Below are 124182 nucleotides of genomic sequence, written 5' to 3' on the forward strand. Positions count from 1 at the left end.
CAGTTGGGATTCAGTTGAGAGCTAAAAGATCTCTCAATCGTGACCTTGACCACTGGTGACCTTGACCAACTGGTGTGAGCATGGTTCTGTCAGCATGGGTGGTCCCATCATAGCGGAGAGGTCAGACTCTTGATACCAAGTATTAAAAACCCAAGGAGAAGGTAATTAGTCTTTAGGACTGGTGAAGATATTCAGACATTACCACCTCACTTGCTATCTAAAAGCAGTCAGCAAGGCTGGGAGCTCAGAGTCTATGTGAAAAGGCATTTGAGTTGGTGTATGAGTTCATACTTGGTCTAGAGCTCTCTCTAGCCTGGTCGAGGCCCATTTGACTTGACTTTTGTCTACCACAAGCATACAGTAGAATGGAAGTGTCTTATTATATGGACACTCATCTGCAGGACTGCATATATTAGGTTAAATGTTAAAAAAGAGAAATATTTGAAATAAATAATATGAACGATTCTGCCAACTGTTGGCTTCTGTGCACTTACGTCTTAAGTGAGCATGAGTCAAGAGCTGTGAATCTGCTCTTCCTGCAATCTTAGTTTGGTACACATAACTTGTTATGCTGAATGTAATTCTAAACAAAGTAAGTTGAGTGTGATGTAAACAAAGGGAGAGTGCATACTACATCACTCCTAAGTACAAATAGATTTTTCTTTCATTTGTTGCTCAATTCAAAGAAAACAGCAATCCAGTCCTTTGTGGGAAAAACAACTGGCTGTGCTAGAGATGGTATCCACAGTGGCATGTAGTTAACATAGCATCTGTACCAATAAGGTGAGGGAGAAACTGACTAACACATAGCAACAAGTGTATCAACAATGACCAAGGTGGTGAGCCAGGCCTTAAGGAGGACTGAAAAAGCATCATTTTTATGACTGTGAGACGTAAATTTGAGGATTACACACATCAAGAGCAGTAAGCTGAGAAAAAAGCTTGACCTCCACTGTCCAAACCACATACCATTCCGCACACTGTTCATTGTCCCAAATGGGGCAGCTTTCTGTCTAGCGGCAAGTCAAAGCCAGCTGTAGTTTTAGGAACTGCTGTAGGATTTAGCAATTTTAGGAACTGCTTCAGACTCAAAGAAGTTGGTGTTGTTCATGAAGCAGCAGCAAAATTCCACTCTGAAGTGTTAAGCAAATTCACAGAAGCAAGGGGACTATCTCCCTAACAAGTTTTTAATGATGTCAGCATAATCCTGACAATACGAACTTTTGCCTTGCCACCTGACTTTCCAGCACCTTCCCAATGCTATGCTACTCCATGACTCCACCACAGGCAGTGAGTGAATCTTCCCTTCGCTGTCCTCAAACCTAGTCTCCTGAAGAAACCACCCAGGACTTCGGTCCCGCGGTAGAACATACTTATTGAGGCCCACAAGCATCTGACTGCTGCTTTAGGCTGGCTGCTTTTTACCAGCTGAGTTGTAGGCGTCTCTCGAGTCACGTTAGTTCCTTAATATACGTCAGTTGTACTGGAAATACGGAATTAAATATTCCAGTGCTAAATACGACTGCAGAAAGAAAACTATTCATAAGAAAACTAAACGTCTTGGAGAGACTTGACGAAAGGGGAGGCAAAATCGAATTAGGCGAGGACAAAATGCCTGTAAGGGATTGTAGGGTGAAATCATAAAAATGCGTTGTCTTCTGGAATGATTGCTTCCTCAGGTATCTTTTAATTCTCCCTTTATTTTAAAGAAATCCAACATGGAAATCCGAAAGGCTTTCTAGATGGGGGCGGTCTATAAAAGAGAGAAGATGGGGAACACCACCAATACGTGAACCAAAATTCAAAGAGAAGGCTTTGGACCTACATCAAAAGACTGGCTGCTCGGAAAGTTTTTTGCGAGCGACAAAGGCTGGAAAAAGCGCCGTGGTCGCCACCTACCGAGGAGGAGGGGAGGGGGACGACGGCTGGTGTGACCCGAATCTCCGGTGGGGAGAAAAATCACAGAATCACTTGATTTTGTGCTTTACGTAAACATCAAAATCCCTGATCTCTAGTTTTTTTTTTTAACTTTGAGTTTAACTTGGGTGAACAGTAATGTTTCATCATTCCCGAAATTCACGAACTAATTAAAATTGAGAAGCAAAAAATAACCGGGGGAGGAGTTTGAGTAAAATCGATCAGCTGCTGACAGAACAAAACGGGATACAAATTAGGTTGTCCCCTCCCACTCCATGGCTTTTCCTCAGGAAAGCCTCATAAATCGGTATATACAAACATTAGAGCCCCCTCCCCTCGCCCGTCCAAAGTTGGGGCGCCTGTCTCCTTTGGCCGCTTGAGGCAAGCTTTCAAAACTAAGAGAAGTTCTTTGTGTTCCGGAGGGTGGTGCAGGGTGGAGGAAGTTTCTTTTGGAGGAGAGGAGTACGGAGGGCGGCCGGCCGGCCTAGGGTTCGCCGGCTTTTGCCGTGTTCCGGCCTCGCAATATGCAGGGAATCTCGGGTGCAAGACTAAGTGCGAGTCTTGGACAGTGCCGGAGGCCGGCAGGAGCGCGGAAGGGAGCAGGGTGCAGCTACCTCTGGCCTGGATTTGCGCCCCGACTCCCCTCCCCCACCCCGGCGGCCGCGCAGGCCCCAGGTGCAGCCATGTTCTTGCTCCCACCACCCGCGCCTCCATTGACAGTCCTTGCCGGAGAGGGACGGGCGCCGTGCTAGCCGCGTCCCCGGGTTGGGAGCTCGTCCGCGCGAAGCTTCCTGGGAGTCGTAGTCCACCGCCCCCGCCGTCGCGTTTGTGGGAACGAATCAGAAACTACAACTCCCGCTGGGCGGCGCTGCCGGCGCGCACGCGCAACGCGACTTGGAGAACAAAAAAAAAAAAAAAAAAAGGAGGAGGTGGAGGGTGAGAGAGAAGAGCTCGGAGAGGAGAGAAAAGGGGCCACCAATCGCCCCCCCGCTTCCCCGCACGCGCTCTCTAGCCGTGTCTGCCTGCCTGCCACGGTTACCCTGGCCTCTCCCTCGGTCCCCTGTGATCGCATCTAGGTGCTGAACGAGGCCTTGCCGGGGCGGCCATGCGGCGGTGACAGGAGCTCGGCCGAGACGCCCGGGCCCCTCGCCCTCTCACCTCCTGCCCGCTCGCTAGCTTGCCTCAGCCCGAGGCTGTTCCACCGCTGCCGCAGCTCGCGCGCGGTTCACACTCGCTTCCCTTCGGCACCCCCGGCCCCGGCGCTGCCTGGAGGCGGCTGCACTCGGGTGAGTCCCTGTCGCCTCATCCCTGGCCCCCGCCCCCGCTGCCATCACGAGTAGGGTCTTTGAGACTCCCCCCTCCGGGACCTGCAGGGCCTGGAGTCGGGGGCTGTTGGCGGCCGCGTGGGCGCACCCCGGGTACCCCCTGCTCGGGCTGCCGGCGTTGGGGGTGGGGCAGAAGCAGACGCGGTCGCGGGGGACGACAGTTGCATGCGCGCGCCTGGGTGCGCGTGGGGGAGGGGTGCGCGCGCTTGTGCCGCGTGGGGGGGGCCTCACGCGTGAGGCCCGCGCGCGAGCGAGGCTGCAGGCTGCGCATGCCCGGCCGCTGATTGGCCGGCTCGGACGGTGCGGGTGCGCGCGCGGTGCCAGGCTCGAGCCGTGGGGTCGCGCTCGGCCTGGTGTCTCCGGGGCTTGTGCGCCCAGGCAGCAGATGCGCCGGATTGGCCGGCGGGTGGCGGGGGCGGTGCCGTGCTGCCTGGTAACTGCGGGCGGGCGCGGGTCGGTCGGGGTGTGCCTCCCGGCCCGCCTCGCCCCGCCCCTGCCGGCTCCCAGGTGGAACCCCGAGTGGGCTTTGTCCCGGTCGGGCTGGCGCGCTGGCCTCCCGGGGCCTGTTCTTTGGGGGAAATAAGCACAATGACCGGAAGGAAAACCTCAGCCTTCAGGCCATGGAAATAAGCCGTCTGGAGTCGGCAGCACCCAGATGGAGATTCAGGGGAGGAAGACAAAAAAACTGTCCTCTTTCCCTTCCCCTCCCACTTTTGCTCACCCAAGTTGTGTCTTTTTAATGTTACGGTGTTGCGCCACTATCTGGCTGAGAATGTTTAGCCGTCGGGTCCTGTTGGAGTAGTGCTCACTCCGGGGCCCGTGCAGACTTATCTCTCTGCGTTCAACTTTGCCGCAGACAATGGCTTGATAGGCCACTGGACATAAAAGGCTTTGGGTGTTGGGAAACAAAACGGAAGTTAGTTTGCAAAGCAGAGTGTGCGTTCGAGTGCCCTGAGGAGGCCGGACCTTTTCCCGAAGCTAAGGCCTGTGATGCGAGGGGACTGATTTTTGTTTAAATAACTACGTGTTTTTGCGGTGTCAGATCTCCAGACGCTGAGATCACCTGCCTTGCGCTTCAGATTTCGCCGTCTTGGGATCTCACGCCTTTAGGCTGGAATGACTTTTTCTTCTCTTCAGGCTGTGGAACTTTATTGCGCTTATGCAATCACTTCTTTAATTCTGTTTCTTAGGTGGTTCAGCCAAAATTTGTTGTTTCTTAATCAACTTGTTTGCCCCTCCTAAGAGGGCGTCTTTATTTCTTCTAGAGGTGTTTGGTTCTGCCTCGGGTACACATGTCTGCCCTAGTCACTAGGTATTAAACTCCTGGAAGGGTAGGGATTAATTCACTAAGCCTTTTCCGAGTTTGTCTCCCTCTTTCAGTCTACAACTGTCAGAGTGCGTTGTATGTAATAGTAGCAACAGCTAACATTTGACTGTTTCTATACCCGGCATCGCTTTTAAGCACTTCACACATATTTTCCTATTCACTTTTCAGAACAATCCCGTAATTCCGTTGTATAGATGAGGAACAAGCCTAGAGAGTCTGGGTAAAGTTATTCTTGATTACGCAGCAGAGTAAACCTTGACTTCAGGGTTTGAACCTCGGTGTGTGACTGTTAACCTGTAAGTCATTGGTTTTCAAACTGCAGTGAGCATCAGCAGCCACGGTAGGGCCGAGTGTTAAAACACAGGCGCTTGGGTCCCACCCTGGACGTTTTGATTCTCAGGTGTGGGTGGGGCTGATTATTTGTATTTCTAACCACTTTCCAGGCGCTGCTCGTGCTGCTGTGCTGCCGTGCTGCCAGCTGCTCGATGTAATTTCACCGAGGGGAAAATTAAGTTGTAAGTGAGGGAAATTTATTCTGCGTGTTAACCAAAATAACTTTGGATTGCTTACTATATAGATTGCTCGGAAAACTGATATGAGAGTTACGGTTTTGTTAGCCATGGATACAAATTAAGTCTCCAGTTTTAAAAGGAGCCATGGACGTAAGTACAGAAAAAAAATTAAAAATCTAAATAATCTTGGCTCCCCCCATTTATTCATTCAGGGCCCAGACATTTATTATCTCCTCAGTCATCTAGAGATGAGTGAAATAGTCCTTCCTCACCACGTAAAGTCAAAGTGGGAACCCGGAAGGGATGAATAGGGCCTGAGCTTGACGTTGGGACAAGGTTTGCGGGGTGGAGGTGGGGTGGGGGGGTGGAGAGGTGGGAGTGTGAGGGGCCCTGAGCAGCCAGAGCTCCGGATTCCCGCCCCCCAACTCCAGTGATTTGGCTTGCTTTTAAGAACAAGGTCACAAAGATTTTGTTAAAATGTAGGCCTTGGGGTTCCTTTTCTTAGGGCACAAGTGTTGAGAAACAAGGCTTTTTTTTTAAATAATGGGGTTACTTCTGGGGAAAGTAAACTTAAAAGTAGTAGAAGCAGCTAGTTTACAGTTAGATTTCCATTATTTTTGGTAATGGATGATGTGTTCCAAAACACAGGAGAGACAAGGTCTCCGCTGCAGGGTATCATCTAAATGAGTAGTAAATAAAACACTGAAAAATTACTAAATCCTTAAGTCACTTTCTGGTGACTACCTGTTTGCATTGCATTCTACCTAATTCAGTTCTGTTTCATTCTTCATCGAAAGCATGAGTCTTAATACTGCAATCTTCATAATTTGTAGTATAATTAATCTGAAATTGTCTTAATCACTGGCTTAAACAGATGCTGATAAGTGAGTTTTATGATTGTATAAAGGAAAGCAATTGTTTGGAGAGTTGTTTGAGAAGTAATACTTGGAGAACAGTATTTTACTTTGAGAAATGTGTTAGAGACAATTTACCTGAAAGATAAGCTGTGCAGAATTTTATTAATAGCAATTCACTGAGAACATTGGTAGCATTTTTTTCATAAATTATATGCATTTATTTGGGCTAAGCTTACTCTTTTTTAATAACAAAGTTGGAAATGCAATTAGTTCATTGTAATTATGGAGTTGAGATTCCTTGTGATCTGTGGGCTTAAAATGTCAGCATAAGCAATTTGAAGAGAATATTCTGTTAACCAAAACATAGCTGAGGCTCCCTGCTTGGGGGAATAAAATTAAGAGTTAATATTTTAGAGGATGTATGTATACTGGAAAAGTTGTGGATAAATGATCAGAAGTGCTGATGGTATTGTCATGATACTCCTAATTCTCCATTCTTTCCTCTTTCTTCCTTGACCATTTCCTCTCTTCTGTCCTTTACTGGAGCTCTCACCATTGCAGTTTTCCTGTTGCTGTCTTTTGTTTTCTTTTTTCCTCCTTTCTGCAGTTCTTGTCTTAATGTCTTTTTTGTTTCTGGCACTGCTCTGCTTTTTCCCACTCTGGCTTAGTAGGAAAGTAAGAGAAAGTTTGGTCTGTAGCCAGCGATTGTCGAGAGTTGATGGAGGATTGACTCGTTGGTCCTTGTTTGTAACTTGATTAGAAACTAAAAATTTTTAAAGAATTGTTTATTTAAAAAGGGTAACTTGAGAGGCAAAATGAATTTATAATAGAGGGAGTAAGGCTTATTAGGTATAGACACGGGTTCTGAAGTCAGATTGCCAGATTCAAATCGTGGCTTGAGACACTTCCGGCTGTTACCTCGGACAATTAACTTCACATTTTTCCCTCAGTTTCCCTATTTTTAAAAAGGGGATGACGATAATTAGAACCTATTCTCTTGTAGGTTGTGAAGATTGGATGAGTTCAAGTGTATGGAATGGTATTTGGCGTGCAGTAAGCATTTAATAAATACTGTTTACTACTTCTGGGAAATTGAATTTTCGAAGGAAATAAGAATTTTACTAGTGATATTGACTACAAGGTTAGTCTCCACAAACTATTGAAAATATAAGCTCTGTGAGGGCAAGGACTTCTTCCTGGGATTTTTCCCTTGAGACTGTGAGATTGTTTAGTTTATGTAGTATTGCAAAGGAAATTTTTTTTTTCCTCTGGAAGTGCTGTATGTGATTATATTATGGTATAATTGTGGAAACAGAAAGGAGTGCAGAGTTTGGTTCTATTTAGGTATTTGGTTAAAATGAGCCCTGGTTAGTAGGCAGAACTTAAAAATTTGTCTGACGGAGACTAATGATGTCTACCTTGTGAATAGTGAGTTTATATGAAAAATAGTCTTCTGAAACTGGTTCCCCTACACATAAATTCACTTATTTTCTGTCCTCAGCTCTCATAAATTTTAGAGGTGGTGCCTTTTTCCCCACTGGGGATGTTGGTATATTTGAGATAAAACTAATAAAGAAGTTGAAGAGTAATTCCAATTTCTTTGCTTTCATAGGGCAATTAAAGGAGGTAAGAAAATCTTAGCTAGCTTACTTGTGGCCAGGCCCTACTCACTTAAATGTTTTTATTAAAAATTGACAGTTTGATTGATGAAACTTGATTTGTGAAAACTTGAATATTGTTCAGAATTTGTTACATTAGATAAAGCTTTTACTATTGACAATAACAAATGTTAATAGACCTTTATAGGTGAGGTGTCCAGACCAAAATTTGGATCTGAACTAAAATTTACTAATTTAAGTGGTCTTGGCCTCAGACATTAGAATATTTGAAGTTACATTATTTTGTTTGCGAAATAATCTGATGAAGGCTGATGACAGCATGTATTACGTCTATTTTATACCTGAGGAAAGCACAGAGAAATTGACCCCAGTTCTGAAATTAGTTGGAAATTGGCAAAGGGGTACAAGGAGATCCATTAGCTATACTTCTTCCTCCTATTGTTTTCCTTTCTTTTTTTGCCATGTAAGCATTTTTAGCATTTTAAGCATTTTTACTTCAGAGGTGTTAATTACATTCACAGTGCTATACAATTCCCACCACTATTTCTAAAATCTGTCTTATCACCCCAAATGGGAACTCTGAATCTATTAGGCAATAACTCCACATTCCTGTCTCCCCCTAGTCCCATGTAATTTTTAATCTACTTTTTGTCTCTATGAATTTGCCAATTTTAGGTATATGTCATATAAGTGGAATCATAATATTTATAATTTTATGTGTGGCTTTTCTCGGCATAATGTCCTTGAGGTTCATCCATTTTGTAGCAGGTGTAGGAATTTCCTTCTTAATCCTTACAGATTTTTGGATCTCTGAAGTTTTTGTTATACACCATTGCAAAGGAAATAATTTTTTGAACTGCTGTATATGATTATATTATGGTATTTGTAGAAGCAGAGAGGAGTGAAAAGTTTGATCCTATGTAGGGAATTTGGTTAATATGAACCCTGGCTAGACAGCTGTGAAGATTCTGATTGTATAGGTTGCCACCTTTTGAGAATCCCTGTGTGTGTTTGGTGCCATTTGCATACATAGTTCTTAGAGATGATAGTATTTTTTATAATAAATTGAAAATTATTTTCTCATTATGTATTTTTGTTGTGGTGATAATCTCCATAAAGCTTTCAGAGTAATTTTTCTAGGATTTGTTACAAAACAATGGAGTAGTTTAGTCATTTTACACAATTAGGTATTCACTTTTTGAGTCTTACTTATTTCATAATTTTTTCCTTTATTTTGTAGCCTTATTTGAAGGAAAAAACGTTTCCTTATAGCAAAATGAGCTTCTGAGTTATTGTCCATTATTCATCTATATTGTAAGCTTTGGAAAAACTGGGATCCTTTATCACATTTGGAAGAGTACTCATTTATCCACTTAGCCAACATACTGAGGGCCTTTTTGGTGGGTTAGGTATTAGGTGAGGCCCCCAGAACACAATCTGTTTCTTGGAAGATAAAACTGTATGAGCAAGTGTTGTTTGGTGAGAGCTATGGGATAAAAAATCTTTAGTTTTGTATACTTATAGTCTAGCTTACTTTTCTAGGTATTTGGAGTAAGGTTACTTTTTTAACTTAAATTTTAACACATGATGTTTGAAGAATGCATTTGATATAAACTAGTTTTCCTGCTTGCACATACATGCTTTAAAATAAATAACAAATGGGGGGGAAGGCAGTGACTTATTTTGATACTTTTTCTGATTAATTTTCCTGCCTCATCAGAAAACAGGTTATTTTATTTAGCTGTGGTAATTAGAACAGTTACTTGGGAATTTTTCATTAAGACTTGGATTTGGAGAGTTTATGTGTAAAGAAATAGATACATATGTATTTAAAATTTTATTTTAATAAAATGTAAATTTTTAGATGCTTAATGTACAGAATATTTGTATGAAACACTGTTAGGTATTTGTGTACATTCGATAACAACCTTGTGAGGTCAGAACACATGTTGTCTTTTTCCTGACTGGTAGCTTTGGGATTACAGAATCCCAAGGTCAACCATCTCTAGTATTGGAGCAAGAACTTGAATTCCTGATTCCAAAGGTGGTGTTCATAGTAGCTTTGCTGTTATCTGCTGTCTGTGAGCAGTATATTTAAAAAAAATACAGATAGACTTGTTAGATCATAGTTACTTGATTTTACTTGATTTTCATTTCCTCTTCCCATTTATACAAAGTTAGAAAAAGAATAAGCGATCCAGCTTTTCCAATACCAAATGATTTTTAAATCTGGAGTAAGGTGAAAGGGACACATTCTTTGTACATTGGCAAAGGAAGCTGCTGCTTGTCAAAAATCTGGACTGTTGATTTAAAAGTATAATTAATATATTTGTGAAAATTTTCTCTTAAACTGTAGTGCCAAGTTGAGTCTTCCTGAGTAGCCAACAAGGGTTTTTTGTTTGTTTTTCAAGGGCATTGTTTTGGCTCCTGTGAAATTAAGAATTGAACTTGTGGCCTACCAGGGGCTGATCTTCTTTCCTGGCGTTTGTGTATTTCATCATTTTCCGGCGTTTGTGTATTTCATCATTGTTCCTTTCACCTGGCTTAAAAAAAAAGAATTAGTTCTTTTGTTTGTATCAACATTTTTTTTTGAAATGGGGTGGAGAGGGTAGGAAGTTTTAAATATAAATATGACATGATCATAGATCATTTCAGATCTTAACCCTTCAAATGTGTTTTGTTTCTTCTTGAGAGCTCGATTACCTGCTTTTTCCTGACATAATTACCAGCTTTATTTCAGCAGATAGAAATTACAAATTTAGTATCTGAAAATGTGAGCACAGCCTAATTGGAAAACTTTTAAGCCTTGACTTAAAAATCAGTTTTGATCAAAGGTGTGTCTTAGGGATTTCTAATTTTATTTCTAAGCAATGGCCATTACACATCATTTCTGAAAATTAATGAAAGTTAAGTGAGCTAAAATAAAACGAGCTTTTGGCTCTTCATCTGTCTGCTGAAGTGTATATGTTAAATATATATGTTAACAATATAAATTTTGATATTTCATTTTTTTTCTTTTTTTTAAATTAAGGTATCATTGATATACACTCTTATTAAGGTATCATTGATACACACTCTTATGAAGGTTTCACAAGAAAAACAATGAGGTTACTACATTCACCCATATTATCTAGTCATCCCCTGCCAATACCCTATTGCAGTCGCTGTCCATCAGTGTAGTTGATACTTCATTGTTAAATGTGGAACAACCTCTGAGAGAAACACCAACCTAGCTTACTCCTTTGAAAAATAACAGGTTATTTTATAAGAGATAAACTCTTGGAATGTGAATTAAAATACTGTTCTGGTTTAATAGACAAGCATAATGAAATTCTAGGAGTTATGGTCCTAGTGTGTGCTGTGGTGAATTGATCTTACCCCAAATGTTATGTTCAGTTCTGAGACATTGCCTGGACCAACTAGAGAATACCTTGAGGATGGTGCAGCTGAGGAATGTGTTGGAAACTATGTTACAGGTAAATATGGGACAAATTGGGGGAGTGCTTGGTTGCAAGAAGAGAATTGTGGAGGGAGCACAGTGTATTCAAAGATCTCATTCTTAGAACAAGGAAGGCTCTTTTAGGAGGTGGAAGTGACAGAGACTGATTTAGATTCATTAAAAGGATTAATTTTAACTAGGCTAGTAACTGCAATTGTTAACTTAAAAGTAGCAAGCTTCCTATTGGAGGATATGTCAAAATTGGGATAGTGGGGTGCAATGGGAGAGTTGGTCAAGAATTCCAGTGACAATAACTAGTAATATTTCTTGAGAGTTTGTTATGCATTTACTGTTCTAAGCACTACTTACATTAAATTTAATCCTCATGTCAATCCTGTGTCCTAAGGTATATAGGCACTGTTAGAATTCCTGTTTTGAAGTTGAGGATAATGAGGTTTTGAGACCCTAACTAATCCAAAAAACCATGGTAAGGGACAGTTTTAATATAATCGTAGGAGGTCAGATTCAGAGCCCATGCTCTTAACTACATGTGTACCAATTCCCAGTTGTCACAATAGTTTAAGCACAGCTAATAATGTTAGCTGATAAATTTGAGGAGCACTGTCTATTAATCTTACCTGTATGTGTGTCTACATGGTTGAAAAATCATGTAGAATTACCTGGGGTAAAATTACTAATTACACATTCTGACTTACATTACACATTGTAGCCAGTGATCTGCTATTTGGTGGCATTCGGTGTGACTAAATTCTAGTTTTGGGAGAAAAAATGAGCTTAGTATTCATTCTTGAGTTCAGCAAATGTTCTGAGTGCACATGGTGTGGAAGGCACTGTTTTGATACCTGGATGAGAGGATTCTGCTACTCCAACCCCAGGTTACAGACTTAGAGTCAATAACACATCCAGATTCAAAGACCCTGATTTACCGGGTCATCATAGGTTTTACTTGATGATCTCTACATGAAGTGTGTGTTGTTTACATTTGTGGATATATTTACTTAATGCATTTCAGTCACTCCCTCCTTAAAATTCTGAAGGAAAGAAAAAAACAGCCTGTTTCTGGTTTATTTAGGTCAGAGAGACAAATTGTCATCTGTAATTTACTGTTTAACATCCTTTTTCTTCTCCCATGTCTAGTGTTGCCACCTGTGACAGGAAAAGCATCAAGAGTCAAGCACCCAAGAAAAATTGGAGAAATTTTAATTAGCTTACCAAATATGTACTTAATGCTTTAAGAGTTACTTTGAAACACTTTTAAACTTAGAAGAGTTATAGGAATAGCAAATAAATTTCCTAAACCTCCTTCACCCCGAAACCCCATTCATGTTATGCCAAATGTCACATTATTGATCCAGGATCACATTTCACTCAGTTTTCTCTCTAATGTACTTGAGAACAGTTCCTCAGTCTGAGTTTCATGCCCTTGATCTTTTTGTAGATTGCAGGTCAGTCATTTTATAGACTGTCTCTCTCATAGCGGGTCTGTGCAGTGCATTTGGGGCAGGAATATCAGTGTTCTCAGTGCATTCTGTTGGGTATGAAACATGATGTCCCTTTGTCCTGTGACTAGTATTAACTTTGATTACCTGGTACGGTGGTGTGCTCTGTGTTTAACTTTGTTAAGTATTTTATGTGGCAATACTTAGGGTGATGAAAAATACCTCTTTTTGGAATTGAGGAATTTTTTTCTCTTGAGGCTGGGAATTTTTGTTTTATTTTCTAGGGATGAAGATAGTTCATGGACTTAATACCATTGTAGTTGTTATCTAAGTCCATAAAAACTTAGTGTTTTTCTGAAAATTAAATACTGTGAATGGTAGAATTTTAAAAATATCAAAAGATTAAGTTTTGCAGCGTTTGGTGTGGTTTGAAAGGACATGGGGAATAAGAGCAGTCAGATATGGATTAGATTCTACTTAGTAATCCTGTGATTTTGGGAAATACACGTTGTTTTCCAAGTTGTCAGCAGTTCTGGTGTTTAAAAAAGGTGTGCTGCATCAAATGTGTTAGGCAAATGTCCTTCTTTTGTAATAAACACATTAAGATACCAAGTTAATTTATTTGGTATCATTCATAAGACAATAGGGCCATTGAATTATCTTAAACATATTTTCTATAGAAGCTACTATGTGGACATAATTAGAACAGATGGTAGTATGTTGGAAAAAGTGTTGAGACATTTATAAATTCTGTGTTTATAATCCAAACTGAACTAAATGTATACTGACATTTTAGGGATGAATAAGATTCTTCTCGTGCAGAACAGATTCTTTAGTTTTTAGTGATTAGTTATTACAGGTAGAATGGGGTAATAATTACCATCAGTTTCAGAGGTAGAAAGATTTAGGCAGTCTAAAAGATTGCCAGAATATAGTATTACATGATAACCTGAACCAATTTTAATGTGATCGAATGTTGTTAAGGATGAAGTCAGCCAATTTAACTGTTAGATCCTTCCTATTTGTTTTAGGCACCATCTTTGACAAAATGTGTAGTGGCTTAGATGATGAATTCTAACTTTTCCTTAGTACTCATCATTTGGAAGAAATTACTTTCTTTTATAAAAATGTTTATTTTTTAACAGTTTGAATCCCATTTTACTTTTTCCCTAAGAGATACTTGAACTTAAACTTTATACTTCTTGCTAAAGATATTAGTGTGTATATTTAAGATTATGATGGCACCTTTAGTCATTTATTATGTTGAAACTTGGCTTTAGTGGCTCTTAATAAAATGAATTGGTAAATTTGAGTTTTACCTCATATCCAAAAAAATAACCTGGGATTAGATCTCAAAGCCTGGAGACAACTGGAAGACACACAAAAAAATGAAGGGAGGTAGCATCTTAAATCCTGGCCCAGAAAAAAACCTCCATAACATAGGAAAGTCACGCTGCATTTTTTGTAGTAGAGATCAGTAACTTCAGTTTGGATGGAGGATCTTCCTGGTAAAAGGTTGTGGAGTAATTACAGAATCAAATATTACCTGCCCTCAATCTGTCTTAAGGTTTCCATGGACTGTATCCTAGAGGTGGATATTTCAGCTAATTTAAAAGGTTTTCTTAGTTTTTTTTCAGCATTTATGGAGATGATAGGGTTTTCTTAGTTTTAATTCATCCAAGTGCCTAGGGTTTAGTGATTATGGCTCTAGTAGAGAAAAAGTGAGTTAGGAAAGTTACTGATTTTTGCAATATTGAAGTTCATTTCACTGTACATTAAGTAAATGTACGGGGTAGATCTTAATTGCTTACTGTAAAGAAAATGAGGTAACTAGCAGTCTGAATAAAATTGTGAAACATTTTTTGAGAATAAAATGAAATAATGTTTTGGTCAGTTTAAGTCTATTTTTGAGAGTTGGTCTTGGGTTTTACTAAAATTTTACCAAGTTAAATTGTTTAAATTCAACACTCATGGCTGTTTATCATTGTTAAAGGATGTTTGGCAGATGTGCCTGTCCACATTTTGTGCATGTTAATGTGTATGTTTGTAACTCATTCATATTTTTTCTTTGACCCAAAACCTTCATTATCTTCAGAGAATATGACTTACATTAATTTGTTAAGTATGTCTTTATGTCCACTGTAATCTTTTGAGTTATGGACAAAAAAGATACACTTTTGCTTCAGTTCGTGATGAGTGGCAGTTAACTTACTGCCCGCATAAAGATTGCTTAGTATTACAGTTCTAATCACTGTATAATGATTTACCATAGGTTCTTTTTCTTTTTATGATCTGCATTTCGTTGATGATTATGGTGCATGAAAGAAGTAATTTGGAATTTGGAGATACAGATTCTAATTGCTTATTATAAAATTAACTGTCTGTATGACCTTAGCAAGACAGTTAATCGTTTTGGGTAGGGGGACTTCTCATTTATTCTCAAATAATGGAACAAAGAAGTTGCACTAAAAAATCTTGAATTTTCTTCTTGATCTAAGATTGTATGATAGAAATGGGAAGCTGTTGAAAATGACAAAACAATAAAACAAAAGGAACTAGGGCATGAATGTAGTAAACAAGATCAGACTTATGCTTCATTCCCCACTTACCATTCTGATCTGAAGCTTAATTAGAAGCAGAAATATGTTGAAAATATAGTATTTTCAAGATCACCATAATAAAAATATTAAGGACCTTAATTTTTTTGTTAAGAGTGATGGTGGCACATGAGAAAATCTTCAAGAGCTCTATCTGATCCACTATAAAACTTTTATTATTTTGCCATTCAGCATTAACAGCTGGGGTCAGTAAATTAAGAACAGAAGTATGGTCAAATAAAAATGTTTATGTGGTATTTTGCTTATTTTGAGGTACAACAGAACAGTAAGGACACAGATAAACCTAAGCCCTGAAATGGATCTGCAACGAGAAACAGAAGATTTAAAAGAAATGCTGGAGTCTGTTTTCAGAGAGAGAAAAGGCAGGGGCTGCATCTGAAACAATAGCTGACTAGGGTAAAGGATAAATGAAACAGCCACAGGCCAGTTGAGTTCATCTTTAAAACTCAGAAAGGAGAATTAAAATCAAATCAGGGAAGCAAAAAAGATGAAATCCGAAAACATTCAGGATGGAAGAATTACGAAAATTGAAAAAGTGGGAAAGAAGATACTTCTCAGACTCAAGTAGCTGTTATTTTTGTGTAGCTGTCATGATTCTTCATCCCTTTTCTCCTGATAACAGTGTCCTGCTTTGCCTTTTGAATACTTGCCTACCTTCCTATTCTTTGTGGTTCTAGCTGGGCTGCTAATCACTGTTTACCTGGAGTAATCTTGTCTGACTACCCACAGTAATTGTGTTTGGAATAGGCTTGACACAAACCCCTAGAACTTTTGTGCAAAAAGTAGTAGGAAGATAAAATAGTCTACATCCTCTGGAATCACAGTACAGGTGTGTGGTAAGTGTAAAGATGTGGTTTTCCTTTCTGTCTTAGGGAAAAAAATCTTTCTGCTCAAGGAGAAGTGAGACCTAGCAGATGTGTTTCTGGAATCTAGCTGTGTGTGGAGTCAGTGCAGCCTTTAGGCTGAATAATTAAACAACCAAAAGTTTGCTTATTTATTTGAGGTGGTTTACTTGGTAATTCGTAACCTTGCAATCCAAGATAGTTCTGGCTAATTCAGAAATTGTTCTAGAGAATAAAGAATATAAAAGGTGTAGTTCCCAGAGTTGGTGGGACTAACAAGAATAAAATTATAAAACAAAATTTGTAAAGATAAAAAAAAGTTGATAAGAGGAATTTTGAAGGGCTAATATGAAAAGGAAAGTTAGAATTCAGTGAGACTCACTTTTGCCCTGAAAGCATTTGCCATTTCCACTGCATTAACTTGAGTTCTGAAAACCTTTATGGTATGAAGCTCAGAAGTAGAAGCTCAGAATCTGCACAAAATTCAGAGGTGAAATAGAAGGCCCTTTGCCTCAATAAGCTGCGACTCCAGATTAGATAAGGGTGCTGTAGAGATAAGATGTCCTGTATCCTTATTTATGCTCTGGATGAACATCCCCTGGATGGGCCAAGGAACCTGAAGCCTGGGACTTGGATTCTGGTGATCCCAGGCAGCTAGGGTTCCCAGACACCTGGAGGAAGCTGCTTTCATACCTAGGCCTCAAAATAAATTTTTAATGTGAAGTGACCAGAACATAGTAAAAGATACTAAGGTGTACACAGGAACAAGTACTGTGAATATGAGGAAAAACACCAGAAACAACAGAAACACACCTGCTAAGACTTGAGATTTTTAAATTATCAGAGACGATAAAACAACTACCCCTGTTGACGTTTAAAGAAATATGTCAACCGTCAAAGCCTTTATGAGTAGGAAATTGTGAAATATGACATAGCAACAAAGGGAAATTCTAGAAATGAAAATAACAAAAAAAACAGTGGTGGGGACTCTCTTATCCTCTCATGTGAGCCAGGAGGTCTGTCCTCTTGCTTTATGTCTAAATAAAAGCTTCTGCCTTGCTCCTCCTACCTTGAGTGTTTGTGAAGTTCATTCTTGGACTCCGTGAACAAGAGTCCTGGCATCATTTTGGGGGCTCGTCCAGGATAACTTTGGAGATGGGAGCATCCTCTTCAAGTTTAAAGCCAGACACGCCTCTGGCATGCATTCTGAAGAAATGGGAGCAATTTAATCCCCAAACCCTGAAAAAGGAGTGCCTCATCTGTATATAAGCCTGGCCTCAATACAAACTCTGATTAGAGAGGCTTGGCCCATGAGAGAAGTATATAATATAATAAGGTTATGCAGCTAAATTTATTTTGCTACAAGGACAGAGTAGGTTGAGGGCCTCTGGAAAAAAACAAAGCAAGATAATCCATTGTGGGATTTGCTTTGGGCTCAGCTTATTTTTCTGACTTGACCCAGGTGCTCCTTTTCTTCCTCCAGCCCTTAACAAGTGATTTGTCACCTGGGCAATTTAACAAGCAAGCCCAAAATAACAGTAAAAACAGGAAGGAGTCCATCTTGAAAATAAGATTGCATTTTAAAACCCAATTAGTTAAAAAGTAAGTTTCTTAACATACTCTTTAATAGATAATAACTCAGTCCACCTTGGGAGCAAAGCAGGCAGCCTTGAGTGATACGCTCCCAGACCAGGAAGCTGCTATCCTGGGAGGCAATCAGAGCAATAACTTTCTTGTAAATAACCAGGAAGACTAGTAAGAAAAGTCTCTTCAAAGGTAAACATTTTGGGACCACTTAGCAGGTGTACATCCCTAGCCCTTTGTCTCTCAACCGCCTATAAATCCCCTAGACTATGCACCACCCCCGGACACTCTTGTCCCTTCCTGGCTTGAGCCAGGAGCTCTGTCCTCTGGTTTTATCTTTAAATAAAAACCTATGCCTTGCTCTCCTACAAACAAACAAACAAACCAGTGGTGATAAACAGAATAAGCACAGATGAAGAAAGAATTAGTGAAAGAGGATAAATCCGAAGAAATAAAGTTTAGTTCAGAGAGGAAAAATGAGAAAATACACAGAAGGGTATGAGGCTTAAGGACTAACATAAATTTAATTTGAGTCTCGGTAGGACAGGAGATAGAGAATGGGGCAGAGAACAGAACCTGAAGAGATCATAGCTGAGAATTTGCCACAACTGAATGCCAATCCCTAGTCTAGAAGCCCAATGACTGACAAACATGCTGAATAAAAAAAATTTGCATCTAGATCCATGGTGAAACTAGGAAACCAAAGAAAGAAAACATCTTAAAAACAGCAGTGGTGGAGTAGGGATTACCTGCAAAAAAATCTAAATAACTTCTGAATTAGCAACAATGGAAGCCAAAATACAATGAAGCCAAAAGTAGGAAATAATCTCAGTGTGCTGAAAGAAACCTAGATACCTATTCCATTGAAAACAACTTCCAAGAATAAAGAATTTTTAGTACACAAAAGCAGTTTGCCATGAGAAAGAAATTCTAAAGGATTAATTTAAGGTAGAAGGAAAGCCTGGGATGCAAACAAGATCGAGCAGACTGTCATAAATATGTGGTTAAAAAAGTGAAAATTGAATTGTTTGAAACAAAATCAGTATTGCATTTAAAAAGACAGAATTAAAATGTGTATATACAAACAAGGCGCTAGCTACAACCATATAATTAACAATTTTAGAGTAGTTGTAGTGCTGTCATTGGACATCAGTTTAGTAATGGACATAGAACCTTAAGTAGATAATGGGTTATTTAAGAAGAAATATAAATAATAAAACCATGAAAAGTGTCTCTAATAACCAAACAACTCCAGATATTTTAGTAGTAATGAGGGTATTCATCATGATTAGGTCATAACACTCCAAAATGTTGGTGAGACTGTTGAATTTTCATGTTTAAACATTTTTGGTAGCAATGTAATAATTTTGGCATTGTGGGTCATGAGCTATGAAGATGTTCATGCTATTTATCTATTTCAGTAGCAAGAATTTTAAAATGTGGAGATAAAAAGACAAGCCATACTTATGAAGATGTTAAGAGAAATTGTGTGAGTCCATTTGATGGGCTATTTCGCAGCTGTATAAATGATACCTTGTTCTGTAAGAATGTGTAATATGGCAGGTAGATGATGCTAGTTGATAATTGAGGGAAGTTCTCTTTGAAATTTCACTGTATTAAAATTCCTGAGAACCTGTGTCCCTGATGTCTCAGATGCATTATAACCTTAACATATCATAAAACTGTACTTCTGTGTTCCTTTTCCCAGGAAATCTACCTTGCTCCTTATTCTGTGGGGATAGTCTTGTACCAGAAATCAATCATTGAGATCAGCAGTGAAGAATGCGTACATGAAGATGGTCACAGTCTGTATCCTGGCTTATGTTCCCTGGTTTTCTTTTTACTTCATTAGCTCATTCTTTTACTGCAACTACTGCCATGGTGCCACTAAGTTTACTCAACATAGTGTAATCTCTACAGCAGTGTAGTTTTTGTGATGATGAGTATGTTATTTGTGATATTCAATACCATAGCCATTAATTTGTGGCTCATGAGTGCTTGAAATGTGGCTAGTGCTGCTGAGGAACTGAATTTTTTATTTCATTTCATCTTAATTTAAATACAAATGTTACAAAGGCTATTGACTTGCTGTATTGCATAACATCTTTGGAGGAATACCTGCCAGGTTGTTCCCTTGACTGCTGACATTCTGCCCTGGATGATTGCCTTCTTCCTTGTAAAGAGTGATCTCCTTTCCTCCCCATACCAGCCCTGTTTTATACCAAGACAGCATCAGAGATAAACAGTGAGGGAGCAAGTACATTATATTACAAATCCAGATACTGAAGTCGTCATCTTGTCTAACATGGGCTTGCCTGTGAATTTTCTCAGTTCAGTGATTGTCCTTTTCTGTTTTTAAAAAGATTTGAAGGCCCATCCTTTTGGTATTTACTTTTTTTTGGAGTATATGATCATTTTGGTCATTTTCCTTTTTGTTCCAATATTACTAATGAAATTCAGAGGTACAAACATAACTTTGCATTCCTCTGAGTGAAGAGCTGACTGTCCCGTATTAATTGCTTAAAATTTTTTGTTTCGTGGCCTCTTTTATTGGGAGACCTGAGTATTGATATGATAGATACGAAAGATCATGTCCTGGTTACTTGTTCATTTTTAGTGGTAACATGTGCGCCCCCTCCCCCACCAACACACACAGTTTAAAATCACTCAAGCAGTTTATGGAATACGATCTCCTTTGCAGGTCTTTTTCCTAGGCTTCCTGGATCCTTCCATTTTGCTTTTCTGGTTTTTACTTTCTCCTTCACTGTGTTGTGAATTAAAAAGATGAACAATAAAGCACAATGGTTATGATGAATAGATGTTTATGTCTTCTTTGTCTATCAAACTCATATTAAAATGAGAGGGCTCATAAGAGGTCAGAGGTGAAAGGAGCCTTCATAGAAGCAGTTGATTTAGTGTCTCCATTCATAGAAGAGGGACCCACTGGGGCCATGGAGTTGGTTAGTGGTCTGAGGAACTCACAGCATGGCTTTCCTGGCTGCTGGTTCTGTGGGGACCAGTGCGTTGTGCCTCCTGCTTGGTAAGCTCATGTCACCAGCCTGGCCTGGTGTGTCCTCTGGTGTTTGTCATTAATGCCACTGTGTGATGGTGGAAGAAGTAGGAGAGAGAGGCAGCAGTTTCTCTGGGCGGGGGTACACATGCATTTATGTTACCACTTAAAATGAACAAGTAACCAAGTAAGGGTGCAGGGAATGTTCCATAGTCTTGACTAAAGGTTGTTCATCTGGGGAAATAACCTCATGGGATGGGCAAAGAGCAGTAGAGTGAATCTCTTGCTATCCTTTGCACCCATTTCTAGAGAGCAGGGAGTCCCAAACCAAATCCGTCCTTCCCCACCATGCCTGAGTGGACTCGGTGACCTCCTGGGTTCTTCCAAAAGAGTGCTGTGATGCCACCTCCTGAAAAGTTCTGGTGGTTAAATGGGACAGCTGATGGCCTGTGGCACCCCTACAGGCTGTTGGTGTAGTGTCTGTCCTATTTCTTAACAGTCATTGAGTGTGAATGGTGTCATAGCAGATTTATAGCAATTTAAAGAGAGAAGTTGAAATAGCAATCAGTAGAAAATTGTCTTAATGTTATGTTCCGGCTCTGATAGTGGCTATAAGAACTTGGCAAATCATTGCATTTATAAAATGAGAGCACATTTTTCTTTTGTTGGAGAATTAAAGAAGAGTGAGATTATGAAGAAATATTAAGAACTTTCATAAATAATGGCAGTATATTCTAAGTGAATATTTTGGTTATGGGAAAATTATATGCCTATGCTGTCCATTTGGATTGAGCCACATTTTAATAAAAATTTACTTAACCATATTTATGTAAGAGAAAAGGATGGGACCTAGGCTGTTAGAGAAAATAGTTTCTGTGATTTAACCATTCTTTTGCCTTATATCACATTGCTTTTGCTAATTTCTGTGTCCATTCAGGCTAGAGATCTTGTTTTGGGAAATAGAACTGCTTCTGTTTGTTCACTGACTGTTTTATTAATCCTTGTTACAAAGTTGTATTTCCTGAGTATGTATACTTTATTGCTTGTTGATAACCCAAATCTAACCTAGCAGTTAAATGACATGGTAACAGATGGTGGAGTTAATTCAGTTTTTAATACTAGGAAAATAGATCATCGTTAATAACAGGGAGAAGATATACATACATTTTTCACCAAAAGTTTTCATGCTCTCAGCTCTACATGTGCTGGGGAATTACTAGGACTTCAGGTAAGGTTTACCTGGGTGTCTTCAGTAAATTAATACATTGATATGTTTTTAAAATTCCCATTCATGCATTCAGTCCCTTGTAAAGTCATCCTTTCATAGTAATATGTTCATTTGATTACTTGATCTCTTGCTAAAATCAGAAATATTCAACTAAATTGAAAGGGGTAATTTTTTTTATTTTGGTATCATTAATCTACAATTACATGAGGAACATTATGTTTACTAGGCTCCCCACTTCACCAAGTCCTCCCCACATACCCCATTAGTCACTGTCCATCAGTGTATAAGATGCTGTAAAATCACTGCTTGTCTTCTCTGTTGCACAGCCCTCCCCGTGCCCCACCCCACATTATACATGCTAATCGTAAGACCCCCTTTCTTCTCCCCCGCCCTTCTCCCTCCCTCCCCACCCATCCTCCCCAGTCCCTTTTCCCTTTGGTAACTGTTAGTCCATTCTTGGGTTCTGTGATTCTGCTGCTGTTTTGTTCCTTCAGTTTTTCCTTTGTTCTTATACTCCACATATGAGTGAAATCATTTGGTACTTGTCTTTGTCTGCCTGGCTTATTTCAGTGAGCATAATACCCTCCAGCTCCATCCATGTTGTTGCAAATGGTAGGATTTGTTTTCTTCTCATGGCTGAATAATATTCCATTGTGTATTTGTACCACATCTTCTTTATCCATTCATCTACTGATGGACACTTATGTTGTTTCCATTTCTTGGCTGTTGTAAATAGTGCTGCGATAAACATAGGGCTGCATCTGTCTTTTTCAAATTGTGCTGCTGCATTCTTAGGGTAAATTCCTAGAAGTGGAATTCCTGGGTCAAATGGTATTTGTAGTTTGAGCTTTTTGAGGAACCTCCATACTGCTTTCCACAATGGTTGAACTAATTTACATTCCTACCAGCAGTGTAGGAGGGTTCCCCTGAAAGCGGTAATTTTTAACAGGCATCTTAGAAAAACAATTTTTTAAGTATTAGAATTTTTAAAAATTTGCCTTTGATTTTGGCATCTTGGAGTGTCTATATGGTGTAGTTTTAATTTTTAAAAATTTTGTAAAATATACATAACCTAAAATTTAACATTTTATCCATTTTCAAATGTTCCCTGACATTAAGTACATTCACTTTGTCATGTGACCATCATTACATCTATCCTCAGAGTTCTTTCATAACCCCAAACTGAAGTTCTACATGCATTAAACAATAACTCCCTATTACTCCCTCCTCCTTGGCAAGCACCATTCTACTTTATGTCTCTGGATTTGACTACTCATAGCTTCTTGTATGAGTGGAATCCTGTAATATTTGTCCTTTGTGTCTGGCTTGTTTTACTTAAAGCAGTATTTTAAGGTAAGCATTATCAGAACTTACTTCCTTTTGAAGGCTGAGTCATATTCCATTGTATGCATATATCACATTTTGTTCACTCACCTGACAGTGGACATTTGGGTTGTTGCCACGTTCTGTTCTGGCTATTGTGAATAATGCTGCTGTGAACATGGGTGTATGAGTGTCTGCTTCCATTTCTTTTGGGGACATACCTGGAGGTGGAATTGCTAGATCAGGGTGATTCTGTTAGGAACTGCCAAACTGTTTTCCACAAGTGATAACATTCCATTCCTAACAGCAGTGTACAAGGGTCCCAATTACCCCACATCCCTGCTCAACACTTAGCATTTAATGTTTTTGCTTAGTTATATTTTTATAGTGTTAATATATGTATTTTTAGTTATATTTTATAGTGTTAATATATATTTTTTAATTGAACTATCATTGATACACATTCTTACATTAGTTCCAAGTATACACAGTTGTTCAACAGTTAACAATATTACTAAATCCTCACCCCCACTAATATAGCTACTATCTCAACATAGGACAGTGTTACAGAATCATTGACTTTATTCTCCATGCTGTACTACTATCCCTGTGACCAGCCTACATTACAGTTGAGAATTTTTGTGCCCCTTCATCCCCCTCAACCTCTCCACCCACCCTCCCGCCTACCCTAAGTCGTCCCTCCTGCCCTAACCCTTTCCCCATGGTAACCAACAGTCAATGTCTATGAGTCTGCTGTTTTATTCGTTCTGTTTTGCTTTGTTTTTATATTCCCAAAGTGTTTATTTTTATAATGCTTGAAATGAAGCTGAGGCTCTTTGCTATTGGAAAATGTTTTCTAAAGAGAAAAATATTATAAAGGAATCTTAGATATTTGTCCTGCAGTCTTTTTCCTTAGTAAGAAAGAAGACATTCTCTTTACCCAGCCACAAGTTATGTTACCCACTCGTTTCTATAACAAGTGTGTGCATGAGAGATGTGTTGAATTGAGATGTGCTATGATCACTGGGTTGTGAAACGCATCCATCACCTCTTCCTCTCACTTGGCAGAAATTTTAACTGCTTCTGGGTGACATCTAAATTATTTTGGGGGATTAGGCTGACCTAGTTTTATAGAAATAAAACTACACAGAAAGGGGATAGATTCTCTTCTCTTAGAGGGTCAGAGTTGGGGCAAGTAGAAAACTTGGTTTCTGACCCTTACTTTTTCTCTTATGTGAGAAGACTAAGTTGGGCAGTCTGGAGAATCTCACAAGCCCAAACGTGTTTAGGAGAATGTGGGATTTTTGCTATTCACTTCATTACTTCTCTTTCCTAGGGATCATGGCCCAAGTAGCAATGTCTACCCTGCCTGTTGAAGATGAGGAGTCCTCAGAGAGCAGGATGGTGGTGACGTTCCTCATGTCTGCCCTTGAGTCCATGGTGAGGTGGCTGTACAGTTCTTTCAGATGTTCATAGGTGGATAGGATTGGCCTTACAGATGAGGTTGATTTTTTTTTATAAAATATAAAGTATGTTTCTTAGTTTTAATAAGAATAGGGTGTTTTTTTGCTTGAATAATCATACTTAGGGATTTAAGCCTTTCAAGTCAGATTTTATTACAATGTTCCAGAATAGTCTTACCTAAAATATTTAATTTTTTACATTAAATTTCAGTTTTTTACCTACCAATAGCTTAGGTAACCCTTGCTTTGCAAGTGTTAACTTTGAATTCAGGTGTAATGTTTGAAGTGACCTAGAATGAGTTTGTGTATTGTAGTATGGTGGTGCTGTTTTATTGTATCTATATAAAGAATAGTACCAGAATTCTGGCATATAAGAGCATATTCACTATTTGTATCTGTTCCTTATTGTGCTATGCATTCATAGTTGTCCTTACTCTGCCACCTTTCACTAAATAGTGTCTTAACTCTTTATTTTGAAAACACCTATGTTGTATACATAGTTACAGCAAAATATTAAGTATTCTTGCTGTATTTTTGTGTTACTATGATGGTAGTAATTCAGTTTGCTTATGGTTTTATGGATATGTAGCTGGAAACATAATATTTGAGCTCATAGGTTTAAAAAGCATCAAACTTAGGTATTTTCTGACCTACTGAAATTAAATTACTTAGAAGGCGGAGGCTCTGTATTTCCTGTGTTTCCTGTGTTAAGTATTGGCCTCACAGGTCTCAGTATGACATAGTTTGTATAGTTTGTAGATTCTCCCCACTCGCCAACCCCCCAGTTAGGGCAATTTTTTCATCTTTCTAATGTTTAAGAATTTTTTTTATTAAGGTATTATTGATATACAAGCACATGAGCAACATTGTAGTTACTAGATTCCCCCCATTATCAAGTCCCCCCGACATGCCCCACTGCAGTAACTGTCCATCAGCATAGTAAGATGCTATAGAGTCACTACTTGTCTTCTCTGTGCTATACTTCCTTCCCTGTGATCTAAAGAATTTTTAAAAATTATCTCCTTCAAGAAATTTTAGAATGGTTACTGACTGTATATGCTCTTATTTTCTGAGTGTCACTTATTTCTGCCTTATGATCATGAAACCAGCCAAATTTATGGCTATAATGTTAAATGATAATAAAGAGATTAAATCCTACTCTCTTGATAGGAAAAGAATTTCCTTACTACCATTCTCAGCATGCACAGGGTCAACACAGGACTCACTCTCTTCCTTGGAAATGACTATAGTTGTCGAATTTTTGTTGAAGTCACTTCGTTCTCAGATTTATTTCCTTCTTGCCAGCAAGAGTGAGGGTAGCTTCCCTCATGCTCCTGGGTGAATATTAGGAAGTATAATGGGCATAGGTCAGTTTCATCCTTCCTGTGGTCCAAGGTTTCTTTGATCTAATACTTGGACAGTGCATGAACCTCGTTTGCTGTATCATAAATACTGTGTCTAGTGACTGAATTGTCCATCTGAGGGTGTGGATAGTGTAGTAAGAATGCACCCTCATTTATCACAAGGTAAGTAAATAATCCTTACAGGTGAGCAGCCACAGATCATCTCATGTAAATGTAATGTGACAGAATTATGGCACAGCATTATTTGTCATGCTGGGAATAGTTGTTAGCTTACCTCTAAGTCAGAAGTTCTCTACTATGGCTTTATTACAGTTCAGAAGATTTCTTAATCATAGTAGGTATAAAATTATTTAGTCAAGATAATGTTTTGAAGCGATATTTATGTAAATAATTTCCTTTAAGAAATTGGTGGTTATTTTACAAATCAAACAAATGAAGGGAAGCTGTTGTTTTCAACAAATGATACTGAGAACATAGGCTCTTTAGCAAAGAAACAACCTCAAATCTTTATTGTATACCAGGTTAAATTCTAGATGACTGAAAATAAAAAAGTTATAGTAAGACAAATTTAAAAACCAGGAAATATGTATAATTAATTATTTAATTCCATAAACAGCTTTTCTGTGCCTAAAATCAGTGAGGTGCTTTTATGCGCTAATAGGGAAGAGTACACAGTGCAGCATAGTACACAGTATATACTATTCATACAGTAGAAAAATAAGCAAATATCTGCTGACTTATAGAAATATCTAAAGAAGAGTACTCTTTAATACCAACTACTGGATTATTGATTGTACTAAGATACCCTTTTAATATGTTTCTAGAAAAGTTGCACAATAACATTTGCTAGGATATTCTGAGTTAGCTCTTCTGTAAGTGCAGCTGGGAGTGTAAACTTATAGAACCTTCTTAGAAAGCAATTTTTAGTAGTTTTTGAGGACCATAAAAATACTTTCAGAGTCAAAGTCTTTGACTGTTGGTTCATGTTTCTGACTCTCTTCTGAGAAAATCCTTCAAAGTATGCATAAACATTTTGTTCCCGTGGTATTGCTTCGGTGCTGTTTTTTAGGAGTGGTAATTGGAATCACCAACATTTTCAGTAATACTAGTACTAAACAAATTACTGTATATCTGTACGTGGAATGCTACATACTTAAGATGTTCAAGAATGTTTAAATCTCAAGAATATACTCAGCAAAGGCCTTACTTAAATAATAATTCCAGTTGTGTATACCCGTTGGGGATACTTCTGGAGTGGGATTAGTGGATATTGTGGGGTGGCTTCCAGACCCCACTTTAGGACTGATGGCACTAATTCACACAGTTGCTGTGTTAGAGGCTCCCTTGCCAGGGCCTCTCCCCTTGCTTTGGGGAGGACCAGCCCAGCTCCAGAGCCCCCTAATGCAGCTGTAGCAGTGCTCACCTATCTGCAGGACCCTGCTTCCTCCCATCTCACAGGTGGTGGGACTAAGAGTACTTTCCAGTAAGCCTGCCTGCAAATCTGAGTCTGCTTCTTGGGAATTTGACCTGTAACAGATTACAAGGGATTTCTGCCTTTTTTTCCCTTACAAAGTCTATTTTCTTGTGCATAAAGTAAGGCTTGACATTGAGAAAGAGAAGTACCTTGAAAAAATGAGGACTTTTCTTCTAGATATGATAAGGCCAGAAACTAGGAACTTAACCCAGTTTCAGATTATGTATTAAGGTAGTTTAAGTGATAAGATTTTTTTATTCATCCTTTAGAAACAGTGCTTGTAAACATGTGTATATAGCCTAAGATTTGCTGTGTATTTCAGTGTAAGGAACTGGCCAAGTCCAAGGCGGAAGTGGCCTGCATCGCTGTGTACGAAACAGACGTGTTTGTGGTGGGAACTGAGAGAGGACGTGCATTTGTCAACACCAGAAAGGATTTTCAGAAAGATTTTGTCAAATACTGTAAGTATTGTATTTTTGTCTTTTGAATTTCATAAATATTAAACCTAAATATTTATAGCATGCCATATTTTCTTCTAAAGGAGAATGAGATTTATACTAAAAACGCTTTGTGAAATGTCCATGGAGATGTTTCAGAATGCCCAAAATGGTCACTGACGTGCTAGTATATAAGGGAAAATATTGAAGAGTTGAGAGTGTAAACATGGTGTGAATATTTACTGCACTGTCCTTGCTTGCCATTACTCGGGGTTTACTGAACACATTAGAGGGAAGGTAGAGACATTTTGAATTGATGAAAAGTTCTTACTTGGATAAGCAGTCTTTTCTTGATAGATATTTGGTATGTTGAAAACAAATCTTTCTCTGTGCATTGAATTTGTGATGCAGTTAAACAGATCTGTGCGACTCCCTTAATGGAATTGACTTCTCAGAGTCCTCAGTTTTGTTACTCTCCAATCAGTTCATCCAGTTGTTGAAAACTAGTTTGACACTGGAACAAAGGCAGTAGAGAAATTCACTGTAGGGTTATAATACTTAATGGCCTTGCACAGTATGATAGTTTTTGTATCTGTTTAACCTAACACTGTCCATAGGTTTTATATTAACTTACTGATAAGAGCATTTTCTTAAACATGGGAAGAGAACCAAAAAGGGGATGTCTATAGGCATACAGTATATATTTAAGATACAAACTTAAATTTCTGTTATGAAGGTAGATCTAATTAATGATAAATTAAATAGATCATGGGTGAATAAAAATAGCTTTCTTATTAATTCACTGATTTCAATTCTCAGTTGTATTTTTAGTCCTTTTTAAAAAACATCTTATCCCCTCCACTGTATACCTCTCCATGACCCTCTACTATAATCTTTTAAGCTTGATGGTAGTAATCTATTTAAATATTTTATCATTATTTCTTAACCATTTTGAGAATTTTCAGGGATTTGATTATGTTTGCACATCTAAGTTTATACTAATAATGTTGTTTTGATTATGTGTATATCATCTACCATCTGTCCCCTGAATACCATAATCCCACTGGCAGCTGTGTTTATATCCCTGTTCCCTATATTGCCTTGGTTTATGTGGTTCTCCCAGTAGTTAGAACTAAGCATTAGGGGAATTGTCCTTAGTTGCAAATTATAGTCCCTGCCTATAAAGATTCATATTTTCATTTTCTTGCCAGTAATTTGATGCCACGGAGAATTCTCTTTGGATGTAATTCTTAAGTGCCATTACCTGTAAATTATTTTGCTAATAAGGGTAAAAAATGGTCTCCTAAAACCTAATCAATAGGTTAATAAGTCAGTTTTAAAAATTCTTGGGGAGAACTCTTAAGCTCTTTTCCAGGGTTTAGAAAAGCATTATACAATAGAAATAATGTAGGAATAACTAATATGAGTTGAAATTTTCTAGTTAATTCAAAAGTAAGGAGAAACAAGTGAAATTCATTTTATTGGTTATATATTTTAATCTGACAGATCTAAAACATTTGACATGTAGTCAGGTTTTAAAAATTATTAATAGAATATTTTGCATACTATTTTTTGCATTCAGTCTTCAAAATCCAGTGTTTATTGGAAACTTAGAACATCTTAATTTGGACTGGTACTTTCAAGTGCTCAGTAGCTTCACGTGTCTAGTGGCTATTTGTTGTGTAATACTTTGCAAGCCTACAATGTTTTTGTGGTGATAATCTTGGCATATTTAAGTTTGTAGCTGACAAATTCTTAAGATACCTTTTCTTTTCAAAACTTACTAGCAGCTGATTTGTACTCTGAAGAGTTTGGGTATAGCTACACTTATTTCAGAGATGATTGCCATTTCTTATTATTTCTGTTCAAGTCATGTTTTTAAAGTCCCTCTTTGTTTCCTTTCTGTTTCTATTTATAACAAATCATGTGTTGGAATATTTTGCATACTATTTTTTGCAGTACAACTTTAAAAAGAAAAATATTCCTAGTAGAACCCAAATATTAAGATAATGGATATGGGCCTTTTATATCACTAATTGTTTTAAAGGTGTTGAAGAAGAAGAAAAGGCTGCAGAGATGCATAAAATGAAATCTACAACCCAGGCAAATCGGATGAGTGTAGATGCTGTAGAGATTGAAACACTCAGAAAAACAGTTGAGGACTATTTCTGCTTTTGCTATGGTAAGGTTACACACTTGAATTTTCTAGAAGATACATTATATAATTGCATTTTCTACAGGATAAAATACATAATTGATTTAACCATCTAACGCACCCTAAAATTGAATGGATTAATTTCCAAATATTGGATTTGCATTAGGAACAATCTTTCATTTCCAGTTTGAAGGAACCCAGTGATGAATGTAACTGTTAGAGCTGTTCTTGCTATTTAGAGCAGTTTTAGGTTCACAGCAAAATTAAGTGGAAGGTACAGAGATTCCCATATACTCCTAGTCTCAACATACGCATAGCCCCCAGTACCACTATAAGTATCCCCATCAGTGAACCTGCATTGACACACAGTTCCTCAAGAGAGCTGTTTGTTTTGACATGTGTGTTGATCTCACCAATCCCCCCAAAAAACCACCTTTTGTTAATCCAATCTCATGGTAAACAAAACTCCTGTAAGAAAAATGGTCCTCACACTGTGAGGTTGTAGGCAAAATTCGGTTTTGGGGAATGGGGGTTTCTAGCATCTGAGGGCTTGCTACCCAATAGACAAGCTGTCAGAATGTGCTCATTTGTGAATGTAGGTTGTGTTTATCTAATGTATTTTCAAAGAGAATATTAGCAAAACATTGTCCGTTACTTACAGTAACAGTGGATTTGGCAGCCTTCCATGTTCTCAGGCTGAATTGTATATGTAAAGACTGTTATACTGGGGTGGGCCCATCGTAAAGTAGGGGAAGAGTGCAAGAAACCAGCCACTTTTCCCTTTGTGTAGGCTTTATGTAAATACTTTGTTTACTTTGCATTTTGTTCCTTTGGATCTGTTTCAGGTTTAGAACTTCTGCTAATATGGGAGTAAGGGCCCTTTGGTATTTCAAAGTAGTTTTGAAATAAGATATTACCAAAAAAAAGCATGGATGCCATTTATTGAGTCATGATAAGCTAATGATAGTTTAGTTTTTTTAATCTTACCATTTAATGAAGTTTCCTTTTTTTACCTCATCCCTGTATCTCACCCCTAGGGAAAGCTTTAGGCAAATCAACAGTGGTACCTGTTCCATATGAGAAGATGCTACGAGATCAGTCAGCTGTGGTGGTACAGGGGCTTCCAGAAGGAGTTGCCTTTAAACACCCTGAGAACTACGATCTTGCCACCCTGAAATGGATTTTGGAGAATAAGGCAGGGATTTCATTCATCATTAAGAGGTGAAGTACTTTATCCCCAGCCCATCAACAGATTATTCACATAAAGTTGAACATTCAGCTTATTTTAAGATATTTGAATGTTTTTTGTTTACTGTAGAAGTCATTTAAAATTATGCTTTACAGTAACTTTCCTTTGTGTATTCACATGTAGTGTTTCATTTTGTTTTAATGCAGACCTTTTCTGGAGCCAAAGAAGCACCTAGGTAAGTGATTGTTTTGCTTAATGATCGCTGGGTAAGTTCCTAGCCATGTGGTGCCAAATTTAATACACTGTAATGATTTCTCTTGTTTTCTTTGAGAATATGATGTAAGCCATTTTGAAGTGGTGTGCTAATGATGTTTATATAAACCAATGAAAAGCTATTGATCTAAAACAGTAGAGACGTTTTTTATTTGTTTCCTCCCTGCTTTCTGATGTATTCAAAGTTTAGTGTTTGCACTATGTAAGATCTTATACTGGATCTGCCCTCATTTCCCAGATGAGTATGATTTGATTTACCTAATGTTCATTAAAAAGGCACAGAAGTATTGGACACAAGATTGAGTGGGGAGTGGATACACAACTCTGTATAAGCATTAAAGCTTTTGAGTGCTAGTATTTTAATGGAAGAGATAGGAAGTCCATCCATTCACTATAGCCTGAGCGTATACAGACACACTGCAGGAATGATGATTGAGAAAATACTGTGGAAGTTCACTGGAGTAAAGATTTGTTTACAGCCCTGGGAAGCTTTAATGAGGGAAGAGGGCATTAAGATATGGGCTCTTGAAGAATGAGGAAGATTTCAACAGGACTTTTCTTGGGGAAGTTGAGGCATTTGATCTGAAGGGAAGAGTGGTATTTAGAAGACTTGTATCCTTTGGAGCCAGGTGTTTTTGAGACCTTTGAAAGTAAATAACCATTATCATCAGCAACCTCTTAACCCATATAAGGATGAAAGGACAAAATAAAACATACACACCCAAACATACTTTGTTTTCTGTTAAGTAACCTTTGTTTTATTCTCACCATGATTAATCTGTTAGAAGCTTTATTGCAGGGTAATTAACATCCACAACATTTACCTATTTTAAGCATATAATCCAGTAATGCTTGGTAAATTTACAAATTTAAACAGTTTAAAAACGGTTTTAAAACCGTTGTCACAATCTAATTTTAGAGTATTTCATCACCCCCATTTCATGAATGTTAAATGAAATATACAGTATGTATCCTTTTGAGATCAGCTTTTTTCACTCAGCTTAATTCAGTTGAGATTCATAGAAATTATTGGATATATCAATAGCTTTTGCCTTTTCATTGCTGGATAGTAAGTATTATTCCATTGTATGAATATACTACCTGTTAATTCATTTGCCAGTTGATAAGACATTTAGATTGTTTCCACTTGGCTATAATGAATTGTGCTACTGTGAATGTATTTAAACCAAGTTTTTGTTTGGACATAAATATGTAGGATTTTATTTTCATACCCCTAATTACTAATAACGTTGAATACCATTTTATGTGCTTATTGGCCATTCATATTTATTCTTGAGAGAAATGTCTATTCAGGTCTTTTCCCCATGTTTTAGTTGGGTTATTTGTAGTTTTATTATTGAGCTGTGACATTTATTTTCTCCAGTTCAACAAGTGGTCTTTTCACTTGCTTGATAATGTGCTTTGAGGACCAAAAGTTTTAAATTTTTACAAAGACCAATTTGTTTTTTTTATCATCTGTGCTTTTAACTTCGTATGTAAGAAACTGTTGCCTTACCCAAGGTCATGAAGACATATCATGTTTCCTTGTATAAGTTTTATAGCCTTAGTTATTACATCTAAGTGTATGGTGAGTTTTGAGTGAATTTTGCATATGGTACATGGTAAAGGTGTAAATTTATCTTTCTGCTTATGGCTATCCAGTTGTTTGAACACAATTTGTTGACAAGACTCTCCTTTCCCTCGACTTGCTTTGGTATCTTTGTTGAAAGGTAGTTGACCCTGACTGTTTATTTCTGGGCTTTCAGCATGGTAGATCATGTTGTGTATGAACCAGTACATTTTACCTCTTTGCGATCTGAATGCTTTTTATTTATTAATCTTGTTGATCTGGCAAGAACATTCGTACAATATTGAGTAGAAGTGGTGATAGCAGGCATTGCCTTGTTTTGATATTAGGTGGAAAGAATTTAGGCTTTCACTATTATGATGTTAGCTATTGGTTTTTTGTACATGTCCTTTTTAAGACTGAAAAAGAAAAGATTTACTTGTCATGTTTAAAGTAAAATTCAGACTTTTTCATGATCAGGATTTTTTTTTCCCTGAAGTGTTATAGATTAGTAGCCCTGGTCTCTTCCATTTGTATTTTGTGAACTCTTTTATTCTAGAAACTTGTTTTGAAATGTTGGGCTTGGCTGTTAATTAAGGGAGATTTCTATAGGGTGTTTTATGATGAGTGGTCTAAGTGGGTAGGTTTGTATGGTTCAGCTTTTTTTGCCATACCAACTCTTAGAGTGGTTGAAAAGTTGGAATGGTAATGCAATTATGTTTTGTAATTTTTTAAAATTTTAGTTGCTTTGTTGAGATGTAATCGACATATAAGAAACTACACATACAGTGTACAGTTTGCTAAGTTTTCATACGTGTACTCTGAAAACCATCACTACTATCAAGATAAGTAGTTAACCCTCAAGTTTCCTCACACATCTTGGTATTTACTCTCTTCTCCTTCTCCCTGCAATGTGTCCTTGGGCAACCACTAATGTTTTATTGTCACTACATTATTTGCATTTTCTAGATGTCTTAATATAAATGGAATCATATAGTATATACTCTTTTTGTTTGGCTTATTTTGAGATTTATCCATGTTGTTTCATGTTTCAATAGTTGTTTTTTCATTGTGGAGTAGTAGTCCGTTGTATAGATACACTACAATTTGTTTACTCATTCACCTATCCATGAAAATTTGAATTTCCATATTTTAGTTTATTATAAAGAAAGGCACTATGAATATTTGAGTGTAAGTTTTTATGTGGGGATATATATATATATATATATATATGTATTTTTTTAAATTGAAGTATAATTGATAAGACATCGTTACATTAGTTGCAAGTATACAACACAACACAATGGTTCACCAGTTACTCACTTATTAAATCCTCACCCCATCTAGTGCAGTTACTGTCAACACAGAAAGATATTATAGAATCATTGGCTGTATTCTCTATGCTTGTGAACATAGATTTTTATTTCTCCTGGGAAATGCCCAAAATTAGAATGGCTAGATCAGAATGGTAGTTATACATTCAACTTTTTAAAGAAACCACCATACTGGTTTTCAGTGTGATAGCTCTGTTTTATATTCCCACCAGCAGTGTGTGGGAGTTACAGTTCTACATCTTCATCACTATTTTGGTGGAGTCAGTTTTCTTTTATTCCTTCTGTTGTTTTATTCAGATATAAAATTTGCAATATTGCAGTGTACAATTTAGTGGGGATTAGTATATTGACAAGATACGCAACTCACACTGCTATCTAATTCCTGAACATTTTCACTGTCCCCCAGAAGAAGCTCTGTACCTGTTAGCAGTCACTCTTTTCTAGTTGTTCTGAGCCAGATCTACTCTTAGTAGAAATTTTATCATCACTTTCACATCAATAGAGTCTTACTCTCCACTACTAGAGTAATAATATATTGCTGTATTTGTCTCAGTGATAAAAACAAGAGCTTTTTTCATTAAGAGGGGAGAGTTTGTGGGGAGAGGGAATAAAATTGTTTGATAATTGTCATCCCTGATTCTCTTCTTTGGGGAGAGCTAATGCAGTGCTCATTCTTTTGTGACCAAGAGCAGCACACTCCTCCTCCCCGAAGCTCATTCTCTGGTAGGACCTTTGGAAACATTAGCCATATTTGAAGTGTTTGAAAACCTAAATCTAATTTTTTTTTTTTGGTGCATAGGTGGTCGCGTGACGGTAACAGATGCTGAAAGGTCAATGCTGTCTCCAGGTGGAAGGTAAAACATACTTCATTAGTACTGATAAAACTTCCTTGGAGCTTGAAGGTGTTAGAATATTAAAAAATAAAAATGCCTGTGTCACTGAACTTGAAGTTTAATATGCAGTTAAATAATTTGAGGGTCCTGTGAAAATGCAGTTTTAACTTACTAGTTCTGAATAATGGTAGTTCCTGGGTGAAGCTGGTGTGATGCTCTGCTGACCCTGCTGTGAATAGGAAAGCCTTACAGTAAAGAGGAATTTGAAAGTTAGTATTGTTACTCTGTGTTGTTCTGTACCTCTTAGCAGTCACTCTTTTCTAGTTGTTCTGATACACCTTTTTCACCCAAGGTTGATTGGAGTTAAAACTAAATTGAGTTGCCAAATCATGTTTATGCAAGATGTAAATAATGTCCATTTTAAAGTTGAGTCAGTTTTGCATTCAGCTTGGTCGGGAATGAGTTTATGCTTGGGACCCAGTGCATCTGAGGGCTGTGAGTGGCCCTTGCCGGTGCAGATCTCACCAGGGCTCCTTTTCCTTTCAGTTGCGGTTCTGTCAAAGTGAAAACTGAACCTACAGAAGATTCTGGTATGTACTAGTGCTTTTAGAATCAATTACAGAAATTAAATAAAGAAGCCTTTTAGTAGGTTATATTTTGACTCATTACTTAATGTAATGTTTTGATGAGAAGCAGTTTGAACAATTTATTCCAACAGTGACATTATTTGTTAATGTTGTGTTATACTGAAATTCAGAAAGATAATTTGTTTGATAAGTGGTAGCAAGAAGTTTGTTGCTAATATATATTTATAGGCAAAATGTATTAGTAGGATAAGATGTGAACTGGTTCTGCGGTGCTTTTTACAGAGATCAGCATATTGTCCTCTTACTCTTTCTTTCCCTTTGCACTCCCATCTCCTAGACTCCAGGAAATCTTTTTTAACTTTAAGCTGGTTTTGGTATTTAATTCCTTATTATTAAATGTCATGCTGATACTGTTATTCATACAGATTTTTTCGGATACTTTTATTGACATTCAATTCAGTGATGTAATATGTAGTGTTTTGCAGTGATCCTACATTTTTCTAATCTTAGAACATTTCCATCACCCCAAATAGAAACCTGGTGCCCATTTGCAGTCACTCCCTGATCCTACCATTAATCTACTTCCAGGTTTTATAGATTTGTCTTATCTGGGCATTTTATTTAAGTAGAATCATACAGGATGTGGTGTTTTCATTTTGCTGCTTTTACTCTGCTTTGTGTTTGGAGGCCCATCCTCAAAAACAGTTGTAGCATATATGTAAGTGGTTCATACCTGAATGCCTATTTACCATCTGGTGGACATTTTAGTTGTTTCCACTTTTTGGGCTGTTTTGAGTAATAATGCTATGAATACCCATGTGTGTGTCATTGTGTAGAACCATGTCTTCATATTCTGGGGTAGATTCCTAGACGTGAACTGCTATGACAACTCTATGCTTAATGTTTAAGCAGCTGACAAATTGTTTTCAGAAGTAGCTGTACCATTTTAAGTTCTCAACAGAGTGTATGAGGTTTTAGTTTCCTCCTATCTTGGCCAGCACTTGTTTATTGCCTTTTTTTTTTTAATAGCAATTCTAGTGGATGCCATCTCATTGTGGTTTTTTGTTTTGTTATGTTTTGTTTTTTGCTTTTAGATGGACATTTTACATTAAGAGCAGTTTCTGACTCTCAGCAAAATTTGACAGCGTAGCATACCCATATACCTTCACCCCAACATGTGCACTGCCTCCCCTGCTGTTAACATTCTGCATCAGAGTGGTAGATGTGTTAAAATTGATGAACCATTATCCCACAAAATGCATAGTTTACATTAGGGTTCAGTCTTAACACATTTTGTGGGGTTTGACAAATAATAACAAGTGTCCACCATTATATCATACAAAGCAGTTTCACTGTCCTCAAAGTCTTCTGTGTTCTGCCTTTTCTTTTCTTTTCTTTTTTAGATGATAGATTTTTTTATTTTTACAAGGGTAAACAAATGATATAATTAACCAAAAATAAGATTTGCTAAACAATGGTACACAAATTTCATGAACTACTAAAATTAAAAAATAGATTTTAATGAATGGGAAAATTATTATTACTTAAACAATGTACAATGTATAGTTTTAAATGGTATACACTATTGTGTGCTCTGCCTTTTCATCTTTCCTCTAACATCTGGCCATTTTACTGTCTCCATTGTTACATTTTCCAGAATGTCATATAATTTTGGTTTTAATTGCAATTTCCTAATTATGGTGAACATCTTTTTATGTGCTCATTAGCCATTCATATATCATCTTTGATGAAAGTCTGTTTAAATCTTTTGCCCATTTTTAATTTAGGTTGTTTGTTTTCTTTATATATTCTGGATACAAGTCTTTTGTCAAAAGCAAGGTTTTACAGATACATTTTTGTAGTCTCTGGCTACAAGTTTGATTGTGATACAGTCCAGTTTTCCATATTTTTCTTTCATGGCTTGTGTTTTCAGCATTACATCTAGAAAATCTGCACCTAACCTAAGGTCTTAAAGATTTTTATACTGCTTTTTTTTACTTGACTTAAGTTTTAACTCTTAGATTTGAGTCTGAGATCCATTGTGAGTTAACTTTTGTGCATGTTTTGAGGTACAGGCTTAAATTTGTAATTTTGTGTGGCTCTCCTGTTGTCCCAGCATCATTCCTTTCTCCATTGGACTGCTGCCTTAGCACCTTTGTCAAAAATCAAGTTGATCAGGTTTACCTCTGCACTTAGATTCTACTCTGTTCCCTTGAACTCTAATGCCTTTCTTACACCAGTACATGCTGTATTGTGTGTAGTTTCCAGGTTTGGTTTTGTTACCTATTAACATGGAAAATGACGATACAATTATTTTACTTCTGCCAATAATACTCTTTCCCTTTTCCCTTTTTTATCATAATAAATTGGTTTTTACTGTTGAAGTTCTTTCAGAAGAGAGGTTGATCTTGGATATCTTGTCTAATATTTCCTTTCTTGCCATATCCCATTTCTAGGGTACAAATGCTTTTGCTTATTTAAAAAACACAGGAGGGGGGAGCGGGTGGAGCCAAGATGGCGGCGTGAGTAGAGCAATGGTAATCTCCCAAAACCATATATATATTTTTGAAAATACAACAAATACAACTATTCCTGAAAGAGAGACCAGAAGACACAGGACAACAGCCAGACTACATCCACACCTGAGAGAACCCAGCACCTCGTGAAGGGGGTAAGATATAAGCTGTGGCCTGGCGGGACCCGAGCACCCCTCACCCCAGCTCCCGGTGGAAGGAAAGGAGTTGGAGCGGGAAGGGAGAGGGAGCCCAGGACTGCTAAATACCCAGCCCTAGCCATCTGCACCGGAGTGCAGACATACAGTGCATGGGGCACTGGATACTAGGGAAACAGGACAGTAAGACCTGTGAGCGGGTCCCCGCAGCCGGTGCCCCTGGGACAAAAGAAAAGTGAGTGCCCTTTGAAAATCTTACAGGGACAGGGGCCTCACAGCTGGATGGAAGCGCCACGGCGCAATCACCCCAGTAACTGGGAATCCTGGGGAACTCTGGGTGCCCCAACCCCCTGGGTGGCAGCACAGCTTGGAGGCCCCTCACGGTGATAAACAGCCTCCCACCTGTTCCCCCTCCGGTGTGACTCCGCCATAGCGCCAGTGGCCACGCCCACAGCAACCAGGCAGAGCTTCTTCCACAGCGGCAGGGTAAGAATCAGACACCCTGTCTGTGCGCAGCTGCCTAGCACAAGCCGCTAGGGGTCGCTGTTCTCCCAGGAGAGGAAGGCCACAAACCAGCAAGAAGGGACATTCTCCCAGCCAGTACACACACCAGCTCCCCACAACCACTTCTATCGCCATGAAAAGGCAGAAGAATTTGATCCGGACCAAAATCACAGACTCAACCCCCAAGAAGCAGATAGACCTAACCCATCTTTCTGAAAAAGAATTCAAAATAAAGGTCATAACCATGCTGATGGATCTTCATAAATATGTAAGAGCTAAGGGATGAAGTCCAGAGGGAAATTACAGAAATGAAACAATCTCTGGAAGGACTTAAGAGCAGACTGGATGAGGTGCAACAGGCCGTTAATGGAATAGAAATCAGGGAACAGGAATGCAGAGAAGCTGATGCAGAGAGAGATAAAAGGATCTCCAGGAATGAAAGAGTATTATTAAGAGAACTATGTGACCAATCCAAATGAACAATATTCGCATTATAGGGGTACCAGAAGAAGAGAGAGAAAAAGGGATAGAAAGTGTCTTTGAAGAAATAATTGCTGAATACTTCCCCAAACTGGGGAAGGAAATAATCGAACAGACCACAGAGATACACAGAACTCCCAACAGGAAGGACCCAACGGGAACAATACCAAGACACATAATACATAAAATGGCAAAAATCAAGGACAAGGACAGTTTTAGAGGCAGCTAGAGAGAGGAAAAAGGTCACCTACAAAGGAAAACCCATCAGGCTATCATCACACTTCTCAACAGAAACCTTACAGGCCAGAAGAAAGTGGCATGATACATTTAATGCAATGAAACAGAAAGGCTTTGAACCAAGAATACAGTATCCAGCATGATTATCATTTAAATATGAAGGAGAGATTAAATGATACCCAGACAAGCAAAAGTTGAAGGAATTTGCCTCCCACAAACCAACTCTACAGGGTATTTTAGAGGGACTGCTCTAGTTGGGAGCACTCCTAAGGCTAAACAGATGATACCAGAGAACATAAAATCACAGCAAAGAAAGAAGACCAACCAAACACTAACTAAAGGCAAAAAATAAAACCAGCTACCCACAAAAGCAGCAGTCAAAGGAAACACAAAAGAACACAAAATAAAACAACCAACATATAAAGAATGGAGGAGGAGGAATAAGAAGGGAGAGAAATAAAGAATCACCAGACAGTGTTTATAATAGCTCAACAAGCGAGTTAAGTTAGTAAGATACTAAAGAAGCTAACCTTGAACCATTAGTAACCACAAATCTAAAGCCTGCAATGGCAATAAGTACATATCTTTCAATAATCACCCTAAATGTAAATGGACTGAATGCACCAATCAAAAGACACAGAGTAAAAGAATGGATAAAAAAGCAAGACCCATCTCTATGCTGCTTACAAGAGACTCACTTCAAACCCAATGACATACACAGACTAAAAGTCAAGGGATGGAAAAAGATATTTCATGCAAACAACAGGGAGAAAAAAGCAGGTGTTGCAGTACTAGTATCAGACAAAATAGACTTCAAAACAAAGAAGGTAACAAGAGATAAAGGACATTACATAATGATAAAGGGGTCAGTCCAACAAGAGGATATAACCATTTTAAATATATATGCACCCAATACAGGATCACCAGCATATGTGAAACAAATACTAATAGAATTAAAGAAGGAAGTAGAATGCAATGCATTCATTTTAGGAGACTTCAACACACCACTCACTCCAAAAGATAGATCCACCAGACAGAAAATAAGTAAGGATACAGAGACGCTGAACAACACATTAGAACAGATGGACCTAATAGACATCTACAGAACTCTACATCCAAAAGCAACAGGATACACATTCTTAAGTGCACATGGAACATTCTCCAGAATAGACCACATACTAGGCAACAAAAAGAACCTCAGTAAATTCCAAAAGATTGAAATTCTACCAACCAACTTCTCAGACCACAGAGGTATAAAGCTAGAACTAAATTGTACAAAGAAAGCAGAAAGGCTTACAAACACATGGAGGCTTAACAACATGCTCCTAAATAATCAGTGGATCAACAAACAAATTAAAATAGAGATCAAACAATATATGGAAACAAATGGCCCATTCTTTCTCCTTCCCCACCTTGCCACATGAACTGAAGAAGCCCATGTGAAGATACAGTGAGAAGGCAGCTCAGAAAGAGAGCTCTGTAGCCCAAGAAGAGAGCTCTTACCAGAAAATGACTCTGCTGGACCTTGCTCTGGGCACTTCCAACCTCCAGAACTGTGAGAAAGTAAGTGTCTGTTGTTTAAGCCCCCCGCATTTTGAAATGGCAGCCCAAGCTGACTAATACAGATTCGGTAACGAGAAGTGAGGCGCTGCTCTATCAAATACCTCAAAATGTGGAAGTGGCTTTGAAATTGAGTGATGGGCAGAAACCAGAAGAGTTTTGAAGTACATGCCAGGAACAGCCTGGGTTGCCTTGAATTGACTGGTGGTAGATGTGTGGATGTTAAAGGCAATTTGGGTGAGACTTGGGGGAAAAAAGAGGAGATGTTCAATTAAATTTCTATTCATTAAAATGACTTCTGACTTGTTGGAGAAGAAAGAATAGCAGTGGCTAGAAAGTCATCTGCAAAATTGAAAGAGCCAGTGTTTTGGAGCCAGGAATGTGGCATTAAAACATCAGTTAAAATCATTAGATGCTCCGGAGAACTGAAAGACCACATTCTTGGAACATGAAGATATTTTATATCTCTACTTAAAGCTCAGCTAGGTTCTGTTCAGTGTGATTTTAACTTTATATCCTGGTGTGAGGAGGAGTTTCTTCAGTAACCTCAACTCTCTTATCAGAGAACAGTTTCATGGTCAAATCTTTTGAATGTGGGTAGTTGCCAGAGAATGATTAAAATGAAAAAATGGCCAGCAAACATCCAGCATATAGATTCCTAATACAACAAGGAATTTCATACAACTCAGAAGTTACCTGGTCTGAAAACAGTTTTGGTGGGGGTGTCTGGAGCAGCACAAAGTATTTTCTATTTAGCATTAAGGGCCTGTAATGACCTTGTGGGCACACCCGCCCTCTAAGCCCACAGTTCACAAATGTCCTGGAGCAGGAAACTATAGAGAAGATCTTGCTCCACGTCAGCTGGCTTGTTGAGAGAGCGCCTTACCTCTGACCAGTCCCCGGGCTGTCTTGCGAGCACTGCTCTCTGCAGCCCCATGGCTGCTGTGGGGTCCCATCAGTGGTGCTTGGCCTGCTCTGACTATCTTCAGGTGCACCTGCCTTGAAAGTTACTCCTTATGAGGGAGCTGCTTGGGAGCTCTGACTCATCCTTAGCTGGAGATGAATTAGTATTAGTGGGTAAGACAACAGAAAGCATTTATGGCTGTATGGGTTGTGGCTTTAAAGTACCAAGAAGGATTTTCTCATGTATGAACTTGGAACTATCAGTGACCATCTTCCTCAACCCTGAGAGAATCACAGATTGATTCTGAGACCTGAGAGATGAAAAGGGGAAATGATAACTGATACTGTTTGAGCCCTGGATTTCACTTACCAAAATTCAAATTAACTGGGTTAGAGAGAAGTGCATGTCTCTTGCATGAAACTTAGAGTCCAAAGTAATAAGATTCTAGACTTTCTTCTTGTATTTAAGTATGTACATGTATCAAACATGTAAGATAAACATATACATACACATACAACAATAATACTGTATTATTATTCAGTGATATTTTTTAATGTAACAATATAGCTTGGAGATATTTCAAGTCAAGATGTACAGATGTACCCACATCCTTTAGAAACCATTTATGTCATACTATGTGTGATGGTTAATTTTATCTGTCACCTTCACTGGACCAACTTGATTGTCTGTGAGGGTGTTGCTGGATAAGATTAGCATTCGAATAAGTTGACTGAGTAAAGTAGATTGCCCCCCAATATGGGTGGGCCCCATCCAGTCAGTTGAAGGCCTGAATAGAGCAAAACGACACAGTAAGAGAATTCCTTCTGCTTGACTGCCTTCAAGCTGGGCCATTGTTTTTTTCCTGCCTTTTCCAAGTCTTAAGCCTTCCAGCTTGCTGACGGGGAACACACGACTGGCTCTCTTGGTGCTCCAGCTTACTGACTACATATCTTGGAACTTGTCAGCCTCTTTAATCACATTAACCAATTCCTCTTAATAAATCTACATATAAATTTATATGTAAAGAGATTTATATTTCCTTTTTCTCTGGAGAACTCTGACTAGCACACTATGGATGGGCTACGACATCCTTGACCACTCCTCATTTATAGGTCATTTGTATTGTTTTTAATTTGCCTTTTTTAAATAATGCTACTCCATGTTGCTGGAATGGGTTTATTTCTGTAGGAGAGATTCCCAGGAACAGAATACCTGGAGTAAAGTATAAACATTTAAAATTTTACCTTTTGATCTGTATTGCAAGTTTCCCTTCCAAAAAGGCTTTTCTAGCTTTTATTCTTACCAATATCTTCTCACTGTGGCTATTTATCTATACCCACATGCACATTAGCTATTAAAAATATAAATTTGATAATCCAAAGAATAAAAATCTGTGATTATTACATGAAAAAAATACATATATATGGAAACAAATGACAACAACACAAAACCCCAACTTCTGTGGGACGCAGCGAAAGCAGTCTTAAGAGGAAAGTATATAGCAATCCAGGCATACTTAAAGAAGGAAGAACAATCCCAAATGAATAGTCTAATGTCACAATTATCAAATTGGAAAAAGAACAAATGAGGCCTAAAAGCAGGAGGGGCATAATAAAGATCAGAGAAGAAATAAACAAAATTGAGAAGAATAAAACAATAGAAAAAATCAATGAAACCAAGAGCTGGTTCATGGAGAAAATAAACAAAATAGATAAGCCTCTAGCCAGACTTATTAAGAGAAAAAGAGAATCAACACAATCAGAAACAAGAAAGGAAAAATCACGATGGACCCCACAGAAACACAAAGAATTATTAAAGAATACTATGAAAACCTATATGCTAACAAGCTGGAAAACCTACAAGAAATGGACAACTTCCTAGAAAAATACAACCTTCCAAGACTGACCAAGGAAGAAACAAAAAATTTAAACAACCCAATTACCAGCAAAGAAATTGAAGCGGTAATCAAAAAACTACCCAAGAACAAAACCCCCGGGCCATATGGATTTACCTCGGGATTTATCAGATTTACAGAGAAGACATAATACCCGTTCTCCTTAAAGTTTTCCAAACAATAGAAGAGGAGGGAATACTCCCAGACTCATTCTATGAAGCCAACATCACCCTAATACCAAAACCAGGCAAAGACCCCACCAAAAAAGAAAATTACAGACCAATATCCCTGATGAACATAGAAGCAAAAATACTCAACAAAATATTAGCAAACCGAATTCAAAAATACATCAAAAGGATCATACACCATGACCAAGTGGGATTCATCCCACGTATGCAAGGATGGTACAACATTCGAAAATCCATCAACATCATCCACCACATAAACATAAAGAAGGACAAAAACCATGTGATCATCTCCATAGATGCTGAGAAAGCATTAGACAAAATTCAACATCTGTTCATGATAAAAACTCTCAACAAAATGGGTATAGAGGGCAAGTACGTCAACATAATAAAGGCCATATATGATAAACCCACAGCTAACATCATACTGAACAGTGAGAAGCTGAAAGCTTTTCCTCTGAGATCGGGAACAATACAGGGATGCCCAATCTCCCCATTGTTATTTAACAGAGTACTGGAGGTCATAGCCACAGCAATTAGACAAAACAAAGAAATACAAGGAATCCAGATTGGTAAAGAAGAAGCTAAACTGTCACTATTTGTAGATGACACGATATTGTACATAAAAAACCCTAAAGACTGCTCTCTAAAACTACTAGAACTGATACTGGAATACAACTAAGTTGCAGGATACAAAATTAACACACACAAATCTGTGGCTTTCTATACACTAACAATGAACCAATAGAAAGAGAAATCAGGAAAACAATTCCATTCACAATTGCATCAAAAATAATAAAATACCTAGGAATAAACCTAACCAAAGAAGTGAAAGACCTATACCCTGAAAACTGCAAGACACTCTTAAGAGAAATTAAAGAGGACCCTCACAAATGGAAACTCGTCCCATGCTCCTGGCTAGGAAGAATTAATATCGTCAAAATGGCCATCCTGCTCAAAACAATATAAAGATTTGATGCAATCCCTGTCAAATTACCAACGACATTCTTTAATGAACTGGAACAAATAGTTCAGAAATTCATATGGAAACACCAAAGACCTATAGTAGCCAAAGCAATCCTGAGAAGGAAGAATAAAGTTGGGGGGATCTCGCTCCCCAACTTCAAGCTCTAATTCAAAGCCACAGTAATCAAGACAGTTTGGCACTGGCACAAGAACAGAGCCACAGACCAGTGGAACAGATTAGAGACTCCAGATATTAACCCAAAAATATACTGTCAATTAATATACGATAAAGGAACCATGGACATACAATGGGGAAATGACAGCTTCTTCAACAGATGGTGTTGACAAAACTGGGCAGCTACATGTAAGAGAATGAAACTGGATCATTGTCTAACCCCATACACAAAAGTAAATTCGAAATGGATGAAAGACCTGAATGTAAGTCATGAAACCATAAAACTCTTAGCAAAAAACAGGCAAAAATCTCTTTGACATAAACATGAGTGACTCCTTCAGGAACATATCTCCCCGGGTAAGGGAAACAAAAGCAAAAATGGACAAGTGGGACTACATCAAGCTGAAAAGTTTCTGTACAGCAAAGGACACCATCAATAGAACAAAAAGGTACCCTACAGTGTGGGAGAATATATTCATAAATGACAGATCTGAAAAGGCTTGACAACCAAAATATATAAAGAGCTCACGCACCTCAACAAACAAAAAGCAAATAATCCAATTAAAAAATGGGCAGAGGAGCTGAACAGTTCTCCAAAGAAGAAATTCAGATGGCCAACAGACACATGGAAAGATGCTCCACATCACTAATCATCAGAGAAATGCAAATTAAAACCACGATGAGATATCACCTCACACCAGTAAGGATGGCTACCATCCAAAAGACAAACAACAACAAATGTTGGCGAGGTTGTGGAGAAATGGGAACCCTCCTACACTGCTGGTGAGAATGTAAACTAGTTCAACCATTGTGGAAAGCAGTATGGAGGTTCCTCATAAAGCTCAAAATAGAAATACCATTTGACCCAGGAATTCCACTCCTAGGAATTTGCCTAGGAATGCAGCAGCCCAGTTTGAAAAAGACAGATGCACCCCTATGTTTATCGCAGCACTATTTACAGTAGCCAAGAAATGGAAGCAACCTAAGTGTCTAATGTAGATGAATGGATAAAGAAGATTTGGTACATTTTGATTTGCAAATGGTTCTTTCTTTGTCCTTTCCTGGCCCTTGTGTGTTTTAAAAATATTATTCAGCCATAAGAAAACAAATCCTACCATTTGCAACAGCATGGATGGAGCTAGAGGATATAACACACACAAATCAGTGAAATAAGCTAGGCGAAAAAAGACAAGTATATCAAGTGATTTCACTCCTATGTGGAGTATAAGAACAAAGAAAAAAACTGAAGGAATAAAACAGTAGCAAACTCACAGAACCCAAGAATGGACTAACAGTTACCAAAGGGAAAGGGACTGGGATAGGTGGGAAGGGAGGGAGGGATAAGGGGAAAAAAGAGGCATCACAATTAGCACACAATAATGTGGGGGGAGCACGGGTTAGGTAGTACAACATAGAGAAGACAAGTTGTGATTCTATAGCATCTTACTATGTTGATGGACAGTGACTGTAAATGGGGTATGTGGTTGGGACTTTATAATAGGGAGAGTCTAGTAACCATAATGTTGCTCATGTAATTGTACATTAATGATACCAAAAAAAAAAGGTGTCAGCATCTTGGTACCACATGTGCTTATTGCAGTTGGGCTGCCCTTGCTTCTAAGTGTGGACAAACGTGGGGAGTGTGTGTGTGTGGGGAGGTGTTTACATACATGTAAGTATGCATATACATGTGCATACATACATCTATTTACAAGTTTTTCGTGCCTGCATCTTCAGGTCACCTCTTAGCACACCAAAGGTTTTTTTCTCCTTTTCTTGAATAATTTCCTCTGTCTTACTGAGAATCATGTTAAGCAAATACTGTCAGTATATTTACTTCATTTAATCCATATCCCATTGTTTAACCCATTCTCACTGCCACCTTTTTTACCTTGCTCACCTTCTGTTGGGCTGTCACCACTTGTGCTGGCCCCTTGATCTACCTCAATCTCTGGAACCTCTTATTCGGTGTGCTGAGCGTTGTGACATGTGGAGTGAATTATTAGGGAAAGGGGAATGGCAATATTGTGTGTGTGTGTGTGTGTGTGTGTGTGTGTGTGTGTGAGTGATTGAGACCTTTATGTATGATACAGATAGGCCAAGCATTAATTTTTTGTGATATTGTTTTACAGAAGGTTTTTCCTTTTTTAAAAAGATTTTCCCTATGCCACAGGAAATCCCAGTTTTCTATTTAGTTTTTAGTTGCACCAGAATCATTCTGTAAATTTGTTCTCCCCTTTATTCATTTATTCACCTCCTGAACAGCTTGTATCCAAAAATAAACATGCTGAATCGTGAAAGAGCATTTTTTACCGAGTTCTTTAACCATCTTTGTGTAAGGATATAATAACCATCATTAAGGTAGAGGTCTGTCTCTCTTTTGTGCTTTATACTTGGTCTCTTTATGTTCTTAATTTATCCTTCAATTAAAAAAATACTTCCATTCAAGTTTTTATATTTTTGGATATCAATATCATTGTCTGATCAGGAGAGAAAAAGCTGTCCATAGCAGTTGTTTGAACCATAACAGTTACTTGAAGAAAATTTAATATAAAGATTAACAAATTACAATTGCTAACTTTGTAAGAAGAATACATACTAAGGTATCATGCAGTAGTAACACATGCAAGTGGCCGCCACCCCTAAAGCTTTAGTTCTGCCTTTTAAGGTGAGAGACTGGATGGTACTGGTGTGTGAGGGGACATATTGAATGAAGTTTCTGGTAGAGTTGCGAAATTTTAAAGTGGGTCTAGCTGTTGCCATTGGGAAGGGTCTGCTTTCACTAGGTTAAAGGAGTGTTCCAAAGCCACGAGTGAGCCTGACTGGAACAGGATGCAGACAAGTCAAAAGGAAGTTCCAAGTCTTTTCCCCCACCCCAGCTCTCTACCCCGCTGTCCCTGAGCCTCCTGGCCTCCCTAGCCTCCCTTCTGTGTTCCCTTAGGGCAGAAACTCAACAAAGCAGCCGACTGGTTTGCAGTCCAACCTTCAGCCACATCTAGGAGGAGGGGTCTGGAACTGGGACCACAGCTTAATGCTGCATAGGCTACTCACTACCCCTTTGGTTACTCAGCATCCAGCCACACCACTCTCTGGAACTGCTGCTAAGACAACTGTCCCCCATCTAACAGGAAGCAGCTTTCCTTCCTACCATGTAATCTATTTTTGCCTTCTCTCCAAAATAAGGAGGTACAATGTTCTAACAGTCATTATATTCATCTCTGAGAGACTGGTGTCTGTCCAGTCATGAGCCTATATTAACTCCTGAAATTCATTCTCAGCCTTATTTGAATATCCTCTTACCTAAAAACTAAATGGTAAAGGATATCTCCCAGGGAAAGTTGTGGAAAATAAGAATGTGAAGGAGAAGAGAGAACAGTTAATACATAATATTTGCAGAAACACACCACATTTCTGCAACTTGTCACAAAAAGTCATAACCTTCCTTTGTTCATGACCCATTTATACTGTGTTTCCTTTGCCTTCAGCCAGGACCTTAGCAGTTGTTAGGTTCTTTACCTGGTTGAGGTGACCCAGACCTTCATCCTGAAGGGTCTGACTCCCCAGTGGATCTGCCCTTTTGTTTGTTTCGATTTTTTCCTTTTACTGAAGAACATGGACTTACTGAAGAGAGAGCCCACAGAATCCCTGGGATTCCAGATACACAACCTGCCACTGATGGGTGCAGTAAACCCATTACCCTTTGGTAATTGCAGCCTAGAATAACACCCTTGGCTTGTTGCTTCAGGCATAAATGTTCTTTTCATTTATCAAGCTAACTCTCTTTTTCAGCTACTTGTTCATTTGAAAATATTCTTAAGATTCTCAAGTAAGAATAAAACAATAGAAAAAAATCAATGAAACCAAGAGCTGGTTCATTGAGAAAATAAACAAAATAGATAAACCCCTACCAGACTTATTAAATTAAGAGAAAAAGAGAACCTACACACATCAACAGAATCAGAAATGAGAATGGAAAAATCACAACGGACCCCACAGAAACACAAAGAATCATTAGAGAATACTATGAAAATCTATATGCTAACAAGCTGGAAAACCTAGAAGAAATGGACAGCTTTCTAGAAAAATACAACCTTCCAAGACTGACCAAGGAAGAAACACAAAATCTAAACAGACCAATTACCAGCAACAAAATTGAAGCAGTAATCAAAAAACTACCAAGAGCAAAACCCCCGGGCCAAATGGTTTTACCAGACATACAGAATTTTATCAGACATACAGAGAAGACATAATACCCATTCTCCTTAAAGTTTTCTAAAAAATAGAAGAGGAGGGACTACTACCAGACTCATTCTATGAAGCCAGCATCACCCTAATACCAAAACCAGGCAACGACCGCACCAAAAAAGAAAATTACAGACCAATATCCCTGATGAACATAGATGCAAAAATACTCAACAAAATATTAGTAAACCGAATTCAAAAATACAAGAGGATCATACACCACAACTAAGCGGGATTCATCTCAGGGATGCAAGGATGGTACAACATTAAAAAATCCATCAACATCATCCACCATATAAACAAAGAGAAGGACAAAAATCACATAATCATCTTAATAGACGCTGAAAGTGCATTCGACAGAATTCAACCTCCATTCATGATAAAAACTCTCAACAAAATGGGTACAGAGGGCAAGTACATCAACATAATAAAGGCCATATATGACAAACCGACAACCAACATCATGCTTAACAGTGAGAAGCTGAAAGCTTTTCCTCTGAGACCGGGAACAGGACAGGGATGCCCACTCTCCCCACTGTTATTCAACATAGTACTGGAGGACCTAGCCATGGCAATTAGACAAAACAAAGAAATACAAGGAATCCAGATTGGTAAAGAAGAAGTCATACTCACTATTTGCAGATGACATGATACTGTACATAAAAAACCCTAAAGACGCTACTCAAAAACTACTAAAACTAATACCAGAATTGAGCAAAGCTGCAGGATACAAAATTAATACACAGAAATCTGTTGCTTTCCTATACACTAACAATGAACTAGCAGAAAGAGAAATCAGGAAAACAATGCTATTCACAATTGCATCAAAAAGAATAAAATACCTAGGAATAAACCTAACCAAGGAAGTGAAAGACCTATACCCTGAAAACTGCAAGACACTCTTAAGAGAAATTAAAGAGGACCCTCACAAATGGAAACTCATCCCATGCTCTTGGCTAGGAAAAATTAATATCGTCAAAATGGCCATCCTGCCTAAAGCAATCTACAGATTCAGTGCAATTCCTATCAAAATACCAACAGCATTCTTCAATGAACTGGAACAAATAGTTCAAAAATTCATATGGAACCACAAAAGACCCTGAATAGCCAAAGCAATCCTGAGAAGGAAGAATAAAGTGGGGGGATCTTGCTCCCCAACTTCAAGCTCTACTACAAAACCACAGTAATGAAGACAGTTTGGTACTGGCACAAGAACAGAGCCACAGACCAGTGGAACAGAATAGAGCCTCCAGACATTAACCCAAGCATATATGGTCAGTTAATATACGATAAAGGAGCCATGGACATACAATGGAGAAATGTCAGCCTCTTCAACAGCTGGTGTTGGCAAAACTGGACAGGTACATGTAAGAGATTGAAACTGGATCATTGTCTAACCCCATACACAAAAGTAAATTCAAAATGGATCAAAGACATGAATGTATGCCATGAAACCATAAAACTCTTAGAGAAAAACATAAGCAAAAATCTCTCGGACATAAACATGAGTGACTTCATGAACATATCTCCCTGGGCAAGGGAAACAAAAGCAAAAATGAGCAAGTGGGACTATATCAAGCTGAAAAGCTTCTGTACAGGAATGGACACCACCAATAGAACAAAAAGGCATCCTACAGTATGGGAGAATATATTCATAAATGACAGATCTGATAAAGGGTTGACATCCAAAATATATAAAGAGCTCATGCACCTCAACAAACAAAAAGCAAATAATCCAATTAAAAAATGGGTAGAGGAGCTGAACAAGACACTTCTCCAAAGAAGAAATTCAGATGGCCAACAGGCACATGAGAAGATGCTCTTCATTGCTAATCATCAGAGAAATGCAAATTAAAACCACAATGAGATATCATCTCACACCAGTAAGGATTGCCACCAACCGAAAGACAAACAACAACAAATGTTGGCAAGGTTGTGGAGAAAGGGGAACCCTCCTACACTGCTGGTGGGAATGTAAATTAGTTCAACCATTGTGCAAAGCAGTATGGAGGTTCCTCAAAAAGCTCAAAATAGAAATACCATTTGACCCAGGAATTCTACTTCTAGGAATTTACCCTAAGAATGCAGCAGCCCAGTTTGAAAAAGACAGATGCACCCCTGTGTTTATTGGAGCACTGTTTACAATAGCCAAGAAATGGAAGCAACCTAAGTGTCCATCAGTAGATGAATGGATAAAGAAGATGTGGTACATATACACAATGGAATAATATTCAGCCATAAGAAGAAAACAAATCCTACCATTTGCTACAGCATGGATGGAGCTAGAGGGTATTATGCTCAGTGAAATAAGCCAGGTGGAGAAAGACAAGTACCAAATGATTCCCCTTGTATGTGGAGTATAAGAACAAAGAAAAAAACTGAAGGAATATAACAGCTGTAGAAACACAGAACCCAAGAATGGACTAGCAGTTACCAAAGGGAAAGGGATTGGGGAGGATGACTGGGAAGGGAGGGATGAGGTTGGGGGAAGAAATGGGGCACTACGATTAGCATTGTATAATGTGAGGGGGTCATGGGGTTGGCTGTGCAACATAGAGAAGACAGGTAGTGATTCTACAGCATCTTACTATGCTGATGGACAGTGAGTGTAATGGGGTTTGTAGGGGGGACTTGGTGACGGGGGGAATCTAGTAAACATAATGTTCCTCATGTAATTGTAGTTTATTGATACGAAAAAAAAAAGCTCAAGTTACTGAGAACCAGCTGAGTATTAAGTTCGTCATAGGACTGGTATGATTGTTGTTGAGTATCTTAGTCTGAAATGTGTACAGACCTCTATCTTGTTCATTTCTTAAACTTGTCTGTGAGTATTGTCTATTGCAACCATGTGATGAATGAAACCAATCTCATTTCTGAAAGTCCTTGCTGTGAAAGCAAGAGCTATTTATTTTTTGAACAATACATGGGGAATAGATCCCTATATCCCTATTAAGAATTTATTAAGTAATTGTTAAGGTTTTTTTTCTTAAAACTTGAAACTGAAGTGTTATAGAAAGCATGCAAAATGTAAGTATAGCTACATAAATAGAAAGTATATGCACCCCTTAACACTCATTTCAAGATACAGAATGTTAGTAACACCCCAAGAAGGCCTTTTCCTGCCCCCACCTCATTACTGTTCTCCCAAAGCCAACCACTTGCTTAAGTGTTTTTTTTAAACCAGAGCCTTAGGCATTTTATTTTCTTCAACTTTGTTGAGATGTAATTGACATTGTGTGGGTTTTAATAACAGATGTCTTTTCCCTAGTTTAGACCCTCCTACATGGAATTGTACAAACAGGTGCTCTTATATTACAAAGGTCCACTTGAAGTTATCTATCCTATTGTGGGCAAGTCATTATGTAGAAAGGTATGCTTTTGTACCCTTGTTAAAGAAAGGGATTTAATTAGGAGAAAAAAGTCAATGTATCTCATTGTTAAAATGGTTAAAAGTTAGGCCATCTTTACTCTGGTTGGTATATTGAGTCATTAAAACATGTTTACAAGTGATTTTCAGTGGTTTGTTTAAGTATTTTAAAAATGAGTGAAAATAGAGTGTGACTGATATTTTTCAATTCCAAAAATAAGAATTTAGGAGAGAAAAAAATTAGCAGCAAGTAATCCCAGGGTATTAGTATCTTGGTTTTTGCTCACCTACTTACTAACACACTTTTTTCCTTCCAGAGTCTTTAAGACATGTATGCATTGCTCTGAATTAGTAGGAGGGCAGAAGGGATTTCCTTACAGCATTTTACTGAATGCCCTTAAGTGTAGTTATATCATTTCATTTGCTCTTACAGGTATTTCCCTGGAAATGGCAGCAGTGACGGTAAAGGAAGAATCAGAAGATCCTGATTACTATCAATATAACATTCAAGGTAATACTGTTTGATACAATATTTCTTGCCAAAACTTATTGGTGGTTAAAATTAGAATGTTGATCAGTTGCCTGCATTCCTTAAATACTGTTTTTATTGATTGTTCCTTAATTGGCATGTGTACTGAACAATTCACAGTGGAATAAAATACTTTAAATATGAGGCAATGAAATAAACTTAAAAGAGTCTACGGGGGAAGCATAAAATAACCATTATTATTCTTGAAAGGAAAGCAGAAGTTGTGCCACAATTTAGAATTTACTTCTAGTTTCTAGTGTTACTTGCAAGGCACGTGAGGTCTTCTGAACTTTTGATAGCTCTATTTGTGTAACAAAATAACTACATAAGAATTGTCAGTATCTTAAGTCTATGAAAGGTAAGGCATTAATAAGTTTTAGCTGTTTTATCATTTCGATCCATATCTTTTTGCTTGATTATAGGAAGGAATTCAAGGCTATAATTTCACAATGAAGTTTGCTTTTATGCATCAGTATGTTTTAGTTTAGAAGAATGTTTTCTATATTTTGTAGTAAGTTCAGTTTTTACAGATGCGTAAGTACATGAAAACATTTAAAGTATAAAATCTGATTAGTTTGTTTTATCTACATACCTTTAGCATCATCTCTGCAATCAAGATAATGAAATGTCCATAGCTCCCTAGTTTCCTTATGTCCTTTTGTAATTCACTGTCCATCCCAGCCAATCAGTGATCTGTTTTCTATCATTTTAGATTAGTTTCCGTTTTTTAGGAATTGATATAAATGGAGTCATCATAAAATATGTACTGTTTTCTTAGGGTTGGGATGCTGCAACTTTTTTCATTCCACATAATTGTTTTGAAATTCATCCAGAGTGTTGGATATATCAGTAACTAATTCCATCTTATTACTATTATTCCACTGTGTGGCTGAACCACAATTTGTTTATCCCTATGTCTACTGATGGGCATTTTGTTTTTTTCCATTTTGGAGTTATTAAAAATAAAGGTGAAAGGAAAGGAGCGACACATAGCAGCAATTCACCAGAGAGTTCCGCTTTATTAGGGAAAGGTGCTGGGTTATATAGGAAGGGGCATGAATTGATTGAGGTGTCACTTCTACGGGGCTGGTGGCTGTTGGCTAGGTGCTGGGATTGGGAGGGGGGCGAGAGGTGATTGGGATTCAGGTGGCGCCAGTGGGAACCGAGGACCCTGAAGAGAAGCCGGAAGTTTGCCATCTTACTGGTGGGGACCCTTCATTCCCCCCTTTCTCCTCTATGGGTTTGTGGACATTGCTTTCTCTCTGGCTGCTTCCTGCTGAACAGGGGCCGAGAAGGGAGTGAGAGCTGGAGGATTGGGAGGAAAGGGTTGATAGGACTCTCTATAGTAAGGATGAGTAGATGTGGACTTCTTCAGGTTTGGAAATCAATGAAGGTTCCCTGTAACCATAGGTTGGCCAAGAGGATATGGGTGTCAGGAGCCAGGCGTCTGCGGCCATTGTTTCTAGGAACAGTTTCCAGTGGAGAGAGAGGTCCATCTCAGCATGTGGTGAAGAGGTCACGTGAGGGTGAGGGATCTTCTGTGGCCAGAAGCTGGTAGTTCCTGAGTAAAAGCTGGTTGAAAGCTTGATTAGAGATTTTTTCCGACTTGGGATTTGATGAACTTTATTATACAGGGTAAGAAGAGACAGGTGAGAAGAATGATTATTATGGGGCCTGCAATGGGCCAGAGCCAGGTGAGGAGGGGGTTTGTTAGTATTGACGAGAATGGGTTGGAATTGGAAGCAGAGTGGAGACTAGAGGCAGGGTCAGTGAGTTTGGTGATGTCAGTTTCTACAATGCCGGATTCGTTGATGTAATAGCAGCACTCTTCCCAGAGGAAGACGCAGGTGCCGCCCTTCTCGGCTGTAAGCAGATCTAGGGCCCGCCGGTTTTGAAGGGTGACTTTAGCTAGAGAAGTGACCTGTCTTTGGAGAGAGGCTAGGGAATCGGCAGTGGATGTCAGGGCTTCCTCAAGTTTGGCGTTGAGATCTCTAACTGCCCATAGAGAGTGACCCAAGGCTTCTCCTGAAAACCCTGCCCCAATGGCTGAGGTGATCAAAGAGCTACTGACTATAAAGGGAAGGAAAGCAGCTCTTTTTGTGCGTGAGGGCAAGGGAGGTTGGAGCTCAAGATATTCTGCCATGCTGTAAAGTGTTAACTGTGGGATTAGGGTGACGAGAATGCAGGGTGTATCGGAGTTGAGAGGCAGTGAGTTGAAAAGACTGCCATTACACTAAAAGAAGTGTCCCGGTTGCAGAAAACTCTTAGAGCCGGAGGTAGGGGTGTAGATAGAGAGGCAGTGAAGTGCGCTGGAGGGGGGTGGAGTTGGGCCTACACAGTGGTGGATGGTGAGATTATCTGCGTATTCTGGTTCCCATAGGGGTATGCCTGCCAGGGGGCAGAGGGGTTGTCTTTCTGCATGGAAGGAGTAGTTGGAAATATTAAGGGGCACGGCGGCCAGCAGTGGGCGCTGTAGTGATGCACATAAGAAACAATTCACTGTGTTAAGGGTGTGGTTGAGAAAGATGGTGGTGTCTTGAATGAGCTGTTACGAAGAGTAGGAGAAATGAGTAGAGGGGTGGGGATAAGAAGATGAAGAGGTGCCGTCAAGAGTTTGGATAATGACTTTTTCGGAATGTCTGATACCTGATGCAACTTGAGAGATCTGGGAATGAGAGGGAACATACTTTTGAGAGATATGAAGGGTACCGTGGGGGGTCAAGGACCCCCCCATAGTAAACTGAGGCTGTGACTCTGGCAGCTCATCAAGAGTCCCAGGGATCTGGGATTGATAAGGAGAATGAGCCGTTGGGATATTTCATGAAACGGTTGGAGGAGTAATACTGTGGGTACTGGAAGTTACCCATGTAGTGAATGGCACAAGACCAGTAGGGACATCTCCTGTAGGTGTCTGGCCATCGCCTGCAATAGGCTTGTTTTTGGTCATAGAGGAAGCAGAGGTAGGGAGAATAAGGGTAGCTGCTAGTGAACGCTTCGGTGGAGGGAGGAAAGTGGAGGTATAAAGGCTCAGAGCAGCTTTTCAGAGGGCAGTCTGGTGTGGCAATGAGGGCAGTAACTTTTGTTTGATGCTGTGTGTAAGTCTGTCTGACTTTGAATCGCCATACAAAGGCTGGGGTGGCGGGGAAGACAATAAGAATGAGGCAAAAAGCAAGAGAGCAGTAAAAGAGGAAAAAGTCATGATTCGGGTATGGATGGCAAAGGGGGTGAATGGGATTTTGGAGGAAAGAGGACAGTAAGGTGAGGAGTCTGGAAGGAGGGAGAGTTTGTAAACTTTTGTAGGTTAAGAGATCTTTTAGGTGATGTGGGGACAGAATGGTAAGGGGCACCCTGAATGTCAGTTTATGAGCTTCTTTCTGCAAGAGCTGTCTAGCGGCTAATGCTTGTAGGCAGGGGGCCCATCCCTGAACTGTGGGGTCTAATTGCTTGGAGAGATAAGCTACTGGGGCAAAGGATGGGCCATAATATTGGCCTAGGACTCCTAGAGCTTGACTGGACCTCTCATGAATGTATAATGAGAAGGGCTTCGACAAATCAGGAAGATGGAGAGCTGGGGCTTCTACAAGGGCTTGACGGAGCTTAATGAAGGAGTGTCGGGGTGAGGAGGATAATGGTTTTTTAGGGGGGCTCTTGCTGAGGTCGTATAGGGGTCTTGCCAACAGGGAGCAGGGAGAAGTTAGGGATCTATGCTCTAAAATATCTAGCTAGGCTTAGAAAGGAAAGGATTTCTGTCTTGGTTTTGGGAATGGGCAGGTCAGAGAGGAGCTATTTTCTGTCTAAGGTAATGGACTTTCTTTGTTGAGATAGAAGGAATCTGAGGTAAGTGACAGAAGGGGAAGAGATTTGAGCTTTGACGGGGGATACTCGGTAACTTCTGGAAGCTAGAAGGTTAAGTAGGGAGGCAGTGTCAAGTTGAGACTGTTATCACGAGAGACTGCAGAGTAGAAGATTGTCTATGTATTATAAGGTGGACTTGGAGTGATCATGATGAAACTGTTTGAGGTCCTGAGCTAGGACCTGTCTAAAAGTATGGGGACTATCTCGGAAGCTTTGTGGCAAAACTGTCCAAGTGAGTTGTTTAGAATGTCTTGTGTATGGGTCCGTCCAGGTGAAGATGAAAAAATCATGGGAGCAGGGGTCTAGAGGGATAGAAAAATGGGTCTTTGAGATTTAGGACTGAGAAGTGGGATGCTGAGGCAGGGATCTGCGATAAAAGGCTGTATGGATTTAGAACTAAGGGATGGATAGGGACAATGGCTATGTTGATGAGGCGAAGGTCTTGGACAAGGCGGAAAGATCCGTTGGTTTTTTTAACAGCTAATATGGGGGTATTAAATGGGGAGTGAGTGGGTCTGCTTGAATGATGGGTTGGAGGCCTATGAGGGCTGAAGTGGTTAGGGGGTATTGGGCCTGACAGATATACTGAGAGGGGTCACGTAATTTGATAGAGGCAGGGGGACATAGGGCCACGGAGGGGCTTGTAATGTCCCAAACTTTGGGATTTACAGGGTGTATGAGGGCAGAACCGGAGCTTTCATTGGGTAGAGGGGGGTTGTCAGCTATGAGGGCCTTCAGAAAGGGAGTACTGGGGGCTGTGGGAGTGGATATAGTTATGGAAACGTGGAGGAGGGAAAGGATGTCTCGTCCTAGTAAAGGGATGGGACACTGGGGCATAACCAGGAAGGAGTGGGAGAAAGGTATGGGATTGTCTAGGATTGTGCATAAAAAAGGGGGGGGGTTTTAATGGGAAAATCTGTTTACCTCCTACCCCGACTATAGGAGTAATGGCTGGCGTGGTAGGGCCCCGGTATTCTCACAAGACTGAGAATGTGGCTCCTGTATCTAGGAGGAAGGAGATGGGGCGACCGTCTACTGTTAAAGTAACCCTGGGCTCCTGTTTGGTGATGGAAATGGTCGGGCGAGAAGCTCCTAGGCCCTGTCAATCTTCTGCCAGCCCCACTACGGCGGGCTTAGGATGGGGGTTGTTCGTCCAGCTTCCCCTTCGGGTGGTTGGGCAATTAGACCCCTAGTGGCCCTTTTTCTGGCATCTGGGGCATGGGGTGGTAGGAGATCTGGGGGAGGGGCACGCCCTTGACCAATGTCCCTCCTTTCCGCACTTGAAACAAGCTCCTGGGGGGGGCTTGTCTGTAGAGGGGCGCCCAGGTTGTGGTTTTATCAGCTGGGCCAACATCTGGAAATTGGCCTGATCAGCCTTTTGTTTACCGCATTCTTTCTCCTCCTTCCGGTTATGGAAGACTTTAAAGGCTACTGTTAGGATCTCAGTCTGTGGGGTAGCGGGGCCCTGTTCTAACTTTTTGAGTTTAGCTTTAATGTCGGGGTAGCTTTGAGCTAGGAAGTATGTCATAAGGACATGTCTTCCTTTAGGTGTTTCTGGGTCTAGGCTGGTATACTGTAATAGGGCTTGAGTGAGTCTAAGAACTCGGAGGGGTTTTCATCTCTCTTTTGAATTATGTCTTGGAGCTTTTGAAAATTGACTACTTTACGAGCTGCCTTTTTCAGACCTGCTATTAAGCAGGAGGCAAAAATATCTCGAGAGCAGAGACCCATGGCAGTGTTACAATCTCAGTGTGGGTCTTGTTCCGGGACAGCAGTGGGGCCAGGGGGATAGGTGGGGTCAGTCCTGTGGGTTTTGGTAGCGTGCGTTTGGGCGAAGTCTCAAACTCGTCTACGCTCTTCAGGGAGGAGAGTATTGGCCAGGAGCATGAAAATGTCATGATGTGTGAGGCTGTAAGACTGGAGGGTCCATTGAAACTCCCTGATGTATGTCGTGGGATCAGTGGAAAAGGAACTTAGGTGTTTCTCTAGTTGGGCTAAATCTCCTAAGGAGAAAGGGATGTGAACGCGCATGATGCCTTCGGATCTTGTTACTTCCCAGAGGGGGGCGATAATTTTGGGAGGCCCTCCGGACCGAGTCTGAGGGGGACTGAAGGGTTCTGGCTCAGTCTGTGGGGGAGTGACGTGGTCTAGCCATGCCTAGTCGAGCAGGTCCTGAAGTGCAGAAGGGGGGCAAAGAAAATAAAGATAGAATCAGACCCACGTGTTGCCAGCCTGCAGCCCAGCTGCTTTAGTTGGGCTTGAACTCATGACTCTGAGGTTAAGAGTCCCATGCTCTACTAACTGAGCTACAGCAGGGCTCTGGTTAATGGTTTATGGAATGCGTTGTTCTCTATTCCTGCCACATTGGGCATAGCTAGAAGCAGGGGCGGTGTTTCTACACATCTTTAAGGTCTCCCTATTTTCAGAGTGAGGAGTCTTGGCAAGATATGTTTTTGTGGACAGATAACTTCTAAGGACTGCACCGGTTGTTCTGTAGCTTGTGCCTTCCCATGCTGCGTTCAGACATGGGGGAAGGTGCTTTCCCATTCTTACTACAAACATGTGAGAAGACAAAGGCGGTCCCTAACAGGGGAGAAACAGGTGATGAGGGCAAAGACGGAGGAGGCCCCCGGTACCTAGTTAAAGGGGGGCTGAAAGGCTCAGGCTTAATCTGCAGGGAATGAAGGTGGAGGAGGTGAGATGGGGGAGGAGATGGTGGGGAAGGAAGGGAGAAGGGCTGTTGTAGGAGAAGAAGGGGAAGGGAGTGAACAGGAGGCTTCTGCGGGGGCGGCGCCCTGCAGGCTAGGAGAACTTGGGAGGGGGCGGGGGGGGGGGGGGGGGGGAGGAGGAGGCAGAAAGCTTCCATATAGGGAATCTCCTTCCATTTTTTCAGGCGCTGGCAGTAGTTAAAAAGATCGCGAGTGATGTTAGGATCAAGAGTTCCCCCTGCGGGCCATTGGTTGTTATTGTCTAGGGGGTATGTCGGCCTATCTTGGGAGCAATATTTATGGAGAAGTTTTGGTTTTATATCAGGCATCAGGGAGAGGATAGCCAGATGCTTAAGCAGGCATTCAAGAGGTGAACCTTCAGGGAGGGATGAGGAGGCTCCCATGGCTAAAGGACAGAGAAAGAGACAAACAGGGGAAGACGAACAGAGATCCTCGGACTGGAAGCAGACCGCAAGGAGACAAAGGGCATCCCCAATTATCCTTGGTGGTCTGCAGAAACTCGTATACGAGTCAGAATTTCTTAGGAAGTGTGGGTCGTCACCCAGACTTCCCTAAGAAGGCAGAGTGCCGGAGTCACGAGGTACCTAGCGCTAGGCGTTTTCGGCGGACGGAGCAGAAGAAGGTGGGGGGGAAAAGGGAGCGTTCTCATTTACAAAGGAGTCACCTTGTTTATGGCTGTTGGAGGGGCGTGCCTGAGAGTCGGCTGCAGCCGTGAAGGCCTGAGGCGGGGATTTATGACTGTCGGAAGAGGGGCCTGAGCGTCTGCCGCAGTCGTAAGGGCTTGAGGCGGGGATTTATGGCTGTTGGAGGAGGGGCCTGAGGGTCCGCCGCAGCCGTGAAGGCCTGAGGCGGGGAGAGTTCCCTCCTCATCCCCGAGCGTCAGGGCCTTGCCGGACGATCATGGTCAATGGCACTGCAATAGCTCGGGGAAGAGTGGCCCACCCCGGGGAAATTTTGCTTAAAAACTTTAAGCACTGATGGAAGGGACGGTGAATGCGTTTATGACTGTTGGAGGAGGGGCCTGAGTGTCCGCCGCAGCCGTAAAGGCTTGAGGTGGGGATTTATGGCTGTTGGAGGAGGGGCCTGAGGGTCCGCCGCAGCCGTGAAGGCCTGAGGCGGGGAGCGTTCCCTCCTCATCCCCGAGCGTCAGGGCCTTGCCGGATGATCACGGTCAATGGCACTGCTATAGCTCGGGGAAGAGTGGCCCACTCCGGGGGGGAAAACTTACCTAAAGGCCAGAGAGGAGTGGTGAGTGTGATGAGCCAGCGCCGGAAAAAGAGGACGAGGGCAAGCTGCTGCTGGTGTCGGGGGGGAAGACGGGGCCCAGTTGGGGTGTCCCGTCTCCCAGGTTTTGGCACCAATGAAAGGAAAGGAGCGACACATAGCAGCAATTCACCGGAAAGTTCCGCTTTATTAGGGAAAGGTGCTGGGTTATATAGGAAGGGGCATGAATTGATTGAGGTGTCACTTCTACGGGGCTGTTGGCTGTTGGCTAGGTGCTGGGATTGGGAGGGGGTGCGAGAGGTGATTGGGCTTCAGGTGGCGCCGGCGGGAACTGAGGACCCCCACCACCACCACCACCAAGAGAAGCCGGAAGTTTGCCATCTTACTGGTGGGGACCCTTCAAAATGTGCTATGGATTTTTGTGTGCAAATGTTTGTGTGGAAATACGCTTTCATTTGTCTTGAGTAGATACCTAGAAATGGAATAGCTGGGACATATGGTAGGTATATAACTTTTTAAGAAACTGCCAGACTTTTCCAGAGTGCTTGTACAGTTTTACATTTCCATCAGCAGTGTCTGATAGCTCCTCCTTGGCCCACATCCTGGCCAACAGTTGTATGATCAGTCTTACTCCTTTTGGCCACTTTTGTGGGTGTCTTGTTATATCTTATTTTGGTTTTAATTTGCATTTGTCTTACAGGTTTAGTTCATTTAAAAAGATAAGCTATTACCAACTGTGGAGCATTACAAAACTATTACAAATAAATTTATTCTGGTCTGTAATCATGAGTATCAGTATATATACATTAAACTCAGTGAATTTCATGAATCTTATCAGTTTTGAACATTTTATTGCTTGTTAGTAATTAGTAATAGTGATTAGTAATCACATGGCTAAAGGTTGAGTTAATTATGAGGATTTTTAATTAAAAAGTTAAAGATCTGGAAAATACTTTAACCTTTATAGCAGTTATTGGTACTTTACTAATATATGTGCATAAATTTAATAATGTTGAAAAAAATACTCTTTTTACGCAGATTATGTTCAGTTTTTAAAGAGTCTGCCTCTATTTTAGTTGTTTTTTTTAAGCATTTCTGATATTAGACGTGAGTATAGAAGCCTTTTTGTCTCCTTTTGAGGTTGAGAATGAGTGATTTAAGGTGATACCTGAGTAATAAGAGTTGGAAATCAGATGTTTGTAGAGGGAAAGATGGCTTGAAATAATATCTTAAGTGCAATTGTAGAAGGTAGAAGCCAGATAATGAGTTTTGTATCTAGCAAGCTGACTGTGGTCCATGCAGTCTCAATATTTTTCTTAGTAATTGTGTTTTGACAATTCTTTATATATTCTGAGTAAAAGTCATTTGATATGATTTGCAAGTTGTTTAATTTGATGAAGTTCAGTTTCTTGATTTTTTTTTTCCTTGTACAGATTGTACGTAAGTACTGGAGCTAAGAACCCTTTACCCTCACCCTAAGTCACAAAGATTTTCTTGTGTTTCATAAAAATTTATGGATTTTATATTTTATATGAAAATATTTTACATAAAAAGTTTATATTTAACTGATCAATTTAGACCTAATTTTTGCATATAAGATATTTATTTTAAACTCATACATGTGGATATCCAGTTTTTCCAGCATTTGTTGGAAAGACTTTTTCTCTTGTATAACCCTTTACATCTCTGTTAATTTCTGCAGTATATGCGTTCTGTTGTACTGATTTCTGCCAATCCTTTTGCCAACATTATACATTTTCTTATGTATGATAGTTTATAGTAAGTCTCGAAATAAGATTGTGAGAGGCCTCCAGAATTGTTCTGCAGAATTAATTATTTTGTCTCTTTTAGCTTCTTTATCTTTTCATACAAATTTTAAAAACCAGCTTGATTTGGTCAAAAAACCCTGTGGGGATTTTATTTTGATGGAGATGCTGACTTGACAGTCTAATTTAGGTTGACTATCTCAATCAATATTCAATCTTCTGATTCATGAGCATGGCTTGTATAACACCTCTAGCTCCTCTGATATTTCTTTCATCAGTACTTTGTTTCCAGTATAGGGATCTTGGATGTACATATTTTGTGAGATTCATATCTAAGTATTTAATGTCTTTTGGTGTTAACTATAAATGGTACCGTTCTACATTTCTGCTTCCAACTATTTATTGCTACTGTATAAAACTACATTTGATTTTGAAATTGATTCTTAGGTGTTGTATTTTTTAACCTAGTGAAAATACACTTACAAGTTGTATCAACTTTTTAGTAAAATCTTTGGGATTTCTAAACAGGCAATGTTCTTCCCTTTTCCTCTTGTGTAAATTGCATTGGCCTAGGCCTCTAGTGTTAACGTGAGTAGGAGTAGTGAGAGCAGACATCCCTATCCTGTTCATGATTTTAGGACATCTTTCAGTATGATAGCTGTGGGTTTTTGTAGATTTCCTCCATCACTTTTAGGAAATGTACTTGTGTTCAGAGTTTGCAAAGAGTTTTTATACAAAAAGTTTTCCTACCGCAAAAAGTTGGATGTTGAGTTTTGTGAAAGGTCTTTTCTGTGTCTATTGAGATGATTATATGGTTTTGTTTAGTCTGTTAAAATGGTGATTGATAACAGTTATTTTTCCTCAAAGATCTGGCTTTTATTTTCAGTGATTGTTTTACTCCTGTGTTTGTTTCTTTCTGCTTGTTTTTATTTTAATTTTTTAATTGTATGTTTCTTAAGATGGAAGCCTAAGTCATTGATCTGAGATCTTTTCTAAATGCTTAAGCCTTAGTTTACCTGCACCCCACAAACCTTGATTTGTATTTTTTTCCCTTGTGATTTCCTGTTTGTCCTCTGGTTTATGTAAATGTGTGTGGTTTTAATTTCCGTTTACTTTGTTGTCTTTCCACATATCTTCCTGTTACTGATTTTCAGTGTATTTCCATTATGGTTGGAGAACTAACTTTGTATAATTTCAGTTATTTTAACTTTGTTAGGGTTGGTTGATAGTCATTTAGGTCTGCTATATCCTTACTGTTATTTCTGTCTACTTGTTCTGCTAACTATAAGAGTATTGAAATCTCCAACTGTCTTTCTGGATTTGTCTGTTCTCCTTTCAGTCTGTCAACTGTCAATATCCCAGAAGCTTCTTTCCTTGTGCTCCTTTCCAGAACTCCCTTCTGGTGGTAACCCTTGTTCTGATGTAACAACCTAGGTCACTTTTGTCTGTTTTGCATAATGGCATCCTTTTAGCATGTACTCTTTTGTTTCAGGCTTATTTTGTAAAACACAGTTCGTGACACATACCAGTGGGTGTATTTATAGATCATTTACCTGCATTGCTATATTGTATTTCTAAAATACTTTAAAATGTGATGTTTTAACCTAAAAACATAATGTACATCTTTATTATTTTGTTGTTCCCTTTCTTCTCCCATGTTAAATATGTAATTGACACTCTACTTTGGGCTCTCCCAAATTCCCACTTTTTTCTCTATTCCTCTGAGTTCACTATTCTCTTGAATTCAGGGTCATCCTTCCTGATAATGATTCTATACTTTCAGGCATATATATTCCCACCAAAGTGTCTGTGTATGTATATCCATGTACATTTTATTTTTTTATTTTATTATTAAAGTGTCACTGATACACAATCTTATAAAGGTTTCACATGAACAACATTGTGGTTTTAGCATTCACCCATACTTCCAAGTCCTCATCCCCCCATTGCAGTTACTGTCCGTCAGCTTAGTAAGACCATGTACATACATTTTATGTGTAGTATTTTGTCAGTTTTTGGGCTTGACACACATGGCATTATACTATATATTTTGGTGTGTACATGTTCTTGTGTGACCTCACTCAGTATATGTTTTCAAGATGTACCTATTTTGTCACATGTCAGTTTAATACTATTGTGGTAGTTACAGTGTGTGATTGTACTGTAGTTCATTTGTTCATTCTGATACATAAGGACATTTTTGTTTTCTTCCAAAACTTGGTATTTCAAAATTGACAAGGTCATATCTGTGCACTTGTCAGTCTACCCCAAAGTTAGTGGTACTCAGATGTGAGCATTAGAAACTTTTGGAATTTCACAATGACCGATAGCCACTGCTAGCCTTTTGAGTGTGAGGGTGAAGTATGCTGCCCTATAATGAGGAATAAAATCCACATATGTGCTGTTAAGACGTATATAGTTAAAATCAACCAAAGGTAATTTGTATAGTGATCTGTGAAGGTATGCTGAGCAAATAATAACCAAAAGAAACCAAGCAGTATTAATTTGAGGCAAAAAAAAAAAAAAAAAGTAAAATAGGTGTAGAGTAAGACTACATATATAGTAATAAGTCACCAAATTGATATAGCAGTCATTAATTTGTATATACTTAACAAAAGAGCCTCAAAATTACAGTAGAAATAAATAAACACGACTGTTAAGTTAGAAATGTAAGGCCATGTGAGGGATTTTAACAAGTAACTACCAATAATGCATCTTACTGATAAATACTCAGAGATGATAAATAGAATATTTAACTCTATATTTTAGAAACATAAACTAATTGATGTGTATATTCAGAACTTTGCACTCAGGAACTTACTGTTTTTTTTACAGAGTGGATCTCTTACACAAATTGACTTTATACTTGCTCACAGACAACATCAAAATACTCTCAGCTAAGTTAGAAATCAATAGTAAGCAGGTTATTTAAAATAAATATCTTAGACAGTGGGAATCCTAAAAAGTAGACTGTGTCTTAAAGAAGACCTCACTGAAAAAAAGTTACAAGAGAACAATATTGAGAATATCACATAACTGAACTTGGGAACAACAGCTCAAGCAGTACTTAGAAGCCAGTTAATAGCCTTAAGTATCATTTAATTAGTATTTTTCTGTATATTTTTACCCAGGACCACAGGTCTTAGGAAGCAGTAAAAATGGCCTTTGAATTCAGGTCTCTCTTCATTCAGCATCTTGCTCTGAATTGAGATTCCACATGCAAAGAATTTTTGTATTTTCTATGAAGTTTTCTTCTATGATGTGTGCTTTGCTTATTAAATGTTCAATGACTGTGAAATTTCTCATGTATTAGCTATACCTTTCAAAAGTCTTGGGTTGTTTTCTAAATAATATTCAGAGATAGTGAAGTGGTTTGTATTCATATAAATGCAAGAACATGGTGTTATGTTAAATTGCCATTGAAAACACAATGTTCTGTTCCCTTTTTAAAAATAATTATTACTCTCACCACTTAAAAGTTTGATACTATGTATACATGTGTTGGAATCTCTGTAGCATTTTGTGGAGGTTTAATTAACCCAAAATACTTTGTATTTCGTAATTAGAGCCATGTGAAGTTACTAAACACTGCTTGTGGGTCTACAGGAAAACAGGATTCTGAAGTAATAGCCTAGTTTGTTGTATTTCTATTTCAATGGAGATTCAAGTTTATTGAGAGTCTATTCAGTATGTAATTTTGGAGAGTCTTAAGGATTCTGTATTTTTCTTCAATATGACAAAAGATTAAGCAAGTATTTGTCAAGGAAGGAACAAATATACATTGTAAGATGAACTTGCAGTTCCAATCTTTATGAAGTAAAAGTTGCAGTTTGCTGTTAATGAACTTTTTACTGTTTAGGAAAATTCATATCCACCATTTTAGACATCATTCCCATTCAATCTCATGTCTAGTCATTTTTAAAGTTTGTTTTGACTGTATGAATTATATGAGTACAATTTTTCCATTCACTAAGACCATAAACTGACACCACTCATTTTGTCTTTTTCTTTTTTAATTTTGCCTTTTTTTCTCCATGAAAAGGCTGTATTATTCCATCTCTCTCACCCAAATTTGCTTTTAATAAAGTGACCCAAAATATGTCTTTGGAATTACTTTTGAAGTGTTATCTTTGTATTCCAAAGCAGGCCCTTCTGAAACTGATGATGTTGATGACAAACTCCCCCTTTCGAAGTCTTTGCAAGGTATAACCTTTTCACTTCCATTTTCCCACCTGCTGGTCTTATGTAATGTTTATATTGGACAGACTGTATTTTAGTATTTATATCTGTATTATTACTTTTCTAAATGGAAAAGGAAAAAAATGTATTGGCCTTTTTTTTTTTTAAACATATAAATGAACTTCACAAGCAACAATTTTTCAAAATCAATTTTCCCTTTTGTGAATCTAGTAATGAATCTCGAAATGGGTACATGACACACTTTCATATTTAAGGTAAAGTACACATTTATACCTTATATCAGAATAGTCAGAAATAAGGTTTTTATTGTATAGTTAGTAATGTAAATATCGATAAGGTCATGTTGATAGTTTTTAGAAAGACTGTAAAATATCAGCTGTAAATCCCTAAGTTTATTAACTGAATATCTTTTCAGGAATTTTTGTATAGTGTTCCCTAACTTGATGACCATAGGCTATTTGTTTATTATGGCTTTTAGTTCTATCTGTTCTGGCTTTGAAAGCATAAGATTAATTTTCTTCAGCTTTACTTTTAATAAAAAAATGTAATGGTGTATTTCAGATTTTAAAAGAATAAAAGAGACACATGGAATCATTGTTTATGTGCACTCTTGTAATATTATGAAGGATGGAACAGCCACCCTGACTGTTGCTGTCTTTATCCAGTCTTTCCTTTTTAAGTACTAGCCTCTTCGTTATCTGTCATTCCTTTGTTTTCTTTGACATTACAGTCAAAGAACCTAATGCTCCATAAATTGAAATGTTAGCTTAAAAAAAGGAGGGCAAGGAACTGTGTGTTTAGAAAGCATAATTTAAAAGTTAATTAAGGAATGATAAGTGGCTCTAGATTTATAGATTTACCTAGCATTTTGAGCTCAGGTGAGTTTTTCATACTATGAAGTAAGTGGAAAAGAATGCAGGATAATTAATGGCATCACTAGACATTGAAAACCAAAAATATTTGACCTTAGTATGGCACTTTAAATTCAAAGGTACTAGACACCAAATGATGGGTTTTGAAACTGTAATCAATATGCTTTAAAAATAAATAATTTAAAATCTGTGTCTAGGGGTTGTACTTTTAGTATATAGCTTCTAAATTTAGTTACCAGTAGATGACAAAATAGACTCGATTTTACTTTCCCTCCCCATGTATGTTTTATTCTTACACATAGGTAATACTTTATTTATGCACAAAGGCAGTGATTTTCAACTTTTCTGTTAGTGACTCAGATATGTAAGCACAGAGGATGAATATTCTTGGAACAGTTTGGGCACTTATTCCGAAATGGCTCTCTAATTAATGTCTTAGATTACTTCTTTCCTGTTCGTGAGTAAAACGTCTGCTCTAGTAGGCTGAGCCTGTTTACGTGTGACTGCCTAACCTGATACGTTGCTTTATGTTCCAGTTTTTAGAAGCAGGCAGATTATATTACCTGAATTAAAATGCTTTTGAGACTAAAGGTAGTATCTTAAATTTTAACTTCCGAGTTTCCTTTGAGTGTAACTTTGATGAAATAATGGGGATTGAGTTTCCATAGCTTCCACCATAGTGAAAATGGAAAGCAGGAAACATTTCACAGCAAAACCTGAACTTGTCTATCGTTTTTGTGTGTGCGTCATTGACAGATGAGCATGGTACTTAGAAACATCATCCAACATCTATCAGTAATTACATTGTGTAGTTATAGTAACTAACATTAAATCCCCAAACCTACTTAGGTTTAAATCAATTTTTGAACTTTCAAATAGGTATTTATGTTTTTCTGAATTAGATCACATTGTTGAAATTAATTGCTGTGGAGTTACTCAGTTTGTATATGTTGTATTATAAGTCTTAAAACTGTTTGCATTGTTACCTAGTTTCTCTTCTTTCAATGTAAGTTTTTATTGGTTTATTATATGTGGTTTATTTTCTTTTTAGGAAGCCATCATTCTTCAGAGGGCAATGAAGGAACTGAAATGGAAGTACCAGCAGAAGGTTAGAAATAAAGGGATTTACATTTTGCTGTACTTGTATTAATGTTGGCTCTATATTAGAGAAACATCCTTAAAAGACCTTATTTGGAGATAAAAAGATGATTGTTTTGGTATGTCTTCTTAGCCAACAGGTTTTTTTTTTTTATTCCTAAGATGTAATATAACTTTTTTACTGTACTGAATAATAAAGCATATGGGGATGAAAACTTTTAAGTGGTAAGTAAAACTCTTCATGATGCAGAATGCCTTTTGTTTTCCTGGTCATCTTGTGCCATATTTAAAGACTTTTAAGTATGGCTTCAGTATTTTAGGATTAAAATTATTACTAGCTCTGTTCGTATTTTATTTTTGAACATACTGTTTAATGGTACCATTTTTTACAATAGGGCAGTATATTCTACATAAGAGTAATAAAGGTGAGATTTCCCTCTCTGCTTATTTTTATAACCACAGTTACCCCATATACTGCTTGTCTGTTTACCAGCCATCCTCCTTTGATTTTAGGATGTAATGAATATTTAACTGTGGTACAGCTTTTTTAGTTATTGGAATCTTGAGTTAAACTGTTCACCATGCAAAATGGCTTCCTATTTCTGAGCAGTTGCTATAGTTCCAGGAGCGTTTTTGTAGAATTCTCCCAAGGAAAGTGACTGGTAAGGTAACAGCCTTGTATTAGAATTCTCTCTCTCATAAACTGCTCATGTTGTGCCTTATTTTTCTAGACTAAAAAAGGGAGTCCATTCTGTAAATTTTTATTCCTTATATTTGCTTTTTAACTTTAGTTTTAAAAATAATTAACTTGATCTTTACCCTCTGAGTGGAGGGAGATCTTAACCTGTAATGTTTACTAATCTTTCCAAATTCAGTTTTAGAATTAGGGTTTCTAACTGGAATACATTTGTTGTGGAAATATTTAAAGTGCTTATTTTAAATAATATTTTAAATTTCTTCTGAGATTCATGAAAGATTGTCTTGATAAGTATTGTTACATTTTACTATGTGGAGGTAATCAGATGTTCCCGTTGTAACAAAATCCTATTTTGGATAGGCAGTATTTGCAGCAGTGAAGTACCTATATGCAGGATATACATGTGGTACAAGGATTCGTCAGGCACTATGAATTGCTTCACAGTTTACAATTCTGTCATTAGATATTAGATAGTACACTATGAATTGCTTCACAGTTTACAATTCTGTCATTAGATATTAGATAGAACACTTTGAAATACTTTATTTTTTAGGAGATCTTTATTGTCATATTGCAGCATTAACAGAGTTGAGTTGAATCTGGGTTCTGATCTTTATTCCTTTACTAACAAGTAAGCATAATCTTCGGCAAATCAATTAATCTCTCAGTCTTTGCAAAATGAAGAGAATTGACAAAGATACCCTTGAGCTGAGCTTCTAGCACTAACATTCTGATGTACATTTGTCTTGTGTAGTAACACAGATATATTAATAAAATATTTGATTTTTTAAGGAATGTTGCATATAAAGTTAGGGAATAGTCCTCCTATATGCATTTGTTAGAAACATTGTGTTAACATGAAGGTCCCCCTTGCAAAAAATTGATGTGGTTTTATTTAACAAAAGTAACCACTCCAAGGATTTCTGAAAGGAGAGGAGAAATAGTATACAAAAAAGCCTTTGTTTTTCTCCTACAATTTCCTAGTTACAGCAAGAAAACAATTGTGACTTCATTATAATCTCATTGAGTCAATTAATACAGGTAACTTGGTATTATCTTATAGTTTACCAGAGTTTTTCTACTTTTTGTTTTCTCTTATCCCTATTTACAATTAAAATGCCAGTGAAATTTTATAATAGGCTTCTTGTAGAGTATCAATTCAGTTAAATGTTGGAACATACAGAAAGTGCTTTATAATGAATGTCATTTTAGAATTTTATTTTTTTCAAGATTCTACTCAACATGTCCCTTCAGAAACAAGTGAGGACCCCGAAGTTGAGGTGACTATTGAAGGTTAGTTATCTAAAAGCCTTGATTCCAAAAGTTTACTTCTGGTCATAAAAATATTTGTCACATTCACTTTGCTAAGCATGCATTTCATTTATTTTTAAAGGAAATTTGTGAAAAAACTGAAGCATATATGTGTATGCCTGCCCAAAGCAGCCCACCTCCCAGCAATGCACCCAGTGCTTTGGGAGTTGTGGACAGCAAAGAAAGCCATGAATATGAGCAGTGGCCCTTAGGTGGACCAAGCTTTACTTTATATCACTGGGAATCAGGAAAAAAAGCCAAATCTATGACCAGACTTGATGCTCATGTAAATAGATTCTAGAACCTATTAGTAGGTTGTGAGAGAAGAGACCTAATTACTACTGGAATCCTGCCAGCTAAGTGAAGTGGAAGAGAAAGTGTTGGTAGTTCAGTCAATTCCTAAAGCGAATTTTCCTCTAAAATGTTCATACAGGCTAACATATAATGTATCCTTAAAAACTGTTTTGAAGTAGCTACAAACATATCCTGAAGTAAACTCTGTAGCTAAAGTTTCTGGAAACTCACTTTTTTCTTCAGAGATAATGCATTAACACAGATGAGCCAGTTTGTCGTGAACTATTTTAAAATTCAACTAACATAATTAATACCACTATCACTTTTCATATTTAATAATTATTAAATGTGTATTGATTTTTTTCCTTTTATATTACCATTTCACACTACCCTTCTGTAAGTTTTTTTTCCCCCAGAGTAGTTCTTCCCTAAGTTACAATATTGAAACATTACAATAAATTATATTGTGTAAAGTTTTGTTTGCTCCCAGCCTGTAATGAAGCCCCTCTGCATGGGGGTAGATGTCAGTTTACCTAAAAACAGTTTTATGTACACATACACACGTGTATATAGTTTTACAAAAATACATAGATGTTTTCAGCATACATTATAATGAACATTTAAAGTGCACATACATCCCATTTCCCATAGATTTTTCTTTATAACCACACATGTTGGTACTTTTGTTTTTTAACTGCAGCATAACCTTTCTTTAATCTCTCTCTTTTTTAATAACACTGTGTGATGTCATGATTATTTCTAGTGTTTGGCTACTTCATACTCAAAATGTTTGTCTTCATTGCTTCTAAAGTATAAGCTGATTGATAGTTTCCACCTAGTATGAGAATTTTTTCTATAGCTCATGTGTTAATAATATCTCAATTTAATACACATACTTCCTTTATCATTAATACAATTTTACTAACCTGAAAGCAATTTTAAATTGTAGTTGAGCATTAAATAATTGAATTTAATTGCTTTTTAGTTAGAAACCTCACTACCAGAGAAAATCTTAAGAGCATGTAAATATATAAACACTCTCAGAACTTTGTCCTTTCTAGAGATAAGAAAAACAGATGATTAATGAAATTAATATTTAAATAGGACTAATTAAGTTGATTTATAAAAGATTAAAGCAGATAAAGGCGATACTAAATTGCTAGCGCTTGATGTCTTTATTTGAAATTATGTGGAGTTGTGGAGAGGCTGTTGATGAATTGATACGGTGTGTCACTCGCTAACAGTCCTTACCACAGCTGGTGGTGTGCTTGGAGGTGTGCTCTGCTATTCATGGGGACTGTTTGTAGTTCAAGTCCATGGTACACATTTATAACTTGTGTGAAGTAGCCCTTGAGATAATACGACTGTGTATACTCTTAATTTAGTAAACATTGACCACATTTTGGGGTAAAATCAGGCTGCTGACAGGTCTTTGTTATCTTGGATAAGTGCAGAGGAAATCTTACTCCAGAAGCCACTGGCATGATAAAGGAAGTTACTGCTTCCAAAGAGGTTTCCTTATCATGCAGTTCTTGCTTAGGGCATTCGTCCTCAAGCCTCAGCTATCCACACATACTCATTCTGTTGTGGCCTACCTCCTGTTCATTACGTTTCTTTCTTTAAATTGATTTTTTTAAAGAGATTCATTTTAAGTTGATTTTTATGTCTTCCTGAGTGAAACTACCTTTGACATTTCAATTTTTCTTTCTTTCTCATACACAGTGAAAATGTGTATAAATATCTCAACACAGGAATGCATTTCTACATGTTATTGGTTCACATTAAAATATGGCACAGGGACTACAATTTGGATAGCACTGTTTTCAGCACTTCCGCAGTTGGGTTGCCTGTCATCCTCTGGTGGTATCCTGTTTTGTGAAATTCATGCTTACTAAGACCTTTGTAACTATTTGGCTGCTGCATATAATCAAGGACTACACTGTTCAGATGTTCGTATAATCATTCTGCAAATACCGAGCCCTCTTATGTGCCAGGGATTGGGGTAAGGATTTAGGAGTGAATAAGATAGGCAAGTCCATTGGCGGGCTTAGAATAGAAGAGTGATGGGGTCAAAACAGCCAGTTTGAAGAAATGAGGCTGTGTGATGTGGGGAAGACTGAGAGCGGAGGGTAGTGGAAGGAAGAAAGCCAGTCTGGAAGGATGTAGCAGTTATTCAGGGAGGAGAGCAGGGTGGTGCAGAACAAGGCAAGGCGGCGCTTGAGTTCTGGGCATGTGGATGTGAAGATGGAGCCAGTAAGCTTTGCTGTTTGTTGTTTAGTTATTGTGCTTATCTTGTAACTGTTTCTGGAACGTTCACAGAAACTATATAATTGGGTGGGTTAGCATTTGAAAATTGTGTGCTTTTAATTTTACAGCTGCTTAGGAGTCACCTAACAAACATCCAATTATTTATGTAAAAAAATGAGAGTTTTAAAAGAATTGTAACTGGGATGCATGGGTGAAAAATGCCATCCACTAATTTGAAACATGTAGGGTAATTAATGTAATTAATGGCTCTGAGTAATTTTAAAAGACATACAGTGGTTTATTTTTTATTTTATTTTTGTGAATAGATGTGGATTATATCATAGCATTACCAATTTGATTATATCGAAAATAATATCAGAAAATTTGTTTAGTATTATATTAATGCAGTCACCAAGAAGAATGAAGTAATTAATTTTAGCTCTGAAGTCTGTGTTTTGTATAGGTTTATTTGTAAAAACATTACAAAAAGCAAAGCAGAGTTTTTTGAGTTAGGGACTGTTGCTAGTGTTTTTTTTTGGAGGTGTGGCGGGTACTTGTGTTAATTCGGTAGCCTGATGATTGTGTATTCCTGAATAGGAGCATTTGCACATGCAAACACATTGAAATCTGGTTTTAGTTTTGATGATGTAAATAACATTTTTGGCTTGAATTCTAAGTACCCTGGAATGTGTGTCTTTTTACACAAAAGTGGTTGTTTATAATGAAACAACCAGGCTATAGCAGTGATCTCTGCTGGACCTGATGGTTAGAGGAGTCACTGTGGTGGTTAGAGGTACCGCTAGACCATCACAGAGATCTAGCTTTATTTTTCAAATAGAGCTTTATTTGATGATCTGTGCTGTACAGAGAAGTAAATTTTGTTCCTTTGTAGATAGGATCAAACTTTTGCAAAAGAATTTATGGTTTCCTGCAGCAATGAGTAGAGGAGAAAATGGAGGTTGTGATTAAGTTCATAGCTGTTCTTATGATTCAATTCCTTGTTTCTTATGGCTTAAAACACCCAAAGATGGGTTAATAAATATGTGAAATGGGTTGGCCTTCTAATAGAATGTGTGGTATGATATTATCACCAATAATTAAATTCATCTCTTTATATTTGTTCACATTTAATAGATTGAATTTCATTTTTTGTCACAAGAAAGATACGTGGCATCACTTTTTTTTAAAGGTATGATTGATATACACTCTTACGAAGGTTTCACATGAACAAATAATGTGGTTACTACATTTACCCATATTATCAAGTCCCCACCCATACCCCAATGCAGTCACTGTCCATCAGTGCAGCAAGAGGCCACAGATCTACTATGTGCCTTCTCTGTGCTACACTGGTCTCCCTGTGATCCCCCACACCATGTGTACTAAACATAATACCCCTCAATCCCCTTCTCTCTCCCTCCCCACCTGCCCTCCACACCCCTCCCCTTTGGTGTGGTTCATTCTTGGAATCTCTGAGTCTGCTGCTATTTTGTTCCTTCAGTTTTGCTTCATTGTTATACTCCACAAATGAGGGGAATCATTTGGCATTAGTCTTTCTCTGCCTGGCTTATTTCACTGAGCATAATGTCCTCCAGCTCCGTCCATGTTGTTGGAAACGGTAGGATTTGTTTCTTTCTTATGGCCGAATAGTATTCCATTGTGTATATGTACCACATCTTCTTTATCCATTCATCTACTGATGGACACTTAGGTTGCTTCCATATCTTGGCTATTGTAAAAAGGGCTGCGATAAACATAGGGGTACATATATCTTTTTGGATCTGAGAAGTTGTATTCTTCGGGTAAATTCCAAGGAGTGGGATTTCTGGATCAAGTGGTATTTCTCTTTTTAGTTTCTTGAGGAACCTCCATATTGGTTTCCACAACGGTTGAACTAGCTTACATTCCCACCAGCAGTGTGGGAGGGTTCCCCTTTCTCTGCATCCTCGCCAGCATTTGTTGTTCTTAGTCTTTTTGATGCTGGCCATCCTTACTGGTATGGAGGTGATACCTCATTGTGGTTTTAATTTGCATTTCCCTGATGATTAGTGGTGTGGAGCATCTTTTCATGTGTCTGTTGGCCATCTGAATTTCTTCTTTGGACAACTGTCTCTTCATATCCTCTACCCATTTGTTAATCGGGTTATTTGCTTTTTGGGTATTGAGGCATGTAAGTTCTTTATATATATTGGATGTTAACCCCTTGTCGGATATGTCATTTACAAAAATATTCTCCCATACTGTAGGATGCCTTTTTGTTCTGTTGATGGTGTCCTTTCCAGTACAGAAACTTTTTAGTTTGATGTAGTCCCATGAGTTCATTTCAGCTTTTGTTTCCCTTGCTCGAGGAGTTGCATTCAGGAAGAAGTTGCTCATGCTTATATTCAGGAGATGTTTACCTATGTTGTCTTTCTTCTAAGAGTTTTATGGTTTCATAACTTACATTCAAGTCTTTAATCCATTTCGAGAGTACTTTTGTGTATGGGGTTAAACAATAATCCAGTTTCATTCTCTTACATGTAGCTGTCCAGTTTTGCCAACACCAGCTGTTGAAGAGGCTGTCATTTCCCTATTGTATATCCATGACTCCTTTATCGTATATTAATTGACTATATATGGTTGGGTTTATATCAGGGCTCTCTAGTCTGTTCCATTGGTCTGTGGGTTCTTCTGCCAGTACCAAATTGTCTTGATTACTGTGGCTTTGTAGTAGAGCTTGAAGGTGGGGAGCATATGCCCCCAACTTTATTCTTCCTTCTTAGGATTACTTTGGCTATTCGGGGTCTTTTGTGGCTCCATATGAATTTTTGAACTATTTGTTCCAGTTCATTGAAGAATGCTGTTGGTATTTTGATAGGGATTGTACTGAATCTATAGATTGCTTTAGGCAGGATGGCCATTTTGACAATATTAATTCTTCCTAGCCAAGAGCATGGGTTGAATTTCCATTTATTAGTGTCCTCTTTAATTTCTTTTAAGAGTGTCTTGTACTTTTCAGGGTATAGGTCTTCACTTCCTTGATTAGGTTTATTCCTAGGTATTTTATTCTTTTTGCTGCAACTGTGAATGAAATTGTTTTCCTGATTTCTCTCTCTGCTAGCTCATTGTTAGTGTATAGGAATGCCACAAATTTCTGTATATTAATTTTGTATCCTGCAACTTTGCTGAATTCAGATATTAGACCTAGTAGTTTTGGAGTGGATTCTTTACGGTTTTTTATGTACAATATCATGTCATCTGCAAACAGGGACAGTTTAACTTCTTCCTTGCCAATCTGGATGCCTTTTATTTCTTTGTGTTGTCTGATTGCAGTGGCTAGGACCTCCAGTGCCATGTTGAATAGAAGTGGGGAAAGTGGGCATCCTTGTCTTGTTCCCAATCTTAAAGGAAAAGCTTTCAGCTTCTCACTGTTAAGTATGTGATGTTGGCTGTGGGTTTGTCATATATGGCCTTTATTATGTTGAGGTACTTGCCCTCTATACCCATTTTGTTGAGAGTTTTTATCATGAATGGATGTTGAATTTTGTCAAATGCTTTTTCAGCATCTATGGAGAGATGATCATGTGGTTTTTGTCCTTATTTTTGTTAATGTGGTGGATGATGATGGATTTTCGTATGTTGTACCGTCCTTGCATCCCTGAAATAAATCCTACTTGATCATGATGGATGATCTTTTGGATGTGTCTTTGAATTCAGTTTGCTAATATTTTGTTGAGTGTTTTTGCATCTATGTTCATCAGGGATATTAGTCTGTAATTTTCTTTTCTTGTGGTGTCTTTGCCTGGTTTTGTTACTAGAGTGATGCTGGCCTCATAGAATGAGTTTGGAAGTACTTTCTCTTCTTTGGAAAACTTTAAGGAGAATGGGTATTAGGTATTCACTGAATGTTTGATAAAATTCAGCACTGAAGCCATTTGGACCAGGGGTTTGTTCTTAGGTAGTTTTTTGATTACCAGTTCAATTTCATTGCTGGTAATTGGTCTGTTCAGATTTTCTGTTCTTCCTTGGACAGCCTTGGAAGGTTGTATTTTTCTAGAAAGTTGTCCATTTCTTCTAGGTTATCCAGTTTGTTAGCATATAATTTTTCATAGTATTCTCTCATAATTCCTTGTATTTGCGTGGTGTCCGTAGTGATTTTTCTGTTCTCATTTCTGATTCTGTTTATGTGTGTAGACTCTCTTTTTTTCTTCATAAGTCTTGGTAGGGGTTTATCTATTTTGTTTATTTTCTCGAAGAACCAGCTCTTGCTTTCATTGATTCTTTCTGTTGTTTTATTCTTCTCGATTTTATTTACTTCTGCCCTAATCTTTATTATGGCCCTCCTTCTACTGACTTTGGGCCTCATTTGTTCTTCTTTATCTAGTTTCATTAATTGTGAGTTTAGACTGCTTATATGGGATTGTTCTTCTTTCCTGAGGTAAGCCTGTATTGCAATATACTTTTCTCTTAGCACAGCTTTGGCTGCATCCCACAGATTTTGTGGTGTTGAATTACTATTGTCATTTGTCTCCATATATTGCTTGATCTCTGTTTTTATTTGGCCATTGATCCATTGGTTATTTAGGAGCATGTTGTGAAGCCTCCATGTGTTTGTGGGATTTTTCATTTTCTTTGCATAGTTTATTTCTAGTTTCATACCTTTGTGGTCTGAGAAACTGGTTGGTACAATTTCAATCTTTTTTAATTTACTGAGGCTCTTTTTGTGGCATAGTATATGATCTATTCTCGAAAGTGTTCCATGTGCACTTGAAAAGAATGTGTATTCTGCTGCTTTTGGGTGTAGAGTTCTGTAGATGTCTGTTAGGTCCATCTGTTCTAATGTGTTGTTCAGTGCCTCTGTGTCCTTACTTATTTTCTGTCTGGTTGATCTGTCCTTCATAGTGAGTGGAGTGTTGAAGTCTCCTAAAAAATTGCATTCTATTTCCCCTTTTAATTCACTTAGTATTTGTTTCACATATGTAGGTGCTCCTGTGTTGGGAGCATAGATATTTATAATGGTTATATCTTCTTGTTGGATTGACCCCTTTTTCATTATGTCATGTCCTTCTTTGTCTCTTATGACTTTTTGTTTTGAAGTCTATTTTGTCTGATACAAGTACTGCAACACCTGCTTTTTTCTCTCTATTAGTTGCATGAAATATCTTTTTCCATCCCTTCACTTTTAGTCTGTGTATGTCTTTGGGTTTAAAGTGAGTCTCTTGTAGGCAGCATATAGATGGTTCTTGTTTTTTTATCCATTCAGTGACTGTGTCTTTTGATTGATGCATTCAGTCCATTTACATTTATGGAGATTATTGATAGGTATGTACTTATTACCATTACAAACTTTAGATTCGTGGTTACCAAAGGTTCAAGGTTAACTTCCTTACTAGCTAAGAGTCTAACTTAACTCACTTAAGAAACACAATCTAAGGGTTCTTTTCTTTTTCTCCTCCTTTTTCTTCCTCCTCCGTTCTTTATATATTAGGTATCATACTCTGTACTCTTTATCTATCCCTTGATTGACTTTGGGGATAGTTAATTTAATTTTGCATTTGCTTAGTAATTAGCTGTTCTACTTTCTTTACTGTGGTTTTATTACCTCTGGTGATAGCTATTAAACCTTAGGAACACTTCCATCTATAGCAATCCCTCCAAAATACACTGCAGAGATGGTTTGTGGGAGGTAAATTCTCTCAGCTTTTGCTTATCTGGAAGTGGTTTAATTCCTCCTTCAAATTTAAATGATAATCTTGCCAGATAAAGTAATCTTGGTTCCAGGCCCTTCTGCTTCATTGCATTAAATACATCATGCCACTCCCTTCTGGCCTGTAAGGTTTCTGCTGAGAAGTCCGATGTTAGCCTCATGGGCTTTCCTTTGTATGTGATCTTATTTCTCTCTCTGGCTGCTTTTATTAGTATGTCCTTATCCTTGATCTTTGCCATTTTAATTAGTATATGTCTTGGTGTTTTCTTCCTTGGGTCCCTTGTGTTGGGAGATCTGTGCACCTCCATGGCCTGAGAGACTATATCTCCTTCCCCAGATTGGGGAAGTTCTCAGCAGACCTCCTCAAAGACACTTTCTATCCCTTTCTCTCTTCTTCTTCTAGTACCCCTGTAATGCAAATACTGTTCCATTTGGATTGGTCACACAGTTCTCTGAATATTCTTTCATTCTTAGAGATCCTTTTTACTCTCTGTGCTTCAGCTTCTTTGTATTCCTCTTCTCTAGTTTCTATTTCATTTATTGTCTCCTCCACTGTATCCAACCTGCTTTTAATGCCCTCCATCATGCTCTTCAGCGATTGGATCTCCGACCTGAATTCTTTCCTGAGTTCTTGGATATGTTTCTGTACCTCTGTTAGCATGTTGATGATTTTTATTTTGAACTCCCTTTCAGGAATAGTCATGAGGTCCATGTCATTTAAATCTTTCTCCGGACTTATATTAATTTTACTCTGGCCCATGTTCCTTTGGCGTTTCGTATTTGTATATGGCACCCTCTGGTGTTCAGAAGCTCTACTCTGGAGCTGCTCAGCCCCTGAAGCAATGTCGGGGGTCACAGGGGAGCAATATTGGTGCCTGGTGGGAGCAAAGAGCTGTTCCCTGCTTCCTGGCTGCTGTGCCTGTCTCCACTGCCTTAATCAGTGGGACGAGCACACAGGTATAATAAGCTTTTGTCCCAGAGCAGCAGGATATGGATCCCTGCTTTCCACAAGTGGCTGAAATCTCAGTCTCTCCAGGAGTTCTGCGTCTGTTAGCTTTCCAACCCCATAATCATGAGAGTATCATGAAAGCACCATGAAACGTATGTTTGTGCTCCCAGAGCAGATCTCCAGAGTTAGGTATTCAGCAGTCCCAGGCTTCCACTCCATCCCCGCTCAGTTTCTCTTCCTCCTGCCGGTGAGCTGGGTGGGCGAGGGGCTTGGGTCCCGCTGGGACACAGCTTTGGTACGTTACCCTGTTCCATGAGGTCTGCTCTTTTCTCCAGGTGTATGCAGTGTGCCACAGTCCTCTTTCCTGTTGCTCTCTCAGGATTAGTTGTATTAATTATATTTTCGTATTATATGTGGTTTTAGGAGGAAGCCTCTGTCTCACCTCTCACACCGCCATCTTTAATCCTTGTCCTATGTGGCATCACTTTTTAATATAATCTTCATTAAATCATTTTTTGTCTTGTTAAAAAATACTCTTCTAGGCTTGTCTTTGTTTTTTCTGTTTTGTGGTCAGTGAGATTATTTTTATAAAACATATTCATAACATTTAAAATCCTTGTATTATCTAAAATAAGTTAGACTGAAGAAGTGAGGTCTTAACTCTGAAGAGAAGCTGTCTTGCATGTCCCCTCAGCCTCAATTTCAGACAGTTTAGGTAATAATTGACATTGGTAGATCATCTTCAATTCATACCAGCCTACAGTGGTATTTTTTTCCACTTTATATACTCGTTTCCATTTTCATTTTATGTAATTCAGTTAATGAACAGTGAAATTATGATCTATAGTAAAATTTAGACTACATTAGCCTACAGGGGAAATATTTTTGTTTTAAATGTCATTGCTTAATGTTTGTAAAGAAATACTAATATTAAACATTTAAGATGCTTTAACAATATTCATAGGTGAAACAAGTATATTTTGTTTTTTCCTACGCTAGCTAGTGTAAAAAATACTCTGAGGCTTCTAAAAATCTGTTTGGAAATTGAGAAAGTGTTTTTTTTTCTTTTTTCAGTGTTTTTTCAGAATTGAAGGCCAAACATGTTAATAATACCTTATGTTTTCCAAAGAGTATCTTCCAACATGAATCTACTTATTTAATAACCTATCCTAGGGTCTTTTGGCTGTTTTTAATCCTTGCAGTAATTACAAGTTGGATACGCAGTCAAGTTTTATTTTACTAGTAATTTGTCTTTTTTTAATTGTTTTATACCATGGTTCTTATTTTTCTAGATTTGAACATGGGTTTTTACAGACACATTCAGCACAGGAAAGTTTTTATAGTGTCATAAGTTGTTAATGTGATAATATTTTCCTAAGCCAGTATCTCCTAACATAGTAGTTTTTTTCTCAGCACATAAGAGTCCTAATGTGGCTATACCTGGAATTGGTGACATTGGTGCTCATTTCTCCTGTAGTCTAAATGGTCAGGGAATGATTGCAGGTTTCACCAGAATGTCTGTTGGTATTATAGGAAGAGACCCCCTAGTCAGTGAACCAGGGTAACAACGTCTGATTGTGTTCTCTGATGCTGTGATAAGAATGAGATTAAAGGAGGTTAGGCTTCGTTGATATTTTTCCCTTGGTTGGCATATAAATCATATAAAAGTTACCCTTTGCTGTCCCAGGCAATATTATATATTATATAACAAAGACAAATCTAGGATATTTGTATGTTAGGCCAAATTTGGGTTTCTTGTTACATGTTTGAGAGTTACCTGTCAGTTCAGTAGAGTTGTAACCATAATCTCATCTCAGCTGCACTATGTAGTGATGTGACATAACTAAGTTACATGACTTTCTGAGCCTTTCTTTAGCTGTAAAATGAGAGTGAAAATTACACTGGGTCTAAAAGGATAAGTTCAAGTAATTGAATATATTTTTATTGCTATTGTTTTTAATAGTAATTATTCTGTATCCCATATTTTTAAGGATAATTTCTTAAAATAATATTTTTATAGGTGGTATTTGAGCAGAAATAGCAGTGTGTCACCTGACATTTTCAGAGACTAGAAGAATATGACTGATGACTTTTTATTTCATCCAAGTGTTAGGTATATTGAAGTACCACAGCAGGTTTGAGTTGCAGACATATCCATGAAAAGATTAGCGTGAACTCTTAGTACAAGTGTCTGAGTAGTCTGTAGTTTAATTGTTTTATACCATGGTTCTTATTTTTCTAGATTTGAACATGGGTTTTTACAGACACATTCAGGACAGGAAAGTTTTTATATGATCTGTAGTAAAATTTAGACTACATTAGCCTACAGGGGAAAAACTGATTCCCACATAGGTTCTGTATCGATTGAATCAACATCTGTTTCATAAATAATATAGTCCTGTCCCCTTAATTCTGTAAATTCTGTGTTAAAAGTATTTAGCAAAAAGTTATTATCCAGCCTCCCTTATTTATGCTTGGATTTTGTATAGGCTTGGGTATTTTTTTGATTCAAACTATACTTTGTCCCTCTTTTCTTATATAATTATAGGTAGCTTCTGCATTAAAACCTTTTTCTTCAAAGGCTTAGACTAATCCTAGGAGCTGAGGAGTTAAGAGAAAAGGGTAATTTATGACAACAGAATTCAAATTAAGTAAGCTAAAAAAAGAAATGAAACAAGACAAGGGAAAATGAGGAATCTTCACTTGAGCACATCCTGAAAGAGGAGGAAAACTGCAAATGTAATTGGGAAAAAATACTCTGAAAATGAGAAAACAAGTAATGATTGAGACTCCAAACAGTTCTAAAGCCCCCCATGTCTTTTGAATGTTGAGACTGTTAACAAGCAGTGCCTGTAACTCATTCAGGCTGTTCTTCCAGTGATGACAGTTTTCTTTTTCAAGATGATGATTATTCTCCACCTACTAAGAGACCAAAGAGCAATGAGCCACCCCAGCCGCCTGCCGCAGAGCCTGCCAATGCTGGAAAACGGAAAGTGAGGGAGTTCAACTTCGGTAAGTGCTCAATTTAAATACAAACCCTTTCTCTCTATTTCCCTTTGATCTCTTTCTATTACTGATAGAAAGAGCATTCTGGGGGGCAGGAGGCATATTAAATTTCTCACTGCTTTAGAGTCTGAGGAAAACCAACAACAGCAGTTTGAAAGTAACTTCACTTGTTTAAGCGAAGTTTTGGGTTGATGGGAGCATAAGATGTATTCTGATGTTGCTTTAAGGTAGTAATGAAGTTATTTTTCTTAGCCATAGAAGCTTTATTTCAGTGTATTTCACATCCTAACTTTCCTTGCTCTGCCAGCAGCTAATCTAACCAAACCCCAAGTGGATGGTGAATCCCTTTGAAGGGACTAAATAAAACATAAGTAACAAATTGTGTTTGTGTGATCCATATTATGAATAGATAGAACATCTAGCTTTATATACATTTCTAAGCTAGCTTTTAATATTTTAACTTGTCATAGTCACAGTTATTGGATATAAATTGAGTTTACACACATAGTAAATTTATTTATATTCTGTTCTAAGTTGCAACTACATATAAATTCTTTTTTCCATACAACTTGACATGTTTTAGAAGTTGTCTTTTTTTGCCTTCCAGTTTATCAGGGAACTGTTGTTTTCTGCCCTCCTGCTTTTCAGAAATTATAAGGCTAAAAAGAGATACTTGGTATGAAGTATTTTCAAAAATAAACTTTAAAACGTCCTCTATAACCTTATTGAATGAATCTTAAGAACCACAAAAAAGGAAAGCTGTTTTTAGGAAAGCAGTAAATGAAGATAGACTATTATTATGTAGAAAATAAATAATTAGATAATCTTAACATAATTAGTGTCCTCAAACAGGTTTATATCAATGTTTAACTTTCTCTCAATTTTCAGAGAAATGGAATGCTCGAATTACTGATCTACGTAAACAGGTCGAAGAGTTGTTTGAAAGAAAATATGGTAAGGCTAAACTCAGAAATCCTTCTGATACTTTATTCATAAGCTTTTTAACAATGGAGTTACTGTTCATCTAATCAGAGCACATCAGTTCCCGTAGGGAACTGTGCCTTAATTATGTATCTGTCCCTCAAAAGGTAGTAAATAGTGTCTGTCCAAATACTTGAAACTTAGTTTCTAGGTTATAAAGCTTAGGAAGAATTTTCTTTTTGTAATCAGTCAGCATTTCTTTCAAACTTTAGCATGCATATCTGGGAACTCATATATTTGTTGAAAGTGATTTTGGAGATACAATTAAAGATTTTGTTAAGTAATGGCCTTTCTTAATTTGCTAAATCTAGTTAAATCTGTATTAAACCTGTTCACCTAGATGCCCTATTTTCTCTACTCATACCTTGATATGTATGTACATACATATATGTATCTGTTTTAAGTTAGATCTCAAATTCTCATTTCCTTTCACTGTCTTATTCTATCCTGTAGCTACCTGCCTATAGTGACCAGACAGTTTATCATCATCTGATGTTATATATCAGATGTTTACCAGAAAACAGTAGTTACCATTTAAAAATATCATGATTTGCTTTTCTTTTATTTGGAGGATTTTTTACTTTGCAATCCACTAGCAGGCTGTAAATTATATGATACACTGAATTTTGACTTAAATATATTTCTGTAGTGTCTTGCACCACTGAATTTCTCTATGTGAAGTTTTTAAATGATAAGCCATATTGGCATTACTTACTGCAATAAACTTGAAATGATCATTTCTGTTTCTCATGGATAATAACCTGTCCCTCAGTGAAGACTGAGAGTAAATGCAAAGATGAGTGTGATAACTTTTCCTTAATATTTTCAAATAATTTTCCTTAAGATTGTCCTAGTATTTCTCCCACTTTTCAGTTGTCATAGACTTTTACCTGTGATTTTAATTGGTCCATTTCAAAGAAAAAACCCAACATACTCTATGTGATATCAACATGGTCATAATTATGGGCCCTGGAACAGAATGCTCAGCCATCTCATCTAATCCTCTCTGAGCCTTGGTATCCTCTTTCGTGAAATGGTCGAGAGAACTGTAGATATACTGTGAAGAGTTGATGAGATAGTGGCTTCATGGAATACTTGGCATGTAAATACATAATTTTAGTTGTATATGCTGTTTATATTTTTGTTAATGTGTTTAAATTTAGTACTATTTTGAATAAAAATAATTTATTAGAAGTTTTATAAATCTCAGTGCTTCTCGTAAAGAGGCAAAGGTTGTTTTTGCTTTTCAATTGTGAAATTATAACAACAATATTCATATTCTGTACTTTCAAAGCAACTATAGTGGTAATTGCCTTCAGGGAAGATACTTTTGTTATATGTGAGTGTTTATTTCAGATGTGTATCAACAAGGACTTTAAATCTAACTCAGTATTAATGTATACTATGGTACACTTGAAACTTTTCTACAAATATTACTGCTTAGCAAAAAGACTTTAATATTAAGTGCCAGCCAGAAAGAGGGAGGAGGGACAAGGGTGTCTGTAGTAGTCATACTTGTTTGGGGACATTTTGGACAGTGTCGGTGGCACCTCTGCTGTTATCACCGGAAAACATTTTAGGTAACTGCTGTGTTAAATGAAATAGAAGCCTTTGAAGGAATAATGGTTTGTGTCTGCTATGCAGTTGTAGAAAATTTGGCATTGCTTCACTTGGTATCAAAATGTTTGAAATTTTTGATACTAACTCCTAATATGCCTGTTGCAGAAAACTGATGCTTATAAAAAACCTTTTTACTATGAAAATTTCCATACAAGAAACAAAAATAAAGAATACAAAGACCCTCTAAGAGTCTGTCACCCAAGTTTAAAAACCAAGTTCAGAATATTTTACTTTGTTGTCTTTTTCTATCCTGTTCCTTTTTGATGTCAAGAATTTTTTAAGACTCAAATGTCTCAGGCATCATGTCATTTCACCTCTCAAAAGCCTGCATTTCAGAGTGAGGAGTTGGGTTAGGGGAAGGCATTATCTTGATTGCAGTTCTGTTATCACACCTAAAATCAGTATATATAATACAAATGTCCCCTATCATATAGAAAAACTGACCCTTTGTTGTTTGTTTAATAAAATCAGTTGTTACTACACAGTTGACCCTTGAACAATGTGCTGGGTAGGGGGTGCCAACTCCCTGTGCAGATGGCATTTGACTTCTGACACCCCCACAAAACTTAACTATTAACAGCCTACTGTTTCCAAAAACCCAATTAACACATATTCTGTATGTTAATGTATTATATACTATTATAATAAAATAAAAACAGGAAAATGTTCTTTTAAATTGTCACAAATCTCCAAAAAAATTTGCCATATATTTATTGAAAAATTCCACATATAAGTGGACCTGGACAGTCAGATCTGCACTATGTTCAAACCCAAGGGTCAACTATATTTGATTCTTAAGATTACCTGTGCTTGACTCTTTGCATTATTTTATCCTTGGGTAAATAAATCCTAGCAGAATTTTTACAGTTCAGAAAAACGTTCTGCTTCAATTATTAAATAATCATTTTTATACTAATATTTATGTCTTAAAAATGCAATGTCTCTTCATTGTATACTGTATGTATTACACTGACTGGTATGTTTTTCTGGATTCATCTGTGTTTCAGATTTCAGTTGAAAGTCTGGCTATACCTACATTACCTCAAAATAATACATTATTTCATGCCAGATTTGGTTAAATACAGTACTGACATATTTGGCATTCTGTTTCTTTTACCTCTTTTGTACTGTTTTTCTTTTGATTCAGTTTGAATAAACAGAAGTGAAGACAAGTTACAGAAGCCACAGAGCAATTCATAATTCAGTTCTTCCCACAGACTGTGCTTAATCCTTGTCATTTAATGATCTTTTTTTTCTCTTTTTATCTTTAAAGCTCAAGCTATAAAAGCCAAAGGTCCTGTGACGATCCCATACCCTCTTTTCCAGTCACATGTTGAAGATCTTTATGTGGAAGGACTTCCGGAGGGAATTCCTTTCAGAAGGCCATCTACTTACGGGATTCCTCGTCTTGAGAGGATATTACTTGCAAAGGAAAGGATTCGTTTTGTGATTAAGAAGTAAGATTCTCAGACTCTTGTCTTTGTTCTTGATGAGTGCATCTTTTTATATTGGTAACGAGTACTCATTTACCACTAAGACTATATTAAAATTAAGTTTGAGTTATTATATATTGCTTTATTTTTCACTTTTTAATGTCTCTGTGTTCACAATTGTGTCAGTCCTGTCAGAATTGGCTTTTGGAACACACACCTACCCATACCTGATTGCCCATACTGTCATTTTCTTTTCCAGTTTTTTTGCTAAGGAAAGTAATTTCTCATTTTTAGTGTCTCATTTTTAGGTCTGAATTTTTAAAAGCATATGTGTAAATACATTTAAATTGTAAAATTAGAAGTAAATGAAACAACAGAAATAAGAATGGAAGAAAAACTAAAAGATAGCAGAATGGTGTAACATCCACATTGACATAAAAGGCGCAGCAAGGTGCTTTTTAAAAAATTAAGTGTAGCAGTGGGGATTGGAAGTGTAAATGCTTCCATTTTAAAATGGCAGATATAGCACACGTTTTCATGTTTTCTCCTAAGATTCTATTATGAATACAGTATTAAGCTTCAAAAACGAAAAGGGTATTTATTAGTAAATGTTAGCAAATGTGAATGTGTGGAAACTTATTACATCCATGAAACAAATTCCTGGTATATTTGTAAAAGGAACAATTGGAGAATCATCCAATGTTAGTAAAATAACAAATTTTGTAAAATATGTTTGTAAAACATAATTATGTAAAATAAACATAATTACTAAACTAAAATGGTCACTGAAAGGTCCAGAAGATTGTTAGATGTGTAAATTGGAAGGAAGCTTGTGTCTTTGAGACATGAGAAAGGATATCGAGTCCTCATCTAGTGACATTGGACTTAAAGTGAAGAGAAGGAAGGTGTAAAAAATGAGTAACAGTTAAACTGGACAGCTACATGTAAGACAGTGAAACTGGGTTATTGTCTAACCCCATATACAAAAGTAAGCTCGAAATGTATCAAAGACCTGAATGTAAGTCAGGAAACCATAAAACTCTTAGAAGAAAACATAGGCAAAAAATCTCTTAAATATAAACATGAGCAACTTTTTCTTGAACACACCTCCTCAAACAAAGGAAACAAAAGCAAAAATGAACAAATGGGACTACATCAAGCTAAAAAGTATATAACAAAGGACGCCATAAGCAGAACAAAAAAGCATCCTATAGCATGGGAGAACATTCATAAATGACTTACCTGATAAGGGGTTGGTTAACATCCAAAATATATAAAAAGCTCACATGGCTCCACACCGAAAAAGCAAATAACCCAATTAAAAATGGGCAGAGGATCAGAACATACACTTCTCCAAAGAAGAAATTCATATGGCCAACAGGCACATGAAAAGATGCTCCACATCGCTAATTATCAGGGAAATGCAAATTAAAACCACAATGAGATATCACCTCACAGTAGTTAGGATGGCCAACATCCAAAAGACAAGAAACAACAAATGCTGGCAGGGATGCGAAGAAAGGGGAACCCTCTTACACTGTTGGTGGGAATGTAAATTAGTTCAACCATTGTGGAAAGCAATAATGGAGGTCCTTAAAAAACTAAAAATAGAAATATCATTTGACTCAGTAATTCCACTCGTAGGAATTTACCCAAAGAAAAAAGATCCCTGATTCAAAAAGACATGCACCTCTGTTTATTGCAGCCCTATTTCCAATAGCCTAGATATGGAAGCAGCCTGTGTCCCATCAGTAGATGAATGGATGAAGATGTGGTACATATACACAGTGGAATATTATTCAGCCATAAGAAGAAAACAAATCCTACCATTTGGAACAATATGGATGGAGCTAGAGGATATTGGGCTCTGAAATAAATCAAGCAGAGAAACACAAGTACCACCAGATGATTTCAGTCATTTGTGGAGTATAACAGCAAAGCAAAACTGAAGGAACAAAACCAGCAGCAGGCTCACAGACTCCAAGAAGGGACCAGCAGTTACCAAAGAGAAGGGATTGAGGAGAGTGGGGAGGGAGGGAAGGAAGGAGGGAGAAGGGGATTAAGGGGCATGATAATTAGCACACACAATATAGGTAGGTCACGGGGAAGACAGTGTAGCACGGGAAAGACAGGTCATGACTCTGTAGCATCTTACTACGTTGATGGACAGTGATCGCAATGGGGTGGGAAGGACTTGATAATATGGGTGAATGTTGAAACCACAATGTTACTCGAGTGAAACCTTCATAAGATTGTATATCAGTGATACCTTAATTTAAAGAAAAAAAATGAGGAACAATTATTTCCAAGCATGAAAAGACTGTAGAGCAGAATAAATGAGAGGAAAGGAAAGATACATACCTAGTCAAACTTTCAGTGACCTAAGTATAAGGGAAAAAAACCATTAGGTTCCAGAGAATAAGATCATGTCATCCATAAGGAATGAAAATCACACTGATGATAAATCTGCTTTGAGCAGATGATGTAACACTCTTAAGCAATTCTTCCCACCTTTAAGTGGATTTGAACCTTGCATTTGGTAGCCATCCAGACTTGCCAAACATGTATGAAAGCAAGTAGGGATTTTGTGATGTGGAGGAGGTAGGGTAGCAGTTGGGGTGTCTCCAGCAGTAAGTAACAAAAACCTTTAACTCAAATTGGCTTATTTAAGTACAGTAAGATGCTTGTCTCACCTAGCAAGGAGGTCAGAGATAGGATGATTAAAACTATGGGGCTCTGCTTCTGGTCTCAGACCCTTCCTTTCTTGTTTTTCATAGTTTCCTTAAGCTGGTCATAAGGTGGATGCAATAGTTCAGTCCTCATAGCCAGACACATCTATGGAAGAGAGACAGCAGCTAGCTGTATTTCTTCTCTGAGAACAAGAAAACCTTGGAATATGGCCTTAATTTTCTCTGGTTAGAATTGTGTCAAGTGCTGACTCCTCAGCCAGGCACAGGCCTGAGAAAGATGAACACCATGATGAATTTAGACCAAGCAGGACTCACCCCTAAGGGAGTGGGGATGGGCTCACTTATCCTGGAATGCATGGCTTTTATTTTACATCCTTCTCGTGTGAATGAGTTTTTTTGAGTCATGTGCATATTATAACTGATTTTCACAAAAAAAATTTCTGAGAAATCTTTGAGCTAGGAACAGTGAAGTGAATGACAGTAGTAATGTAATAGTCATATCATTTGCAGAAATAGTTCAGCTTCCTTACTTAGGCAGTGCTGTGATACTGTTGAAAAAATGGGGGAAATTAACTGCCTTGATTAAAGATGGTAACAAAGCACACTCGCCTCTGTATTGGTATTAAGGGAAGGACACAAGCTTTTAAGATTTAAGTAAGGGTGTAGAGGACCCAATAGGACCTGATAGGTGAGCTATCCTCCACAGAGAGGAACTTGTTGATAACAGATACTTTTCTTTCAAATAAACTGTAATTTAAAGATCTAGTAGTCTCTCATGAAATTGAATGGTAAACAAAATTGGGCTTGTTCTAAAACCCTGACACTCAACGAACCTTAAACAAACATCCCCTAAACATTGATAGTATTATTTTAATGTGTATTTTAAAACAAACTTACTGTTTTAACTCTAATTGTACTCGTACTCAATTGCTTGATTTTTAAGGTAACAACAGTGCTTAAAGAAAATACATCAATTAACTTGCAGGTTTTGCTCATGTTTGCTATTCTTGAATCATATAAATTATAAAACTCTACTTGGATGTTTAAATGCTTGTGCAAGCTTATCACAAAGGTACTTAACGCTGTGTACATCCTGTTCTAAGTCCTTTCAGTATACTCCGTTATGGGAAGCCTGTCTTCCACATATGGAAGGGACTTTTTAAGCCTTTTTCTGAAGGTTAACGTAGTTAGTCTTGATAAAATGTATTTTGTTCAAGGGTATGGGGGAATTTGTGGAGTGATGGAATATTTTATTTGGTATTGGTTGCAGTTGTATTTGTCAAAGCTCATCAAATTGGAATTTTCTTACACATAACTTATATTTCAATATAACTAATTAAAAATAGTAGTAACTTGAAAAAAATGTATTTTGTTCATTTAGAAGGGTAATTCTGTAGAGTTCAGCTCACTGATACTTTCAAATACTCATATCCCACTGACTTAATCCTGTATTAGTTTCCAGCATTTCTGAGATTATTGTTAATGTAGGCATGATTATGCTTATCTGTGATTCTGTCCCCCCAACTCCCACCCACAGTAACTTGAGGCTGTTACAACAAAATAACACATGGAGTGACAAGGGATATATAAGTTAAATTGTGAAAATTCTGTGATCTAGAAATTATGATATATGGGCTGTTGTGTATTAGGAAGAAAATTTAAAGTGTATATTGTCCTGCAAATGTTAGTATTGAAATATGTTCAGGGTTTTAATAACCCATTTATAGATAAGTTGAAGTAAGGTAGTCTTGGATGTAATGTAAAATTAAAAGCTGTCATTTAAAATTTTTGTAGTTTGCTTCTTTTGGTGCCATGCTTTTATAAAATACCTCTAGGTTACAAAGTTTTTTTCTGTGAAGACAAGTGCTCAGTGAAGCACCGTATGAAACCATTTGCCATTGCCATTTGGTCTTACACTGTAGAAATATGAGGGAATTAGAATTTAATTGTGCTCAGGAGTCCAGGTTGTTTATTCTTTTTAAAACTGGCTTTGATGACTGAATATTAATTAAGTACTAGTAGTTACTATTGCTGAGTATTATCTGGTAATACTTAGTACTTTTCTTACTTTTTAGACACGAACTTCTGAATTCAACACGTGAAGACTTACAACTTGACAAACCAGCTTCAGGTGGTAGGTCTCCAGTCTCTGTCACAACAGAATGTTCTGTACCAGAAATGCACAATGTCAAAGTACTGTCCAATACTCCAAAAGAATAACTTGATTTTCTTCTTGATAATCCTATAATCTATAAATAACATAATAAATAAGTACAAATGTCACGTTTCTGGCTAGACAGGAAGAACCATGTCTGTTGAACCTTTGAGTCTCAAAATGATGTATTGAACAGTTTTTATCTCAGTATGCATTAGTCAGATAATCATTATGCCCAGGATATAAAAAGATTAAGTTCTTCGAGCATATAGCCACTGGTACCGTCACTTGTTCATTAGATGTGTTTTGAAGGAAATACAGTCATTAATTTGTTCTTGCTTTTTCCCTCGAGTGGAGGAGTGTTGGGATAAAAAATGGGAGTCATCGCAGTCAGAGGTGGTATAATGGAGTGTCAGCATTATCACATCCCTAATTTTATCATTTTAACAATCACCCACTAACTGTTCTTGAGTAAACTGAATTCTGCTATTTCCTAGCTTTAGTTTATGACACTTTTTTGAGTACCTATGTAAAATTACTCTTAAATTATTAACTTTGATTTTGTTTTATTCTTGTATTTACTGTCAGTGCTATTTTTATTTAAGCATTCTGAAATCTTAAAATTTTAGAACTGAAAAAATACGCTACCTATCATTTAATAATCTAAATTATTAAGTCGTCAATTTGAGGAAATGTGTATTTGCTATTCTTACAGTAAAGGAAGAGTGGTATGCCAGAATCACTAAGTTACGGAAGATGGTAGATCAGCTTTTCTGCAAAAAATTTGGTAAGTTTAATTTTCCCCCAGCTAAATACATTATGGAATAATTTTTCCGAATTTTGCTCTAAGAAAGAATATATGATAAATACAACTCACCTTGTTTTCTAACATATTTATTATGAAAAGGAGAGAAAATAGTGTAGTAAACCCATGCACTCTTTACTAAGTAATTCTTTTACACAGTATAGGTGATAGAGCGTATACTGCCACGCAGTTGGAGTCCTGTCCTTGGACCTTGAACAGCGTGTGGCGTGCCATGCTGGAATAAAGGCGCCTCTAGTAGTGGCCTTGCACGGGGGCTGAGCAGCAGTGTACTGCCGGTTACAGGGAGGTGCCTTGTGGCTGCGTAGCAGCAGCTTATGGCTGAGCTTGCCCTGTCTGTGTCCCTAAGCACTTAAAACACTGAGGTTGGGTTTATCAGTGCAGTGTCTTTGATTACCAACAATCTCTCTCCCCTGCTGCTGTATCTGGCTTCTCAGCAGCATTCAGCATGGTTGCCTTTCTTTCTTATCTTTTTTTAAACTACTTAAACTATTTTTATGGAAAGTTTCAACCTTGTTGATTCTTGGTTTCTTCTTGGGTTTCTCTGGCTGTGCATTTCTTTCTCTTGATGGCACCTCCCTTTAAGTTCAGTCTTTAAATTGTGCAGTGCTACTTTATAGCTCCATCCAGAGCCCTCAAAGCTTCTCCTCCTCTGCTTTTTCCACAGGCAATCCCACTCCATCTTGTATAAGTAACATATCATCTATATTTTGGTGACTTCAAATTCAAGTTTCTGTCCCTAAAAACTCCCTTGAATGGTAGCCCCTCTTGTTGGTGTCTCTTCAGACTGCCCATGTCCTCACTAAAGTCCTGGACGTTCCCTTTTGCAGCTTGCTCCTTTCCCAGTCTCCCCAGTGGCCCCACACTCTACCAGGGTATCCAAGCCAAACCCCTAGGAGTTACCCTTGATTTGTTCTGGCTTCCTGCTGACTCTGCACTTAACACATACCCCAAGTCCATTCTATCACTGTAGTCAAGAGCCAACACCAGGAAGCAGCCAGATTTTAATCTCTTTAAAAACATAAATGGAGCATGTTGCTTCCTTGTCTTATGCTCTGTGCTTTCCTTTGAGCTTGGAAGCAACTCCAGTGCCCCTAACTGTGACCACCCTACCTGCCTTCTAATACCCCATCATTCTATATCCCAGTTGCTCATTTCTTACCAGCTGTAATGACCATCTCCTTATTCTTTATCTTTTTAAAGTCATACCCTCCATGGGACTTGGCATTGTAAGTGTTGAAGGCTCTTACCTCAAATCTTCCTGTGCATCTCCTTTTTATTTATGTGTAAGTATGGCCACACTGGAGCAATCTTCTCTGAGTAGCCAGCTGGCGTGGACCACCAAGTACGTCGTATCCCATCAGCCTGTCAGCCTGTTACTTTCCTCAGAGCTCTTTATGATTCTTTTTCCTCCCACTGCAACACATAGATACAATAGCCCAGATCTTGTCTGTCTTGTCTACAGCTAGGTCTGTGCTTGGTGTCTGAGCAGGTACTCAGCAAATACTGAACAGTGTCATTAAAAGTGCCTTCTCTAGCCATCCGTGTACGCTGATGCCTTCAGCATACCGAGCCTTCAGCATACGCTGAATCAAGTAGTGTTCATTGGACCTCATTAGTTATAAAACTGAGAAGACCAAGGGGCCACAGAGCCATCATGGGTAGGGAAGACTGTGGTATACTCATATGAAGAGAAAAAGTGGCCAGCGGAAAATATTTTGGCATCAGAGCTAAAACAGGAAAGAGTTTATGCACTGTTACATTATAAACAGTAATAGCCTGGCTCTTTTGTTACTGCTCCTGGCCTTAGGAGGGTCTAGGACTGTAGCTGCTTTAGAAAGTGAGAAGCCAACAGAATTGCTGCTTTCTTTAATGTCCCTGGAAAGGAAAGAGGAAAAGCTAAGATTCTCTATAATTATCAAACATTGTAAGTCTGGTAAGTTTAACTATCCCAACAAGCATAAACAGTTAGTCACTCAGCACCTGAGCACGTGTGCCAGGTGCTGAGGACCCAGCAGCACGGAAGCCAGGCCCCTCCCCCAGGAAACATCTGTTTGTAAGTTAGGAAAAGATACAGACTAGAGGAACAAGTGAATATTTAATTCCCAGGAAGCCATTTAGTGGTCTGAGGAAAAATGGGGCAGGATAAGGGGAAGAGGGTAGTGGGGGTATTGTGATTTCTGTAGTGGAGACCTCACTGTTGAACAGCTCATTAGGGTGACCTTCCTCTTTTCCTATAGCTTCTACCCTTTCTCTCCCAACTCTTAACAATTGGTTCTATTTTATGGGAAGTTTGTTAGAATTGTGATTCAGTTCTTTTTGGCTATATTTAGCAGAATAATTATACTGAATATTACTCCCAGGTGTGAATGTGAAAAGGCGTTTACCATATTTTTTAGGGGAATGTTCTTGATCTTTATTACATTGTATATATAGTTTTCAAGTACACATTCTGTACCTTATCAGAAAGATCCTGTATTGAGCTCTTCAGATTTGGTGCTAATGAAACTAAGAAGGCCTTTAAATTTGCCAGTGAAGTCAATGTAAGAATTTAAAAAATGCAAATTATTTAAGGAGCCACTCTTCTAAAAACCACCATATTGTGAAATATTTAAATGTAACATACAGAATGTAAGGGAAAACTATGTATTGTGTACATCGCTCTAATCTTATTAGGATTCTCTTTGGATGTGGTTTCAGAGCAAGGATTACTAATTTCATTTTTACATCTCAAAATTGCAGTTCTACACCTATTCAGAAATAGAAAATAGTACAGTGAATTTGCATATACCCACTTTCAAGTTTAGTGATCATTAAGATTTTGATCAAGTCCATCTTTACTTCTTTTTCCCTTTGTAGGAATATTATAAAGAAAATCACAGGCATTTTGTCCTTTTACTCATTCAGTGCACATCCATGAACCGTGTGACATTTTCTTAACACAACCACAGTGTCATTGTCACACCTGACAAAATTAACCATTCCTCTGTATCCAGTCCTGGCCATTCCCTTCACCGAGTTTCCTCACTCATCTGAAAAGTATCTTTAAAGTTTTTGCTTTGAATCTGCATCTAAGTAAGGTTCATGTGTTAACTTTGGTTGATGCAGCTCTTAATCTAAACCAGTCTCTGCTTACTATTTTTATTTCCCATTCCATTAATTCTTTGCTGAAAGTTACTTCCTTTTAAAACAGCCCACTTAACGTAGGGGGGCACGGGGAAGGCAGTATATAGCACAGAAAAAACAAGTAGTGATTGATTCTATGGCATCTTACTACACTGATGGACGGTTGCTGTAATGGGGTATGTGGTAGGGACTTGATAATGGGAGGAACTAGTAACCACAAGGTTACTCATGTAAATGTATATTAATGATACCAAAAGAAAAAAAGGAAACAGCCCACTTAATGGGTAAAGAACATTGATCTTATGGTTGCAGTACAAATAAAAGTGTAGCGTAAAATAAGTTATGTGCAGAAGCCAATAAAAGGATTATCACACTTACAAAAATTAAGTAACAAAAGTCTGTTTCCAGGTATTTGAAAAAATAGTACTTAAGTTGCATTCTTTATTCTGTCACAATTTTCTTATGCTTTATTTTTTCCCAAAGTTACTAAAAAGTTTTCTCTAGATCTTAGAGCTATTAAGATGGTCTCAGAATCAGGAAACTTGAATCCACCAAAAGTAACCTCTTGATCATGGGCTTTTTATACTTGCATTTGCTATATTAAATCTATTTCAGTAGTTAATGTGTTGCTAGAGTATATTTTGCTTTTTAAAAGTTGATGTGCACCTTGCTTTGTCCTGTACTGAAATACGATTTCAGCAGAAACTTAGTCTCCTGAATTGCTTTTCTTTTGTAAAGCCGAAGCCTTGGGGAGCACTGAGGCCAAGGCTGTACCTTACCAGAAATTTGAGGCACATCCTAATGATCTCTACGTGGAAGGATTACCAGAAAACATTCCTTTTAGAAGTCCCTCATGGTATGGAATCCCAAGGCTGGAAAAAATTATTCAAGTGGGCAATCGAATTAAATTTGTTATTAAAAGGTAAGGCTATAATCTGCAGAAACAGATTTAATGTCCTTTAGGAAAGATTAATTTCATGATAAATGGGCCTTTTGTTCCCTCTCAGTTGGACTTACTCTGCATATTTAAATGAAGGTATTACATTTCGATTCATTTATTGAACAGATGTTTAATACCAGGCACCAGATGTTTAGGACCCCTATCCTAGGGAGGCTTATTACAGAGATAAATGCAGTAAAGTTACTGCATGCTGTGGGGAAGAAGACTAGGGTGGTGTGTAGATCTGTCAGTTGTGCATAAAGATTAGAGAAAAGGGGTTTCAAATGAAGGAAATGTAAAAAGTAGGGGCAGGGAGTTGTTGAATGTACTTGAGTGTCTGCAGAGCTACTACCCCCTTCTGTGTGGAGTGCCTGCAGCCTTAGGGGTGTGGCATGACAGGCTCAAAAGGTGACTGTTTTGCATGGTTGAGCTTAAAAATGCCTGTGAGGACATACAGGTCTACACATGAATCTGAAAATTGCTATTGTCAAAATAACCTAGAATTGCCAAAATGATTTTCACTGTAAATACAGGCAGAATGAACCACATTGAAAGTCATTGACAGTGCACAGCTGTGTGGAAAAGAGCCTTTAAGGTTTTTCAAAATGCTGTTACTAATGTCAGCATGTTTTTACAGACCAGAACTTCTGACTCATAGTACTACTGAAGTTACTCAGCCACGGACGAATACACCAGGTAAGATAGGTGAATTCCTTTTAAAAAACTTATAGCATCAGCGGTTTTTAAACTTTTTAAAAAATCTTGTAAAGTGGTGGAACTCACCTTTTCTCTCTTTCCCTCAAAAAATCTTGTGTGGAAGCTCAATACAAGCACTCCTTGATTTATCTGTGTGAACATAAGCAGTTATAGGAAAACTCCAAGCTTTGCATTCAGACCGCTGGTGTTCAGTAGAAATAATGTGTGTCACAAGTACAAGCCCCATATATCATTTCACATTTTCTAGGAGCCAAAACTGTGTTTCAAATTGTAATCAATTTAAGTAAACATGTGATAAAGCCATTTACACTTTCATTTCATATACAACATTCTTTCTTAGAAACTCTGGTGTATGTTTTATGCTTACAGTACATCTCAATTCAGTGAGCCCCATTTCAAGCGCTCGGTTGTCACATGTGACTAATATGGCAAACCATGCAGATTTAGACTTAAACTGTATTCACATGAACTCTCCTTTTAAAATGACAAAAATTATTCGGCAGCTGCACTGACATCACAGCCCAACAGGAAAGAACTATGATGTTTCAATCTCAGTTGTGTGAATGGTTTTATTTTCTTTATGTGAGCTGTAAGTCTGCCTTCCTTTCTTTCCCATCTTTCTGTTTACCATTGCATAATATCAGAAAAGGTGACCACAACTTGTAGATCTATGTTAGGAACTTCTGTTGCCAAGAACCAAGGGGTGTTTCTGAATTTGTACAATTAATCATTTATAAATACTAAGAGGAACTGGTGTACAAGGTAAGGTGATTTGTACTAAAAATACTGATCCTTCGGTTCTTAGGGTTCCTGGGGGCAACTGGTGAAGGTCAGCCAGGATGCCAAATAAATTATCTAACCTTTTTGTTTGTCTTGTCATGAAAAGTGGTTGAGAAGTACTATACTTGGGAAACAAAACTATCCTGTGCCAGGACTCCTGCAGGGGAGAAAGGATGATCAAGGCTCACCTCTTAGGTTGAGTATCAAAATCAACACAGAGGCCTCCTCAGCATGCTTTTGATTTAGGCAAAGAAACAAAGTATTGGTGATAATTGAAGATTGGAGATGACTCAGACTTTGCTAGGGGAAGTAATGGAAAGAAAAACATTCTTCAAGGTAGAGTTTTAACATGAATTAGTCAGTATGATGAAAGTCTTTGTGTATGAGTCTTCATTTCTCAAAACAGACCTCAAATTCAAATGTAATTAATGTGCTCACAGTTTTATTTGGGGCAGTTCTAACAGAGACTGTAAACTGAGAATGTTGAACACTTACCATTGGAAGAATATACAGGTGTCATAGGAATTACTCCAAGAATGGAGTTAATAGCATTTTCAGCAGGACCTGATCTGTCTTCTAGTGTATAGTTTAAAAGTCACTTAACCAAAAGAAGAATCTTGATTTTTCCAAATTATTTAACAATACTGGGCCTTCTAACAGTCATGGGAGACTTTGGAAAGAATTAAAGGTTGTTTCTTCGTTCAAGCAAAACATTACTTGGTTTGCCGGCGAACTAGGCATTAGTCTTTCGCTGGACTAGTTCTGGCTGTAGGCTGCATGGCAAACCTCAGTCATTGCCGTGGAAGTGTCTGCTTAATTCTTGGCATGACATGGATTTTGGTAAGAGTTGTGTACTTCAACATTGTGGGTGCACTTTGCCCTCAATTTGGAAGGACATAGCACATGTGAGAAAGTGGTGGAGTGAGCCAGGGAGTTAAGTGTAGAAGGGGAAGAGCAGTGCTGGAGGCTGTTACTTGGTTCCTGTGAGGAGTCATGCTGAAATCTTTCTGCACAGAGCAACAAATACCAGAGATGGAAGTGTAGCAGGAGGCTGAGCAGCAAGTTAACAGAAGCCTTTTATCTTGGAAAAGGAGAGTCTAGATGTCCTTAGCATAATAATTCACTCTTGGTTTATACCAGACTAACTTCCTCTGGATGAATGGCTGAGTGACCACATTAAATCCTTGAGATGCTAGGTTTTCTTTTAAAGTAAAAGTTTTACAAGTACTTTTACAGCAAAAGTAAAAGAAATTTTGAAAGATTTTCTGAAGCCCCATCAACCTTTAGTAGTATTCCCAGAACTTCTCTAACATTGCCCACTGCCCTTGTCAGCAGGCATGGGTGACCTCCGCACTTGATTTCATATACATTCTTGGCTCTGTGCCCTTTTCCTCTCTCTTTCCCCCACTCCTTTCCTTGCCCAGTCAATCCAGTCAATACCTCCAATGATCCTCCATTGTCTTCAAGCCTACCTCTGTTTCCTCCATTTACAACTTGACCAAACAGGCCCTGACTGTTGAAGTGGCATCCTACATGTCTTTTATATATACCTATTTTTCTTTAATATTTGTTTTGTTTAAAAGAGGATCATTGTCTTATAAATAAGGGATAAGGAAATAAACTAGATTGTAGATATGAATAATGTTGACTGGCACCTTCCTAAAATCTCTTTAACATGGGTTTCTGCCATTCATTTACCATGTATTTCTTGCTGTGATTAGTGAAATGTTGCTTTGTACTGATCTCCAGACACACATCTATTCGATAAAACAAGGAATTCCTGTATAACAAGCAAATACAAGTGAAACTGTTGTGGTTTAACCTGGTGTAGAAGGCCTGAAGCCTTATACAACTGGTCCCTCCTCTCCCCTAATAGGATTCTCTGATGTACCTCCAAGGAGGAATGTTTCAAATCTATTCATTTAGGGTATTCTTAGGAACAAGTTCTTTATTTATAATGTAAACTTAAATTTGTAATTCTGTATCCCTTCATTCTTCTAGTATTTGACAAATGCAGGGAATCGTTCTTTTCCTAAAGACCCAAGTTTTTGTTCTTAAAATTGAGTTAAAGAGCATCACTGGATTATACACCTAAAACTCAAGACAATGTTATATGTCAATTATGTGTTAGTTTTTTTAAAAAAGGACCATCACTGGAAAGATGGCATCCAGTCTGATTCTGTGTCAGCACCAGTAAAGGGCATTGTGAGCTTTACGTTTGCTTTCTAGTCAAAGAAGACTGGAATGTCAGAATCACCAAGCTGCGGAAGCAAGTAGAAGAGATCTTTAATTTGAAATTTGGTAAGTAAAACACAAGGATTATGTCTTAATTTAAGAACATAAATGAAAGGCAGTGTTCTGAATGAGTTATAGCAGTTCAGGACCTAGAGAAAGAACATCCCGGAAATGGGGTTTTAGTTTCTGTAAGCCCTAATTCACTACTTAAAGTGAATAAGTTACTTGATTTCTCTTGGATGCAGTTTTCTCATATATGAGTATGGGAGAGGATGGGAGGAGTTGGGATAAGTCTCAGTTCCACTGTCTGTACTTCTAATCTGGCTAACACCGAATGGCAAATAGGTTTCATCATTTGTTTCAACTTAGATTTGTTGACAGCGGTTTCCTGGAGCGCTGTCTTGAAAACGATTCTGAGGAGATTCAGCAAGAGTGTTTCAGTTGATTGGGTGTGTCTGTCATGGAGAAGGAAGTAAGGAGTGGGAGTGATAGCAGTGTTCCGGGGTGACCCCCTTGGCGTAATGCTTGGAATTAATGTTTGCCTGGATCAGGAATCTTAAGCACTGTGCCTCTGATCTCTCTATCTTGACAAATTCTGCTTAGATGGAACTCTTAACCTTTTAAATAGCAAACTTGCCTCTAGATGACCGCACAGAGGCTGGGTAGGTGCTATTTCAGTGTGAAATGGCCATAGTTCATTTCTGCCCAGAGCACAGAGATGATTTGACCAAACTAATGTAATTATCCTTCTGATTTGTGGTGTTAAAATGTTCCTATTAAATGCCTATTTTTTAGGCTTGTTCTTCAGTTTTGCACAGTATACTAAGCAAAATACCTTTAATATGAACTAGAGATTGCTAGATTATAGGGAAGTTTTTACATAACATATTTGAGGATGCCTGGATGTTTGACTTAACTGTGGTGATCATTTTGCAATATATATGAATATCAGATCATTATGTTGTACACCTGAACATAATGTTATATGGCAATTACACCTCCTTTATTTAAAAAAAATCAAAAAGTCAAGAGAATGCAAACAACAAGAAAAGAATGTAACATTTCATCTTCCACAAACTGTGTCCTCTTATACTTTCAGCTCAAGCTCTTGGACTCACAGAGGCGGTAAAGGTGCCATACCCTGTGTTTGAATCAAATCCAGAGTTCCTATATGTAGAAGGCCTGCCAGAGGGGATTCCCTTCCGAAGTCCTACCTGGTTTGGAATTCCACGTCTTGAAAGGATTGTCCGGGGGAGTAATAAAATCAAGTTTGTTGTTAAAAAGTAAGTTGTGTTTGCTAATGTTGTCATTCCTGGAATTAAAACAATAAAGTTATGTTTCTATTTAAAATGTTTTTTTCTAGCTACAGGTGACAGACAGTTAAGGCTTTCAAGTCCATGATGGAAAAGCCAGGCTCTGAACCAGCCCTGGCATTGTCCATTGCCTGGCAAATCCTTTAGCCTGTAGTCCATCTTCTCCGTCAGTACACGGAGAGTCCTAATACCTTGAAGTTGGTTAGAGCCACAGTGCTCAGTATTCCTGAGTAGCTGAGTGGAGGGTGGAGATGCTGGTTTTTATCTGCTCTGTTATTCCTGGTGAAACTGGGCAGGCAATTGAATTCCATTGATTAAATTTCTCATTTACATGTCTGCAGAATTTCAGCAGTTGAATAAACTAGTGTTAGTTAACTCTCATGAAAGAAGTCATTTACTCTTCATAAAAATCACTTGGCAGATAGTTGTGGGAAGAAAAGTGAAGTTTTTGTCCATAATGACAGAAATTGTCTCATTGCAGAATGATTCTGTTGTCGCATTTATAAAAATATCAGTTTTGATGTTTTCACTAACTGTAAAGACCAGTATTTTACTGGTTATTGTTGTTTCTTGGTTTTCTCTCTAGACCTGAACTAGTTATTTCCTACTTGCCTCCTGGAATGGCCAGTAAAATAAACACTAAAGGTAAGAGATTATATATACTCTGTTACACTTCAGTGTAGGTCATACTGAGTCATTGGCCAATATCTTTTTGGGGCTGTTGGTTTGTCTCTGCTTTTTAAGGTATTTTAATTAATGGACTTTCTTTTTTTTAACACTTTCCTGAAAATTTCCTGTTTGCCATCCTCCTTCACTTGTGTTTCCACAGCTTTGTTGAGGATGATTTTACTACCCAGTTTAATTCTAAAGGTTTCTTTGAAGAGAGCCAACCTGTGTGAATTTTAATACTCTGTTTTTATAAAGCATCCCCTTTTGCTTTTTCTTCCCCAATATGCAGGTATAATTGTGTGCTTACTTTACAGCCTTGCAGTCCCCCAAAAGACCCCGAAGCCCTGGGAGTAACTCAAAAGTTCCTGAAATTGAGGTCACTGTGGAAGGTAAGGCTATCCTGTGGCATGTTTCTGTTGATTCTCCTGTTCTTTGCTAGTTATATCTGTTGATTCTTCAGCTTATTGCTTACATTTTTATGCAAATGTGTTTTTTACAAAACTGGTTTTAGGTATGGTTTGCTTGCTTCCTGTGATAAAGCTAAATTTATGAACGTTTCTCACTGAAAATTTCCAAGCAGACAACATGGTGTTCTAGGAGCAAATTACAAACTACTTACAAGAAAATCCCTAAATACCTTAACTTTTCTAAAAATAAGGATGCAGAGAGGAATGTGTGGGCTAATTTTTTTCATTGCCTTTTCCCCCTGTTCTTTACAGGAAAGAAAGTTTAGGATGGGTTAAACAGCAGTACCTTGGGTTAAACTAGTCTAGTACTCCTCAACTTCCCTTTCTCCACTCAGTGGGAATCTCACTGGTCATGTTCACAGCATTTAAGTGCTTTGTACAGTGTTATAGACTATCCTCAGCCTCCTGTTAGGTTATTGGTATTTCTGTCCATATCTTCCTTAGTGCAGAAGGAAAGGATCACTTCGTTAGGATAATTCTTTGTTGCCATATAAGCTCAAGTTTTGTGTGAAGACTTTGCTGTATGGCTGCAAAGTGGAGCCTTAGTCCCATTCACCCACTGAGCACCTGCTTTCTCACCTACAGCAACAGGCAGCATTGCCCCTGTCCAGGAACTTCCTTCAGGAGTTGAGTGATAGGAAGGAAATCTGTTGTTTGCCAAATACCCTGTTTTAAATTTTACATCCTGCTTATTTATGGAACCTTTTATTTAAAAAATCAAAAAGATTAGGTGTAATTTATATGTGATAAAATGCTCCCATTTTAATTGTACAGTTGGGGTTTTGGAAAATGTTTGTCCCACCATGCTAGTCAACACATGGAATATCTCCATCATCCTCAAAGGTTTCCCCATGCTGCTCAGCATCAGTGCCTCCAAGTCCAGGCCACGGGGGGGACAATTGCTCCACTTTAGTCACCATAGAACACCTAAGTAAATTCCGTTTAAATGGAGTCATTCCGTATCTGTTCTTTTTGTGGTGGGCTGTTTTTTCTCAGTAAATGTTAAATGTATACTTGTATATTTCAGTATTTCCTTTTTATTGCTGAGGATCACTCATATGGATTCACCACATTTTGTTTATACATTTGTCCGTGGACATTGGGGTTTATTTTCAGCCTTTGTCTAATAAAGATGCCATGGACAATGTGTACAAAATGTGGTGAGTGCTTTCCTTCTCTACAGCGGATAATATTTAGGGGTGGAATTGCTGGCTTTTTGACTTCATAAGAAATTGCCCAACATTTTCCCAAAGTGGCTGTGGTATTTATTGACACTTCCTGCCTGGAAAGTAAGGCTGCCCATCCTCACAGTACTTGGCATTGCCCTTTTTAATGTACCTCTTCTCGGGTGTGGAGTGTTATTTCACTTAAGTGTAATCCAGGTTGCTAGTTTATTAATTTACAGAAAGAACTAGATCATTCATTCAGCTCGGTTCTGTAAGTTTATCACAAGTTTCTTCCTGTCTTGTCCTGTTATTACTAAAATGTTGCTTCATGAGCACAGAGTTTAAGCAGAGATGCTAATTGGATGGTCTGAGTAGCCTGTCACAGAGCTGTAGTGATGGAATGTGCTGAGTGAGTATCTGGTTATTCCTGCCAGGTAAACCAGCTGCCAGAGCCAGCTGGTCCAGAATCATCTCCATACTGTCTTAAGGAAGCTGTAACTTCAATTCAGGAGTTTTAAAGTAATCAAAGGCTAGAATGTTGAATCTAGATGTTGTATAGGGAGTGACAGATAAATTTCATTTTAACCCCCCATTCCCATCAGATTCTTTAAGGATTCTGAGGCCATATCCAGGCTAAACGAGGAAGATAGGATGCATGCCCTGCTGTGTTTACCATCCGTTGCTTAAATCTGGGAAATGGTTCATGAAATTCTTGTCAGAGAGAGAGTGTAATGGTGAAGACTGAGAAACCAGATTCTGAAAGTTGATATCCCAACTCTACCACTTTTTTTTTTTAGTATCATTAATAAGTCTACCACTTTTAACTAGCTGTGTAACTGACTGCCAGTTCAGAGTTCCCATGGCTCAGTTTATCTGTTGGTACGGTGGAGATGGTAGTGAAGTCTATGTAAATTAAATTAGTTAAAACATACTGTGCTTGGTAAGGTGCCTGTTATGCGCTAAGCTGCTGGTGGTAGGTACTACTACAGAAGGTGTTCATCAAACATCAGTCTTTTATGTGAAGATAAATAGAGGAAAGAGGTACCTCGATAGAAAGGTGATGTAGGTCAAAGCCCAGAGTCTATATGAACATTTTTGCAAATTGGGAAATGCAGAGTCTCAGGGTGTATCTCTAGAATGTTGGTTATTTTACTAAGAAATCTGAAGAAATTTAATTTTTTCTTTCCATTGTTTTGGCTATTAATAAATAGTTGGCTTGCTTTGGATTAAAATAAGCTTGCTGCTTTATATATTAGATGATTGTACATACAGAAGAGTCAAGGCCTGGAGTTTTTATGAATAACTGAAACTAACACTCATTTTCATTTGATGGAAAAGAACTGCTTACCTATAACGTTTCTAAGTTGTACTAAGAATTAAAGGATAGGATGTTGCAGAGTTGCTGGAGAAGCTGCAGGAATGCCTCCTTGTGGAGATAACCTTCTCCTACCTAAAGCTGTGCCTGTGTCCGGGCTTGAAAGGAAATCATACAGGCAAACACGGTAACCACCAACCACCTGGCTCCAAAAGGGCATGATGGAGTGAATTGGAAGCACCTTACATCTGCCAGAAAGCAAATCCCATTTCAGGGGAAAATGCTTGTAAGGATGGAAGCAGAGAAGTCAATGGAAGGCTGTGGAATCAGGTGCCAGTGCCCTGGGCCATCGTGGAGTGCTTATCTACTGTTGGAGCCTAGCTTTGTTTCCAGGGCAGGCAGGATGGCAGGAGCATGTCCTAGAGAAATCGCAGCACTACTTGAGCATGATTAAGTATGTGTGTTGATGATGACTTTTTAAAAATTCTTCTTTAGGCCCTAATAACAACAGCCCTCAAACCTCAGCTGTTCGAACCCCTACCCAGACCAATGGTTCTAATGTTCCCTTCAAGCCTCGAGGGAGAGAATTTTCCTTCGGTAAATATGCATTTTATTTTTCTTTATTTCATTTTGAAGCAAAGGAATTAATAATAATACTTACTTTACTAGGTGAATTGTTGTTATTTGGGGAACTAGTGTAAATGATTTAAAGGCACAGACTATAGAGTCAAACTGCTGGGCCTTCATGTCTGGTGCTACTACTTTATAATGCTGTGACCTTGGGCAAACTACCTAACTTCTCTGTTTCTCCATGTCCTTACCTGTAAAATGGGGATCACATTATTTCCTGCTTCATAGGGTTGTTGTGAGAATTATAGATCATTGAAAGTTACATCCATACCTAGCATATCGTAGACACTGCATTTGTTTTTTTGGTTTTCATTTGTTTTGGTTTTGTTCCCCCTGAAAAACAAGTTTGCTTCTTTAATGAAATCAGTACTTGGCTTTTAAAGTAAGGAGCAAAATTACAGTTTCTGTGATTGCCATAGAAACCCCTGGCCATCTTATGGGGCCATTTTATTTTTTTAAAATTTGTGTTGTGGAAGGGTATTTTAAATAATTACATTAGGAAAAGACAGGTTGTAGGTAGAAACAACCCACCTTACTGTTCTAAATTTCAGCTTGGGTTTTTTTTTTTTCCAAGATGACTATAATTAAAAAAAAATACTTTAACTGAATTATAGTGGACATAAAGTATTTTACTAGTTTCAGGTGTACAACATAGTCATTCAGCAATTGTATACATTATGAAATGCTCACCAAGAAATATAGTGACCACCTGTCACCTGTATACACAGTTATTACAATATTATTGACTATAATCCCTATTTGTACTTTTCATCCCTGTGACTGATTTCTTTTATAACTAGAAGTTTATACTTTTTAATCCCCTTCACCTGTTTTTCTCATCTCCCCACCCCTCTGGCAACCACTAGTTTATTCTCTGAGTCTAGTTTGTGGGTTTTTTTTTTTTAATTAAAGTATCATTGATACACAATCTTATGATGGTTTCAAATATACAACACAGTGGTTCAGCATTCACCCATATTATCAAGTCCTCACTCCCTCCATTGCAGTCACTGTCTATTAATGTAGTAAGGTGTTACAGAGTCATTAATTATATTCTCTGTGCTGTAGTATTGTCCCAGTGACCTGCCTAAATTGAGATTGCGAATTATAGTGTCCCTTAATCCCCTTCTCCATCCGCAACCCCTCCTCTTGTTAACCACTAGTCCCTTCTCAGTGTCTGTGAGTCTACTGCTATTTTGTTCCTTCTGTTTTGCTTTGTTTTTATACTCCACCAATGAGCAAAACCATTTGGTACTTGTCTTTCTCCGCTTGGCTTATTCCACTGAGCATCATACCCTCTAGAGCCATCCATATTGTTGCAAATGGGAGGATTTATTTTCTTTTTATGGCTGAATAATATTCCATTGTGTATATTACCACATTTTTTTTATCTGTTCATTTACTGATGGACACTCAGGTTGCTTCCGTATCTTGCCTACTGTAAGTAGTGCTGTGATAAATGTAGGGGTGCATATGTCTTTTTGAATGAGGGATCTTGTTTTCTTTGGGTAAATTCCTACAAGTGGAATTACTGAGTCAAATGGTATTTCTATTTTTAGTTTTTTTGAGGGGTTCATGTTTTTTGTTGTTGATTTTAAGATTCCACATACAAGCGAAATCATAGGGTATCTGTCTTTTTCTGACTTTTTCACTTGCGTAATATCCTCTAAGTCCATCCTATTGTGAATAGCAAGATTTTATTCTTTTTTATGGCTGGTTTTCATCTGTTTTTAATTTTAGCACATGTCACTTATTTGTAGTGAACATGTTAGTAATATAATAGAAGTTGAATAATATGTCAGGATTAGGGTGGTTGTCAAGATAAGAGTGTTAAAAACTTCTGTGTTTGTTTTTATTTTGTACTTAATGATGTACAATAAGATGAAAAATTCCTGACCGCAAGTGTATTTTGATGAGTATTACTAACAACCTCTTGTCTTTTTACATGCAGAGGCCTGGAATGCCAAAATCACAGACCTAAAACAGAAAGTTGAAAATCTTTTCAATGAAAAATGCGGTAAATTTATTTTAGAACATTTATTATTAAAATATAGAAAAGACACACTTTCTCCTTGAGTATATACTTTGCTTTATTAAAGTACTTGCCTTAAAAAAAAATACAACCTAGCATTTTTTAAAATAGAAGAAAGTGAGCATAGTGAAACATTCAGCATTTAAGTGTTACTATCTTAGGGAGTGTAGTGGGTGTTCAGGCACAAATGGCATAATTTCGCCTACTTTTCTGAGCATTGAGAAATTAGACACATTTTTCTGAAATTTTAATTAATACGATTAAAAAAATGAACATGATTTTGATAGCTGTAAAATACTTTAAAATGCATTTTTTTAGAGGTTTACTATTTGTAAAAAACACAAATGTGAGAAATAAGAAAAATGTGTCGTGTATTTTATAGGTGAAGCTCTTGGCCTTAAACAAGCTGTGAAGGTGCCGTTTGCATTGTTTGAGTCTTTCCCAGAAGACTTTTATGTGGAAGGCTTACCTGAGGGTGTTCCATTCCGACGACCATCTACTTTCGGCATTCCAAGGCTGGAGAAGATCCTCCGAAACAAAGCCAAAATTAAGTTCATCATTAAAAAGTAAGGAAATTAGATGAAACAAGAAGGACCAAAAGTTGACACTTGTGATCCTGGGAGATGGAGAAACAGATCCACTTTTGTGGCAGAGCCAAATCAACTCTACAGTAAAAACAAAAAACCCTTAAGCTATACTTTTGTATTGTGTTTTAAATTTTCTTTAATTGGTTAAAAGAGGGAAGGAGGGCTCTAGCTTGTCAGAGGGATAAAAGATGGATTTTTTACATCACCCTACAGTTGTATTTGTAATGGTTGATGCTGCTGGAATCTAAGCATGCATGCAGTTCAGTTTTGTAAAGCCCTATTACTTCTCCAACTCACACAGTATTTTAAATTTCTCCTGTTTGCTTGTAGGTCTGTGAATTAGGCCAACATGATTGAGAGAGATGGGAATAATTAGAATTAAAAACTGTATGTTGATCAAGACATAATTAAAATTAACTAAAATGGATTTTAGGTTTTATTTATGAACATTTAATTTTGAGTAACCCAGGAATGCTGTCAAATAATCAAAGCTGATACTGCCAAGCATAATGGCCACCTTTTGTACTTGCAGCCTAGTCTTAGAGATCTGGCAGTAGCTAAGAGAGAGAGAGACTCCTGTGCTTACACCCCATCTTACATTTCCATGCCACCTAAATATGGGGCACTTTCTGTTCCCATTCTCAAGTCTAGCCCTGAATCTTCCAGCAGCTATTGAAATCATGGGAAGAAGCAGCTATGAAAACTAGATAGGGATGGGGTGGATGTTCTAATCATAGTTGTAATTAGTCTTTCCTTATATGAAATAACCATGTGGTTTCTGTTCTTCCATTACAAAGAATTGACTGAATATTTATAGAAAAGTTACTGGTTTTTAAATCTTTTACTTATTTAATCTTCAGTATTTCACTATTGGATTTTTAGCACACATGTGTTTTCTCTTTCTTGTTTTAGGCCAGAAATGTTTGAGACTGCAATTAAGGAGAGCACCTCCTCCTCCAAGAGCCCTCCAAGTAAGGTCCTTCCTACAGAAAATGTCTTTAGAGATTTTTCAGTAGTAATTAAAGAAGTGTTTAAAGAGCAGATACTGAGATAAAACCAGGAAAACTCATTCAAAATTGTGGCTATGACTAAGTTAAATTTTTAGTTCTTTAGTAATGAGAATCTCTGTGTGTCTGATGCAGTACTAGGCACCATGAGAAAGAAAAAAGTGAAAAAGTCTCAGGAAACTTAATACTATGGAATGACAAAGTACCCTTGAAAAAAGAGCAAACCTTAAGCAGAGTTGGGTTAAAATACTGATGTAGGCCGAATTAATTGTAAACATGTTATTAGAGATTTTATTACATTTTATTTATGTTCTAATCTTGTTTCTGTCTTAAGGAAAAATAAACTCATCGTCCAATGTTAATACTACTGCATCAGGTGTTGAAGATCTTAATATCATTCAGGTGACAATTCCAGGTGTGATTTCTTTGCCTTCATCATAGTTTGTGGGGTTTTTCCTCTTCAGGTTTTCACTTTCTTGACTCGGATCACTGGAGTTTGCTCTAATCATCCTGGGATGTTGAATGTATGGCACAGTGCTGCATTGTCCCCAGCCCTTCAAAAATGTTTAGCCAATAAACAGCACCTCACAGTTAATTTCTAAACAGCTCTGTGCAGTTACTGGACTTGATATGAGCTAAGACCTCTTGACTGCCAGGTGTCTGTGTGTTCTTTGAAAAATTTGTATGACACAGCAAGTAAAGTTTGTATTGCATCTTTATAACAGGAATAAAGTTGTAGCATTTTCAATTTGGTGTTATTGTTAAATAGTTGGGTTAAATCACTTCAGTCTTAATTGGCTTAATGTACTTAAGCAAAGCAAGTTACACAGCTCAGTGTTTGCTTTGAATTAAAATTACGTTATTAAGTTACGAGTTTTCTCTTAAATTTTTAGATGATGATAATGAAAGACTGTCAAAAGTTGAAAAAGCTAGACAGCTAAGAGAACAAGTTAATGACCTCTTCAGTCGAAAATTTGGTAAGTTTTGCATTTGCATTGTACAGCTTGCAATAAGCAAGAAAATTTTGTTTCAGTAAGATCTTAATAGTAGCTTATGCTCAGATAGTTGTATTCTTCCTATATAAAAAGGAAATAAAGTTAAAAAATAGGTTTTGGTGTTAGTAAAATTAAATTAGTAAGAAAACATTTAATGTGTTGCACGATGGTGATCCAGTATCATAGTGAATAAAATTAAGGTTCACATGTAAGGTTATTTGGCATGTACAAAGGACCTTAGCTAACAGCAGAGACAGTCTTTAAATGTTGCTATGTGCTGCTTAAACACTTCTTCATAAGATGTTGTTAGATTATACTTTTAATGCTGTTGTCTCATTATAGGTGAAGCTATTGGTATGGGTTTCCCTGTGAAAGTTCCCTACAGGAAAATCACAATTAACCCCGGTTGTGTGGTGGTTGATGGCATGCCTCCTGGAGTGTCATTCAAAGCCCCCAGTTACCTGGAAATCAGCTCCATGAGAAGGATCTTAGATTCCGCTGAATTCATTAAATTCACAGTCATTAGGTAAGTAAGAGTTCGCTGCTTGGTCATCAGAAGGAATCTGCAGATCATGAACTAAGTCATTTTCCAGAATGCAGTGACAGGTATAATAGAATCAGGCTTACCGTGTAGTGAAAGAAACAAAATACTTCAGTTATTGACCTCTCAGATTCTCTTCTCCTTGAGCTGACTCTCCTAATTCTCCAGACTTTAAGGCAAGGGGTTAGCAAACTATGGCCTGTAGACCAGATCCAGCCTGCACTTACTTTTATAAAAAGTCTTACTAAAACGCAGTCACATGCATTTATCTGCATAATGTATGTGGCTGCTTTTCATGTTACAGTGATAAATTTTAGTAGTTGGGACAGAGATAACCTACAAAGCTTAAAATGTTTACTCCCTGGCCGTTTATAGGAAAATTTTGCCAGCACCTGTCTTAGGCATGTCATCCTGGGCTTCAGGTCAGACAGGGATTCAGTCCCAAGTCAGCCATGTCAGTTCTGTTCCCTTATCCACACAGTGGGGTTGTAACTGTTCCCTTTGAGGCATCAGCTCCTTACCCACAGAGCGGGCATGATTCTACTCACCCTCTGCAGTAACATGAGCTCGTTGCAGTGCATATTCAGCATGCGTCCTTTCCCTGTCCACCCAAGCAAAACCTCAGGGTATCTTCACTCTTCTCCTGCAGTTTGCAGAAGCATAGCTATCACATGGTCAGCTCATTGTGGGTGTCCACTATCTCTAGCATAAATCACTTGGGATTTACACTCAGAAGTAGTTAATGTAGTGCCCTCTCATCCACTTAACCTTCTCCAGTACCTTTTCCCTAAAAATCCCATTATTTTTCTGTTCCACTTGACCGATGTTCGTTCCCCATGCCATTCCCCAGGGGTCTGGGAAAAAGCCTTCCTCTATTAGAGCACTTCGTAGAAGTACTGTATTCTCCTTTTCTTTGATCCTGGTTTTGTTTTCCTACCATCTTCAGTGTCTTGTTGTCTAATAATGGCCTATGTTAGTTTTTACTCTGTCTACAGGTGAAAAAGCATATAAAAAAGTATTTAAAAAGTTAGATTAACAATTCTCATTCCAACACATAAATGACTTGGGTTAAATATTGATTGAATGAACTGTATATATATGTAAATTCTTGTAGAATAAAAATAGATGGTTATATAATTTGTTTCCCTCTTTAGACCATTTCCAGGACTTGTGATTAATAACCGTGAGTATTCCATTGAAGTCTCTCTTTTTTCTTCTCCTGGATGTGAGAGGTTAGCTTGCTTCTATTAATATTTAATCATAATGTCTGGCACACATTGGGCTCTCAAATATCGTTGCATGGACAAATGTAAGTGTTCTTCCAGTTTCCCGATGTGTACCTATCATTTTAAATAGTTTTTTAGCAAAATGTAACTAGTGTTCTGTGTTGTTCTGGTAATTGTATTACTAGAAAGTTTCAAAAGTGAGAATTACTCTTTTTTAAGACATTTTTTAAGGCATTTCTGTTTTCTTTCCAATTGGTATTCTAACTCTTTAAGATCATCTATGTTGAGTGTTCAGTTCTGTAGTTTACTCACTGGGAAAGCGAAGCCTCTTCAGTTAGATGTTCAGGAGTTTTTGTGACTGAGCAGCAGAGCCATGTGAGTCACTGACCCCTCCTGACCTGAGTGTAGCCATTACACTTGCCCCCTGCTATTCTTTTGCGCTTCACACCATTGACCCTGCTGCTTCTTCACTTTGCAGGGTCATGGATTTGGTTACACGTCTGTGGCCTCCAAGTTTTGAGTTTCGCTTTATTATAAAATTTATTCATTACCCCAGACCATCAGTTCCTTTTTTTATAGATCTGTTTTTTTAGTGTATCCTCTCTCTTGGGCAAGTATGTCGGTATCTGGGTGCTGTCAATAATGAAAGAGAGGTACACCTGCTTCGTAGATTTTGAATCATCTTTGTAACATTCAGCTTTAATAACACTAGGGCACTTGATCCTTTAAATAAAGAAATCCCATAAGTATTTTCTTTGAATATTTTAAAAATTCATGTTTTCAGTGTACTTTTTGGTGTGAAAGAACATTTTACTATATGTCTCCCTGCTCCCTTACTTGAGGTTTACATGTTCGGGTATGTTCTCATCCTTCTGGAATAGAACTTTATGTTGATTACTGTGAATTTGTTATTTTGATGGGACATGGGAGAACTCTTCTGCTTATTTTCTTCTTATTGTAAGGAAAATAGCACCTGTCAGGGCAGAGCTGGAACATCAGAGGAAGAATGTATGTATGTAAAGGTGCTTTTCAAATGTGATGGCTTGTCATTTAATTATTATTTAAATGAATCTGCTTTATTTTCAGAGTTGGTTGATCAGAGTGAGTCAGAAGGCCCAGTGATACAAGGTATATTAAGCAGATAAAACAAATTCCTGTTTCATTTTGTTCAGTAACACAGGTCACATAAAATTGTGTGGCCTCAGATGCTTGCATTTTCCTAACTGTAAGGAAAGTCATTTCCACACACACACTTTATTTCTTTGGCTCCTGTGTTTGGAAGCCTGTGTAAGCTCAGTCTGTAGGTCCTAACTGAGAACTGTGGACCATACAGCCCCAGGTCAAGCATAAAATTAGGAATCCTTAGACTACTGGTGGAGAATGGTAGTTTTTAAGTAAGAAGTTTCTTTTAACTTCACCCTTTATGCCATTTGTTTCTAATGGTTGCTATAAGCCAAATTGTGTTGGGTGGAAATGCATGTATTGTGGTTTTAAAAATTCCTTAGAAATGGGTGTTGAGGCTTGCTGCTGTGATTCATAGAAAGGAGTGAAAGGTTTTTATAAAAAAGGAGCCCACAGAAAAAGGGCGAAAAGAAGAGCTTCTTAAGTCCCTGTTAGAGCTGTGTTAATTAAGATTGTTATTTAAGACCCCAGTTGTGTAAGCTAACAACACATTTAAGAAAAGTAAATTTTTGAAAAGTCTAGTCAAGTAATTGTGTGTTTAAACCCAAGGATCTTTGGCTGTTGTTTTATTCTAGACTAGTGCTTTGCGTAGTGTCTGGAAGAGCTTTCTCACCTCTTCCTCCCTGTAGGCTCTTTTAGACAATTGAAAGCCACCTTTGCACAATGTTAAAGATCAAATCTTCATATCTTTCTGTTCAGAATCAACTGAGCCAAGCCAATTGGAGGCTCCTGCAACAGAAGGTAAAGGGGTGTCCAGTTGTCAAACACTGAAGCTCCTTAAGACTTTTATTAACACAAAGGACTACTTGTGTTTTTAAAACTGTGTGGTGGTTTTTGTTCTTTTGTTTCTGGGTGGATGGGGTTTGTAGTTCATGCCCAGAACCACTGTGTTCAGAAATGACTCATGGGTTCTTGTGCTCCATGTAAGCACATAAAGTATGAGATGTTCATTACTTTGAAAGCATAAGTAACAAACTTCAGCACTTACTGCTGGAGAACATTGTTGTTTCTGAAAATGTTACTATTTTCAGTATCTTGTAATTCCTATTAAATCGTGAGCAAATACTTTGGTGTGGGTGGATTTATAACTGAGCAGATTTGTATTAACAGTGCAAGTAAATCGCTGTTTACTTTTTCGTTTTTCTTTTTCTTGACAGAAATAAAGGAGGCCGATGGAAGCTCTCAGATCAAGCAAGAACCAGACCCTACGTGGTAGAGCTCTTCCCTCCTAGGGTAAGTCAGCTCCTGTATCCCAGATACTGTGCAGTGTCTGTGTGAACTCAGCTGCCTATTCATAAGCTAATGTGTTTTCCCTGGTTCAGCCCCAAAAATGGTAGCCCCGCCTTCAGGGTATGTAAGGGCCAGTAAGCCACACTGCAGGGCTTGACCTAGAAGATTTAAGCAGAGAGAGTTTCTTTGGGTCAGTACACGTCTGTCTGTCAAAGCTGTAAAAGCACTTTGCCTTAAAAGGTAGATGTTTCGTTTTTAACCTGTTGTAAGGGTAAATAAATCTTGTCCTCAACACTGGAATTCACTGTGAGTTAGTGTCACTAGACTGACTTTTTTCCCTAATCTTGGACAGTAGTATTGACAGAGTCTGGGCATCTTACATTGTTAAATTACAAGCCTGAACCCATTCTTCCAAACTTTTTAAATTTGTTCAGGTCATTAACAGGAAGGGCAGCTCTGGACAGGAAGTGGCAGACTGGGTCCTCCTGTCGTATTGCACCTCACTAAGCCCGAGCTGTTGGATGTTACGTGATAATAATGGGCTAAGATTGATAATAGCAGGCTCTGAAGTGTATCCAACGATGCATTTTCCTATACAGAGACTTGTTTTGGTCATGGAATTGGCCATATTGTGTCAGTTCCTGGATTTAAGTGCTGATCAGGTTGTGGTGTTTTGGGAACGTTGAATTCCTGTAATCAGACTCTAATGTGTTCTCTTGCTTGTTTATTTTCTCTCCTACTTCAGCCTAAAGCTTCAGCGGGTGAGAAGAGCCTTTCAGACCTGTTACTCCCCAGCTGTGTAATATACTTGTATAACAGAAATACCTTCTATACAAACCTTTTTTTCTACTTTTAGATAGAAATGTCTACTTTTTCAGCAGTTCTGTGAATTGAATTAAAGAGCAGAGTGACTGTAGATTTGGAATGGCTGGTTTCCTTTGGAATGTATTATAAGGATTTTACAGCAATGCTGGAAAAATGACAGGGAAATTGACAGGGATGAATCTCATCAGATTTTTTACGTATTCAGCAGAGCCTGCAGCTATGGTGTTTATTTTCCAGTCAAGTGAAGATATCTCCTACTGGAACATCTCAACTTCTGCAGTGAAGAAAACATCTGTGATAGTTCAGTTCTTTAGTTTTTCTATTTGAAAAATCATTTAAATGATCCTTTGGTTCACGGCTCTCCTTAATGATTGAGTGAACAGTTAGTATCTGTATATTTGACTAAACCTTTTCCTAAGCTGTCTATCATGGTTCATATGTTTTTTAACCTAATTAAAAAAAACCCAACCATCTGGATCACCTAACAGCCAGTAAGAGGTTAGTATCTCAGCTTGTGGCTTATAGATGGAATACAGAGAACCTCTTCCACATTTGCTTTTCATCCAAATAAAGTGCATGGTGTCCCAGAAGTTTAAGACCAGGTATGAGTGTTTGGGCTGGGTAATGACACTAAAGCCTCACTGTCATGTAACCTAGTGTGGGGTGGGTTTCTTTGAACACTGCTCTGGCCTGGATCAGACTCAAGGGGGTTTCATTGCCTTCATTATTTTATAATTCTACTTGTAACATTGAGGCTCCAGTGTGGGGAAGTGGGGAGGGTCAGTATGCTCTGCACCCCCTAATACTCTGCACCATTTGCAGGAGAGTCTCACATGTGTCGAGAGTTCACAAACAATAAGAGTTGTAAAATACCAGCTATATGAGAAGCTAGAGTATGTGATGGCATAGAGTTTTCATTAGCTTTATCACAATATTCACAATGGAGAATTATATTACATGGTAGCAGAAACAGGCATTTTTATGTGTTGCTTATATTTTACCTCAAGTTAAATTGTAGATATAGGGTAATAAATAAAATCCATCCATGCCTTTCACACACTAATTCATTTCTTTCTAAGGTGTTTTCATGATTATGTCTGGGGAAATTGTGGGTGGCTTGGTGGCAGGTGCAATGAAAGTGAGGGTCAGGCTGGCACTGTCCAGAGGCTCAGTTCTTGGTGATGGTGCTTCTGAGACCACTGCCTCTTCTAGTCTCAGCTGGACCTGCAGCCCTGACTTCTTACTGTGACGTGCCCACTGTATGCAGTGTAGGCACGGTCCTGGGGCTGGAATAACTTCCTGAGGCAGAGCATGTACATCAGCTCTCCCACATAAAAACCCTGCACTGGCTCCAGATTCTTCTTCTCTCAGCACAGCCCTCTGCCTGTGCTTTACCAAACTACCAGTGTGCGCTCAGGGGAAGCAAACTGATGTGGCCACCAGCTGGCGGCCCTTAGGGAGAGTCAGCAGCTACCACAGAACCTCCTGGTCTATGTAGAGTGGTGGTAAAATGTGTGTGCAGCCGCACTGTCATCGCTGCACGCCCATCCCAGCCACCAGAACATTTTCCACCCAGAGGCTGCTTTCAGAAGGAACTAAGTTCCCACATACATAACTCCTTAACAAAAGTTGGGTGGGATCGCAGACTTGCCAAGGAGATGTGTTTTCCTATCCAGTGTAAATATGTATATACCCAGTATAGAAATTCTGTATGTATGCATATGCATATTTTTTTATATACTGTTAGCTTTTTTTTTAATGTTCTCACATTCTGCCAAATCAGTTTGTTTTGTGGGCAACAGTCCCCACCATCCTCCTGATGGTGACTTTCTAAAGGTTTAAGGAATATTGTCCTGTCCCCTCTGTCTTTCCTGAACTGAGCAGGCTTATTAATTAGTTCCTTCAAGAAATGTTGACCCTGGGGCAAGGGGGAGCTGTTGCTGTTTCGTCTGTCTGCTGGAAGAACATGCAGGTGGAATAAGTCATTCTTTCTTAGTCACTGTTGTCCCCTGAAGCTTTTAATGCGTCAGTCTCTGCTTCCCGGTCAGGCATCTCATAGTAAAGCATCCCTGAGAACATCCTGCTGCCTCACAAGGACGGCCTTGCCAGAGCGCCTCCTCAGCTGCCGTGGCAAAATCAGGTCTGGTGTTCAGCACCATGGGCTTGTTTAAAAATGGACGGCAGTGTCGCTCTGGCCAATTCAAAGCCCAGGAGTAGCCCATACACCGAAGGCTTAAGGTGCATGTGCTTATGAATAGGCAGCACTTTTGTAAATGAAACAGTTGATAAGTAGAAGTGGAGACTGAACTGAAAACAATAGGTCTCATCAGTAATTCTAATGTGTTTGGTGTTACTGAAATGTTCTGATTTTGTAGTAGAGTGATTACGTGGGCTTTGTGACCAAATCCAAGCTCTACTTCTGGACAGCTGTGTCTTAAGGGAATTTCCTGCAGAAAACTAGTAAAACCAGAGAAATGTCTGCATCACAGGATGGGGGGCAATTCCATAAGTGGAGTTGGGCCAAGTGGTAACCCCTGTTCCAAGTGCTGGGCCCTCAGTGGGGAGAGAGCTTCATCCTGGGAGCAGCTTCCGCCCTGGGCCCCCGAGCCACTGAGGATGGGCCTTGTGAGTCTTGACCTGCTCCGCCCCGCCTCTCAGGATCCATGGATGCCCAGAAGCTTGCCCTGGTAGTCAGCACGGCATAGGAGACCTTATCTTCATGTTGGTTTAAACCATCCGTGACATGAAAGGGGCAGCACATGTGGCCTGTGCTCTGAGTGCCGAGGTGAGGGTGTGGCTTCATAGGTGAGTGAAGGCAGACTCCAGTGGTTGCTCTACCTTTCTCCAAGACAACAGGCAGGGCTTGAGCCCAGATGTGAAGTCCTCTGTGCCCCATGACTGCTGGCTACAATGGCAGCCAGTTCCCACTTGAAGTAGGTTGGTTATTCTGTGCATCTCTTCTGACCTCATGTTTCACTGGAGAGGGAGACTGAGTGACTAGACCATTTCAGTTTCTGCTTAACACCCCAAACCCTGGTCTTTTAAAGTCAAGGGACTTGGTTGGCTGAATCATTAGTAGACAGTTAATTAGCACCCAACATCAGGCATCTCTGGAAGTGCACCACCTGGTACCTTCCTGAACGGAGGCCCTGCTTTCTGGACTTGGATGTATTTAAAGACGTGTTCTCCTAGGGCCTTGGTTTCCCTAAGGTGGGGAAGTAGAAAGGGATAGGGTTGTAGGGTAGGTGTGACTATAGGCCACTCTTTCATGCAGCAACTCCATTTGTGCTTCTCTGAGTATTAGGAGGCCAGTAGGAGGAGCACAGATGGGGGGCTGTTCATCCTGTTTAGACCCCCCAAGGAGTTGCTTTCCCCAGCCTTTGGTTTAGTTCTGTTTCACTCTAGTGTGTGATGAGGGGTAACCAGCTTTTTGTACTTATCCTCATGGCTGCCAGCCGCCCTGGCTCAAAACTTGAGATTTGAAACCTCGTTACAGAAACCACATGTCATAGGGATGTCGTGGACTGCTGACAAGATAATGGTGGGCCTAACTTGGCTGCACCAGCGAGGCTCCTTCACCCTGGGAACTGGGTGAAAAAACAAGGGTTGACTGATTAATGGTTTCCCCAGCCTCCCTGTTACGGTGAAAAATGGTGGTGTGTGTCACCTTACCTCCCCCTCCTTCCCCATCCCAGCCCCCACCTCTGCCCACCTGTGGTTTTATTTTGAGGAAGTACCAAGAAAGTTAGCACTGAAAGCAAGCTATGATACAACCCCCATTTGTAAATGTTTTTCCTGCCAGGCTTCCTTCTCATAAGACAGAGTAGATTGTAGATGGTGGTAGGTAGAGCAGGTTGATGAGGCATTTTGTAGCGTCACCTTCATGCGTGGTCTCAAGGCACTACCCATAAAGCCTGCCAGTGCCTCGTCTGTGAAGTGGTACTGACCCTTGTCAAAGACCGTGCTCAAGAGGACCTGCTTCTGTGAAAACAAGCAGGTAGACACAGCCAGAGGAGGCAGCACAGGAGCAGGTCTAAACATTGCCACCTGCCAGGAGCTAGGTAAATCCAGAAAGGGTTTGTGGAATTCCTGCTGCAATTTTTGACTAGAAACCATCTCCCTACGATGACAGTCTAGACTCTTGAGGAAAAAATCCTCGCTGTGAGCAAGTGTAGGCTTCCAGAAAGGCAAGATTGGAGCCATAGAAGTGTTGGCCTTTTAGTCCTCTCAGGCCCAGAGGCTGCGTCCTTAGTCCTGGTGTTCAGTGCAGCCCGGGGATCTGCGGGGCGGCCTGACCAGCCGCTGCGCATCTGTGCGTGGCCTCCCCTAACCCTTTCAGACCTGTCTGGCTTTACTGTCCTGTGTCCCATTTGAAGTGGCATGGGTACTAAGGCCTTGGCAAGGCCTTAGGTGACTTCATCACGCTGCCAGCTGACTTCCCTGCTCTCTGCCTCATGACTGGAGAGGTGAAAGTGGCAGCCCAGTCACCACAAAACCCCCTTGGCGGCAGCTTGCTGCTAGGTTTATTCTTGTGTTTTGTTGATGAGCTCCAAATAACTTACCACATGACACATCTGGAACCCCGCAGCAAGGAAGAGTCAGGAAGTGGGTTTGGAGGAGTGGGGGTGGGCAACAGGCCAAGCCAGGCCCTGCAGTGTGGAGGTGTTGGCTCCTGGCTGCAGAGTGGAGCTGGTTTGCTGAGTCTCCATCCATCAGACCAGTATTTGCTGGGCCCACTGGGTGCCTGGGAGCCACTTGTGCCCATGACTCAGGTGGCAAATCCTTGGCTGCTGTCCTCAGCCTGATTTTGTCCAGGAAAACCTACAGCCCACCGCCAAGGCCCTTCCCCTGGGTTCCACCCCAAGCCCCAGGCAGAGCTCTCCTGGCTCTAGACCCAGAGGTGGCCTTGCATGCTCTCCCGCCCGGTTCCGTGACAGCTCCCAACAGAACAGGACTGCCCTGTGGTCCAAGCCAAGCCTCCGAACCAGATATCCTCGCAGCCTGGAGTGCCTGCTCTCTCATTCATGGGATGTCACCATCTTTCAAGACCCATCTTCAGCAGCCAGCCCAGCAGTTCTCCTTTCCACCCCTGTGGCCCACCTCAGGGACTGTGGCTCTCAGCTCAGGATAACCAACGTCTGCCAGGCTAAGCACTGCAACCTCACCTCACGACAGCCCACGAAAGGGCAATGCCATCTTACAGATGAAAGAACAGGCATGGAGTGTGAGTTTGACAAAGGCACAACTAGAAAGGGTCAGAGTTAAAAGCCAGTCTGTGTGAATCCAGTTTCATGCCACACCACTGCCTGTGGTGGTATGTGGTCTGCAGAACAAAGGCTCTGTCTGACGCCTTGAATGTCTCCCTGATCCCTGGGCCAAACACAGGAGTTCCCAGGGGTGTGATTCAGGTGTCTGAGCCTGGCTCCTGTGTGCAGGCGCGTGGCTCCCTTAGGATGAAGCCTCAGAGTTCATCCCTGGCCTGGCCAGAGCCCATTCCTGGTCTGCTTTGCTGAAAAAGGAAGACTCCTGGGGTCCCTTGGGAACCAGAGAGCTGGTGAGCAGCCTGCATTTCTGTGCAGACACACCTACTTGCCATCAGAGCTGCAGCGTCCCAGCCTGGCTGGGGATCCAGGCTGTCCTCACTGGAGCAGGGGCAGCAGGACCTCGAGTGAGACTTGGGAAGGAGGGCTCTGCCCCAGCCTCAGACTCTGAGGCCCCACACCACCTCCCTCAGGCCTCAGTGCAGGGGGTTTCCTGGCAGAGCCACCTGCCAGGCTGGCCTGTTGGGAAAGGCCTGAGGGTGGAGATCCTCAAGGCCAGACTGGGAAGCCCTGCTAACCTTCCAGTCTGACCTGATTTGAGAATCTCCCTCTTTTGGGTTGTTAATGTGGGCTGACTTCTCCCTTGTAGATCCCATCATCATCCACCCCCATATTGTTCAAGGGCCAGGCCCAGTGGTTGAGAGCATGGGCTTGGGCTCCAGACAGCCTGGGTTCAAATCCCAGCTCTTAATAGCAGCCCATGTACCTGTGCCTCAGTTTTCCTATCTTTAAAGTGGTGAAAGTACCCACTGATAGCCTCATGGCAGGGATAAGATGTGGTCATAAATGCCCGGTACTCCCCACCTGGGGCAAGTCCTTCCTGTTCTCACTCAATGGGAAGTGCTTGGGAAGACTGGTATTGTTCTAATTCCCAGCTGACAGTTATGAAGTAATCTACTTTATGATCAATATAATTTTATAATAGTTACACTTTACATATTTCTGCAGTTTCTCAAGTATTTCAACAATAAAAGTTCTAAAACATTTTTAAATTTGTATTCCTCACCCCAAACAAAATCTTTTCTCCATTACCTCCTACCTTCACTCTTCGTAACTTTTTTAAAAAACAACTTGGCCACTTGCTTGTTTCATCCATGCATTACAGTAAATCCTATCTCATCCTGACAAAAGGCTATGAGCCTGTTTACAGGGGTCAGTACAAGGTAAAACACAAGTTCCTATCCCTTCACGCTTTGGACGCCTCTTCTCTGCCGTGTGCCCTGCAAGGAGCCAGGCCAGGGGTAGGGAGGCCACAGGAGGGAAGCGGGAAGGTGGCAGCTGACAGCTCTGCCGCTCAGTTGTGGCTGGTGTCTGCAGGACAGGGCAGCCTGGTGAGGCAGTTATGCAAGAGTGGAAAGGCCACCAGAATAAAGGAAGGAAGTGCCAAGGGCCACTGGTCAGCGCCCCAAGGCGGTGTCCTTGCAGCAAGCCCCACCGGCTGACTTCCTGCCCTGCCCTCCCCTTGCTGGGCCTAGGTGAGCAGCGCCACTGAGTCTGGAGTCTGTGCAGGGACCTCAAGGCAGTTCTTTGGGGGATGGAGAAGCCGCAGACAGGTTGAATGTCCAGGGAGGGGACATTTCATGAATCACTGAAGGACAGCCACTCAGCAGGAAGCCAAGTACCCTGTGCTGTCAGGGGCCGCCTACCACGTGGAGTCCAGTAAGGACGGCCAGACATCACACGATCCCACTCCATTTGCTCTTTGTTTTCAAATTTGTATCCAAGCAAAGCACGTCCACAGAAGAGAGCAAGCACAGATCTTACGTGCCAGGGGCTGGGTTAATTTTTGGAAGGTGAGCACCCTTGTGGAAGTAGCATCCTTATCAAGAAAGGCCGCCTTCACCAGCACCTCCTGTCCACCTGGTCACTCCTGGGCCCCATCCCACCTACCCCCACCCCAGAGGTCACCTAGACTTCCAACGCCATGGGCTGGCTTCGGTAGTCTTGATCTTGTACGATGGCCTCCTGCAGAAGCAGAAGGCATGCTGTACCTGCCGTCTCCATGTTGCGTCTGGAGGGTTCATGTATGTTGTGTGCTGGGTAGTTGGACCCTTCTGTGTAGGAAGATCTGGTAAGAAATGGAGATGACCCAAGAAAAACTTGCAAAGCTGGTCACACCCAGGGCTGGTGACCTCCAGGTGAGAGCGATGGGACTAGAAGGGAACCTGGCAAGCAAATCTTTCAGAGCAGAGGGAATGGCCTCTGCACTTTTTAGATGGCAAGACCAGAAATAAGCACCAACCTGACTCGTCATGATACCAGCCATGAAGCAGCTTGTCTCTGCTTCCCTCCACCAGACACCAACCCTGGACCTGCTCCCCGCAGAGACCAGGGGCATCCAATGGCTCTCAGAGTGTGCTCGGAGCTCCTGGCCTTTGCCACCAGCTCTCAATCTTGGAGTCTGTGATTGAGACCACATGCTGGCCCCACGCACCTGAGCCTGCAGCCAGACTAAGTCTGAGGCCACCTGTCCTGTGATCTTGGGCCAGCTCTGTAACCTCTGAACCTCCCAGGCCCCATCTGCCCGGCCAAAGCCCCAGGCTTTAGTGAGCCACACCCCAGCCTCTCTGCTCCCCACAAGCTGCTCTACTCTTTGCCCCTTCGACCCAAACCCCCTTCTCAGCAGAGCCTGTGGTCCCAGGAGGAGCCGAGTCAGCTCTGAGGGTCTTTTGGTCAGAATTTGAACTCAGGTCCCACTGGCACTCAGCTACACTCACACACCCGGATGTGCCCACTGCTTTTACACACTCATGTGGAAGCATTCATTCCTCATTCACTCACTCCATTCACT

At 38.8% G+C, this 124182-nt stretch overlaps 1 protein-coding gene across 7 annotated transcripts; it reads left to right on the forward strand.

Moving 5' to 3' along the window:
* The first annotated feature begins 2520 nt into the window (after positions 1 to 2520).
* Positions 2521 to 116163, forward strand: GTF2I (general transcription factor IIi). Of its 7 annotated transcripts, XM_073215211.1 has the most exons (36): positions 2521 to 3203; positions 19209 to 19305; positions 24398 to 24501; positions 27685 to 27823; positions 29847 to 29981; positions 30992 to 31175; positions 31350 to 31378; positions 35117 to 35171; positions 35697 to 35740; positions 53356 to 53433; positions 67169 to 67228; positions 69149 to 69205; positions 71123 to 71185; positions 83281 to 83391; positions 84274 to 84339; positions 87260 to 87443; positions 92185 to 92243; positions 92980 to 93051; positions 96952 to 97135; positions 97791 to 97849; positions 100880 to 100951; positions 101985 to 102168; positions 102785 to 102843; positions 103182 to 103256; positions 106311 to 106412; positions 108397 to 108462; positions 108860 to 109043; positions 109977 to 110035; positions 110406 to 110486; positions 110965 to 111048; positions 111409 to 111592; positions 112762 to 112790; positions 113920 to 113961; positions 114715 to 114756; positions 115173 to 115248; positions 115991 to 116163. In XM_073215211.1, the coding sequence occupies exons 3-35, from the start codon at positions 24403 to 24405 to the stop codon at positions 115229 to 115231; spliced, it is 3000 nt and encodes a 999-aa protein (XP_073071312.1). In that variant the 5' UTR covers positions 2521 to 3203; positions 19209 to 19305; positions 24398 to 24402; the 3' UTR covers positions 115232 to 115248; positions 115991 to 116163. The 7 variants fall into 7 exon arrangements, with proteins under 7 accessions (XP_073071312.1, XP_017505361.1, XP_073071307.1 ...); XM_017649872.3 differs by lacking the exon at positions 19209 to 19305 and having other exon boundaries at positions 2523 to 3203; XM_073215206.1 differs by lacking the exon at positions 2521 to 3203 and having other exon boundaries at positions 19212 to 19305; positions 67172 to 67228.
* Positions 116164 to 124182: the final 8019 nt, after the last annotated feature.

Source organism: Manis javanica, chromosome 10 (genome assembly GCF_040802235.1).
Source record: "Manis javanica isolate MJ-LG chromosome 10, MJ_LKY, whole genome shotgun sequence".
In the NCBI taxonomy this organism is placed as follows: domain Eukaryota; kingdom Metazoa; phylum Chordata; class Mammalia; order Pholidota; family Manidae; genus Manis; species Manis javanica.

Bases quoted from the DNA above. Each gene is read 5' to 3' on its own strand.
- GTF2I (XM_073215211.1), top strand. From the start codon at position 24,403: ATGGCCCAAGTAGCAATGTCTACCCTGCCTGTTGAAGATGAGGAGTCC. The intron at 24,502-27,684 runs GTGAGGTGGCTG...TGTGTATTTCAG, and splicing joins TGTCTGCCCTTGAGTCCATG to TGTAAGGAACTGGCCAAGTC. The intron at 71,186-83,280 runs GTTAGTTATCTA...TTCTTTTTCAAG, and splicing joins AGTTGAGGTGACTATTGAAG to ATGATGATTATTCTCCACCT.